The 144179-nt window shown below is 39.0% G+C and overlaps 4 protein-coding genes and 2 pseudogenes across 7 annotated transcripts; 5 read left to right on the top strand and 1 right to left on the bottom strand.

Moving 5' to 3' along the window:
- Positions 1–217: 217 nt before the first annotated feature.
- On the bottom strand, positions 218–4276 carry LOC143847868 (uncharacterized). The gene is made up of 6 exons (XM_077356666.1): positions 3059–4276; positions 2785–2911; positions 1867–2067; positions 1309–1665; positions 827–1059; positions 218–274 (listed from the first exon to the last, which is right to left on the bottom strand). Exons 1-6 carry the CDS (start codon positions 4274–4276, stop codon positions 218–220), a joined length of 2193 nt encoding a protein of 730 aa, XP_077212781.1.
- A 23339-nt stretch (positions 4277–27615) lies between these two features.
- On the top strand, positions 27616–43672 carry LOC143847867 (uncharacterized; annotated as a pseudogene). The gene is made up of 16 exons (XR_013235252.1): positions 27616–27972; positions 29151–29230; positions 29880–30344; positions 30874–30960; positions 31049–31171; positions 31238–31432; positions 31578–31664; positions 32370–33029; positions 36549–37143; positions 37385–37464; positions 37798–38262; positions 40636–40722; positions 40820–40942; positions 41156–41350; positions 41689–41775; positions 42878–43672. The product of XR_013235252.1 is annotated as an uncharacterized LOC143847867 (transcript).
- A 13106-nt stretch (positions 43673–56778) lies between these two features.
- LOC143848232 (uncharacterized) lies at positions 56779–80663 on the top strand (annotated as a pseudogene). The gene is made up of 16 exons (XR_013235345.1): positions 56779–57303; positions 59633–59712; positions 60362–60826; positions 61356–61442; positions 61531–61653; positions 61720–61914; positions 62060–62146; positions 62850–63439; positions 66948–67192; positions 76944–77022; positions 77641–78105; positions 78304–78390; positions 78481–78603; positions 78850–79044; positions 79401–79487; positions 79769–80663. The product of XR_013235345.1 is annotated as an uncharacterized LOC143848232 (transcript).
- A 2444-nt stretch (positions 80664–83107) lies between these two features.
- LOC143848051 (polyadenylate-binding protein 2-like) lies at positions 83108–95216 on the top strand. Of its 2 annotated transcripts, XM_077356834.1 has the most exons (6): positions 83108–83267; positions 83344–83452; positions 86811–86881; positions 94216–94407; positions 94487–94617; positions 94734–95216. In XM_077356834.1, the coding sequence occupies exons 1-6, from the start codon at positions 83157–83159 to the stop codon at positions 94780–94782; spliced, it is 663 nt and encodes a 220-aa protein (XP_077212949.1). In that variant the 5' UTR covers positions 83108–83156; the 3' UTR covers positions 94783–95216. The 2 variants fall into 2 exon arrangements, with proteins under 2 accessions (XP_077212949.1, XP_077212950.1); XM_077356835.1 differs by lacking the exons at positions 83108–83267; positions 83344–83452; positions 86811–86881 and adding an exon at positions 93227–93679.
- Positions 95217–100060: 4844 nt separating this feature from the next.
- On the top strand, positions 100061–106018 carry LOC143849046 (uncharacterized). Its single transcript, XM_077358096.1, has 5 exons — positions 100061–100732; positions 101008–101351; positions 101427–101628; positions 102198–102671; positions 105404–106018. Exons 1-5 carry the CDS (start codon positions 100166–100168, stop codon positions 105917–105919), a joined length of 2103 nt encoding a protein of 700 aa, XP_077214211.1. The 5' UTR covers positions 100061–100165; the 3' UTR covers positions 105920–106018.
- Positions 106019–122069: 16051 nt separating this feature from the next.
- On the top strand, positions 122070–133991 carry LOC143849130 (ABC transporter G family member 1-like). Its single transcript, XM_077358178.1, has 8 exons — positions 122070–122522; positions 129199–129265; positions 130033–130497; positions 131303–131389; positions 131473–131595; positions 131782–131976; positions 132767–132853; positions 133145–133991. The coding sequence occupies exons 1-8, from the start codon at positions 122260–122262 to the stop codon at positions 133814–133816; spliced, it is 1959 nt and encodes a 652-aa protein (XP_077214293.1). The 5' UTR covers positions 122070–122259; the 3' UTR covers positions 133817–133991.
- Positions 133992–144179: the final 10188 nt, after the last annotated feature.

Raw genomic sequence — 144179 nt, 5'->3', positions numbered from 1 at the left:
TTCTTTTTAAGAATACCAAGTTCTTTCTAATTTGAAAAATTACCAAAAACAAAACGAAAAGAAAATTTCTAACTTTAACTTATAGAAAAGACTAGAAAAGGAAAGTTTCTAAAAGCTACCCCCCCATACTTGAATTATGCATTGCCCTCAATGCATTAAAAATAGAAAGAAAAATATGAGGACTAAAAATAGAAAGGAGGGTACGTACCGTATTTTCTTAAGTAGAATTGGAATAGGAAGGTTCATGGAGATCCATGACTTCTTCCATATTCGGCTGTGACAACTCAATAAACGGCTTTAAACGTTGACCATTAACTTTAAAAAGCTCACCATTGCTTGGATTTAGAACCTCAACTGCACCATGGGAGAAAACTTTATGCACAATGTATGGTCCATCCCAACGGGACCTTAACTTACCTGGAAAGATATGCAATCTGGAATTGTAGAGAAGCACTTTTTCGCCCTCTTGAAACGATTTTCTCAAAATATGTTTGTCATGAAAAGCTTTTGTCTTCTCTTTATAGATCTTTGCATTCTCGTACGCTTCATTGCGCAACTCCTCCAATTCAGAAAGTTGTAATCGCCTTTGAACACCTGCAGAAGACAAATCAAAGTTTAGTTTCTTAATAGCCCAAAAAGCTTTATGTTCCAATTCAACCGGGAGGTGACAAGCTTTGCCATACACAAGGCGGTAAGGAGACTGACCAAGATCAGTCTTGAATGCCGTCCTATGAGCCCACAAGGCATCCACTAATCTAATGGACCAATCTTTGCGGTTTGGATTCACTGTCTTTTCTAAAATTTGCTTAATTTGCCTATTTGAAACCTCCACTTGGCCACTCGTTTGTGGGTGATAAGGTGTAGACAACTTATGAGTAATACCATATTTCTTCATAAGAGCTTCAAAAGGTCTATTACAAAAGTGTTTACCCCTATCACTAATGATCGCACGAGGAGTACCAAAGCGCGAGAGGATGTTTTCTTTCAAAAACTTGACCACCACCTTGTGGTCATTGGTTTTGCAAGCAATTGCTTCAATCCACTTTGAAACATAATCTACTGCAAGTAAAATATACAAATTCCCAAATGAATTTGGAAACGGACCCATAAAATCAATACCCCACACATCGAAGATTTCTACTACTAAGATTGGGTTGAGGGGCATCATATTTCGCTTAGTAACTCTACCTAATGACTGACAAGATCTACATGCCTTACAAAAATCAAAAGCATCCCTAAAAAGACTTGGCCAATAGAAACCACACTGTAAAACTTTGTGCGCAGTTTTCTTTGCACTAAAGTGCCCACCACAGGCTTGATCATGGCAAAAAGATAGAATCGATTGGTGCTCATGATCGGACACACATCGTCGGACAATTTGATCCGAACAAGTTTTGAACAAATAGGGATCATCCCAAAAGAAATACTTTACCTGTGAGTGAAACCGGTATTTGTCTTGGTTGGACCAATGATCCGGTGTAGCACCTGTAACCAAGTAATTCACAATATCTGCATACCATGGCTCACTAGAAATAGCAAACAATTGCTCATCAGGGAAGTTTTCATTAATTGGACCTTCGTCATTCTTTGCATTAGGAAGTCTAGACAAGTGATCGGCAACCAAGTTTTCCGTACCCTTTTTATCTCTAATCTCCAAATCAAACTCCTGAAGAAGTAAAACCCACCGAATGAGGCGAGCTTTAGCATCCTTCTTTCCAACGAGATACTTGATTGCCGAATGGTCGGTATAAATTATCACATGCGATCCAATCAAGTAGGACCTAAATTTTTCTAATGCAAACACAACCGCTAGAAATTCTTTTTCCGTAGTGGTGTAGTTGAGTTGTGCATCATTGAGAGTCCTACTTGCATAATAGATGACATGCGGTAATTTATTGAATCTTTGGCCCAAAACGGCTCCTATGGCAAAGTCAGAAGCATCACACATAATTTCAAACGGTTCGGCCCAATTTGGTGCTTGAATGATGGGAGCCGTAGTTAACTCATTTTTTAAACACTTAAAAGAATCGAAGCATTCTTTGGAAAACTCAAATTTTTGATCTTTTGCTAACAAGTTGGTTAGAGGCCTAGCATTTTTAGAAAAATCTTTTATAAAACGCCGGTAAAAGCCCGCATGGCCTAAAAATGATCGAATATCCTTCACACTTTTGGGCGGTGGAAGATGGACAATGAGATCCACCTTGGCTCTATCAACCTTAATTCCCTCTTTAGAAATCACATGTCCTAGAACGATGCCCTCTTTTACCATAAAATGACACTTTTCCCAATTGAGGACAAGATTCTTTTCTCTACTCCTTTCTAAGACCAATTTTAAGTGATGTAAACATTCGGCATAGGTGGAGCCATGAATAGAAAAATCATCCATAAAAACCTCTAAGAAGGTCTCCACCATGTCAGAAAAGATACTCATCATGCATCTTTGGAAAGTTGCCGGTGCATTACATAACCCAAAAGGCATGCGTCTATAAGCAAACGTTCCAAAGGGGCACGTGAAGGTCGTTTTCTCTTGATCTTCAGGAGCTATGGGAATTTGGTTATAACCGGAATATCCATCAAGAAAGCAATAATACTCACGACCCGCTAACCTTTCTAACATTTGATCAATAAAAGGCAAAGGAAAGTGATCCTTCCAAGTAGCGGCATTAAGCTTTCGGTAGTCAATACAAACCCGCCACCCCGTTTGAATACGAGTAGGAATGAGTTCCTTGGTGGCGGATTGTATAACTGTGACTCCCGACTTCTTAGGCACTACTTGAACGGGACTCACCCATTGGCTATCCGATATGGGATATATGATCCCGTTATCTAACCATTTTAAAATTTCTTTTTGGATGGCTTCCTTCATCACAGGATTAGCCCTTCTTTGAGGTTCCCTTGAAGGTTTGGAACCCTCAATGAGGTTGATGTGGTGTTGCACAATCGAAGGGCTAATTCCTTTGATGTCGGCCATTGTCCAACCTATGGCTTCCTTGTTATCTTTTAGCAATTTAATGAGTTCCTCCTCTTGAGTGGAGGTTAGATCCGCAGCAATTATTACAGGCAAAGTACAATTATCACCAAGAAAAGCATAACGTAAAGTAGAGGGAAGCGGCTTCAAGTCTAGCTGTGGGGCCTCTTCAATGGAAAGCTTTGGAAGCGATGTGGCTAGTGGTCCCACCGGCTCTACGTTTTGAATGGCAAAAGCTTTGGAAAAGAAATCATCTCCTCCATCATCTCCTAGTGCATCCAAGCATTCTTGATAACCTGCATCAAAGTTGATTTCAAAATTAGTCATAACATCTTCAGGAAAGGCATGCAACATATTAATATCTTCATGAAAATTAGGTTGCTTACCTAATCTAAAAACATTAAAATCTACTGAAGTATTACCAAAGGAGAGTTTCATTAGGCCATTTCTACAGTTAATGAGAGCATTGCTAGTAGCAAGGAAAGGCCTCCCAAGAATGATAGGGATTTGATCCTTGATATTAGCAACAGGTTCCGTATCTAACACGATAAAATCGACTGGAAAAAGAAAATCTCCTACTTTAATTAACACATCCTCAACCATCCCTTTAGGTGTCTTTATGGATCTATCCGCCAATTGGAGAGTGACGGTGGTTGGTTTGAGGTCTCCTAGTCCTAATTGCATATATACAGAAAATGGCAAGAGGTTCACACTAGCACCCAAATCTAAAAGAGCATGCTCAATTTTAGTGTTACCAATAGTGCAAGAAATAGTGGGACATCCCGGGTCCTTATACTTAGCCACCATCTGTTGAGATAAAATGGAACTTATATTTGCGGCCAAGAAAGCCTTCTTGGGCACATTAGTTGTGCGCTTTTGTGTGCACAAATCTTTCAACACTTTGGCATAAGTAGGGACTTGGGAAATCGCATCTAATAAAGGAATATTAATTTGCACTTGTTTAAACACATTTAATATTTTATCCATGGCATCCACCTTTTTATTATTAGCAAGTCTCCTCGGAAAAGGAGCTTTAGGCACATACTCCTTTGCAGGTGGAGAAACTGCCTGCTCTTCACTTACCTGTTTGGGTTCCACAATCGACCCTGTTGCAGGGGAGTCTTTTCCTACCTCTTTGGATGTATCTTGTGGATCTATAGAAGGTTCAGATCTGACCTCCTCATTGTGGTAATCTTTACCACTCCTTAAAGCATATACGACATTACATTCATTGGAGGGCTCTTGCAGCGGCAGAATTGGTTGAATGACATTCAACTGATTTTGCGGTACCTGTTGATTCACATTCATATTCACGTTCCTTGGATTAGGAACGGGTTGACTTGGCATCTTCCCCTTTTCCCTTTCATGCAAAGCCATGGCAAGTTGGGAGATTTGCTTCTCCATATTGTGTTGGCTTGTCATGAAAGTGCTAGTGAGAAGTTCTATGCTCTTTTCTAAGGAAGCTATGCGTGCCGACTCCCCTTGTTTTTGAAAACCCGGTGGTTGCTGATTTGAAACATTATTTAAAATTGGGTTTTGAAAAGGTGGAGGTGTGGTTAGGGGTGGTCGAACATGCATAGAAGGGAAGGTGGGCCTAGGTTGGACAAATTGGCCTTGACCTTGGAAATTTGATGGCCCTCCTTGATAATTCCCTTGATTCCAAGAAAAGTTAGGATGATTCCTCCATCCCGGATTATAAGTGCTACTATATGGATTATTTAAAAACATGGCACTTGCATTGTCATTAGAATTACCAAATTTAGCAAGAGTTGAGCACTCTTCCATGACATGGTCCGTGGCTTGACACCAATTGCACATAGGAACACTATGTGCAATTTGATGGACCTGTGAAGGTCCTTTGACAACTATGGCTTCTAGCCTTTTGATTAGGCTATCAAGATGGGCCTCTTTTGCCACGGCACCCTCTATTAGAAATCCCTTACTTGAAGTGGCTCTCTCACCGTCTTGAGTGGATTCCCACTCTCTTGTTTTTTCTGCCAAATCAAGTAAGAAGTTCCATGCCGCGGCCTCATCCGTGAAAGATGTAAAACCGTTAGGACACATGGATTCAAGAAGTTGCTTTGTTTGGTAATCTATGCCCTCATAAACAATTTGGCATAAGTGCCACAAATCAATTCCATGGTGAGGACACTCTTGGAGTAGGTCTTTCAACCTCTCCATAAACTTAGAAAATGACTCTAATGGCTTTTGTTTGAATTGTAAAATATCGTTCCTAAGCTTATTAGTTTTATGTAATGGAAAAAACTTTTTTAGGAAAGCGACGGCGAACTCCTCCCAAGTAGTGATGGAGTTCGTTGGTAAGCCATAGAGCCACTTTTTGGCTCCATCCTTGAGTGAAAACGTAATAAACCGCAACTTTACCGCATCATCGGTAAGTTGTTGCAACTTAATCAAAGCACATACATCTTCAAACTCACGCAAAAATAAATACGCATCCTCCGAAGGGAGGCCATGAAAACGAGGAAGCAAAGAAATAAATTGCGATTTTAGCTCAAAATTATTGCCCTGCGCAATCGGCAATCTAATGCAAGAAGGTTGCGCGGTTCGGGCCGGATAGAAGCGATCGCGCAAACTCTTGGGCGTCTCTTGTTCTTCCGCCATGACTACTTGATTTGGATTTGGTGCGATGTCTTCCGCCGTCTCAAACCGGTTTGATCTTTCTAGTCGATTGGCCGAGTTCCGCACCCAACCTTCACTCATAAACACAAGAAAACCAAGTAAGAGAGATGGATAGGCAAGAAACCAAAAATATAACTAAACTAAAAATAACTACTAATCTAACACTTCGAATAATTAAGATTCTAATGCAACTCTCTTCCCCGGCAGCGGCGCCAAAAACTTGATTGAAATATTAAATAACCGCAAGTGCACGGATCGTGTAAATACGGGTCGAACTCAAGGAAGAGAAATCTAGTTGTCAATCCTATTCTTTTACCGATTAGAATACTAGCTATGATATAATGTTGCCTGGAATGGACTCAGGATTTCCGTGGACTTAGACCTCGGAGCCAACACTATATATAAGCGTGTATTCTATTCAATCTAAGAGTCAAATTCAACTACGATTTTGATTTGGAAATCTTAATTTAGGCAAAGTGTACCAAAATTCTCATGATCTTTATTAACTACTTATCTAATCTAATTAGAAAACTAAAATTTTAAAGGCCTAAGTTAATTGAAAAATTGCGAAAGTAATTTGGAATAGTGTAAAAACCCAAAAATCAATATAAAAGATTACTTAGGGTTAGAATCCACCATGGGTTTGGATAAAATTGATTAATTAAAACAACTCTTGAATTGGGTTGAAAATTCGATTAAGTAGTTAATAAAGAATAAGATCAAAGGGATGTCATTCCTTATAAGTAATTAATCAAATCCACTCTCCAATTTACATTGATTATATAGAACTTTATATTTGTTAATCAACAATCATTCATACGAAAGGGGAAAGCCAATGGCATGAAGGATTGGGATTTTCCAAACACAAACTCCTACACAATTTTTTTCAATTGAGTAGATTGATTTAATTATAAATATTTCTCCTTCCCCATGGTTTCAACTAAACCCTAAGTAAATAGGATTTAGTTACTCATGAACAAGGGAAGAAAAACAAAAATATACGAGATAGATGGGAGAAGAATTGCCATATAGAACTTGAAAGAAAATTAAACAAAAACTAATTACTTCTTCATAACTTGAATTGAAACAAAATTACATCAAATTGAACTTAAAATAAATAACAAAAATTAAATAGAACTTAGTCTTTTTCTCCTCCAACTTTGGTTGCATCTTCCTCCTTCAAGCTTTAATGTCACCTTGAGTTTGAATGGTGGATGATGATGCCTTGGATTGAGAGTTGAAAAGAAAAAGAAAAAGAAAGAACAAGAAAACCTAAGGGAGAGAGCTTGAGAGTAGTGGAGAGAAAAAGAGAAAATAGAGTGAGGAAAGCATGGGAGAGCAAGAGAACTTTTTTTTAACAAGAGGGCATAGGGAGAATATGTAAGAGAGAAGGGAGTGAGAGAGAGAGAAAGAGATAAAAAAAAAACATAGAGGAATGTCCCAATGTACCGAATCTTGCTGTTCATAATAGAGAAAGTTGCTAGTTTTTCTTGCACTCTTTCCTGTCAAGTGCATCACTTGCCGTAACTAGAAAGAAATGGGAATTCGTTCGTGCCAATGGAATGAAGGAAAATCTTGCTATGTTCTGTCCCAAAAATTAGAAATAGCAACAACAGCCTTGCATACTAACCGAACATCTTATGGACCTTCAAAAATATAGCAACTATACTTGTCCAACCAATGAGTTATTGCCTATGGAGATTCAGCCTTGTCATGCTCAGAATGGCAGCATCCCTCACCGAATTAGTAATAGTCTAAAGTAATCTCACCAAAGTATAATTCATCCACTGGAGTGTCTAATTATAACGTACCATGTGTCATCCCAAAGGTGAATAAAAAGTAATAACATCATCCCCACTTGTCTCTATATAGAAATAACACATGGCTGGAATCCTATCATTTAAAATGTCCTACCAAAAACAGCAGCAAATTCCTGCTCCATGCAAACCGTCCACCATGTGGGGACCACCTATATTGCCGATTCTCAATTATTTGACCCACGAAATTGGTTCCCTTCTTATGCAGATCCTGCAAATTGATAGTGGCATTATTGTGTTAAATCTACACCATGGTCAAATTCCATGGAATAGTTTAATTTCTAAATAAAAAATGGGCCCCACTTATATCACCATAGAATTCAAGCTTCTCCTTACTGTCCTTTCTACATACATATATATGTGTGCCAAGAGTGATACGTCACCTTGCATTTGCATGGTTTTCCAAAAGCCACACCATACGTGAGTTCATGCTTTTAGAAGAAGACAAAACGTTCCCAATTTGCCCCCCTTTTCCCCAAAAGGAACCGTTGGTAGACCCCAAAAAAAATGAATGAGCCCAACCATAGGATGATCAAACCGTCCATTTAATATGCCTGCACCTTGATGCCCATATTACTATTGATCTAAGCCATCCAATCACTTAACAACGCCCCCTCCTCTAAATTACTTTCATAGATCAATCCGAGCCATTCAATTAATTGGATCATAACATAAAATGAATTATGTCCTGGAAATCGTTTTCATGGGCTGATCCTAACCGTTCAAAATTAATGGATCATAATGGAAAGTGACGACACGCTCCAAACCATCTCTTTAGGACGATCCAAGCTTTCCAATTTATAAACTGCACATAGATGGGCCAATCATTCTCGATGTGCAATCCGAGCCATCCATTTTTAATGGGCTGCAATATGTATAACTCGTACTCCTCAAATTATCTCTGTAAATTGATCCAAACCGCTCAAATGAGGGGTAATGACATAGAGTAATTGTGGCCCAAAAAAAATCATTTTCGTGGACTGATTAGAACCACCCAATTTATGTGCCACAATGCAAATTAGTTTTATGTGAATCGATGCTATACGAGGATCTTAACCGTTCGTTGCATCCCACACTTGGATTTGGCTAAGAATTTCCCAAACTTTAAATTTTCTTTGAAATTTCTTTTCCTTAGCTCCATTTTTCGCAAACTCCATAAATAGCCCTGCATACCACAAACAAGGAAAATACTTTAAGTAGCATCGCACTAAACATTAAATATATGCATGATTTCTTAGCTAAGATTCACACATAAATGTATTCATCATACCCCAAAAATGGAGGATCAGATCCGCGTAGTTCGCTTTGGGGTTTAACAAAGAATGGTTTAGCTTTTTAGCTTCAAAATTTTGGAAGGGGAATGATTTAGCTTTTACCCTCAAGGTTTTGACCGAACCTGAGTTGATCAGGTTGCCTACGTACCCCCGAAGAGTTGGGGATCAGGTCATGACGTAGTTCAGGTGCATAAAATGCCCCTGGTTTATAATGTGGTTGAAAGAATTATTTGGTTTTAAAATATTGGCTCAAAGGGCTCACAAAAGGATTTTTAAACATTGGGGTTTTGGCTATAAAGGCTCAAACGTCCAAGGATGGCCTCCTGGTGTTTTGATGTACAAGCTTTTGAATGTTTAAGGTTCAAGACTTTGAAATTTTTTTTTTTTTAGAGTCTGGCGGTATTTGCAAGCAAGACTTCAACTATGGTGCTCCACTTAAACTTGTGCGCTTCTCGAATATTGAACTCATGCTCAAGATTATACTGCTCTCAATAGTCTCTAAATGTTAGAGACAATTCTGACATTCAATCTATCTCATAGACTCCATCACTTGGGTCTTTGATTCTTCCAAGATGTTGTCTTATGGACACATTCCTTTCTCCTTCTGTCTCTTTCTTTCTTTTTAGACATTAGGAATGTCCTTACTCTTGAAGTATTCCATCTCGGAATCTCATTGAAAATATGTAGCTCAAGTGCTCTTTTCAGGCTTGAATTGATGACTTCATTTTCTGAAAGTCTTCGCTAAATTTCTCATCAGCTCGACTGGATGTCTGATGCCTCACTCTCTTGAATTTTTGCTTTTCGATTGATATCTAAGCCGATGAAATCTTGCTTTTCACAACAACAGGGCGCTCACTTGGTTTATCCTTATAGGATCAAGCAAGACTACCTCAAACCCCTCTAAATAGGTTTATCAATTCCTCGCTTTCCTCGGGAGATAAAGTTTTGCCAATCAGTCTTTCCCGAGTTTCGGATTTCAATACCACTATCAACAGCTTTGATTTCTTCTTTGAGTGGCTATGCTCGACGCTCTTCCTCTCGTTTGACCATCTTTCAGATCTCGAGGGGAATTTCGTCTGCATTCTCATCCGAAAAGGGTGTCTTTAGTTATTTTAAACATTAGATCTAAGAGTGAATCATAGAACATCAAAGATATAAAATGAACAACTTTATTGAATTGAAAACTGTATATACAATGGTAACACTCTTTTTCTCTTCTTTTTTTTTTGACGCGCCTCAATGGGCTCTACATTGGACTTGACAAAGAACAGAAACAACAAACTCTTGAATGAACAAGATTGACAAACATGACATTCTTTTTATTGACACTACAAGACGCACTAACTCTCAACACGAGAGCTAGTATACACTTGACGAAAAATAAATCTTGAAATATGACACTTGACACATGACATTTGAAACATGACACTTGAACTGAGACAATAGCACTGATGTTCATGAGTAGCACGCCTTCCTCCATGATAATGACAACTACTGAGTCCGATCTCGGAGTAAGAATCTCGGAAAGGGTAATCCTACAAAATCCGGATGACCTGGCTTGTATTGATCTCCACCCTTTGATCTCCCTGAAGTCTCCTTAGTCATGACAGAACTTTCCGGAATCTCAAACACTAACTCTTTTCCTTTCACAGCTAGTTTGCCACTCGGTACCGGAGTATGAGCAATAACAGTTGGCTTTGCAGACAGCTGAACAGGATCATCATCTTCGATTCTCAGAATATATGGAACATGCTTCGGTTCACTTGACCCTGGAAAGTGGGAGGTAGAAATAACTGGTTTTGCGAGAGGCTGAATGAATCCATCATCCTCATCTGACTTCAAAACATACACATCCCGTCTCAGAGGTCTCTGATAAGTATTGAGCTCATGTAGAATATGGAGATCCTCATCTATCAAGTCTTGGATCTTGTGCTTCAGTGCAACACAATAATTGGTACTATGGCTAAGACATTGGTGGTACAAACAATAGCATTTACCATCATTCTGCTTCTCTGAGTTTTTCAACAGATTTGAACACGGTGGTAAGGTTAACTTTCCCATTCTAACCAACTTCTTGAGAGCTGCTGCTTGTGTACAAGGTAATTTTGAAAATTTTCTTTTCAACTCCTTGGCTGGTTTTTCTTTTTGAACAAAAGGTCTCTTTAAAGGTTGAAGGGAGGTTCTACTATAATTCATTTCCTTTTCAGCAATAAAGGATTTCATTCCATCTGGTTTCTCTTTGGATGACCTTTGCTCATAATGGATGACTTCCTCTACATTTCCATAAGAGAACCGATCAAGAAACCTGTCCACTAAATCTTTCAAACTTGTGATATCCCTCAAGTTTAAAGTGAAAAACCATTTCTTAGCTTCACCAGTTAAAGAGAGTGAAAACAACTTGGCTATCTGCTCTGGAGATAGGCCTTTCATTTCTAATACAGGAATATATGACCTTAAATGACTCCTCGGGCATCCCATCCCGTCATACATGTCAAACTTAGGAACTTCAAACTCAGGAGGGAGGATAACATCTGGAAAAAGGACATAGTCATTAAGGTCAAACTTCTTTTTGTTCTGAACCCTCTTATTTTCACCATCGCAATCCGATATCCCAAGCTCTTCTAGTAATGATTTTCCTTTGTCTAACTTGGTCTTATATTCACAAAATTTCTCCTTGATATGTGGTCCATTATCAACATTATGCACTGATGACTTCTCAGACTGGTCCAGGCTTGTAATCAGATGAGAGTTTAAAATAGGCAGATTCTCAGAAATCATGGGTGCCTTCTCCTTTTCTTGAGCCTTCAAACGGGTCAACTCTTCTTTCATATTTGCTACCCGTAGGACGAGAGTCTTCATCATGTCCAATATCTCCATTTGTGTTTCCTCAGATTCAGCCATTTAGTAAGAACCGCGTAGAACAAGTGAGGGTTGAATAGAAATAGGTACTGAAAATGAGTGAAGTCAACAAGGTCAGACTCCCGCCATGGAATTGACAAACACTATAGTTCAATATAGGGTAATCAAATGAAAATCTCATATGCAAGTTGAGACAAAAGATGATACGAATATATCCTCTCATAGATAAAATCTGACAGCATAACATCTATGCAAAGAGATATGGTAAGATCAGCACATAGAGTTTGTCAACAAGTCTAAAAGGATACCGACCAAACCCAAGGTATTTGGAGAAAATTCGGCAGCATAACAGCTACATAGGGAGGTCAGGGTAAAGTAAACTCATGATCTAACCAACTTTATAGAATAACTGTCATACACAAAAAAGGTTCTAGGTAAAATTTGACAGCATAACGGTGCTACAAAGGGTATATGGGTAAAAAGAAACAGTAGTGCAGCACTCTTAAAAAGAATACCAATACCTCAAAATGACAGTGTCACTAGAAAAAGATAATAGGGTGAAAACTCGACCATAGCTAAAAACTATGTGACACAGGGTTTAATCTAATAACCGAAAGATCGAATAACAGATCATGACGATGATAATGGACAAATAAGAGTCATAGACTAGATCTGAGACTGGATAATAAGTGGAGATAACCCACTGAAATGAATAAGGATCCCTAACTAAAGGGAGAGAGGAGAACCCTAATCTAACAATCAAAATATACATATATATATATATATATACACACATATATATCCTAACCAGGGGCACCAGCCCTAAATATATCCAAACAGAGTCAAGATACTTGACTCAAGACAGACATGTGAGTGTACTAGGACCGCATTGTAACCACATAAGGTGAGTTACAATAATCTATACATAGGACAAGGTTCCTAAATCTAGGTTCCAACATGTGTAAGTAACACATGTTCGCTCCTATATGAATAAAATACATATATTAGTACAAGCAAGTCCTAATTGGGTTTTTACTAGGTTAGCAAATATACTCATGTACATAATATATGTAAAAGGAAAGTAGAGCTCCGGACTCAATCAGGTACTATGCATATGATCCATACTTTAAGTATATAACACAAGTACACCGAGTGTTATATACAGTATGCTTCATTGCTCACCGGCTGCTGTAAACACAAGTACACCGAGTGTTTACGACTGCAGCACTGGCGCATAGCTTGGAAATAGATACAATAGCGCCATCTGGATAGTGATATCCCATGAGGCACGCATTATATCTATCCCGTGGAGCCAATAAAAATAAAAATCAATAAAAGAAAATAAAGAACAAAATGATGTATGCTGTGCAGTGTGTGAATCCCTTGTTTTAAACACCTATTTGGTGCCCCTGGATTCTAAGCGATTGAATTCTCATTTATAATGACTTTCGCCCAAAATTCTTCAAAATTAATAACAAATGGCATTTTAACAGAGTTAGGCAATATCTTGAAAGAAATCCCCAGCAGAGTCGCCAGCCTGTGGACCCCGATCCGAGAGAGGGTGCGGTGAGGGACGTGCCCCCACGCGCAGAGTCTCTATGGATCATCCACGTGAATGGAGAGCTCTACCAAGGAACTCTCGAAAGAAGAATGCCTCTCACAGCATGAGTGGCGATACAAAAGGTGAGATACCTCTCGATTCGGGGACTAGCCCAGATTCGAGGCGTACCTTAAACAAAGAAGAGTCGCCATCCAAGGAAAAAAGGCAAATGGGCCTTGGATCCCATACTATGCTCTGTTGCAACGGATAACCAGAGATATAAAATAAGGTTCGTGCCTGGTTACGAATTCGGAAGGTCTAAAGAGCACCTCATCCGCCCAAGTGCAAACACCTGGTCTCTTATGCCATTTATTTAATAATTTTGAAGAGTTTTGGGCGAAAGTCATATGAAATGGGAACGAATATCTCCAAGAAGACGTCTATCTAATCATGCATGTCTCGGAGGAATAATAAACACACATAAAATAAATAAAAGTGTCACCTGAGAATAACTAGGTTATGAATGTCAAACCTAAATTGGTGTCTAAGTTCTGATGAACAAACACATACATGACACACCAAAAAAGTATAAGGTCTGCGCAATAAAGTAAGAAAACACTGCAAAACATAGAAAATGACTCAATACCATACAACCCTAAAACTCTAATCTATACCTAGGCCCGAGTCTTTAGATGATCTGATGTTCATCCAAAGAAGCCTACGTATCCCCGCCTCCACGAGAATCAAGGCAACGTAGTTCTTCGCACCTATTCTAAGCTATGATGCCTAAGACATCTAAACCTCTATCCTAGACTCGATCTAAAAGACCAGACTAATTCTTAAAGTTTCTTGTGTGATTATTTAAATTCCAATGGATTGTAGATTTTAGGACACCCTATATGCCCTAACTAAATGCAAGTTAGCCCTAAGCTAATGCAGGTGGTTCCTATAATCTATGTGTAGCTAGGCTGTACGCCCTAAGGGAAACAATGGGATCACTAGCATATCCAAGACTTAATCATCAGTCGGCGATATGAATCGCCAACTGACTGGACGGAGGCGCTCCTATAACTCTAGGACAAACTCCTAACTCTAACACAAACACAAACAAACCACACAACACATCAAAGACAAACTCAAAACTCTAAAACTCTTTATCTAGGACAAACTACTAACTCTAGAGGAAGATCTTGTTGAAAACAAGGTTTTGAAGATTTTTGGTATTTTTTCTTAAAATGGGTAAATGATTTATTTACAAAGGTTTGGCTGGACCTGAGATAAGAATCTCAAGCTGCACTACGTACCTCGTGGAAGAGGATCAAGCCAACGTAGTTCGAAACAGATTTCCTAACTACTCCTAATGACTCAAGATTTTTGAGATTTTTGGTTTTTCAGATGTTTTTGATATTTTGGTTGTTTTATAGTGTTTTTTGAGTCAAGGGGGACAAATCCTATCATCATAAGGGGACAGACTCCTGAATATCCCGCAAAGGTTGGACAGCATCCTATACTTTGCGGGGGAAAAGAACAGAAACACAACTCTGCAAGGGTTGGACAGCATCCTATACCTTGCGAGAGTGGATAGAAAAACACATGATTTGATAAGAGGTAGAATAGAATCTTAACCCCTATGATGATAGGACTGACTCCGAAAATAGGATTTTAAGAAGGAGGTGCTAATGAGACAAAGCCTGTCTCCTAAAAGAAAAGGAGATAAAGAAGGGTGATAGTGAGACTATCAAGCTAAGATAAAACTCACAAGTAACAAGGAAAAAGAGACCTTGCGCATATTTAGCAAAGGTAAAACATCCAGCCGGGCCGGACAGCTACCTAGCCCTAGGGTGCAACAAATGTGCAACCCAATACCCATAAGGGTAAGGGGTATGTTGCCAAGCCGAGTAGGATGTTCTCCCAAAACCAAATGATGCGCAAAGAGGAGGTTTAGCAAGAAAATGAGACTAGGTAAGTCTCTTAGACACAGAGGTAGGATAGAGAAAATACTAACAAGGAAAAAGAGACCTTGTGCATATTTGGCAAAGGTAAAACACCCAGCCGGGCCGGACAGCTACCTAGCCCTAGGGTGCAACAAATGTGCAACCCAATACCCATAAGGGTAAGGGGTATGTTGCCAAGCCGGGTAGGGTGTTCTCCCAAAACCAAACAACACACAAAAAGGAGGGTTTAAGACCTATGAGACTAGAGGTAGTCTTCTAGAGGTTAACTCAGGTTGATTCATTAATGAGACAATGCCTGTCTCCAAAGATTTGGATCTAAAAGACTAGGCAAGTCTTTTGAGAAAATAGAATGCTATTTGGACTGTGCAAGTCCCCTAGAGATAGGCTTGGGCTAGCGCCTTCATCGCCCTACAAGAAAAGGGGATTCTAATATCTAAAGAAAATTAACAACAATCTATAAGACTGTGTTAGTCTATCAAAGAGAGAAGAAAAAAAACTGCCAGATAATTGCAAATTTCACTCTATTTTTATAAAAATAAATCAAGTGCTAAACAAAGAAGAATTTTCAATAAAAAAACAATACACAATCTAAAGCAATCATAAAATGATAAACAACATTAATTAGTCCAGACCAGCCGCTGGATAGCCTAATAAAGTAAAAATAAAACAATATCAAACACTTCTAAACCAACCACAAACCCCAATACGGGGACTCCAATGAAATCAGATGATGCCAAAGTAATCATCTGATATCATATACACATGATAATATTTCTAATCCCGCCTTGAGATCAGACAGTACCCATGTCGATAATATCGAATAGAGTAGTCATCTGATCTCCTTCTTCCTATTAAACAATTCATTTAAATAAAAGAGAGACAAGTATAATAAGCTTTGAGATAATCTCACCTGAACAATCCATTTATTACCGTCTTCAAAACCTAACTCAAAGCTTAGTATAAAAGAGAAGTAGTGAATTTCCAATAGATTATAGAAACACATTAAATGATATTTTCAATTTGTACAAATTTTAATACATAACAGGGCATCAACTTGTGCAGATTCAAATGTAAAAACTGTGAGAGTGAAATATAAGCAGATTTGTGCAAATAGTGGGGCCGAATTATGCTCAACAAAACATCTTCAAATATATTTAAAAATCAGCTCCAAAGAGACCTTCTCCTCTTTCTAACCTTTAATTTTTCAAGAGGCAAGTAAACAATGAAAGGACCAGATGTGAATGAAACAAGGGTTAAGATTTTGATAATAAAAAAAAAACTGTAAGGTGAAGCAAAATGTGCTGAGCTCAAATTCCATGAAGGGGTGTTTGAGATAGGGCTTACTCCTCCCTGATTTCACTAATCTCTTATCTCACTCTCCTCTCTTCTCTTTTTTTTTTTTTTTAGATAACAAAATAATATGAAATATTACAATACATATAATAACTAAATGACACTTAGAAAAACTCAAACATAGAGAATCTTATAAAATTGACTATAATGCACATCCACAGTAAAATGCTCACAGATATGAGATATATATAATACTAACTCTACCAAAGAATAAAGATCTAACTTTTAGAAACCACAAAAATTTTTTAAAAAAATACAAAGCACAAGTAAGTATCCTATCATTTAACAGGGTTAAGAAATTCGGAATAATGAAAATCTTAAAGAAAACTTACTTCGATGAGAAGACTATTAAAAATTTGAGAACCTCTCTTATGCTAGCCTTCGGAAAATCCTTTATACTCTTTGGATCTGAGCTCTTTGCAACAATCAAACCTTCAATTGCCAGCAACAAGGTGATCGAAATCTTGCCGGAGATAACGAATCAGCCGGGGAACTCACCGGAAATTGGCCGAAGAAGAGACAAAAAGTAGGGTTTCAACAATTTTTTTTATCAAGGTAAAAAGAGAAAGTGACCGGCCGGAGCTTGGGATCTGCCGGAAAATTGATCGGGAAAGGTGAAGATCGATGAGATCTAGGGTTGATCGGAAGTGAGAGTTTATATCTAAGGTTTTTATAAAAGAAAAAATCAGATCTGGAAGTCAGAGATCCAGCGCAAATCTCCCGGAGAAGACGATCGGAAAAGGTGAGCTCGCCGGCCGGAGCTACGACAAATGATCGGAAGGGATGAGGGTCGGCCGGAACTCGGATTCGCCGGAGAAGAAGATAAGGGTTTGGGAAATTTTCTCCTCTGCTCTCTCTCTTTCTCAGATCTGCTGCTCCTTGTGCCTCTCCCCTTTTCTTTCTTTCTCTAAAACCACTTTCTCACTTCGGATCTGGTGGGGAAGATAACCGGAGGCTGAAGAAAATAATCGTATTCCGGCAAGGATACGCTGGAGAAGATGATTCTCCCGGCCAAACCCTCTCTCTCTCTCTCTGTATATTTATACCTCTTTGCGGAATCCGATCGGATCTTAGCCGGAAATGGAAAACGGATAGAGTTAGGGTTTAAAGGTTGAATCTATGGTTTTTGAAGCTTGGCAAGGGTTAGATCGAAATTAGATCTGAAGCTAGTAGAGGAGCAAAACAACTGTGAAATTGATGCCGGCCGGAGCTGGAGTGTTGCCGGAGGAGGTGAATCGGCTGAAATCGAAAAACCTTGCTGATGAAGAAATGCGGCCGGAGAAGACGGAATGAGGCCGGAGAAGAAGGAGAAGGGAGTTAGGATTTTGGGATTTTTTCTCGGCGAAATTCTCAGATCTGGAATTTATTCCTCCCTTTTCAAACGAGCGAGCTGCTCTTATATAAGAGGAAAATGAAAATTTTCCACCCCTATCAGCTTACTTGGACAGCCCCCTTTTAGAATAATTCACCCCCCTTTTCTGATTACACTGCGAACACTCTCCCATCTCGTTCGCTAAGCAAATGCGCTCAGAATTCGACAAAATTTTACAGATACCTAGCTGGGACCCTAAGCTAGCCTAGGGTGAAGTTTGAGACCTTACCTAGTTGATTTGATAGGGTTTTACACAAAATTGGAATGTTTAGGGCACGGTCAAAATGGGGTGTCTACATAAGTGTCCTTTGGACATTGAACTTTTCATTCATGACTTTTGAAAGCAAAGGTCACGAACCAAGAGAAACACCCATTCGTTTTCTCTCTTGTCAAAATATTTTAAATTTTTTTTTCGTACTTTGACTCTAAAAACATGATTTGAAAATCAAAATCCAACAATCCCCCACCATTTTCAAAATCAAAGAAATTATCTCATCATATTTGGATTTCTTACACGTAAATAAATGTATCTTTCGATTTGAACCTTTACTTAGTGAGAACACATCAAAGTTGACCATAATTACATAGTAGACGTGTCTTTGAACTAGCTATTCTAAACGGCCAACCGGACACGTTTCACACATAAGAAATACTTCTCCTTAGGTGATTCTTCTAAGCCGACGCGTGTACTGGCTTTGTGTCTGTATCTCGGTTTCATGTAGTACTCTAGAGACTAGCCAAGTCTCATAAAAGGCGGCACCACCTTCACACTCACATAGGTAGGCTTTAGAGTGCCCCTGTAATTATAGCACCATAACATCCTGTTACAAGCCTACTAAGAGCCGATTGCTCACCCTCCTCCGTTACACATTACAGGTACCAAGCACTTTCCCTTGAGATGGCATTTAGATAATATTATAGTGCTTGCAATCACTCCGAATGATGTACTTGGGCTCATTGAACTCAAGACATGATGTTTCTTCAAGCGTTGAGTCGAGTTTCCATCATTGGTGATAATTGGTTAATGGCTTTAACCCATCCCTTTATAGCATTTAACCAGCTTCTATCTCGCGAGATCTTTCAATCAAATTTTGGTTTTAATTGGTATAACCATCTGTTACTTCACCATCTGTGAGTAACTGCCTTACATAACCACCTTAAGTCACATATATCCTGACTTACCACTTGGTTATAGGCCTACAATAGTGTAAGAAACCACTGCTGAAATTTAAACAACATTGGCTTATCTCAAACTGGAATTTTCAATAATGAATTCCTTAGCCAATTTTCCTCTTCATCCTAAAAGCCCAATGCATTGGATTCTAGCGCCATAGAATCAATTATTCATCCTTGCTTGTAGAGACCTGGGAGATATACCCCTACCATTAGTGCATATCATTCACTCATTCATGTATGTCAGTCATCTAACTGGCAATTTCATATCCTTTTATCATTACAAGAGACCAACTATAGACATTTCTATAGTTCAATATTCTTTTTAGTCATTTGAAAATCTATACATATTAATGGACTTGAACTAAACTTCTGGTAAACATACAAGTTTACATAATGTATTTGTTTTACCAGGTCTAAAAGCTATCAAACCATACAAAAACTATCAATAACATAGTTTTACTTAGACTGAAAAATAATTCTTCTACTTTCCAATTTTGGGTTTGAACCAAAATTAGGTGTACGTTCAAATCATTGAACCTTTGGGTTTTTTTTTTTAATATATATATTAAGACATAACACGACTGTTACTCTTTCTCACAATTTTTAATACCCAAGATAACATATGTAACACCTTGTCTTTCCGATCAAATTTTGATGATAAAAATACTTTGATCATATTATCCATATTAGTATCAAAGATCAATTTATCACTCACATATAATTCTAAATGTGAATAGTAATTCCTTACTCTATCCACCAACCTTTTCTAGAGTACTTACTAAATAGGAATCATAATATAGGATGTTACCTTACCTTTCTAGCCATTACAAACATAGGGTATCTATACTTTATGTGCCATCTATCATACATTAGGATGACACTTGATACTAAGTTCAATCTCTCTAAATTGACACTGCTAAGTTATCTCATCTATAGGATTCTGAATGTTGCCTTAGCCAAAAATCCTTTTGACCACTTTGCTTAATGTTGCCCTTTTAGAATAACCAAGTGGGTTAAAGTAAGCACAACCAAGGTTCTGAATCCAAAACCTTTCATAATGTGCTCAAAACTACTACTTTGGTTAATACACTTTAAGGTTATCAAAACACATCATAAGGGTATTTACAAGTGTTTCCAATTATCTTAAAAATATTCACAAACTACATTCAAGAACTCCTTTGCATTTTCGAGTCTTAAAAATATCTCGATTTGCATCCAGAAATGGAGCTCTTTCATTACTAGTAGACTTATACTAACATTGAACTCCCATTATTCATAAGCATATTTTAGATGTGGGTTTAGTGGGCATGTCATTCAATGATGTGTAGTCTAGCCTTTTGTAGTCTTGAACTATGCGGATCTACTCTTTTATATGCTAAGGTTCTGACCCACTAAAGTACTCAACATAATCAGTATCTAGAAAAGACACTAAGTTACCAACAATTTTAATGTCACAGACACAGACTTGCAGTTCCAAACATGCTCACTTTAATAATACCTATTCAGACCTCAAATGGAGTTTAATTAACTAATTCCACGATTTCAATCAATCCAACTGAAAGAATGACTAAAATGTATAAAATCATGATAATACATAAGTATGTTTCTAATTAGATATCATACGTGCTATCGTGGGCTGTCCGTTGGGCCGTGCCACGATGCACAATTGATTTCCACTTTAGAAAACACGATACCATGATTTTGAAGAGGCACTGGTGTATCACTGTGGGGCATCCGTTGGGTTGAGTGTTGCTCTTGGACAAACAGACGCAATCGAATGTGGTTTCATAATTCATAAGGTGCCACAATATGTGACATAGTTAATTTAACCACTAACCCTAAGTGATTCTGTTTTCCGGATAGGATTAGAGTTTTCACTTGAATTGTTCATTCCGACAAAGACTAATAGAAGAAGATATAATCCAAAGTCTCCTTTGTCAACTAAAATTGATGAACAAATCATATACATGCATAAACATGTGTATATAAAACCAATTTCAGGTTCCATGATAGACCAAAGATCATTGTCATAGGGGTTTGCAAAATATACACAAATCAACTATACAATAGTTACTTTTATTGAAGTAATTACTTTCAAACAAAGCAACCATGCCAACAAGATAAACCAATGCATTCTATGACTTTAGCTACTCACAGGTTTGTTCAAAACAATCACTGATTATTATGGCCCCATTAGCAAAACCCGAGTCCTCAAGCCTATCTTAATGGCATGAGATTCAATCTTCTAGAGTTTTCCAACTCAAGATGGAAACCACCAAGGGTTTTTGCATCAAAAGAAAACATAGTGAGGCTTTACATCAAAATGATTGATTAATAACATGTTAATCAACTCCCATTTCATCATAACAGTGCATTACAACACTTAGGGCATTCACATAGGGTCTTTTGAAATGAATAAAAACTCAAAAACCACTTAACATGGGCATAAGTCATATAAAATGCACTATAGGTCGATCAAAGAGGTTTCAAAAGCATTTGAAACCCTCACAAATGGATTTGGAAGAGTCCAAAACCCCCAGAATTGGTCTTACTCTCACCCAAAATCCAACTTTTAAAGTCAAAAGACTTGAAAATACACTATAAGTTTATTAAACAGTGCTCAAACGTCAAAATCGACGGTACAAATGGGTTTAGAACGGCCCAAAACCTTAAGAACTGGTCTAACCTAGTCCACAACCCAAGAATTTTGACTAAAATCCAAATTTATAAAATCAGAAGTTTAAAAATTACACTATAATTTTCAAAATCGGGTTCAGAGGAGTCCAAAACCCCTGGAAGCAATCTTATATGGGCCAAAAATACTTAAAATTGGGCAGACCTGGCCCATACAAGTAGGTGGATCGGTCTGGGCCGGGTTGGGCCAACTGGTCTGGTGGGCCTCAAAATGGTCGTGGATCCATACTGGATCCTTATCGGGCCCGCACGGCCCGGTTTGGCCCGCGAAAGTCCGACACTGTTCATCATCTTCGTAAAAACAGTGAAAAAATTGCAGAAAAAAAAATCTGAAAAACACACAAATTTCGATTTATCATTGTGGCTTCGTTTGACGTCCGATTGAGGCGCAGAATACGCCATTGAACCCGTCTCTCGACGAACTACACAACCACGATGGATTCCTACCTGTCGGAGCAACCGTTTTCCTGCGATGTCTAAAACTCCTCCAAAAGTGATTTTTTGATCTTTAAGTAGCCGCCAAACGCAATCCAGACATCGGATCGACGAACCGTTTGTTGTGTTGGAATCGTGAGAACACGAACAACGTGTCTATGCCATTTAATCATCGATCAAACTTGTGAATTGATGGCGCTACTCAAAATTCAAGTTTTCACAAACCCTATTTCAATCACTTTTAATGCGATTTTCTTGCCGTTTTCTCGCCGGTAGAATGAATCAAACATGATTCATAACTTATAATAATTCGAAAACAAATTTAAATTAAAGGAAAGCGTACCTTTCGTTATGAAATCAAATGCATGTAATGAATTTAAAGCATATCATTGTATTCTTCACATTTACTTGCCTCCTTGAAATATTGAAGATCTCCGAATATCGTCTAAAGATTGTTGGAGAAAAATTTTCATTCGTGGATATGAGAAGAAGAAGAAAAATGAGATGCTTCAAGGCGCGTAGTCTCTTTCCTTAGGATGATATTCGCCCCACACCAAATCTGTGCAAGGGGGTCCACGAATTCGCCTCCAAGATATAATGAAGCTAGTTCCAAACCAATTTGCTTGATGACGTTTTGTACTAACGGCACCAAACCGAGAATCACCCTTAGATTTGACAAGTATGTGAGACCCAAGTGTTTGTTTCTCTAGAATAACAAACACTTGACAGAGTTTCTAAAACACAAGTAGGAAACACTTTGTTGGGAAAATTACAAGAGAGAATCAAGAGACTAAAAGATCCATGGCTTTCTCAAAATTGAGTACCTTTAAATCTGGATGTTTTCACTCTATTTATGGAGAACTTGTGTCCCTTCAAGTAGAAACACCATTTGGAAACATCCCTTCAAAATTTCAAACCCATGTCCTTTTGATTGTGTTTTTTCACTTCTTGAATGGTATTGAACATTCATGAAGTGTACTTTGGACATTGAACTTTCCATTCATGAGTCTTGAAAGCAAAGGTCACGAACCAAGAGAAACACCCATTCGTTTTCTCTCTTGTCAAAATATTTTGAAAAACTTTTTCGTACTTTGACTCTAAAAACATGATTTGAAACAGGGGAGATGTTTATAGTGTGTTATTTTTAGAAAGTACATAAAAACTTTAAAATGGGAAGACTTCATCAAAATAGTATATTTTATAAAATTGGTGATTAAATATCCCGCCACTTGGGCTTGTGGCCTTGAATTAGGGGAGGAATGCTAAATTGCAAGGGCGCCCCATTAGATGTACATCACTCAACTGCATCTATCATTCATTTAATTCTGAATTTTCAGTGCCCTAATGCAGTTGGAATCCGATGACGGATTGACAGTCCAAATGGGTCCTCTAGTGTTGGTCCTTTTTGGAAAAATTTGGTTGAGTTTTTAACATAAAATCAGGTTAGTCCTTTCTCTCTCCCAGGACAGGACAGTTTTTTATTCAATGTTTCCCTTTCATTTAGTTTCACCACGTCATTTCCATGGTCCTTCAGACCCATGGAACTCAACTAAACTTAAGATAAAAATAAATCTCTCCGTGATCTACAAATTGGGTGTTCTTGAATCTTGATATGCACCGTCTAACTTGAGGACGTACTCACAGATGTTTCACCATGATTTTGGGATCCCAGATGTTGATATGCTGTAAGTATCTGGTACGAACTAATGAAAAGTCCAAGATGTGCAATTAGTACAAGAATTGAGAGGTGCTAATTAACCAGTGCATCCGTGTAGCTCTACCACAATAATTGCCTCTAGATTTAGAAGGTTAAGAAACTGGTGGTGGAATTTAATTACCCTCAATTAGTGGTCTCAAATCTCTGACATAGGCCCATGGAAATTTTTCAAGACGAGAGACGCATACCATGTGATTTGGATTTCACAATCCCCCTATTGACTTCATGTCATTTACGTCATATTTTGATTGCTAAAACTAGACTTTAGTTAAGTAGGTCATTTTGATGGGGTTTTTTTGGTTCTTGGGATTTATGTGGGAGAAAAAAAAAATCCAAGGAGATTGGTGGGAAAAAGAAAGGTCCTAGAAGTATCTCGCTAAAATAAAAATCCCATGTTTGGTTGATCGGACTATGGTGGGAAAAAAAAAATCTTTGTTTGGTTGCTTGAACTGTTGGGATGAAAAAAATTCTTCTCAAGCATATTTTTGGTTCCTGGGATTATTTTGGGATGGGATGAAAAGGCAATCATTACAAGAGTGGGATTAAAAAAAATCACCACACAAGCAATCATTACAAGAGTGGGATTAAAGAAATTCTAGTACTAAAAGGCAACCAAACATGGGATAGGACCAAAATTTTACTAAAACTTCCTAGGACAAAATTTTTACTGGCAATCTATTTTTACATTTACTAAGCGTTTCTAGGAGTCTCTTTCATGAAGTTACAATAAATAGGGAATTGCTAGCGTCCATCACAGAAGGCTTCTAGCGGCTGGTCTGTCTCCATTCACGAGGTGCATGGTCTGAATTGCAACAGACGAGCCACGAAAAGCCTTCTGCGATGGAGCTTAGAAAATCCCATATTTTAATTAGAAAATAGGTAAATTAAGAAAGAAAGAAAAACTGATGTGGTTTCAAAAAAGAAGAAGAAGAAGGGGCAATTATCATGAAAAATTATTCTAATGAGATGACAAAAATACCCCTAATTAGAGCTTAATTTTCAAGTGAATGGAAAAATTATCTCAACAGTTGTGCAATTCGACTCAAGACTAATACGGGGAATAGAAGAGACTCCGACAGGAAAAATGTGGTCAATCAGCCATTAGAGAATCGATCTAGAATTTAACGCGGCCACCAGAGCAGGCCACAGAGATGATGGCATTTTCTAAAAATTCACAAAGAAGACAAGGGTATTTTTCTAAAAATTTAACGCGGCTCCGTTTGGTTGCCAGTTAAATTTTTGTCCTAGGAAGTTTTAGCAAAATTTTGGTCCCATCCCATGTTTGGTTGCCTTTTAGCACTAGAATTTCTTTAATCCCACTCTTGTAATGCTTCCTTGTGTGGTGAATTTTTTAATCCCACTCTTGTAATGATAGCCTTTTCATCCCATCCCAAAATAATCCTAGGAACAAAAATAAGCTTGAGAAGAATTTTTTTCTTCCCAACAGTTCAAGCAACCAAACAAAGGAATTTTTTTTCCTACCATAGTCTGATCAACCAAACATAGGATTTTTATTTTAGCGGGATACTTCTAGGACTTTTTTTTTCCCACCAAAAACAACCAGGCAACCAAACAGAGCCGGGCCATCCCCATCCATTTCACTTATCCGATATGGGACTATTTGCTTTTGCGTGGAACCCCAACAATTAGCATACATGTGGGCAATTGTCTTTTCTGCCAGCCCCTCTGTATAGACTCCACTAGTGTACAGCTCCTTACTTTAGATGTGTGCCCTACTGGGTTTTGGGCAATTGTCTTTTCTGCCAGCCCCTCTATATAGTTTCCCTAGGAAAAATATGACCTGTCGGGAAAAAACTTCCACAACCACAAATTGGACTATTTGATGGGACTTGTAAAACGAAGATTTTCTATCTCACTTACGTTGTCACGAGAGTTTGTATACGGATAGGATACTACTGATATTTGCACTATGGTGTTTTAAAAATGAGATGAACTCAGCTTGTCTCGAGCGTTTTGAGAATAGTAGTAGCTTTTGACAGCTGGTCCTCCTAATACATCATTGACTAGTGTAAGGAATTTAGTTAGCATACATGTGGGTAATTTGTCTTTTCTGCCAGCCCCTCCATATAGACTCCTAGTGTGTACAACTCATTACTTTAGATGTGGGCCCTACTAGGTTTAGAAGATCATTTTTTGAGTGGGAGGTAGAATTGGTCTCTAGCCTGCGGGCCCTTCTTGAGGGTTGTTACATTAAAAGGAATGAGGAGGATAAAAGGCTTTGGATTGAGGAACCGTACCTTTTGGGACTTTCTCGGTTAAATCTTTCTATAAAAGTATTATGCCCATTTCTAACCCTTCATGTTCGGCAAAGGTATGGAAATTTCATTGCCCACCTAGAGTTTGTATCTTTAGTTGGGCGGTTTGTCGTGATAGAATACAAACAATTAATTTTCTAAGAAACTGTGGTATGTGGCTTATTGATCATTGCCCACTATATCTGCATGATGGGGAATCTGTGGATCATTTGTTTATGCAATGTTAGTTCACTAGGATCATATGGCAATTCATCTTCATGAGATTTGGGATTTGTTGGGTTTTTTCAAAATTTATTCCGTCGCTATTGCACCAATGGGGAGGGGTTCCTTGGAGGGAAAAAGAAAAAATCTTGTGGAATTTTTGTTTACTAGCTACGTGGTGGTCTATATGGAAGGAGAGGAACTATAGAGTCTTTGAGGGGAAAGCCATGAATCATCATTGGATTTACTTGAAGATCATCACCTTGGTTATATCTTGGGTGAGATGCCTCCCATCCTTCCGGTTTGTATCGGCTTTTGATATTTGGGAAGGTTGGCGAGAGGTGTGCTTTACTGTTGAGCGTAGAGATCTTATTTTGCAAAGGTGGAAGCCCCTTGCTCAAAACATGTATAAGGTTAATTTCGATGGTGCGAGTTGCGGCGATCCAGGTCCGGCAGGAGTGGGAGGGGTTTGTCACAATAATAAGGGGGATGGTGTGTGGGCATACTACGGTTCTATTGGTGTGTCCGATTCCTCAGATGCAGAAGTGAGGGCGGCACATTTTGGCATTTTGAATATTGATAGAAGGTTGATGGATTAGACAATTGTTGACGGAGATTCGTTAAATGTGATTCGTTGGCTGAAAGGTGGGGTGGCTCTTCCGTGGAGATTTCTTTCCGTTTTTTATGAGATTGAGGACTTAACTGCGGGGTCCGCTATCGGCTTTCAACATGTTAGAAGATCGGCAAATGATAAGGCGGATGCGCTAGCTAAGCGTGGTGTCTCCGGTGGTTCTGTTATGTGGTTCGACCACCTACTTCCCTGAGAAGGGGTTTTCTCTGTATTTTGTTTTTTCTTCGTTCCTGTTTCTTTCTTGCTTCCTATTGTAGATATGGGTGGTCCATCTCGGCCTCCTAAATTTGCTATACATAATTATTGCCATTTCAAAAAAAAAAAGAACGTACTCACATAGTCACATCAAGGTGAAAATGTAAACAAGAGCGCCCTTGAGTCTTTCATTCCTCTATATAATAACATGAAATCATATAGTTTCATATTAGATCGAACAGTAGCCTCTTATGATAAGTGTTGCTCCTTAATTTATTAGTAGTAGGTACACCCGTATAATAAGTGCACAAATTTTCTCCATTAAATAACCACTATAGCAGGCCTGTAAATCCTGCAACAGCATTTTGATCTCTCTCTCTCTCTCTCTCTCTCTCTCCACGGCTTCACCTAGTAAGGTTCCTAGATGGACACCCAACCCAACCCCAACAAGATCACCTAGTCATGAACCCTTGGAAACAACAAGGAAAGATGACTTGGAGATTAATAGCTTTGATTCTGAAATAGAAATGTCCAGTGTTGAAGGGTTATTCCCTTTTAGCACAGGTTCACCTCCTCCTCTTCCTCCTCATCATCCTCCTCCTAAACCTAACACAAGTCTCTCTATACCCATTTCTATTGCACCTTCATTAAGATCATTACAGGTTGAATCAGACATCGAGAGAACAGTACATGTGAAGGCGAATGGTGTTTCATTGACGTGGGACAATCTTTGGGTGAAAGCCATGAACGGCAAATCCGGAAGCAGTGTGATTCTTGAGGGTCTCACAGGCTATGCTCAGCCTGGTGAGGTCTTGGCCATTATGGGTCTTCTGGTTGTGGCAAGTCTACACTCTTGGATGCTTTAGCAGGTCCTAAGTAATTGGATTTTTGAACCTTTTTTTTGTTCCTAATCAAGGACTAATAAATACTGATTGTCCATAGTGGTCCATCTTTGATTAGATTTGACGTATTAAAAGGTGGAATCTATAATCTATGAAAATTTGAATTTTCTAGACCGTAGATTATCAATATTTGCTTCTTTTTAATCTAAAAAAAGAAAGAGCTAAGGATATTCCCTCAAAATAAGACTTTCCAATCTTCTAGCTGTTAAAGTATAAAAGATAAATAACGCCTTTCTCCAACAGCTTAAGTTTGGAGAAGTTTGTAAGTTAACATGGTATCAGAGCCAAACGTCTTAAGTTCAAACCTCCCGGATAGCAGAAATCCACATGCGATAGTCGGCCCAAAGTAGAACCACATGTGCCACGTGTTTGCCAAGTGGGCCACACGTGCGGGGGAGTGTTAAAGTATAAAAGATAAATAACGCCTTTCTCCAACAGCTTAAGCTTTTGGAGAAGAAACTGGTAAGTTAACACTAGCTAGAGGAAAAAGTCAAAATATGTCAAAACAACCGATTACTCCGAAAGCTTAAGCTGTTGGAGATGGGTTGAGTCTTCCCCTCATTTAAAAGATGCCCATATTCGTCATGGCTGAGTTTGCTTCTAGATTTAAATGACTCAAATACCCCTACACAATAAAAGGGAAGTGATATATCCGCCCCCTTTGATTACTTGGGACCATGGTTTAAAATTTTGGTTTCGGCAACCGTTTTGGACATTCGGAAAACTGAAATTTCATAGAAAATAGAAAAAAAAAATTAAATAAAGAAACCATACAACATTCAATCGTATCAAGACTTTCTTTTACTATCAAATCACATGCAAGACTTTCTTCACGTCCAAGACTTTCTTATAATATATGTGATCAAGACCATTGATTTGTTCAGTGACTAAGTCCATTCACATTGATCCTACCTTGATTGGATGATCCTGGCATTTTGATCTATAAAGTCCTTTTTTATGGTTCCAGCAATAGAAGCTAATATACGTGAATGAATATCCATTCGGTATGTTACCCAGGAGCATGTGGGTCCACCAGATCAGCGGTCCTGATCACACGCAGAGGGTTTGATAGTTGATCATCTTCATAGTCATTCTCTTTTGTTAGTTTATTGAATTCTATATTTATAATTAACAACCATTTGCAGGAAGATTAGGCTCGAACATTTGGCCAACGGGAGAGATCCTAATCAACGGTAGAAGGCAAGCGTTGGCATTTGGGACCTCAGTAAGAACCCTCCACTTGACATAGGTTAATGGCCAAATGAAAGTTTAAAATAATAAACTAAATGCAAAGTTTAAAATAATAAACCAAATGCAAAGTTTAAATTGCATAATCAGGAGAACCTTTCTTAAAGAAATGACGTCCACCTCCCTACTTTTCAATCTTTTCAGGAAAAAGAAAAAAAAAGGATGGCATTTTCACTCCTTTTATTTGCCTTTTTTCCTGAAAATAACTTCATTCTCAAGAAAAAGGGAAAGAAAGGGGGTTGGAAATCTCCCCAAAAGAGGGTGGAATCGATTTCCAATAGTTGATCGTACACTAATGCCCTCTCCGTTTCAGATTATGACAACCAATTGTAAGTCTAAAACCTATTATTGGACTCAAAATTATATTTAAATTTTAGTCCAATAATAAGTTTAGGGCTGACAATCTCTCGCCCATAATCTGAAATATGCCCTGTTTGTTTTAGATTACGACTACCGATTGTGGAGTCCCCAACCGATTTTTGGACTCAAATTTAGTGCACAGTCGGTTATCAAAATCCAAAACAAACCGGGCCTAAACAATGGTGACCTGTTTTATATGCACCTTACTATTATTCATTTTAGAAACTATCATTTGTAATAGAGGATAACATTTCATTGATATTTAGGCTTATGTGACCCAAGATGACACTCTAATGACAACACTAACGGTAAGAGAAGCCGTGTACTACTCAGCCCAACTCCAGCTTCGTGATTCCATGACAAAATCCGAGAAGAAAGAGAGAGCAGAAATGACAATAAAGGAGATGGGATTGCAAGATGCACTGAACACTAGAATAGGAGGCTGGGCTTCCAAAGGGCTTAGTGGTGGGCAGAGAAGAAGGGTGGCCATTTGTATGGAGATCTTAACACGCCCAAAGCTTCTCTTCCTAGACGAACCCACGAGCGGGCTCGATAGTGCAGCTCCATACCACGTCATGAGTCGAATTGTAAGGCTCGCATGTGACGATCGAAGAACTATCATCGCATCCATCCATCAGCCAAGCAGTGATGTCTTCGAGCTTTTCCAAAATTTATGTCTGCTCTCCACCGGTAGAACAGTTTATTTTGGGCCTGCTTCAACTGCCAATGAGGTAATGAGCTTATCAATTTATAATCAAGGGTTTTGATAACATGTGGGGCACTCGTTAAGGAGCATTTAAATGCTCTTGAAACATCAATTTACACATATTTTGAGATTTTTACACATGTTTTGAGACTTACTTTTTATCAAAAAATGTGAAAATTGATGTTTCAAGGGCATTTAAATGCTCCCTAACGGGTGCCCTAAGTAAAACTCTATAATTATATCCATTATTGATCTCAAATATGCATTTCTTTATGTTGGGACCCGGGTAGAACTCACCCTTAAAAGCTAGCCGTTAAGGGGAGAGTGCCCGGGTCCTTAAAAGCCCTCTTCAACACTTGCTCTTTTCCGATGTGAGATCATTGCTTTTGCATGGAACTCCAACACTTAGAACTAATTAGATAACCAACTTCATTGGTCTTTTTTTATACGATCTTTTGAAGTATGTGGTGTGTTTGTTCAGTTTTTTTCCTCAACAGAAGAACTTAGCAATGAAATTCAACTGATTGAAGGTTGTTGCTTTGGATTTCTTCTAGTTTTTTGCATTGAATGGCTTCCCATGCTCATCTTTGAGGAACCCTTCTGATCACTACCTTAGAACAATAAACAAAGACTTTGATCAGGTGAGAAACAGTCACTTCATTTTGTGTTTGATTCTGTTAAAGCATCTATGTTCATATTATCTAATGGAAATCCACTGTTTCCCACTAGGACATTGAGCAAGGCCATGGTGCCATGTCCACCTCCCAAGTTATCGACATTCTCGTAAACTCATACAAATCATCAGTCACTTGCCAACAAGTATCAAGACGGGTAGCAGATATATGTAAAATGGTGAGTACACTATCAGATTTATCCTCCCCAATATCTGTATACCTATGGACCCATTTTCTTTTGTAGGAAGGAGGAGTTTTGGAGAAGAAAGGAAATCAAGCTAGCTTCATTACTCAGTCCCTGGTCCACACTAAAAGATCCTTTGTCAATATGTACAGGGATCTAGGCTATTACTGGCTACGTCTAGCAATTTACATCGCACTATGTTTATGTGTAGGCACTATCTTTAATGACATTGGCCACAGTTTCGGGTCGATTCAGGTGAGATAGTGAAGCCAATTGCTTTATGCTTTTGTTTTTACATCATCATCCTACAAAAATTACTGTTAAACATAAATGAGAAGAACCTAAAATGGCAGATACATAAGGATTGCCATCTAATGTTAGATTGTTTTGAGTTTTTCAGGCAAGGGGTTCGATGCTCATGTTCGTAGCTGCATTCCTGACCTTCATGGCAATTGGAGGATTCCCTTCTTTTGTAGAGGACATGAAGGTCAGTTTATTTTCATGAACTTCATTAATCTATTTTCCAAAAAGGATTCCATAGTTTGAAAAGGATCATTGCACCTACCCACATCACATCTGCATCATCCAGACCATTCATCCAATGGAAACCACCATTGCTATGCCTATACCCAAAAGACTCTGGACATTTTATCTTGAAAAAATCATTAATTAATTGTCTGAGTGACAAGAAATTGTTGAAGTATAAATGATTAAATAACACCAACTCAAAGGGCTTTAGCTTTGGGATTAATTTGTTATTTCACATGGTATCAGAGCTATTGCCTCACAGCAGGTCGTGGGGTCTAAACCCAACAACCCCTCGATATTAAAAATCCATGTGTAGGGCCCAACCCAAAAAAGGGGCCACATCAGCCAAGTGTACAGCCAACCCAGAGAGAGAGAGAGAGAGAGGGCACATGTAAGGGGAGTCAGTATAAATGGTTAAATAACACCAACTCTAACAGCCTCCGCTTTTGGAGTAATTGGTTGTTTGACAGAAATTAAATTGTGATTATGATCATGTAGTTTACAAAAAACATGATTATTTTAACTAATATCTTTAAATAACACCAACTCGAACAGCTCAAGCTTTTGGAGTAATTGGTTATTTGACAGAAATTAAATTGTGAATATGATCATGTAGTTTACAAAAACAAGATTACTTCAACCTATATCCTTTCCTAATTTACAGATATTTGGACGAGAGAGACTAAATGGACACTACGGTGTCGGTGCATTTGTTGTTGGCAATACACTTTCTTCTATCCCATACTTGCTCCTCATCTCTGTGGTACCTGGAGCCATAGCATACTACTTAGTTGGCCTCGAGAAAGGTGTTGAACACTTCTTGTACTTCACTCTGGTATTGTTCATGTGTATGATGTTGGTTGAGAGCTTAATGATGATTGTTGCAAGCATCGTTCCGGATTTCCTCATGGGTATTATCACCGGCGCTGGAATTCAGGGGGTGATGATGTTGAACGGCGGGTTCTTTCGATTGCCCGATGATCTCCCCAAGCCCGTTTGGAGATACCCAATGTATTACATTGCCTTCCACAAGTATGCTAACCAAGGCTTCTATAAGAATGAGTTTATTGGACTCACATTCCCTAACAATCAAGCAGGAGGACCATCCACCATTAATGGTGATGAAATTCTGAGAAATATTTGGCAAGTTGAGATGGGGTACTCCAAATGGGTTGATCTTGCTATCTTGTTTGGGATGGTGGTTGTATATCGACTCATGTTCTTGAGTATTATAAAGATCAATGAGAAAGTTAAGCCCATGCCCATGATAAGAGCTTTCCTAGCTGGCCCTCCCAAGCAAGCCTCTCAAGCCATCGAGCAGCCCTCAAAACCTTAATATGAAGATAATTCTAGTGCCCCTTTGCTCAGATACTGGTTTTTGTGTGGTTATGTTGTTCTTTCGCAGATAGGAAAGTTTGGGTTGATGTGCATATGTGAATCATCGTTGTAGCTTGTTTATTTGCAAAGACATAGCAATAGAAAATGGTTGTTCTCAAATGATGTGCTGGCATTTAATATATCTTAAGCAAGATGTACTAATTTGAACTATTAAATTCTTAATAACTTGATTTTGATCTTTAAACTTGTTCTTCCCATTTTCCCTTTCAAAACACACTCCTCTTTGACACATTGGCAATCTTGATATTGTCACTTTGTTTCTATTTTCATTAGTGCTGGAAATGTTTTTAAGTTGAATAGGGTTCCTTTTAAAGAGTTTTGATTTTCATTTCTAACCCTTTTATCCCTTGGATGCTTCAGTCATGTATAAGAGCATATTTGTTAAATAATTCCTTTTTGAGCAATGGGTTTTGCTCACCTAGTTTTTAGTCACACTTTGGAAAACTTAACTGTTTGTCTTCAGTTTTAAAGAAGCCCTTTTTTAGCAAGAGGATTGACATGGCTTGGCTCAAGGCTTTATGCAAAGCTTTGATTTATTTTTGAATTCGAGATGGTGGTGGATTCGAGGAATCATTATCCCTTAAAAATAAATACAGAATCCAAGAAAAATAACATCAATAAAGGATTCGTAGTCCATAAAAACCATATCTCTACATCCAGTTTAACTGACATCAATGTTCATACTTCATACGTCCTCAGCTATGCTATGAACTATATACCGGATCTATTAATGATGGAAATCAGGCTTTTAAACCAAAAGTACCTCATAATAGTTTCCTCAACCAATTAAAAACAGAGCCATGATATATATATATATATATATATATATATATATATATATATATATATATATATATATATATATAGAGAGAGAGAGAGAGAGAGAGAGAGAGAGAGAGAGAGGATACTTTTGTCACTCTCATAAGAATTAGGTATTTTGTCATTTTAAGGTACTTTTGGAGAAGATTTTCTGGGCACACCTTATCTATGTCAATGCCCATGAAATGAATGGTTTGGATCATCCAAATAATACGGGGCCCACTGTATTTTTGGGCTTCATGAATGCAGTCTACGGTATAAATTCTCCATCATAAATTGAAGGTCATCTAAATAAAACATGAATTGCTGTGTTTCAATTTAATATATTTTTCATCTGTAACCAAACAATTGGAAAAATAAAATAAAATTTTGGATAGACAATTCTTTTCCTAACTTTTCCAAAAAAATTCCCGCAATCCAAGGTCTAAGTCTTTCTCATTACCTTTGGCCCCACCTTGATCAAGTGGTTGTCCTCCTAATCTTACGGATAGGATGCTTGTTCAGTACCACGGTCATGTTGGCTGCCCCAGATCAAATGATCCTCGTTTTTGTTTAAATTTTAATGGGCCACATTTGATCTCGGTCACCAATTTGATGGTTAGATTCCTCAACTTTCAAATTTGATCCAGGCAGTCCCTTTTGATCTTGGCAGTACAAGTTTCTTTTTCCCCGGTAGGCAAGCTGTGCAGATTTCATTCCACGACTCATCCATTGGGGCCCACTCTTTTTTCTGCATGGTTTTGGTTGAAGGGTGAAGGGACCCAGCTTTAGCGAAGTCCCTCTCAAGGTTTAAAATTTCAAAAATGGACAGATTTGTAGCAAACGGTGTCTGTCCATTTTTGCCCTCCACTTTTGGATGGGTTAGGATGATCCTATGGAGCTAATTTTTTGTACACATCCTATCTATGTAAGGGCCTTTCAAATGAATACTTTGGATCATCCTAACAATGTGGGCCCACATGTGTTTGGGCCCTCAAGCTCAATAAGCTATAGAGAGAGAGAGAGAGAGAGGAGATTTCAGATTTACTTGGTAGATTTGGGAATGGTGTCAAAACCCTTTTCGATCGAGATTTTGGAGTTTTAAAGCTTCCCTTCACCAAAAACCCTAAATCCGGGAAGAAAGGGCAAGGAGTTTTGCAAAAACAGAGAGATCGATCGATTGAGAGAGAGAGAGAGAGAGAGAGAGGACAAATACCCGGTAGACTGTATAATGTGCTTTAGGATTTGCTAGGGACAATCGCACAAGGCATTTTTTGTACCGGCTGTTGCATAAAAGAGCAGCCACCTCATGAGTTAAATGAATAAGACAAAATCTGTTGAAAAGTGAGCCTGTGTGGCTGCTCTCTCATGCAACTGCTAGTCGGCAAATGCCTTCTGCGATGGTCCGTAGTAAATCCCATGTACTTTGGTAATATTCGCATAATGGAAGCTCTAATTGATCGTATTCATCCTTTGGACCCCGTGAAACAAACAATTACTCTAAAAGCTTAAGCTGTAGAGTTGGTGTTATTTAATCATTTATATCCTCTACACATGTTGCCCTACTTATTTTGGGTAGATGGAACACGTTAGACCTGGCAAAATCGACCCTGTGCCGCGGGTCGACCCAACCCACCCGTAAATTTGCAGGTATGGGTTGGCATTTGAGTGACCTGTCAAAATTGACATGTGGGTCACCCAATAGAACACCGTTCGCCTTACCAATTCCCCCTAAAGTGTTGGGGTGGCCATGGCCCACCAATAGAATGTGCAGGCAAAGTGTAAATTAGTCCGGCCCCTCCAAGTGTAAATTCCTGGCTCCGCACCTGGCCCCAAATGCATGATTAAAAAGAGTAAACAGTAGCTCACATTCATTGAGTAAAATTTATTGTTTTTATAAGCTTTTTGCAAATGGCGACAATAATTCCAGTCCATCCATATTGAAATGAAATGCTGAAAAGATAGCATGTTAAGCTCCTTCCTAACTTAGACCTTTTAGTTTCTGCTTTTGCCTCATGTACCATCACGGGAGAAACTTAAATTACTAATAACAAGTTTCAAGCTAAATCTCACAATTGTGTGAGGAGCATTGAATATCATTAAATATGAGCAAATAGTTCGGTGTGATAATTAAAATCAACCAGAACTCTTCAGATGAAACTAGATACAAAACAAACAACAAGGAGAGATTTCATGGAAGAGAGCACCTATGATTATGATCGCTGACGTTGGTTAGTGTTAGGTACCTAACCTCTAGAGCTGATGAAACGTGTTAGGCAAGGCCCTTTAAACCTATCCCATACCAGGTTGGGACTTAACCAGTCCCATACCTTGGCGTGCCCACTCAAGACTAACAGTTAAGAGTCTTAAGATTGATTCTGATTTTGCTTGTGCTTGACAAAGAACAGCTTGATCAGACAATCTAAGCTCTTCATCCATCAAGCCTTGTTTTGGGTTAGGCAGAGAAGAGCTGAAGTCTTGATTTTCGTAGTCTTTGATCATGCACATGGGATGTCGACCAAAAAACGCATGTTACCATTAATCCCATTAATCGTGTGTCTCTCGACAATGATTGTCCATCTTATCCCACTAATTGTTCTATCCCGAAGTCGGGCTGTAGTTTGGCACAATGGCGACTACTGTTTAATCCATTTTGTCACAATCGAAGACGGACCCAAAGATCAAACTCTTGAAGAAGAGATGCAACACTTGTAGGGCTACAGAAAAGGCAAATCTGAAAAATACAATAACTGCACCATTTCAAATGTCTTTAAATTCTACCATATTTTGTCCTTCAAGTCATCCTCTCTCTCTCTCTATCTCTCTCTCTCTCTCTCTCTCTCTCTCTCTCTCTCTCTCTCTCTCTCTCTCTCTCTCAAGTTGCTTGCTAGTTTTTACTGAAGTTAGCATGGCTTCTCCTTCTATTAGCTCCATCTGTAACACGCCATCATTAGCGCCATCACACGGCAATATCGAAATGAGGAGCTCAATAGAAGTGGAATGTGTGAGTATGCCAAGCCATGAAGAGAAGGGTCACAATAAGTGGGGCACAATTGCGCCTGGTTCGGACGAGTACGGTGTTTTCTTGACATGGGAGGACTTATGGGTGACAGTTTCAAACGGTAATGCAGGGAATCGCGGTCTTCTTCAAGGGCTCACAGGCTATGCTCAGCCTGGTGAGGTCTTAGCCATTATGGGTCCTTCTGGTTGTGGCAAGTCTACACTCTTGGATGCATTCGTAGGTAAATATAATTGGATTTTTGTGACAGATTGTTCTTAATAAAGGACTAATTTCTAAGCAATAGGATATATTGACATCAATAGAATAGTATTTAATGTAGTGATATCTAATATATCTCCCATAAAGTGGATTTTTTTTAATTGATTGGTCCCAATAGACTTATTTCTTTTTGCCAAGATTTTCTACACAATTTTGGCTTTATTCAATGCATGAGTTTCACATTAGCAACCATTAATTTGCAGGTAGATTGGGCTCAAACACTAGGCAATCGGGAGAGATCCTTATCAACGGTCGAAAGCAAACACTGGCATTTGGAACCTCGGTTAGTACATCATTCAATTTAGCTTATTCTCAGATGCAATGTTTGATATAGATTACCAGAGATGTATAAATACATATATAGTAATATCATTCAATACAACTACCTTATGGAATTGAATGATAGACAAAGTATACCATCATGAGACTTTTTCCGAGTAGGCCATGGATGATTGATACAACTAATTTAAAAATTCTTATAGTTAATACGTTGGTAGAGTTTTAGTCAGAGTGGCTGACACAACGATTCAACTTATAATCCTTAATCCTATATCATGTTTTCCCTAACTATCTTTTGCAAGTTTTAACCAAGGGGTTTTTTTTTTCATTAATTCAGGTCTATGTTACTCAAGATGATGTTCTAATGACGACGCTAACTGTTAAAGAAGCTGTATACTACTCCGCCCAGCTCAAGCTTCCTAACTCAATGTCGAAATCTGAGAAGAAGGAGAGAGCAGAGATGACAATAAACGAGATGGGGTTGCAAGATGCGGCGAATACTAGAATAGGAGGGTGGGACTCAAAAGGACTTAGTGGGGGACAAAAGAGGAGGCTGAGCATTTGCATAGAGATCTTAACACGCCCAAAGCTTCTTTTCTTAGATGAGCCCACAAGTGGGCTCGATAGTGCAGCATCATACCATGTCATGAGTAAAATTGTGGGCCTCGCACAGCACCATAGAAGAACTGTCATTGCATCCATCCATCAGCCTTGTAGTGAGGTGTTTGAGCTCTTCCATAATCTTTGCCTTCTCTCTTCCGGTCGAGCAGTTTATTTTGGCCCTGCTTCAGAGGCCAACGAGGTAATTGATACATAAATCAATCATTAGAGTTGTTATATATATATATATATATATATATATATATATATATATATATATATATATATATGAGGAAAGTGTCTCTAGTCTCTCCCCTAGATAAGCTTATCTACTCCTCCCTTTAAAAAAACACAGTGGGCCCACGCTGTTTGGATGATCCAAAGCATTCATTTGATAGGTCCTAACATAGATAGGGTGTGCCCAAAAAATCAGCACCAAAGGGTCATCCTAGAACTTCGTTTTGCGGTGCCTTGTGGTACCCAGAATTGACACATATAAACGCCCACGTTTATATGCGTCCATTTTGGACACGGTGTGCCCCACAAAACGAAGTTCTAGGATGACCCTTTGGTGCTGATTTTTTGGGCACACCCTATCTATGTTAGAACCTATCAAATGAATGCTTTGGATCATCCAAACAGCGTGGGCCCACTGTGTTTTTTTAAAGGGAGGAGTAGATAAGCTTATCTAGGGGAGAGACTAGAGACACTTTCCTCTCTCTCTCTCTCTATATATATATATATATATATATATATATATATATATATATATATATTAGGGCTGCAACAGGGTCGGGTTGGGTCGGATTTTGCAAAACCCTAGCCCAACCCTAGCTGCAATTATCTTAGCCCAGACCCGCCCTGACCCTGAGTCAGGGCTGAAAATCCTCAACCCAATGCCTGCCCTACAGGGTTCAGCCCAACCTGATTGGCCCAAATTGGGCCGGGCTGGCCCTGCTTGGGTCTGACCGAGCCGGGCAATTATACATGTTTTCGGTTTGTTTTATTGTCAAAAATCAAAATACTTCCACACAATCTATTATTCTAATTGATATATGATTTTTGGTGATAAATACATATCCAAAACCCAATATATGGAGAAATGAAAAACATAAAGGCTCAAGGGTGGGCCGCAGGTAAAGTGTAAACAAGGTCGGGTCGGTCAGGGCGGGCCGGGGTAAAGTGTAAAGGGGCTCGGGTCAGCCCGGGGTATCAACCTGAACCCGACCCTAAGTCAGGGCAAAAAAAATGTGCCCAAACCCGCCCTCAGGGTCAGATTTTCCAACCCTGACCCTGTTCGGGCTCAGGGCGGGTCAGGGCTCACAGGGCCAAACTTGCACCCCTAATATATATATATATATATATATATATATATATATATATATATATATATATATATATATATATATATATATATATGACACCCATATATTTGTTCTAGTTAGTTAATCAAAGACATCTTTCGACGTAAAATGGGAATAAACTAATTTTATACATATTTTTTAGGGAAAAATACACTTAGACTCCCTATGGTTTCTGACACATTCAACTTAACCCCAAAAGTTTAAAAAGTTACAAGTAGACCCCCTCTGGTTTCATTGGGTTTTTTAACTAGACAGAGCTGACGGCGTGGGGTAAAAGACCAAAATGCCCTCATCTTCCCAACTGAAAATTAGGGTTTTCATACTTGAAAACTAAAAATTGGGGTTTGATTCAAACCCTTGTTGATTTATCAACATAAACCCTCCATTTAGGAATTTTATTTGTCTTCATTAACATCATTATAATGATTTGTACAAAAACCTAATGTTTTAGGGCTTTATTTTTTGTTTTTATCAAAGTTTTTTTCTTGAAATGTGGGTTTGATGTAGCCATGGGGTGGGGTTCGATTGTTTGTGGTGGAGGTGACGACGGTGGCCAGAGATGGCGAATGCGGCGGTGGCCAAAGGTGGCGATGACGGCGGTGGCTGGGGGGGCGACGGCGGCGGTGGAAAATGGCGTAATCCTAATTCCTCTGCAAATGAGGGTGTTTCTGTCCTCAAAATATTAACCATGGCTAGTTTTAGTCTTTCCGTCACGTTAAACTGACGGACAATTGACGGAGGAGGTGTACTTGTCACGTTTTGAAACCACAGGGGGTCTACTTGTAACTTTTTAAACTTTTGGGGTCAAGTTGAATGTGTTAGAAACCACAGGGGGTCTAAGTGTATTTTTCCCTATTTTTTAAGTAGAAAATGTGACCTATACTCCAATTTAGAGTTGGTTTTATTTAATCATTTATACTTCAACACTCCCCCCTCACATGTGATCCCTCTTCCTTTGGCTAAGCTGTACCTGTGGATTTTAATACCAAGGAGTTGTTGGGTTTTGAACCTAGCTCTGATACCACATGAAACAACCAATTACTCAGAAAACTTAAGTTGTAAGAGTTGTCGTTATTTATTCATTTATACTTCAACAAAAAATGGGTGTAAGTTTTGTTTTACGTCGAGCAGCAATTTATTTCGGCCATGCTTTGACTGCAAATGAGCATAAATGAACTAATTCAGGATGCTTTGGATTTGATTTGTTGTAGTTTTTTGCATTGAATGGCTTCCCATGCCCATTACTGAGGAGCCCTTGTGATCACTACCTTAGAACAATCAACAACGACTTCGATCAGGTGAGAAGGAGGCTTTTTTCTTTCACATATTTATGTTTTAGCAGCTCTTATCATCTCTGAAAGAAATCCTATTCAAATCCTTGGTTTTTTTTATTAGGACATTGAGCAAGGGATAGGGACCAAAACGGCTACTGAAGCAATTGACATTCTTGTGAAATCATACAAGTCATCCATCACTTATCAACAAGTATCAAGATGGGTAGCTGAGATATGTAAAATGGTAAGCCCCAGTAGTTGAACATACAAGTATTCTAAAAGCCCATGGCTCAATTCCAAACTTGTTGATGGGTAAGCAAGTCGACCCGGCCGCTAAGGTTTTCCTAGACTTGGCTTGGTCGAACAAGTTCATCGCTGCTTTAGACAACTTTTTATGACTTCGGTCTAATTATATTTGTGCTAATGACATGCTTACAAGGGCCCATTTGATTTGTAGGAAGGAGGATCTTTGGAGATGAAGGAAAGCCAAGCTAGTTTCCTTACTCAATGTGTTGTCCTCACCAAAAGATCCTTTGTGAACATGTACAGGGACCTAGGCTACTATTGGCTACGTCTTGCAATTTACTTCGGAATATCTCTGTGCATTGGCACCGTATACACTAACATTGGCTACAGTTTTGGGTCAATTCAGGTGGGATTTATTAAGGCATTTATTTTATGTTTCTAGTTTACAAAGATATCATGATAGAAGTTTTTTAAATTTTTAGAAAATGATTCACCAAATGACCCTTATTTTGGTTTCGTTTTCTAAAGAGTCCTTAATGAGTATTTGGTATTTTACTTATGCTTTAAGAAAACATGTTTTTACGTCTAAATTTTTGTTCCACATCTGAAAGTTTTGAAAACTTAATCCCCTTGAAATGAAAACTCAAGCATATTATATCATGCTATAGAAAATCACCTACAACTCAAGAAAACAAGGATGAATATGTTAGCTCATATAATTTTGATTGGTTTTTATTTTTTCAGGAGAGAGGGTCAATGCTCATATTTATATCTTCATTCTTGACATTCATGACGATTGGCGGATTCCCATCTTTTCTAGAGGATATGAAGGTTAGATGAATTTAGTAAACTTCATTGTAGTATTTTCAAAAATTAAAAATCATGGTTTTTCAGTTGAGGAAACCAGAAGATGAGAATAATCTATGGTTAAGATCTCATAATTCTTAAAAGTATAACTTTCTTGATTAAAGAACTATATACGAACTTTTATTCTACAAAAGAGGAGAACATAGAAAAATACCAATGAACTTCACTATGTCTAATACTAATGAATTTTATGGGATGATCATTTCTTGAACCAAATGAAAATTTCTATGTATCTATAGAAATCTTTAATAATTATTGAGAAATAGTTTAATGATTTTGTTTGGTACCTAACCAGTAGGCAAAAATCTCAAGAGCTGTTGGAATCCGTTAGGAAAGGCCCTTTAAACTTGTCCCAGCCCATATCTGGTTGGGTCCCACTTAGTCTCATACCTAGGAAGGCTCCCAGCGAGGATCGTAACATTCCACCACGCTTTCGCATCCGATGTCCTCGGTGGATTACTCAGTGGCGGCTTTCACTTCTGGACTTTTTTTTAAGTAGATCTTTCCACATGTTGTCCCTTCCATGACTCGAACAAGTGACATGGTGACAGGCCCCCCCACATAGGATCATAACAAATTTCTTACCACCTTGACTACTGTTATTCTTGTACCTTTTTTTTTATGGCTTACAGAGAGATTTTCAAATGAAAAGATGAATGAATATTAGAGAAATGTTATAATATGAGAAAATGGTGAAGAGGGAGTGCTTTGAAATTTCTTCCAATAAGAAATGCTTTTGTGTGACAATGGCAGGAATGATCTCAATCAATCGAATGAACAATTAAGGGAACAATTGGGTTTTTATAGAACCCTACATGTCCTTTGGCCTTCATGGCCTTTCACTCATGGTTTTTCACAATTCCCTTCACACCGTTTCATTCAAACGGTCACAAAACCGTTCATTCTATTACATTTTTCATATCTTGGTATTCTCTGACTCCCATGACATGCTCGGTCATGATCTTTCTTTCTTCCTTTAATAAAATTCCACCATTTCAAAAACAAAATTGATTGTCACGCTAATCATTTACACATCTTTTTTTTCCTTTGGCCAAATTAATTGCAGATCTTTGGACGAGAGAGACTAAATGGGCATTACGGTGTCAGTGTATTTGTTATTGGAAACACATTTTCTGCTATTCCCTTCCTGTTTCTAGTCTCTGTGATCCCAGGCGCCGTGGCCTACTACCTTGTCGGCCTTCAGAGATCGGTCGAACACTTCACATACTTTGCTTTGGTGTTATTTGTATGTATGATGTTAGTCGAGAGCTTGATGATGATGGTCGCAAGCATTGTACCGAACTTTCTCATGGGTATAATCACCGGTGCCGGAATCCAAGGGCTGATGATACTGAGTGGTGGCTTCTTCCAATTGCCAAACAATCTCCCCAAGCCATTTTGGAGATACCCAATGTACTACATTGCCTTCCAGAAGTATGCTAACCAAGGATTCTACAAGAATGAGTACTTGGGACTTACTTTCCCTAGCAATCAAGCAGGAGGACCACACACCATTACTGGTGATGAAATTCTGAGAAATATTTGGCAAGTTGAGATGGTTTACTCCAAATGGGTTGATCTGGCTATCTTGGCTGGGATGGTGGTTCTATATAGACTAATGTTTTTGGGTATTATAAAGGGAATTGAAAGGGTTAAGCCGATGATAAGGGCTTTACAATCTGCCCCTTCCAAGCAAACCATTCAAGTTCAAGTCATGGACCACTTATCTACCCCTTCACATGCTTAAATTGTTTAAAGTACCCTTTGTTCCTTTAATACTGCTTTAGGGACTATTGTTAATCCAGCATATAAAGTCCAATTATCGTGTACTCTTCAATCAATTCCATGTTTTATACGATAATTGCCATGTATCTTTAGAAAATAGATCATTGGGCCATGACCCAAAAATCACGAAGAACAAACGATCCCGACTATTTGATTTGTGCCCCTAAATGAATAGCTAGAAAATAAGAAAGCGATGATCCACAATCATGGAGAAAGTTGTTGAGACCTGGTTAGAACTAGGGGTGCAACTCAGGACGGGTCGGGTTGAGGCCAACCCGACCCAACTTGAATAACCCTTTTTTCCAACCTGAAGTCGACCTGACCCAATTTTCAACCCGACGAGGGATCAAGCCATCCGTAGTTCGAACTGGATTTTCCTAACTACACTCTTAATGACTCAAGATTTTTGAGATTTTTGATGTTTTGAAGCATTTTTATTTTTTTGACACAAGAAGACATAATATTATCATCATAAGGGTAGGACAGACTCCTGATATCCCGCAAAGGTTGGACAGCATCCTATGCTTTGCGGGGGAATTGGACAGAATCACGACTCTGTAAGGGTTGAACAACATCCTATACCTTGCAAGAGCCGATAAAAATCACATGACTTGATGAGAGGATGGACAGAATCCTAACCCCTATGATGATAGGATAAACTCCTGAAAGATTGACTCTCAAAGATGGAAGGACGGAATCCTAAACTCTATGAAGGTTGGACAGAATCCTATATTCTATAGAGGTAGGACAGACTGATGAATTTTAAAAGGTTAGGACAGACTCCTAAACTTTAAAAGGGCAGGACAGACTCCTAAACTCTAGGGTGGTAGGACAAGCTTCTAAAACTCTCTATGACAAACTCTAAAGAGGAAGAAATCTCTTAACCTGCGAAAACTCTAAGGCAGGAAGGGAAGGGGTTGGCTCAAGAAGCATTCCGTCATAGCCTGCATCCAACGGAGCATTCCAAAAATCAAAGGAATCCTTAGACTCGAGGAGAGTCTTGAAACGCATTAGAGACAATCTCGGAAATAGAAATAAATCTCGAAAGACACAGAATCCCGAAAATCCTAGAAGAATCATCATCAAATGAGGGTCATAGAAACCCTACAGAGATCCCGAGCACACAGAGATCCCGAGCACTGTAGAAACATCCGAAGAAGAGACGAAGAGTTGTTACACATTCCAAAATAGGTTTAATGGCATCTGAAGAGATAAGCTAAGTGAATATAATAGCAAACATGGTGCATTTATCAGGAGACCAACACTAACATTCCCCTATTCGGACTATTATATTCAACCCACCTTACCTCCCTCAACAAAACAACCAAAGTAGCAAATATCAAGACAAATGACAATGCCCAGAAATAACTCATCTTGTATTTCTTTATTTCAAGTTTGTGCGTATGTCAAGCATAGTTGCAATGATATCATTCCCTAAACAAGGCTACTTCAGCTATTCATAGTTAATAAGGTGATCGGATCAAAGACATGAACCAATTCCTTTGAATTGCAAAATTAACTACAAACTTAATGAAATGGAAGACTCTTAGCAGATGATCAACAAGAAGATATTAGTTATGCTTAACATGCCTAATCATGTTTATTGCGTTCTAAACGAAACTTTAAAAAAAAAAAAAAAATGCTACCTGAAACCTAGAACCAAAATGAACGAGGCTTCAGATTTCAAAATTCCTCGCCGAGATTTTGGATGAAGAAAATCTCAGCTCTTGTTGCATTAGAGACCGAATCTGAATCTGCCTGAGACGATGACCGTCGGAGCGAACCACCGAGTGAATCACCGGAAATCAAAATTAGCTATCGGATAAACACCGAGGGTTGACCGGATTTAATGGAGGTGCGGTGATGGCTGAGGGTGGATGACAGAGAGGGGTTAGAATGGGTAAAAATAATGGTGGAGAAGAGCAATAGAGGGTTTTGAGATGGGTTTTAATAGAAATAGTGGAGGTGGGTTACAATGGAGGTAACAGGGTCGGATTTACAGGGGATTCGGCCGGATTTGGGTTGGGGTCGAAGAAATGGGTTAAAGGTGGCTTAGGTTAGGAGGTGGCTGAGGGTGGTTAGAGAAGAAGAAGATGGCGGTGGGGTGGTGGCTGAAATGATGGAGAAGAGAAAATGAAGGTTTGGAAGTGGGTTCGGATGGGGTTTAAAAGGGGTTTGCCGGATTCCGGTGAAGGCAACCGGAGAAGATGGTGGTGAGGTGGGTTTCTTGGGAAGAAAGAAGTTGGAAATGGGGGTTGAAGACGATGGTGGTGTGGATGGGGGAGCTTGCCGACGGCAAGGGAGATGGCCGGAGGTCAGGAGTTGCAGAGATGAAAGGGGAAGAAGGTGGTGGCTGTGGGTTTCTGGAATGGGTTTAGGGGAAATGGATGAGATGGAGAAATGAGGAAGAAAAGTTGGTGGTGGATGATGAGGGCAAGGTGGAGGCACGGCCGGAATCCGGCAAGCTTGCCGGAGAAGATGAAATGGGGTTTGTGGATTTCCCTCTTCTCTGCTTCTCTCTCTCTCTCTCTCTCTCTCTCTCTCTCTCTCTCTCTCTCTCTGTTTTCTCCCTCTCTGTTTTTTTCTTGATTTTTCTCTTGCAAAAATGAGGCTCCTCTTTCCTTTGAGAAACCCTAATTCGATGCATATAAAGGGGAATTTTTAAAAAAATTTCTCCCCCCATCCTCCATGGACAGCCACCACCTAGTGTATTTTGCGACAATTTTTAACCTAAAGGGGGGGGGGGGTGGTCCGGGTAGAAAATAGGGTGGAAATTTTCTTCTCTTCAAACGATCCTGACCCCTTGATTTGATCCAAAGGCCAATAGGGGTTGCTTACACCTTAAGTAATATCAGAATTCCAAAATCACACCTCTAAGGTTAGCAAATCACCTTTCTACGAACAAAAATATCTTGCCTTTTATAGAAAAAGGAGGGTGATATCTACACAACCAAGCTTTGATAATTCATACCCTATCACAACCCAGTTTTGATTATTGCACAAACTTCGCCCGTCTTTCTTTACATTTTTTGCCCGATTGCTATGAAATTTTGCAGGGGTATCCCTGAGAATACTAACAACCTCCTGGGGAATTTGTACCTAGGAATACGCACAATAAGATGCTCAAAAACTCAAGCCTTCTTCTCATTTTGGGCCCAATCCTTCAGGAATTTTTGAGATTAATTTCGGGATATTTGGGACTCGGAATTTGGGAATTTCATTCGATTTTTGAAGTTCTTATTCAATTTTGGGGGCTTTTAGGGTCCGGTCAAAATGGGGTGTCTACAGTTCCTCACAAATTATCCAACGCCATTGAAAAAATTCTCGCCCACAGCTCAAGCTGGCAAACGGGCCGTGCCGGCCCCCTGCCCAGCAAGGCACAACAAGGATAGCTACAGTGACGCATGTCGTGCCGGCCGTGAGCCCGGTTCCCCCTTTTTAAAATGTATTTTTTTTTAAAACCCGAAAATACCCCCCTAAAGTTGTTTCAAACGGCTAGTTTGGAGGGTATTTTCGTCCAAAACATATATTTTCAAAAAAAAAAAAAAACATGGGCCAGCACGGCTGGCCGCGGGCCGTGCCTAGCCTCGAGGATTTCGGCCCAGCACGGCACGACCCATGAACCCTTCCGTGCTGTACCGTGCCTGGCTCGGCCCGTGGGCCTATCCGGGGCTCATTTGGTCAGGCTGTGCCGGCCCGGCACGGCACGTTTGCCAGCTTGACCCACAGCCATCAGTGCGTCAACATCCAAATCATTCCAAAAAAATACAAATAATGGACTTTGATGAATGTTGTGATGATATCGTTTTGAAAATGGGGTTGTTTCAACCATTGATGACGACAAACCGCAAGACAAAGAGAAGAAGAAAAGGAGGAAGACGGAAAGAAACTTTTGAAAAATGCTCAACATATGATTTTTCACCCATTGGTATGCAATCTCCAACCTAGAGGACAAGGCTGGGGTGGAATGTTACGTGCTTAAACGGGACTCACTTGTTATGGAATAAATTAATATGCTATTTTAGAGAATGAGATTGGATCTTACCAGATCTGATATATTTAGTAGTTAGGTTAGATTAGGATAGTCTCTAATTAGCTATTTCTATTCTTATAATAAGATCTTTCCAGATCTTTTTATGTTTATCTTTGAGTGCTTTATATAGGCACATGCTATTGTAATAGAAATCAATGAAGAAATCATATTAGAAATTGTGTCTTTTTGCACAAAGGAGGATTGATCATTCCCTCAAAGTAGATCAAGAGGCTGATCTTCCCTCTAAGAAGATCAATCACGTTACGAACCGATTCAGGTTCGTGACACCTTGAGTGCCATTCCATGACCATATGATGGCATGGTGATTGATGGTATGCATATTGAGTTGACCTTCTACATTGCATGGACGATTTTAGGGGGAGAGATCTTCGGTGGACATCTATATCATTATATCAAGCGAGGAGGTCTTGACCGTTGTATATTGCTTGGACTGTTATGGATGGCATTCCAAATTAAGATGATTCAATCAATATTGGCCTTCCATACCGAGAGGTGAGATCTTTAATCTTGGTAGTGTATGCTTCACTGAATGATGGAGATTCCATACTAGTAGAGCATGGTGGTCAACATTTGCTAATAGGAATGATGTAGGGCCCACCCTATTGCTTCCAAAAATTAAAGAATTCTTTATTGGATGTAAGAACAATAATACAAGATTACAAGAACAACAATGACCTACATAAGTAGGGCCATCAAGGAGATGAAGCCCCACCCAAACATGAAGAGACGTCCCACAAACGAACCAAAAGAGGAAACTTAAACTCATATAAATAAGCAATCTGCCGAAAGAAAATTGAAATAAGCTAGATGCATTTTCTGCAAGAAACTAATATTTCTCCTTGGAGGGGGTACAACAAAATAGCCAAAGGAGATGACACCTTTGTTCGCAAACCAGTCTGCACATCTATTTCCATCACGAAAGATGTGACGAATCTTCCAATCAACAAAATTTAATTAATACATAGTTTCAAGACTCCTCTCCGTCATTGTAGACTCCCCTTAGTCGACTCCATTATGCCTTGAAGTCGATCAAAACTTCTTTGATTCTCCCAAGTTATGGCCGCACCAATTTGGGGGACTAGGCTGGGTCGGGACATGACATGTGTATTCATATTTTAATTATTACTAATTTTGTTTTAACATTTGATTATTTTTTGCAAAATATTTTAATACATTCCTTTTAACTTAATATTTTGCAAAATGCGTCCTTTCAATTTCATTAAATACACCATAGTGAATGTGCAAAAGTCATTCATATGTTCTCTCTGATCAAGGAAAACATGTGTTTCACAAGGCTGTCAGGCTGCGTGAGTTTACATCATTGTATCCTACAGGCATAGAGTAGAGAAAGGGAGATGTTTATAGTACGTGGAGACTATGCTTGCCTTTATTACCGTTCTTGAAATGATGTCTTGTGAATAGGAAAGAAAAAGGTAAGGGGAAATAATTATTGGAAGAGGCTACCAACAAATGGGTACTTGAAATAAAGAGGGGGATGTTGGAGAAATTTCTTCATTCGTGGATATGAGAAGAAGAAGAAAAATGAGATTCTTCAAGGCGCGTAGTTGCTTTTCTTAAAACGATATTCGCCCCCACCAAATCTGTGCAAGGGGGTCCACGAATTCGCCTCCAAGATACAATGAAGCTGGTTTCAAACCAATTTGCTTGATGACGTTTTGCACTAACGGCACCAAATCGAGAATAACCCTTAGATTTGACAAGTATGTGAGACCCAAGTGTTTGTTTCTCTAGAATAACAAATACTTGACAGATTTTCTAAACCACAAGTAGAAAACACTTTGTTGAGGAAATTACAAGAGAGAATCAAGAGACTAAAAGATCCATGGCTTTCTCAAAATTGAGTACCTTTAATTCTGGATGTTTTCACTCTATTTATAGAGAACTTGTGTCCCTTCAAGTAGAAACACCCTTTGGAAACATCCCTTCAAAATTTCAAACACATATCCTTTTGATTGTGTCTTTTCACTTCTTGAATGGTAATAAGTGTCCTTTGGACATTGAACTTTCCATTCATGACTCTTGGAAGCAAAGGTCACGAACCAAGAGAAACACCCATTCGTTTTCTCTCTTGTCAAAATATTTTGAAATTTTTTTTCATACTTTGACTCTAAAAACATGATTTGAAAATCAAAATCCAACAATCCCCCACCTTTTTCAAAATCAAAGAAATTATCTCATCATACTTGGATTTCTTACACATAAATAAAGGTATCTTTCGATTTGAACATTTACTTAGTGAGAACACATCAAAGTTGACCAGAATTGCATAGTAGACGTGTCTTTGGACTAGCTATTCTATACGGCCAACCGGACACGTTTCACACATAAGAAATACTTCTCCTTAGGTGATTCTTCTAAGCCGACACGAGTACTAGCCTTGTGTTTGTATCTCGGTTTCATGTAGTACTCTAGAGACTAGCCGAGTCTCATAGAAGGCGGCACCACCTTCACACTCACAAAGGTAGACTTAAGAGTGCCCTTGTAACTATAGCACCCTAACATCCTGTTATAAGCCTATTAAGTGCTGATTGCTCATCCTCCTCCGTTACACACTACAGGTACCGAGCACTTTCCCTTGAGATGGCATTTAGATAATATTATAGTGCTTGCAATCACTTCGAATGATGTACTTGGGCTCATTGAACTCAAGACATGATGTTTCTTCAAGCGTTGAGTCGAGTTTCCATCATTGGTGATCATTGGTTAATGGCTTTAACCCATCCCTTTATAGCATTTAACCAGCATCTATCTCGTGAGATCTTTCAATCAAATTTTGGTTTTAATTGGTATAACCATATGTTACTTCACCATCTATGAGTAACTGCCTTACATAACCACCTTAAGTCACATATATCCTGACTTACCACTTGGTTATAGGCCTATAATAGTGTAAGAAACCACTACTGAAATTTAAACAACTTTGGCTTATCTCAAACTGGAATTTCAATAATGAATTCCTTAGCCAATTTTCCTCTTCATCCTAAAAGCCCAATGCATTGGATTCTAGCGCCATAGAATCAATTATGCATCCTTGCTTGTAGAGACCTGGGAGATATACCCCCACCATAAGTGCATATCATTCACTCATTCATGTATGTCAGTCATCTAACTGGCATTTTCATATCCTTTTATCATTACAGGATACCAACTATAGACATTTCTATAGTTCAATATTTTTTTCAGTCATTTGAAAATCTATGCATATTAATGGACTTGACCTAAACTTCTGGTAAACATACAAGGTTACATAATGCATTTGTTTTACCAGGTCTAAAAGCTATCAAACCGTACAAAAACTATCAATAACATAGTTTTACTTAGACTAAAAAATAATTCTTCTACTTTCCAATTTTGGGTTTGAACCAAAATTAGGTGTACGTTCAAATCATTGTATATATATATATATATATATATATATATATATATATATATATATATTAAGACATAACACGACTGTTACTCTTTCTCACAATTTTTAATACCCAAGATAACATTTGTAACACCTTGTCTTTCCGATCAAATTTTGATGATAAAAATACTTGGATCATATTATCCATATTAGTATCAAAGATCAATTTATCACTCACATGATAAAAATACTTGGATCATATTATCCATCTTAGTATCAAAGATCAATTTATCACTCACATATAATTCTAAATGTGAATAGTAATTCCTTAATCTATCCACCAACCTTTTCTAGAGTACTTACTAAATAGGAATCATAATATAGGATGTTACCTTACCTTTCTAGCCATTACAAACATAGGGTATCTATACTTTATGTGCCATCTATCATACATTAGGATGACACTTGATACTAAGTTCAATCTCTCTAAATTGACCCTGCTAAGTTATCTCATCTATAGGATTCTGAATGTTGCCTTTGCCAAAAATCCTTTTTACCACTTTGCTTAATGTTGCCCGTTTAGAATAACCAAGTGGGTTAAAGTAAGCACAACCAAGGTTCTGAATCCAAAGCCTTTCATAATGTGCTCAAAACTACTACTTTGGTGAATACACTTTAAGGTTATCAAAACACATCATAAGAGTATTTACAAGTGTTTCGAATGATCTTAAAAATATTCACAAACTACATTCAAGAACTCCTTTGCATTTTCGAGTCTTAAAAATATCTCGATTTGCATCCAGAAATGGAGCTCTTTCATTACTAGTAGACTTATACTAACATTGAACTCCCATTATTCATAAGCAACTTTTAGATGTGGGTTTAGTGGGCCTGTCATTCAATGATGTGTAGTCTAGCCTTTTGTAGTCTTGAACTATGCGGATCTACTCTTTCATATGCTAAGGTTCTGACCCACTAAAGTACTCAACATAATCAGTATCTAGAAAAGACACTAAGATACCAACAGTTTTAATGTCACAGACACAAACTTGCAGTTCCAAACATGCTCACTTTAATAACACCTATTCAGACCACAAATGGAGTTTAATTAACTCAATCCACGATTTCAATCAATCCAACTAAAAGAATGACTAAAATGTATAAAATCATGATAATACATAAGTATATTTCTAATTAGATATCATTCGTGCTATCGTGGGCCGTCCGTTGGGCCGTGCCACGATGCACAATTGATTTCCACTTTAGAAAACACGATACCATGATTTTGAAGAGGCACTGGTGTATCATTGTGGGTCATCCGTTGGGTTGAGTGTTGCTCTTGGACAAACGGACGCAACCGAATGTGGTTTCATAATTCATAAGGTGCCACAATATGTGACATAGTTAATTTAACCACTAACCTTAAGTGATTCTGTTTCCTCGATAGAATTAGAGTTTTCACTTGAATTGTTCATTCCGACAAAGACTAATAGAAGAAGATATAATCCAAAGTCTCCTTTGTCAACTAAAATTGATAAACAAATCATATACATGCATAAACATGTGTATATAAAACCAATTTCAGGTTCCATGATAGACCAAAGATCATTGTCTTAGGAGTTTGCAAAATATACACAAATCGACTATATAATAGTTACTTTTATTGAAGTAACTAGTTTCAAACAAAGCAACAATGCCAACAGGATAAACCAATGCATTCTATATGACTTTAGCTACTCACAGGTTTGTTCAAAACAATCACTGATTATTACGGCCCCATTAGCAAAATCCGAGTCCTCAAGCTTATCTTAATGGCATGAGATTCAATCTTCGAGAGTTTTCCAACTCAAGATGGAAACCACCAAGGGTTTTTGCATCAAAAGAAAAAATAGTGAGGCTATACATCGAAATGATTGATTAATAACATGTTAATCAACTCCCATTTCATCATAACAGTGCATTACAACACTTAGGGCATTCACATAGGGTTTTTTGAAATGAATAAAAACTCAAAAACCACTTAACATGGGCATAAGTCATATAAAATGCACTATAGGTCGATCAAAGAGGTTTCAAAAGCATTTGAAACTCACAAATGGATTTGGAAGAGTCCAAAACCCCCAGAATTGGTCTTACTTTCACCCAAAATCCAACTTTTAAAGTCAAAAGACTTGAAAATACACTATAAGTTTATTAAACAGTGCTCAAACGTCAAAATCGACGATAAAAATGGGTTTAGAACGGTCCAAAACCTTAAGAACTGGTCTAACCTAGTCCACAACCCAAGAATTTTGACTAAAATCCAAATTTATAAAATCAGAAGTTTAAAAATTACACTATAATTTTCAAAATCGGGTTCAGAGGGGTCCAAAACCCCTGGAAGCAATCTTATATGGGCCCAAAATCCTTAAAATTGGGCCGAACTGGCCCATACAAGTAGGTGGACCGGTCTAGGCTGGGTTGGGCCAACTGGTCTGGTGGGCCTCAAAATGGTCACGGATCCATACTGGATCATTGTCGGGCCCGCACGGCCCGGTTTGGCCCACGAAAGCCCGACACTGTTCATCTTCTTCGTAAAAACAGTGAAAAAATTGCAGAAAAAATCTGAAAAACACACAAATTTCGCTTTATCATTGTGGCTTCGTTTGACGTTCAATTGAAGCGCACAATACGCCATTGGACCTGTCTCTGGACGAACTACGCAACCACGATGGAATCCTGCTTGTCGGAGCAACCATTCGCCGGCGGCAAGCCATTTTCCGGCGATGTCTAAAACTCCCCCAAAAGTGATTTTTTATCTTTAAATCGCCGCCAAACGCAATCCAGACATCGGATCGACGAACCGTTTGTTGCGTTGGAATCGTGAGAACACGAATAACATGTCTATGCCATTTAATCATCGATTGAACTTGTGAATTGATGGCGGCACTCAAAATTCAAGTTTTCACAAATCCTATTTCAATCACTTTTAATGCGATTTTCTTACTGTTTTCTCACTTACGTAGGAAAAATATGACCTGTCGGGAAAAAACTTCCACAACCACAAATTGGACTATTTGATGGGACTTGTAAAACGAAGATTTTCTATCTCACTTACGTTGTCACGAGAGTTTGTATAGGGATAGGATACTACTGATATTTGCACTATGGTGTTTTAAAAATGAGATGAACTCAGCTTGTCTCGAGCGTTTTGAGAATAGTAGTAGCTTTTGACAGCTGGTCCTCCTAATACATCATTGACTAGTGTAAGGAATTTAGTTAGCATACATGTGGGTAATTGTCTTTTCTGCCAGCCCCTCCATATAGACTGCACTAGTGTACAACTCATTACTTTAGATGTGGGCCCTACTGGGTTTTGGGCATTAGATCTCCATCGTAGATCCACTAGCTGTTAGATCACTTATTATTATATATGCATTCGATGTAGGCCCCCACTAACATATAACAGTGTAGCATATATGTGAGCCTCAGAGACCATAGTATAGCGATGAGTATAAGTGAAGTAGTCATTTTCTTTTTCCATGTAATAAGCATCCATATAAGAGAAATACTTCTCTTGAAAGAGTTCTGCTTTTCATATTAATTGAACCAAACAGTTTAAGTAGTTTTCTAGAAAATATAGGAAATTAAGGAGAGGATTTTTTTAGGAAAGCACTTTCTATGTTGAAAGACCTTTTCTTCCAACCAAACAGGGCGGGTCCTAAAGAGAGCATAGCAGTCTTGAAGTTCGACTAAACATGCATGTCGTTTTTTATCTTTAGAAGGATAATATTTTCCGTGTTCTTTTTCCTAATAAGAGAAAGTGGATTGGAGAGAGTGTTCTTGGCTTTCTACAGTCATTTGGTGGTTCATCCAAAGGCGAAAATAAGTATTTGCACATTGTCACATACCATGATGTACCACCTAAATCTTGTGTTTGCTTCTTTTGTTTTGTATCTCATGTGGCTTGCTGTGTTTTTATAAGGTTTCCCAAAATAATTTCAAGGGGGGTTCACAACGTTCCAAATAAATAACATCAACTAATCTATATAAGTGAAAGTGACGCTGCTTAGAACGTACTCACATAGATTTAGACTGTATAGGGGTGATAGAATATCATTCTGGCAGGATGTGTGGTGTGGGGTTGTGTCCTTTAAGTGCCGATTTTCGAGATTATTCAATATGGCTTCAAATAGGGAGGCCTTTGTTAGCGATTGCTTTGAGTGGAATGAGGGTGTTCTTGTGTGGAACCCTGGGTTTAGAAGATCATTTTTTGAGTGGAAGGTGGAATTGGTCTCTAGCCTGCGGGCCCTTCTTGAGGGTTGTTACATTAAAAGGAATGGGGAGGATAAAATGCTTTGGATTGAGGAACCTTTTGGGACTTTCTCGGTTAAATCTTTCTATAAAAGTATTATGCCCATTTCTAACCCTTCATGTTCGGCAAAGCTATGGAAATTTCATTGCCCACCTAGAGTTTGTATCTTTGGTTGGGCGGTTTGTCGTGATAGAATACAAACTATTAATTTTCTGAGAAACCGTGGTATGTGGCTTATTGATCATTGCCCACTATGTCTGCATGATGGGGAATCTGTGGATCATTTGTATATGCATTGTTCGTTCACTAGAATCATATGACAATTCATCTTCATGAGATTTGGGATTTGTTGGGTTTTTTCAAAATCTATTCTGTCGCTATTGCACCAATGGGGAGGGGATCCTTGGAAGGAAAAAGGAAAAACCTTGTGGAATTTTTGTTTACTAGCTACGTGGTGATCTATATGGAAGGAGAGGACCTCTAGAGTCTTTGAGGGGAAAGCCATGAATCCTCATTGGATTTACTTGAAGATCATCACCTTGGTTATATCTTGGGTGAGATGCCTCCCATCCTTCCGGTTTGTATCGGCTTTTGATCTTTGGGAAGGTTGGCGGGAGGTGTGCTTTAGTGTTGAGCGCAGAGATCTTATTTTGCAAAGGTGGAAGCCCCTTGCTCAAAACATGTATAAGGTTAATTTCGATGGTGCGAGTTCCGGCAATCCGGGTCCGGCAGGAGTGGGAGGGGTTTGTCACAATGATAAGGGGGATGTTTGTGGGCATACTACGGCTCTATTGGTGTGTCTGATTCCTCAGATGCGGAAGTGAGGGCGGCACATTTTTGGCATTTTGAATATTGATAGAAGGTTGATGGATCAGACAATTGTTGAGGGAGATTCGTTAAATGTGATTCGTTGGCTGAAAGGTGGGGTGGCTCCTCCGTGGAGATTTCTTTCCATTTTTTATGAGATTGAGGACTTAACTGCGGGGTCTGCTATCGGCTTTCAACATGTTAGAAGATCGGCAAATGATAAGGCGGATGTGCTAGCTAAGCGTGGTTTCTCCGGTGGTTCTATTATGTGATTCGACTACCTTCCTCCCTGAGAAAGGGTTTTCTCTGTATTTTGTGTTTTCTCTTTCTTGCTTCCTATTATAGGTATGGGTGGTCCATCTCGGCCTCCTAAATTTGCTATATATAATTATTGCCATTTCAAAAAAAAAGAACGTACTCACATAGTCACATCAAGGTGAAAGTGTAAACAAGAGCGCCTTTCAGTCTTTCATTCCTCTACATAATAACATGAAATAATATAGTTTCATATTAGATCGAACAGTAGCCTCTTATGATAAGTGCTGCTCCTTAATTTATTAGTAGTAGGTACACCCGTATAATAAGTGCACAACTTTTCTCCATTAAATAACCACTATAGCAGGCCTGTAAATCCTGCAACAGCATTTTGATCTTTTTACAACCTCTCTCTCTCTCTCTCTCTCTCTCTCTCTCTCTCTCTCTCTCTCTCCATGGCTTCACCTAGTAAGGTTCCTAGATGGACACCCAACCCAACCCCAACAAGATCACCTAGTCATGAACCCTTGGAAGCAACAAGGAAAGATGACTTGGAGATTAATAGCTTTGATTCTGAAGTAGAAATGTCCAGTGTTGAAGGGTTATTCCCTTTTAGCACAGGTTCACCTCCTCCTCTTCCTCCCCATCATCCTCCTCCTAAACCTAACACAAGTCTCTCTATACCCATTTCTATTGCACCTTCATTAAGATCATTACACGTTGAATCAGACATCGAGAGGACAGTACATGTGAAGGCGAATGGTGTTTCATTGACGTGGGACAATCTTTGGGTGAAGGCCATGAACGGCAAATCCGGAAGCAGTGTGATTCTTGAGGGTCTCACAGGCTATGCTCAGCCTGGTGAGGTCTTGGCCATTATGGGTCCTTCTGGTTGTGGCAAGTCTACACTCTTGGATGCTTTAGCAGGTACTAAGTAATTGGATTTTTTATCCTTTTTTTTGTTCCTAATCAAGGACTAATAAATACTGATTGTCCATAGTGGTCCATCTTTGATTAGATTTGACGTATTAAAAGGTGGAATCTATAATCTATGAAAATTTGAATTTTATAGACTGTAGATTATCAATATTTGCTTCTTTTTATTCTAAAAAAAGAAAGAGCTAAGGATATTCCTTCAAAATAAGACTTTCCAATCTTCTAGCTGTTAAAGTATAAAAGATAAATAACACCTTTCTCCAACAGCATAAGCTTTTGGAGAAGTTGGTAAGTTAACATGGTATCAGAGCCAAAGGTCTCATGTTCAAACCTAGAATAGCAAAAATTCACATGCGATGGTCTGCCCAAAGTGGGACCACATGTGCCACGTGTTTGCCAAGTGGGCCACACGTGCGGGGGAGTGTTAAAGTATAAAAGATAAATAACGCCTTTCTCCAACAGCTTAAGCTTTTGGAGAAGTTGGTAAGTTAACATGGTATCAGAGCCAAAGGTCTCAAGTTTAAGACTCCAGGATAGTAAAAATCCACATGCGATGGTCGGCCCAATGTGGGACCACATGTGCCACGTGTTTGCCAAGTGGGCCACACGTGCGGGGGAGTGTTAAAGTATAAAAGATAAATAACGCCTTTCTCCAACAGCTTAAGCTTTTGGAGAAGAAGTTGGTAAGTTAACACTAGCTAGAGGAAAAGGTCAAAATATGTCAAAACAACCGATTACTCCAAAAGCTTAAGCTGTTGGAGATGGGTTGAGTCTTCCCCTCATTTAAAAAGATGCCCATATTCGTCATGGCTGACTTTGCTTCTAGATTTAAATGACTCAAATACCCCTACACAATAAAAAGGAAGTGACATATCCGCCCCCTTTGATTACTTCGGACCATGGTTTAAAATTTCGGTTTCGGTAACCGTTTCGGACATTCGGAACACCGAAATTCCGAAAGTTTGGTCAAAATTTGGTACTCCCGTTCGAAATTCCAAACAGAAATTCCGAAATTTTGTAACTTTTTTTTTAAAAAAAATAAAAATTGCATTTCCTCGAAATTTCGGACAGAAATTTGGTAAATGGCGAAATATGTAATTTCGCCAAATACCGGTTTCGGTCCCCACCGAAATCCGAAATTTCGGATTTCGGTCGAAATTTAAAACCATGCTTGGGACATCCAGCAGCAGTAAATGTGGCTATCAACCCCATTGAATCCTTCCGATGTGAAGTACATCAGCCCCTTTGCACTCATTGATACACTGCTTCTAGGTGTCCCAAGTAATCAAAAGGGGCGGATTTATCACTTCCACAAATAATCTGTGGAAGTTTTATACTGTGCCGTCCATTTTAAACTTCCACAAATTGAAGGGTTATGAACATCCTATGGAGAAGTTTTCTTGGTCCACCTTATCTATATCAAGGCCCAACAAATGAATGGTTTCGATCACCCAAAAAATGTGGGCCCCACTGTTTTTTTTAAGGGCCAGTGCCCGTGTCATATAATTCCTCTTTTGAGAAATAAATAGGATCAAAATGAGAGAGAACTAACACATTAAAGAGGGAAACCAAAGAGAAAAAGTAGTGCAACCGACTAAATAGGAATTCTCTTCTAACTGTAGTTAGTAAAAGGATTTTAGATGCTCTTTAACCGCCTGACCTTAGCATTACTCTATAAATAAAGAAACCATACAACATTCAATCGTATCAAGACTTTCTTTTACTATCAAATCACATGCAAGACTTTCTTCACGTCCAAGACTTTCTTATAATATATGTGATCAAGACCATTGATTTGTTCAGTGACTAAGTCCATTCACATTGATCCTACCTTGATTGGATGATCCTGGCATTTTGATCTATAAAGTCCTTTTTTATGGTTCCAGCAATAGAAGCTAATATACGTGAATGAATATCCATTCGGTATGTTACCCAGGAGCATGTGGGTCCACCAGATCAGCGGTCCTGATCAGTGTTTAAAAACTCCTTGACTCGGCAAGGAACTCCCCCGAGTCGACTCCTTTTTACCTCGGCCGCATTCCGCGTTTCACCACATCCGCGTTCCGCGTTTTGCCTTACAGAGTCAATAAACTCCTTTGACTCTCCCGAGTTATGACCTTGTCAACCGTGTTAACCGCGTTCTTGGCCGCGTCCGCGCCGAGTCAACAAGGATTTTTCTTGGCCGTGTTCCGCGTCAAATCCGCTTTTTTAAACACTGGTCCTGATCACACGCAGAGGGTTTGATAGTTGATCATCTTCATAGTCATTCTCTTTTGTTAGTTTATTGAATTCTATATTTATAATTAACAACCATTTGCAGGAAGATTAGGCTCGAACATTTGGCCAACGGGAGAGATCCTAATCAACGGTAGAAGGCAAGCGTTGGCATTTGGGACCTCAGTAAGAACCCTCCACTTGACATAGGTTAATGGCCAAATGAAAGTTTAAAATAATAAACTAAATGCAAAGTTTAAAATAATAAACCAAATGCAAAGTTTAAATTGCATAATCAGGAGAACCTTTCTTAAAGAAATGACGTCCACCTCCCTACTTTTCAATCTTTTCAGGAAAAAGAAAAAAAAAGGATGGCATTTTCACTCCTTTTATTTGCCTTTTTTCCTGAAAATAACTTCATTCTCAAGAAAAAGGGAAAGAAAGGGGGTTGGAAATCTCCCCAAAAGAGGGTGGAATCGATTTCCAATAGTTGATCGTACACTAATGCCCTCTCCGTTTCAGATTATGACAACCAATTGTAAGTCTAAAACCTATTATTGGACTCAAAATTATATTTAAATTTTAGTCCAATAATAAGTTTAGGGCTGACAATCTCTCGCCCATAATCTGAAATATGCCCTGTTTGTTTTAGATTACGACTACCGATTGTGGAGTCCCCAACCGATTTTTGGACTCAAATTTAGTGCACAGTCGGTTATCAAAATCCAAAACAAACCGGGCCTAAACAATGGTGACCTGTTTTATATGCACCTTACTATTATTCATTTTAGAAACTATCATTTGTAATAGAGGATAACATTTCATTGATATTTAGGCTTATGTGACCCAAGATGACACTCTAATGACAACACTAACGGTAAGAGAAGCCGTGTACTACTCAGCCCAACTCCAGCTTCGTGATTCCATGACAAAATCCGAGAAGAAAGAGAGAGCAGAAATGACAATAAAGGAGATGGGATTGCAAGATGCACTGAACACTAGAATAGGAGGCTGGGCTTCCAAAGGGCTTAGTGGTGGGCAGAGAAGAAGGGTGGCCATTTGTATGGAGATCTTAACACGCCCAAAGCTTCTCTTCCTAGACGAACCCACGAGCGGGCTCGATAGTGCAGCTCCATACCACGTCATGAGTCGAATTGTAAGGCTCGCATGTGACGATCGAAGAACTATCATCGCATCCATCCATCAGCCAAGCAGTGATGTCTTCGAGCTTTTCCAAAATTTATGTCTGCTCTCCACCGGTAGAACAGTTTATTTTGGGCCTGCTTCAACTGCCAATGAGGTAATGAGCTTATCAATTTATAATCAAGGGTTTTGATAACATGTGGGGCACTCGTTAAGGAGCATTTAAATGCTCTTGAAACATCAATTTACACATATTTTGAGATTTTTACACATGTTTTGAGACTTACTTTTTATCAAAAAATGTGAAAATTGATGTTTCAAGGGCATTTAAATGCTCCCTAACGGGTGCCCTAAGTAAAACTCTATAATTATATCCATTATTGATCTCAAATATGCATTTCTTTATGTTGGGACCCGGGTAGAACTCACCCTTAAAAGCTAGCCGTTAAGGGGAGAGTGCCCGGGTCCTTAAAAGCCCTCTTCAACACTTGCTCTTTTCCGATGTGAGATCATTGCTTTTGCATGGAACTCCAACACTTAGAACTAATTAGATAACCAACTTCATTGGTCTTTTTTTATACGATCTTTTGAAGTATGTGGTGTGTTTGTTCAGTTTTTTTCCTCAACAGAAGAACTTAGCAATGAAATTCAACTGATTGAAGGTTGTTGCTTTGGATTTCTTCTAGTTTTTTGCATTGAATGGCTTCCCATGCTCATCTTTGAGGAACCCTTCTGATCACTACCTTAGAACAATAAACAAAGACTTTGATCAGGTGAGAAACAGTCACTTCATTTTGTGTTTGATTCTGTTAAAGCATCTATGTTCATATTATCTAATGGAAATCCACTGTTTCCCACTAGGACATTGAGCAAGGCCATGGTGCCATGTCCACCTCCCAAGTTATCGACATTCTCGTAAACTCATACAAATCATCAGTCACTTGCCAACAAGTATCAAGACGGGTAGCAGATATATGTAAAATGGTGAGTACACTATCAGATTTATCCTCCCCAATATCTGTATACCTATGGACCCATTTTCTTTTGTAGGAAGGAGGAGTTTTGGAGAAGAAAGGAAATCAAGCTAGCTTCATTACTCAGTCCCTGGTCCACACTAAAAGATCCTTTGTCAATATGTACAGGGATCTAGGCTATTACTGGCTACGTCTAGCAATTTACATCGCACTATGTTTATGTGTAGGCACTATCTTTAATGACATTGGCCACAGTTTCGGGTCGATTCAGGTGAGATAGTGAAGCCAATTGCTTTATGCTTTTGTTTTTACATCATCATCCTACAAAAATTACTGTTAAACATAAATGAGAAGAACCTAAAATGGCAGATACATAAGGATTGCCATCTAATGTTAGATTGTTTTGAGTTTTTCAGGCAAGGGGTTCGATGCTCATGTTCGTAGCTGCATTCCTGACCTTCATGGCAATTGGAGGATTCCCTTCTTTTGTAGAGGACATGAAGGTCAGTTTATTTTCATGAACTTCATTAATCTATTTTCCAAAAAGGATTCCATAGTTTGAAAAGGATCATTGCACCTACCCACATCACATCTGCATCATCCAGACCATTCATCCAATGGAAACCACCATTGCTATGCCTATACCCAAAAGACTCTGGACATTTTATCTTGAAAAAATCATTAATTAATTGTCTGAGTGACAAGAAATTGTTGAAGTATAAATGATTAAATAACACCAACTCAAAGGGCTTTAGCTTTGGGATTAATTTGTTATTTCACATGGTATCAGAGCTATTGCCTCACAGCAGGTCGTGGGGTCTAAACCCAACAACCCCTCGATATTAAAAATCCATGTGTAGGGCCCAACCCAAAAAAGGGGCCACATCAGCCAAGTGTACAGCCAACCCAGAGAGAGAGAGAGAGAGGGCACATGTAAGGGGAGTCAGTATAAATGGTTAAATAACACCAACTCTAACAGCCTCCGCTTTTGGAGTAATTGGTTGTTTGACAGAAATTAAATTGTGATTATGATCATGTAGTTTACAAAAAACATGATTATTTTAACTAATATCTTTAAATAACACCAACTCGAACAGCTCAAGCTTTTGGAGTAATTGGTTATTTGACAGAAATTAAATTGTGAATATGATCATGTAGTTTACAAAAACAAGATTACTTCAACCTATATCCTTTCCTAATTTACAGATATTTGGACGAGAGAGACTAAATGGACACTACGGTGTCGGTGCATTTGTTGTTGGCAATACACTTTCTTCTATCCCATACTTGCTCCTCATCTCTGTGGTACCTGGAGCCATAGCATACTACTTAGTTGGCCTCGAGAAAGGTGTTGAACACTTCTTGTACTTCACTCTGGTATTGTTCATGTGTATGATGTTGGTTGAGAGCTTAATGATGATTGTTGCAAGCATCGTTCCGGATTTCCTCATGGGTATTATCACCGGCGCTGGAATTCAGGGGGTGATGATGTTGAACGGCGGGTTCTTTCGATTGCCCGATGATCTCCCCAAGCCCGTTTGGAGATACCCAATGTATTACATTGCCTTCCACAAGTATGCTAACCAAGGCTTCTATAAGAATGAGTTTATTGGACTCACATTCCCTAACAATCAAGCAGGAGGACCATCCACCATTAATGGTGATGAAATTCTGAGAAATATTTGGCAAGTTGAGATGGGGTACTCCAAATGGGTTGATCTTGCTATCTTGTTTGGGATGGTGGTTGTATATCGACTCATGTTCTTGAGTATTATAAAGATCAATGAGAAAGTTAAGCCCATGCCCATGATAAGAGCTTTCCTAGCTGGCCCTCCCAAGCAAGCCTCTCAAGCCATCGAGCAGCCCTCAAAACCTTAATATGAAGATAATTCTAGTGCCCCTTTGCTCAGATACTGGTTTTTGTGTGGTTATGTTGTTCTTTCGCAGATAGGAAAGTTTGGGTTGATGTGCATATGTGAATCATCGTTGTAGCTTGTTTATTTGCAAAGACATAGCAATAGAAAATGGTTGTTCTCAAATGATGTGCTGGCATTTAATATATCTTAAGCAAGATGTACTAATTTGAACTATTAAATTCTTAATAACTTGATTTTGATCTTTAAACTTGTTCTTCCCATTTTCCCTTTCAAAACACACTCCTCTTTGACACATTGGCAATCTTGATATTGTCACTTTGTTTCTATTTTCATTAGTGCTGGAAATGTTTTTAAGTTGAATAGGGTTCCTTTTAAAGAGTTTTGATTTTCATTTCTAACCCTTTTATCCCTTGGATGCTTCAGTCATGTATAAGAGCATATTTGTTAAATAATTCCTTTTTGAGCAATGGGTTTTGCTCACCTAGTTTTTAGTCACACTTTGGAAAACTTAACTGTTTGTCTTCAGTTTTAAAGAAGCCCTTTTTTAGCAAGAGGATTGACATGGCTTGGCTCAAGGCTTTATGCAAAGCTTTGATTTATTTTTGAATTCGAGATGGTGGTGGATTCGAGGAATCATTATCCCTTAAAAATAAATACAGAATCCAAGAAAAATAACATCAATAAAGGATTCGTAGTCCATAAAAACCATATCTCTACATCCAGTTTAACTGACATCAATGTTCATACTTCATACGTCCTCAGCTATGCTATGAACTATATACCGGATCTATTAATGATGGAAATCAGGCTTTTAAACCAAAAGTACCTCATAATAGTTTCCTCAACCAATTAAAAACAGAGCCATGATATATATATATATATATATATATATATATATATATATATATATATATATATAGAGAGAGAGAGAGAGAGAGAGAGAGAGAGAGAGAGGAAAATGATTGTGAGCTTGAAGCACGTATAGCTTATATGAGCTTGAGGGCCCAAACACATGGGTCCCACATTTTTTGTGGTGATCCAAACCATTCATTTGCAAGGCCCCATCATAGATAGGGTGTGTACCAAAAATCAGCTTCATTGGATCATCCTAACCCCTCCAAAAGCAAAGGGCAAAAATGGGCAGATTTGTGGCAAACGGTGTCTGTCCATTTTTGCCCTCCACTTTTGGATGGGTTAGGATGATCCTATGGAGCTAATTTTTTGTACACATCCTATCTATGTAAGGGCCTTTCAAATGAATACTTTGGATCATCCTAACAATGTGGGCCCACATGTGTTTGAGCTCTCAAGTTCTATAAGCTAGAGAGAGAGAGAGAGAGAGAGAGAGGAGATTTCAGATTTACTTGGTAGATTTGGGAATGGTGTCAAAACCCTTTTCAATCGAGATTTTGGAGTTTTAAAGCTTCCCTTCACCAAAAACCCTAAATCCAGGAAGAAAGGGCAAGGAGTTTTGCAAAAACAGAGAGATCGAGAGAGAGAGAGAGAGGGAGGACAAATACCCGGTAGACTGTATAATGTGCTTTAGGATTTGCTAGGGACAATCGCACAAGGCATTTTGTGTACCGGCTGTTGCATAAAAGAGCAGCCACCTCATGAGTTAAATGAATATGACAAAATCTGTTGAAAATTGAGCCTATGTGGCTGCTCTCTCTTGCAACTGCTGGTCGGCAAATGCCTTCTGCGATGGTCCCTAGTAAATCCCCTGTACTTTGGTAATATTCGCATAATGGAAGCTCTAATTGATCGTATTCACCCTTTGGACCCCGTGAAACAAACAATTACTCTAAAAGCTTAAGCTGTAGAGTTGGTGTTATTTAATCATTTATATCCTCCTCACATGTTGCCCTACTTATTTTGGGTAGATGGAACACGTTAGACCTGGCAAAATCCCGTAAATTTGCAGGTATGTGTTGGCATTTGAGTGACCTGTCAAAATTGACATGTGGGTCACCCAATAGAACACCGTTCGCCTTACCAATTCCCCCTCAAAGTGTGGGGGTGGCCATGGCCCACCAATAGAATGTGCAGGCGAAGTGTAAATTAGTCCGGCCCCTCCAAGTGTAAATTCCTGGCTCGCACCTGGCCCCAAATACATGATTAAAAAGAGTTAACAGTAGCTCACATGCAATGAGTAAAATTTATTGTTTTTATAAGCTTTTTGCAAATGGCGACAATAATTCCAGTCCATCCATATTGAAATGAAATGCTGAAAAGATAGCATGTTAAGCTCCTTCCTAACTTAGACCTTTTAGTTTCTGCTTTTGCCTCATGTACCATCATGGGAGAAACTTAAAATACTAATAACAAGTTTCAAGCTAAATCTCACAATTGTGTGAGGAGCATTGAATATCATTAAATATGAGCATCATTAAATATGAGCAAATAGTTCGGTGTGATAATTAAAATCAACCAGAACTCTTCAGATGAAACTAGATACAAAACAAACAACAAGGAGAGATTTCATGGAAGAGAGCACCTATGATTATGATCGCTGACGTTGGTTAGTGTTAGGTACCTAACCTCTAGAGCTGATGAAACGTGTTAGGCAAGGCCCTTTAAACCTATCCCATACCAGGCTGGGACCTACCCAGTCCCATACCTTGGCGTGCCCACTCAAGACTAACAGTTAAAGAGTCTTAAGATTGATTCTGATTTTGCTTGTGCTTGACAAAGAACAGCTTGATCAGACAATCTAAGCTCTTCATCCATCAAGCCTTGTTTTGGGTTAGGCAGAGAAGAGCTGAAGTCTTGATTTTCGTAGTCTTTGATCTTGCACATGAGATGTCGACCAAAAAACGCATGTTACCATTAATCCCATTAATCGTGTGTCTCTCGACAATGATTGTCCATCTTATCCCACTAATTGTTCTATCCAGAAGTCGGGCTGTAGTTTGGCACAATGCCGACTACTGTTTAATCCATTTTGTCACAATCGAAGACGGACCCAAAGATCAAACTCTTGAAGAAGAGATGCAACACTTGTAGGGCTACAGAAAAGGCAAATCCGAAAAATACAATAACTGCACCATTTTCTCAGTTAAATAAAGACTATTAGCAGGCCAATTAATCCTGCAATAACAATTCGATTGTTCTACGAACTCTTCTCCATGGCTTCACCAAATAGGGTACCTTGATGGACACCTAACCCAACCCCAACAAGATCACCTCTCCATGGACCATTGGGAGCAACAAGGAAAGATGACTTGGAGATGAATAGTTCTGATTCTGAAGAAGATATGTCCAGTGTTGAAGGGTTATTCCCTTTTAGCACTGGTTTACCTCCTCATCTTCCCCACACTCCTCATCCTCTTCCTCCTAAAGCTAGGGCAAGTCCCTCTAGACCCATGTATATTGCGCCTTCATTACAGGTAGAATCAGAGAACGAGATCACCACACTACCGGAGAGGTTGGAGCCACCAAACCGAGAGGAGGTGGGTCACGTTGGTTCGGACACAATTGGTTTGGCACCGAAGGCGCACGGTGTTTCATTGACGTGGGACGATCTTTTTTTGAAGGCTATGAACGGCAAAGCTGGAGCCGTGTGATTCTTGAGGGTCTCACAGGCTATGCTCAGCCTGGTGAGGTCTTGGCCATTATGGGTCCTTCTGGTTGTGGCAAGACTACACTCTTGGATTCCTTAGCAGGTACTAAGTAATTGAATTTTGAAGTTTTTTTTTTTCTGTTCTTAATCAAGGACTAACTTTTTTTCTTTGCTAAGCATTGGAATTTTTCAGACAGAAGCAAAGTAATATATAGAGCAACCGGCCCACTGAAAATAAAAATAAAATGTTGAGAAGATGGTGGACTTTTGGATCAATTATAATAACCAATCAATTGGGCTATAGTGGGAGAGGGTGTTCACCTCTCTGCAACGTGCTTGTATGATTATTCCTCAACTGAACCAAAGGGATCGTACTTATATACTGTCCCTTGTACACGTTCATTAATGGATGCTTTCACTTATGGTATTAACTTCCATCTCCCACCCAGCCACTACATCACCTGCCCACATCCTTAGGTAATTGGATCCACCTAAGGGTGTCACTATACCAAGTTACAACTGAAGAGTTGAATATCGATACCATTCATCCCACTAATGCAAGTGCTTATTTATGAATATAGTAAAATTTAGATTTTTTTTTAAAATAAATACATAGGGATTTACTAGCCACCTTCACATAAAGCCATTTCGCACGCATCCTTTGCATGTGATGACAGCTATCTATGTTGACTTCTGACAGATTTTGCTTATTCACTCACGTGGCTGTCATCACATGCAAAGGACAGGAGCGAAATGGCTTTCCGCGAAGGTGGCTAGCAAATCCCAACTACATACATAGATAAAACCATGCATGGAGTAAGTATGCACAAAGAGTATTGGGAATTTATCATACGGCGAAGGTTATTTTCCCATTTGTTACGGCTATTCAATCGCGATGACCACATGATCTATCATTTATCTTGGAATGACGGTTATTTGTCCGTTCAAAGAGGCTTTATCCTACAACGAATGTTATTTACCCATTCGTAGTGGCTTTCGGGTATGATCTTTCACATATCTTTTACATATTTATCCTACAATGAAGGTTATTTACCCATTCACTATGGCTTTATCCTGCAACAAAGATTATTTACCCATTTGTTGCGACTTTCCATTCGAAGGCTAAATTGTCAAACAATTACAACACCCCCCTCCCCACTCTTTTCATCAATCAATCGCCACTTAATCTCATGGTGTAGACATGCCTCTCAAAGTCTTCTATTCCACTGGGTTCTGCCAGTGGCTCAACTATCATCTCTTTAGTAGGCAGATATCCCACTAGAATCCCATCCTTCACATATACATCATGTGTAATGATGTTGATGCTCAATATAATATACTTTCCTTTAGGGCCAATCTCATCATTCTCTATGGTGGATATAGTTGCTTGATCATCACAATAAATGTGAACCGGAATGCTTGATATTTGTCCTAACTTAAGATCCTCCAAGCAGTGTCTTATCCATACATCTTAAGATGCAGCATAGTAGAAATAGATAAACATACAGTCCTTCTCTATATTCCATCTTTTTACAGCAAGTCCGCTATCACATTTGTTAACCGCTTTATGTGGATAAATTCTGGATACACAGTTCGACATAGATTGAGAATCACCATTATGGCAGTCCATGCTAAGGTATTTGTCGAATCTCCTTCACTGATTAATGATTTGGATCTACAGTGCACAAACTATTTTAAACCACATAAGAGGGCTTTAGCTCTTTCCTCGTTTGAATTGCAGATCCCGACAGGCGCCCATGAAGGTTTGAATCCATGCCCCCAGCCTATCATCCCGAAAAAATCCTCAGATCCCTACCTTTCTAGGTTTACCTATAGGGATGCCATCAGAGTTAAATTTTATCTATCCGCATGGAGGAGGGTGCCAACTAGGAGTGGATTTGTTCCTCATCCATTTCTCAAAGATGAATGTATTCCAACTACGCAAGATATCCCTCATCTATAGGAGCTTAGGAGGTAAGTAGATTACCTTGCCTTGCACACAATATTAGATCAACCTTCATTTCTATTATAATCCTTCCCAATTCCTTTGCTTTGTCTTCAAAGATACACTCATTCCTTTCCCTCGAGGCGATGGGAAAAGGAAGAAGCCTTCAAAGAGTGCACCCCGCATCACCGAAAGGGCCACACTCCAATTTATAATGATTCTCTGGATCGACCAAAGGAAGACCCAGTCCACGCCAAAGCTTTTTAAGATCTAAACCTTTTTCATTTTATTTACTTATTTATTCATTTTATTTACTTATTTATTCATTTTATTCATGATCAATAACTCAGACTCTCTTAAATAGTGCATGACTTAGGGTGAATGATATAAGGATTTCTCTTAAATTACTGATATTTATTCATTTATATTGCCTTTTTTTTTTGAAATAGCGATTTGTATTAATAAGAAAAAGTGACAAGGGAGCACCCGAGAAGGGGCAACCCAGAGAACAAAAATAAGAAAGAAGAAACAGAGAAGAAGAAGAAAAGATAACATAAAAATAACAAGATTATATTACGGGGGAAGATGATCGAACCAGAGAATACTCTCCCTCCCAACTCCCTGCTTGGCTAACCCATCTGCCTTTTCGTTTGCCGACCTCCAAACGTGATTAAAGACAATAGCCGAACCTGCAACAAAATCCTCAATTTCATCAAATAACGCCAAAAATCTCCAAGGAGGAGCTACACCACCCTTCAACCACCGAATGACATTCAATGAATCCCCTTCAACAATGATATGGTCTAATACTTCTCTACTCAACTTCTTGATCCCAAAATAGGCAGCTTTAACTTCCGCCTCAGAAGAATCACACACACCAATAGGACCAGAAAAAGCCCAAAGAATCTCACCAAACTCATCACGGCAAAGACCGCCCACCCCCGCTGTACCCGGGTTTCCAAAACAAGCACAATCAAAGTTGATTTTCAACAGTCCTAGCATCGGAGGCTCCCATCTTTGGACTATGTTAATTTTCCTCTCAGTACTAAAGCACACTTCCCTCCAATGTTCCTAAAGATCAAAGGCCGATACAAAAAGAAAGGATGGAAGACATCTAACCCATGATATGACAAATGCTATAATCCGCATGTACAAATAATAAGGTGATTTGGCCAAACCCTCAAACACCCTAGAGTTTCTTTCCTTCCAAACCACCCACCACGTAGCTAGCAAACACACATTCCACAATAATTTCCCTCTCTTTTTCCATGGCATAAACCCCCACATACTCAAAAGATTCTGAATAGTTCTAGGGAAGACCCAAGTGATTCCAAACCTCAGAAAGATACATCTCCATATGATCCTAGTGAAAGAACAGTGCATGAACAAATTTTCCCAAGGGATGGTTGTTTAAATCTAAAATTCTAAAATATTAAATCTATTCAAACCATATTAAATCTATTAAATCTAAAATATTAAAGGGCCACTTGAATGAGTTTTTCATTCTTGATCTAAATTTGACTAAGCCGATCGGACCCGCTCCTATTTTAACTCTTTATTGATATGCTGATTCTTTATTTCCCAAATTAATACTATTTTGAACATTTATTTATATCTCGTACCATGTTTGAGGATTATTTCTTTACAACTGCTGTTAGGATTAAATTTAATTATTTATGGACCTACAGCCCACTATTTTAGGTCTGTTTCCTTCTAAAACATACCTTAATTCTAGCCGAGCATGAACATTACTCATCTAAAGCCTTTAGGCCCCTCGGATTGGGTCTTGTTTAACCACATTCAACTGATAATTCATACTTAAGGCCACGTTTGGATACCAACAAGATTTAGATTTGGATTTAGTTGAAATTTTGAACTGGGTCAGATCCTTAAATTTCCAAATCAGCTACAACAGTGCAAAAAATTCCGATTTTCAAATCTGTTCCGCGAGACATTATTTGAAAATCAATATTTGTGGCAACTTCTTTCACAATCGCTGCTCGTCGACGTTGCTCCAGCAGCAGCGAGACATCCCTCCCTCCCTCCCTCCCTTTCTCTCTCTCTTAAAACATGATCATGAAGATGATTGATGTGCTTTGTATCCAAAACTCAAATCCAAATCAAAATACAAATGCGGTATCCAAACGGGCCCTAAGGATAGCCACAAGATTTGGATTTGGATTTCTCACATTTGGCAGACCTTTTTGCATTGAGATTTGGATTTGGATTAAATCCTTAGATTTCCAAATCAGCTACAATATTATATATATATATATATATATATAGAGAGAGAGAGAGGAAATTGTTGGTGAGCTAGCTTGCCCAATCACATGTGTCCCACATTTTGGGGAGTGATCCAAACCATTCATTTGCAAGGCCTTATCATAGATAGGGGGTGTACCAAAAATCAGCTCCATAGGATCATCCTAACCGGTCCATTTGTGGAGGACAAAAATGGGGCAGATTTGTGTCTGTCCATTTTTGTCCTCCACAAATGGAGGGGTTAGGATGATCTTATGGAGCTGATTTTTTGTACACCCCCCATCTATGTAAGGGACTTTCAAATGAATGGTTTGGATCATCCTAACAAAGTGAGCCCCCATGTGATTGGGCAAGCAAGCTCACCATAAGTTTGGTGAGCTTAAGCTCACCAACAGTTTCCTCATATATATATATATATATATATATATATATATATATATATATATAGTGAGCTTAAGCGCCCAATCACATTGGGGCCTACTTTGTTAGGATGATCCAAAGCATTCATTTGAAAGGCCCTTACATAGATGGGGTGTGTACCAAAAATCAGCTCCATAGGATCATCCTAACCCATCCATTTGTGGAGGTCAAAATGGACAGACAGTATTTGTCCACAAATCTGCCCATTTTTGTCCTCCACAAATGGAGGGGTTAGGATGATCCTATGGAGCTGATTTTTGGTACACACCCTATCTATGATAGAGCCTTGCAAATGAATGGTTTGGATCACCACAGAAAATGTGGGACCCATGTGATTGGGGCGCTTAAGCTCACCATAAGTTTGGTGAGCTTAAGCTCACCAACACTTTCCTCATATATATATATATATATATATATATATATATATATATATATATATATATATATATATATATATATATATATATGAGGAAAAGGATTGTGCGGTCGACCGCACCAAGCTTAGGTGCAGTCAAGGGCCCCAAACTCATGTGGGCCCACTTTGTTAGGATGATCCAAAGCATTCATTTGAAAGGCCCTTACATAGATGGGGTATGTACAAAAAATCAGCTTCATAAGATCATCCTAACCCATCCATTTGTGGAGGTCAAAATGGACAGACACCGTTTGCCACAAATCTGCCCATTTTTTCCCTCCACTTTTGGAGGGGTTAGGTCCGTTAGGATGATCCAATGGACCTGATTTTTTGTACACATCCTATCTATGATGGGGCCTTGCAAATGAATGGTTTTGATCATCACAAAAATATGGGACCCATGTGTTTGGGCCTTCAACCCACCTAAGCTTAGGTGCGATCGAGGGCCCAAACACATGGGTCCTATATTTTTTGTGTTGATCAAAACAATTCATTTGCAAGGCCCCATCATAGATAAGGTGTGTACAAAAAATCAGGTCCATTGGATCATCCTAACCCCTCCAAAAGTGGAGGGCAAAAATGGGCATATTTGTGGCAAACGGTGTCTATCCATTTTCCCCTCCACTTTTGGATGGGTTAGGATGATCCTATGGCGCTGATTTTTTGTACAAATCCCATCTATGTAAGGGCCTTTCAAATGAATGCTTTGGATCATCCTAACAAAGTGGGCCCACATGAGTTTTGGGCCCTTCACCGCACCTGAGCTTGGTGCGGTCGACCGCACACTCCTTTTCCTCTATATATATGAGGAAACTGTTGGTGCGCTTAAGCTCACCAAACTTATGGTGAGCTTAAGCGCCCCAATCACATGGGGGCCCACTTTGTTAGGTGATCCAAAGCATTCATTTTAAAGTCCCTTACATGGATAGGGGGTGTACTAAAAATCAGCTCCATAGGATCATCCTAACCCTCCATTTGTGGAGGACAAAAATGGACAGACACAAATCTGCCCATTTTTTCCTCCCCAAATGAAGGGGTTAGGATGATCCTATGGAGCTGATTTTTGGTACACCCCCTATCTATCATAAGGCCTTTAAAATGAATGCTTTGGATCACCTAACAAAGTGGGCCCCCATGTGATTGGGGAGCTTAAGCGCACCATAGGTTTGGTGCGCTTAAGCTCACCAACAGTTCTCTCTCTCTCTCTCTCTCTCTCTCTATATATATATATATATATATATATATATATATATATATATATATGTGTGTGTGTGTGTGTGTGTGTGTGTGTGTGTGTGTGTGTGAGTGTGTGTATATGAGGAAAAGGATTGTGAGCTTGAGCGCTGGATCCTTATGGTGCGCTTGAGCTCTCAAACCCATGTAGCCCACATTTTTAGGATGATCCAAAGCATTCATTTGAAAGGCCCTTACATAGATAAGGTGTGTACAAAAAATCAGCTCCATAGGATCATCCTAACCCATCCATTTGTGGAGGTCAAAATGGACAGACCACAAATCTGCCCATTTTTGCCCTCCACTTTTGGAGGGGTTAGGATGATTCAATGGAGCTAATTTTTGGTACACACCCTATCTATGATAGGGCCTTGGAAATGAATGGTTTGGATCCTCACAGAAATTGTGAGACCCATGTGATTGGTGCACTCAAGCGCACAATTTCATTACAGCGCTCAAGCACACCGTCACATACCTCTATATATACACATATATATATATATATATATATATATATATATATATATATATATATATATAGGAAACTGTTGGTGCGCCCCCAATCACATGGGGGCCCACTTTGTTAGGTGATCCAAAGCATTCATTTTAAAGTCCCTTACATGGATACAAATCTGCCCATTTTTGTCCTCCACAAATGAAGGGGTTAGGATGATCCTATGGAGATGATTTTTGGTACACCCCCTATCTATCATAAGGCCTTTAAAATGAATGCTTTGGATCACCTAACAAAGTGGGCCCTCATGTGATTGGGGAGCTTAAGCGCACCATAGGTTTGGTGCGCTTAAGCTCACCAACAGTTTTCTCATATATATATATATATATATATATATATATATATATATGTATGTGCGTGTGTGTGTGTGTGCGTGACAATTTCCTTCACCTTCTCTGCTCGTTAACCACTCTTGCAGTAGCAATTACATATATATATATATATATATATATATATATATATATATATATCTCAACATGAGCACGGGATGATTGATTTATTTTGTATCCAAAACTCAAATCAAAATACAAATACAAAAAATGAGGTATCTTGATAGAACGTTGTACTATCAAAACAGAAAATAGAGAAGAAATTAAGTTGAGAGAAGTACAAAAGGAAACATAAATATGCAAGAAATTAAGGAAACCTACTAGAATATTGAAATAGCATAAATAAGAAAAAACAATCTAAATAAGGAAAGTTGGTTCTAACATTCCCCCTCCGTTAATTTCAACCTTGTCCTCAAGGTTGATTAGTAATAAAGTCTGGAAATTTCTATTGCACTGGAAAGATATCATGCTCCTTCTGCACTAGCTTTTCCATACGATGATTCTTTATCGTAGTCACACTTCCACCTTTGCCCTTAATAGTCACTCTTTTCCCATTCAATGAAAATTGCATAAGAGGTTTGGAAAAATTCTAAGTAATACTTTCCAAAGTTCGTAACCACTAGGCTCCCAAGACTATATCAAAACCAACTAGAAGCAATAGAAATAAATCCTCCTTCTGCACTAGTTTTTCCATATAACGATTGTTGATCCCAGTCACACTTCTTCCACCTTTGCCCTTAATAGTCACTCTTTTTCCATTCAATGAAAATTGCATAAGAAGTTTGGAAAAATTCCAAGTAATATTTCCCAAAGTATGCAACCATTGGGCTCCCAATACTATATCAAAACCATCTAGAGGCAATAGAAATAAATCTGTGACTAACTCTCCATCCAAAACATTTAAGCTCAATCCAATCACTACATATTCCAAACTGTTAGTCGAGATAGACCCAATTTTGATTACTAAATTTATTATAATACAATAACTTCAAGCAACCCATTATACTTCAAATTCCATCGAAAGTTGAAATGAACTGAAATCTTTTTTTTTCCTTGATGGGTAAGCCGGGGTTTAGTGGGGATCCCTACCGATTTATTAGATAAAGAAGAAAATGATACAATAAAAGCACAAAACCAGCCCTAACTCGAAACATGCGAGAGAGGGAGAACTGAGGCTCAGCACAAATGAGCGACAAACACTAAGCCTAAGAACAAAATTCTCGATACTTTTGAATTACGTAATCCGCTAATTTTGAAGGAGTATGTTGGATTCTTTGTGAGCGTTTTGGCCAGATTTTCTTGTGAACTTCCTGCCATGAATCCTTTGATTCTTCAAGTTCTGGAGTCTCTTCTTCACCATTATCCTCATGCTCAACTGGAATCAGATGGACTTCATTACATTCATCCGCCCATGATACATTCTTTTTTTGAGATTCTTTGGGACCTTCTGTGTTTGTTTGATCGTCTTCCTTTTATGAGGATGATTCAAATGAGGAAACCTCTTCAGGATCGGAGTAGTCATCTGATAGTCTGATCTAGTGTCTTCTTCACTCTCTTCGTCATTCGTCTTTGAATCCGAATCCTGATTTACACTGTCTTGGATGGCTGCAGAGTCCGTGTGCTTCAGATTTTCTTCATTCTCCATATCTCCCTCCTGTTCTACAATATCTGGCATATCAGCAAGGGCGTTGAAAGCATTCATTAGAGTGATTTCCTCCTTTCTGCAATTAGCATCTCCCCTCACTTTCTGTTTATCAACTTCTTCGCCACTTGATGTGCTGCTCTCTTTTTTCTTTGGAATCCAGTATTGCTTGATACTTTTCCTTGGCTCCTCCCCAGGCAAAAGGAGTTGAGATGGGGCAAATGAGTTGTAGTATGACTGAAGTCTTTGCAATGGGCACAAGGGGTCAGTTTCCAGTCATATTGGACCTCTTGAGTGACAATACTAGAAGTAGTTTGGATTTTAACTTAGTCTGGGAGAGACTTTTCAACACTAATCTCCACACATACCTTGGCAGAACTCAGACGGGAAGCTTCAACCGTAGAGGTGCCCATATATAGTGGGGTTCCAATGATACTGGTGATTTTACTGAAGCATCTAGCCGACCGGAACTTTAAATGAAGCCTAGGGAATTTGACCCATATAGGTAATGGAATTTGACCCATATAGGTAATGGAATTGTGGTAAGCTTTGGTCTTTCTAGAGCACACTATGGAGTCCATTTCTGCGATAATAAAGCTCTTCCCCTATAGATAATGGTTTTAGATTCAAGGACCATTGAGCAATCTTCATCATTTGAGAATTTGAAGAGAAAAAATCCCTTTGCCAGAGCATACATTTGGAAGCTACCTTTCAACTTCCATCTCTTATGTAGGAAAATCTCTGAAAGCCACATAGTAGCCGGCCTCTTCCCCATGAGATAACCCACGAGACAATTCTCCCTTCTTTCTTTAACCACTTCTTCATCGTCGATTTTTGCTGTAAGTTCTTCTCCATTATTTTCTGGATAGGTATCTTTGTAAGTGGCTGGATCGGTATCTGAACTGAAATCTTGAAGTTCCCCTTATCCTCGACTAGAAATTCTAGACTCAAATTCAAATTTTTAAATTTTTCCTATTCCTAGTTGGCACTTGATTCAAATTCAGAATTTCAAAATGTTCCTTGTTTTCAAATCCTAACAGTCAGCATAGTTACTCTTTTTGTTTATTGAGTTCTAAGTTCATATTTAACTATCATTTGCAGGAAAATTTGATCAAACACTCAGCAATCAGGAGAGATCCTAATCAACGGTGGAAGGCAAGCCTTGGTGTTTGGGACCTCAGTAAGAACACTCCACTTGACCTAGGTTTCTGATCAGATAGAAAGTTCAAGATAACATATTGAGGATCTATCATTCCACTCTCTTTCCTTTTCTTTTCCTGAAAATAAATTTATTTTCAGGAAAAAGGCAAATAAAAGGGGTGGAAATATCATTTCCCAGACATAATACAATGTATTTATGCGCAGTAACCTCGAGGCATTATCAGTTGGGTTGGGTTTGTAACTCAATTAGATGACCCTCTTTAATCCCAACTTACCTACCTTGACGACATTGTTCTGGGAAAAGTTCATCATCAACCAACTATTACTAGATGGATCTTGAGACAGTATATGATAGTACACTATCTTTAGTTCTCTCAAAATGGATTTTGATTGATTATACACTAAATTAACATTGTATTAGTTTATCAATTATCAAAGGATCTTGAGACTAATACACCTTTTGGAGATTTACCTATTGATGATCCATCCATTATCATTTCGCACTTGAGATCCTTTTTGGACTAGATTTTGAAAGGTTGACCATACACTAAACAATGGTAAACTATGTAGGCACCTTACTGGCACTCATTTCAGAAACTATCATTTGTAATAGAGGGTATTTTTCATTAATTTTTAGGCTTATGTGACCCAAGATGACACTCTAATGACGACGCTAACTGTTAGAGAAGCTGTGTACTACTCTGCTCAACTCCAACTTCCTGACTCCATGCCAAAATCCGAGAAGAAGGAAAGAGCAGAGATGACAATCAAGGAGATGGGATTGCAGGATGTAATGAACACTAGAATAGGAGGTTGGGCTTCCAAAGGACTTAGTGGTGGGCAGAGAAGGCGGGCGACCATATGTATTGAGATATTAAAACGTCCAAAGCTTCTCTTCCTAGATGAACCCACGAGTGGGCTCGATAGTGCAGCGTCGTACCCCGTCATGAGTCGAATCGTAGGGCTAGCATAACACGACAGAAGAACTATCATTGCATTCATCCATCAGCCGAGCAGTGATGTCTTTGAGCTCTTCCAAAATTTATGTCTTCTCTCCACTGGTAGAACAGTTTATTTTGGCCCTGCTTCGACTGCCAATGAGGTAATGGATGCATTATTGATCTCAGATATGCATTTCTTTGATCAAATTGGATTAAAATATATGGGTCTTTCTTCTGTTTTCCACATTCTCTTGAAGTATGTTGTATGTTTGTTCATTTCATCCTTAATACAAGTACTTAAAGCTTATGTAGCAAATTGTTTTTACTAATTCGAGGTTATTGCTTTGGATTTCTTCTAGTTTTTCGCATCGAATGGTTTTCCATGCCCAGCTTTGAGGAACCCTTCTGATCACTACCTTAGAATGATTAACAAAGAATTCGATCAAGTGAGAAACAGTCTCTTCTTTTTGTGTTTCGATTCTCTCAAGCATATATGTTCCATCTTATCAAAATGAAAATCCCTTGTTTATCATCAGGACATTGAGCAAGGCCTTGGTGCCAAATCAACCTCCCTAGTTATCGAAATTCTCGTAAAGTCATACAAATCATCCATTGCTTGTCAACAAGTATCAAGATGGGTGGCAGAGATATGTAAAATGGTGAGCCCTCTATCAGATTTGACTTCATCGATTTCTTTGTTACTATTGATAATGACACTGCTATAGCTACTTTTTTTATAGCTGCCCACTATCATATTTGTCTTCCTCGATCTCTTTATTACAATTGATGAAGACACTTTTATAGCTACATTGTGATAGAGCCAATGATCTTATCATTGCAAGAAATCCTAAACAATGGGGCACATTTTTTTATCTAACATCCTCAAAGCGACCATTCTTTTTTAGGAAGGAGGAGCTTTTGAGAAGAAGGGAAGTCAAACTAGCTTCATTACTCAGTCCATGGTCGTCACTAGAAGATCCTTTGTAAACATGCACAGGGATCTAGGCTACTACTGGCTGTGTCTTGCAATTTACATTGCACTATGTGTCTGCGAAGGCACCATCTTTAATAACATCGGCCATAGTTTTGGGTCAATTCAGGTGATATAGTGAAGCCAATTATGTTTTTTCCCATAATAATCTAGAGAAAACCACTGCTAAATATAAAGGATCTTCAGGGTATCATGACCCTATATAGTTGTTCTGCCCTTTTCTTAGACATTGTTCTAAAGATTGGGCAGTACTCTTGCTCCCGCTATGTATCATCTTTATTTAATATACTAGTAGTGGTCCGCCGAACCGCAGCTTACCCATTAAAAAAAAAGTAAACTTGAAATCGCAATATGCTTTGGCATTGGGCCTTTTACCATATGGAGAGAATCATTCCTACAATAAAGATCCTGAGAAAAGCAAATAGAAGAAAAGGATTGCCATCTAATGTTGGATTGTTTTTTCAGGGAAGGGGTTCGATGCTCATGTTCGTGGCTGCATTCATGACCTTCATGGCAATTGGTGGATTCCCTTCTTTCGTGGAGGATATGAAGGCCAGTTTAATTTCATGAACTTCATTAATATAGTTTCAAAAAGTTAATCCATAGTTTTAAAAATGTTTCGATGATTGCACCCACATCAAGTTTGCATCATCCGAACCATTCATGTAATGGAAACCACCATGGTTATGCCATACCCAAAAAGTCTAGTTGTTTTATCATAGGAAAAACCATTCGTTTAGTAGATCAAGTGACAAGAAATTAAAATATGTGATTATGATCATAGTCTTTTTAGAAAAAGATTATTTTAACTAATATCTTTTCCTCACTGACAGATCTTTGGACGAGAGAGACTAAATGGGCACTACGGTGTTGGTGCATTTGTTGTTGGTTACATGCTTTCTGCTATCCCTTACTTGTTTCTCATCTCTGTGATATCTGGAGCCATAGCATACTTCTTAGTTGGAACACTTCTTGTTCTTCACTCTGGTGTTGTTCATGTGCAAGATGTTGGTTGAGAGTCTGATGATGATCGTTGTGAGCATTGTTCCCGATTTCCTCATGGGTATTATAACTGGTGCGGGAATCCAGGGTGTGATGATGTTAAACGGTGGCTTCTTTCGATTGCCTGATAATCTCCCCAAGCCCTTCTGGAGATACCCAATGTATTACATTGCCTTCCACAAGTATGTTTTCCAAGGCTTCTAAAAGAATGAGTTTATTGGACTCACATTCCCTAACAATCAAGCAGGAGGACTACCCACAATTAATGGTGATGAAATACTGAGAAATATATGGCAAGTCGAGATGGGGTACTCCAAATGGGCTGACCTTGCTATCTTGTTTGGGATGGTGGTTCTATATCGACTCATGTTCTTGAGTATTATAAAGATCACTGCGAAAGTTAAGCCGATGGTGAGAACTTACCTAGCTAGCCGTTCCAAGCAAGCGTCTCCAGTCATCAAGCAGCCCTCAAAATCTTCTCATGAAGAGAATCATTAGTGCCCCTTTGCTCACTTACTGATTTTGTGTGGTTATTAATTTGTTCCTTCAATGGTCGTTGATAGGAAACTTTGGATTGATTTACATAATGTGAATCATCATTTTATCTTGTTCATTTGCAATGGACCTAGCAATAAAAAATGGTCGTACTCAAATAGTGTTGGCATTCAATCTTAAGCAAGATGTGCTAATTAGAACTAATTTATTCTTAATAACTTAATTTTGATCTTTTAACTTGTTCTTTCCATTTTTCCTTTCAAAACTTAATACTCTTTGTTGCATTGGCAACCTTGATATTGCCATTTTGTTTCAGTAGGGCTGGAAATGTTAAGTTGAAAAGGGCTCACTTCATAAAGTTTTGATTTTCATTTCTAACTTATCCCTTGAATATAATTTCGAAAGGTAATGTAAAATAAGAGAATGTTTGTTGAATAATTCCATTATGAACATTGGGTTTTTCTCACCTAGTTTTAGTCCCACTTTGGAAAACTTAAGCATTTATCTTCAGTTTCCAAAATAAAAAAAGGAGATGCAACTATTTTAGAAAACTGAATCAACTGAGTGTTGTACAATACTCAAGTTCAATTCATGCTGGCCTCCTGTGTGAAGGTGATAGGTTCATACCCCTTTTGTATTTTCTTCCTTCCTTCATTCCCTTTACACCTGATCCCATCTTACCGTTGGAAACCAAGGTACTTTTGGTGGTGAGAAAAATAGAAATTGATTTGCTTCAAGGCATGATATTACTTTCCTTAAAGACAAATTTTGTCCCCACCAGAACTGTGCAAAGGGGATCCGCGAATTGCCTCCAAGATATAATGAAGCCTTGTAGGAAAATTCTACAAACGTTTAACGACGCCTCGCACAAGCAGAATCAAACCCGAAACGCCCTTTGAGAGTGGCAAGCCTTAGAGAAATTTACAGATATTGTTTCTTCAGAATAACAATATCTAGATTACAAAAGATGAGAATAGTATGTACAATGACAGACTTGAGGATAAAAAGAGAGTAGAATTGCGTTTGGAAGTTCTCAAAATATCACAACATAGTACCAAATTCGTTTCACCACCAAGAAATGACAGATTTCTGCTATTTTTAGAGCCTTTTGTGACTTTTCAGTGTGAAAAGCACTTCTACAGAGCACCTTTCCAAACCGGTTTGAATTATGACTGTCAGATCACACCTATTGGCGATTCAACGGTCCGAATCGACCCTGAAGTGGCTATTGAGTTGTGGAAACATGTGTGACCGTTGGGGGCAAAAAGGGAAGGAAAAAATAAAAATAAAAATATTAAAGAAAAACTAACCGTTTGAGCGCCGATGACTCTTTTTTTGCGCAGACTCGGACGACCGCCTCATGCTGCTGGAACTTTTTATTTTTTGGTTTTCGACAAACCGCGGTCGACCGAACCCTAGCAGTCTACCGGCCCTACTATGTAGTAAATTATGGAATTTTTAGAACCAATCCGTGGTCGATTAGAATTGCCATGGTCGATCGGCCCATGAATGCTGAACTTTTCCTTTTTTTCAAAACATTTTGAGAAAACATACATTATGATTGGACCCAAAAACACTAGATTTTGAAAATCAAAATCTATAGCACTTATTAGAGGTATCTTACACACATGTGCACATGTACCCTCACTATCACACACTCTTTAAACAACACACACTCCTCACAAGCTAAAACAAACTCACGAATAATAGAAAACAAACAACTATCCTAGGTTAGAAAAGCCCAAACTCTATGGCCACGCCACATCACAATTGAAGCCCCACTCCAAACCTAAATCGGTTCGTAACGGATTTGATCTTCTCAGAGAGAAGATCAGCCTCTTGACCTACTTCGAGGGAAGGGTCATTCCTCCTTTATGTGAAAACACAATTTCTGGGATAAATTCTGCGTGCATATTTTATTGATGAACCACTTTAAATACAAGAAAAGAGCCACAAAACAGCCACGATTCACATCCCTATAAAGTCTTAACTAACTCTTATCTTTACTTTATTATGATTTATCACCAGACTCCTAGACTTTTCCTAGACTAACCTACCAATACCAAATAAACATAAACATAAAGACTCCAAACTATATGCACGTATCATTGTCACATGTAGAGTTGTAGGCATAAAAGACTAGAAAGAGAACTAAAAACAGATGTCAGTTGAAAACCTCAACCAAATAAAAATCAAGAACAACCTTCTTATGAACTCAAGGCACAACAACAAACAATACATTCACGAATATCCCATCTTTTCCTCTATAACAAAGCTTACGCTCAGGCGGACTTAAATTTGAAGCATCTTTAACGCAGAAGAGAACCAACTAGCTCTGTATTTCACATGAAAAACCTTGTACAAGCCTAATTGAGGTGTAGTTCTTGTGAAGGTGTAATTGCTTTTTGAGAAGGGTAACTGGCATTATTACAGTAGAGTTACAACGGAATGTGTAATTCCCTTCCTATTTTTTGAAGCGACAAAAAAACGCTCCAAAAAATCGACCCAGGGTCGAGAGTCGGTGCATTGGGGTTAAAGAAGTCGTTTTTTTTTTTTTTTGTTTTCTAAAATCCTTTGGAGCGAAAAATTAAAAATTAGCTCCAAATGATGGTTAAAATTACGAAAATGCCATTTCGTAAAACGGAATTGTCTGTCGTAGTGTGTATTTAAAATACCGCGAAGTAAAAAGAGATCCCTATCTCTAGTTTTTTCTGAGAGGGAGAGATGGATGAGGAGGAACATGAGGTTTATGGTGGGGATATTCCAGAGATGGAAGGAGACATGGATGCTCACGGGGATGTCGACATGGCCAGGGCTGACGAAGATGCTCTCAAGGTTTTATCCCTTTTCATTCGATTTCTCAAACCCTAACCCTAACCCTAACCCTAATCCTTTGTCTTCTTGCCTGCAGCTGCAGGAATTGGACGAGATGAAGAAGCGGTTGAAGGAGATGGAAGATGAAGCAGCCGCTCTCCGTGAAATGCAAGCCAAGGTCGAGAAGGAGATGGGAGCTGTACAAGGTGCCGTCTTTTTCTTACGTTGTTAGGGTTTTGAACCTGTTCTTGCTTTTCTACTTTAGTTATGCATCTAGGGCTTCAGATGGTGGCATGTTTGACGGGCTTTAGCCCGATTCTGTTTATGGAACTTCTTATTCGAAGATCAGATTCTGTGTTAACATCCTAAATTGGTCGCAACGAGGTTGATCTTATTAGATGGAAGATCAGCCTCTCGACCCACTGCAAGGCCAGGGTCATTCCTCCTCTCTTTACAGAGACACAGTTTGCGTTAATTTCTTTCTTGATGGTGAAAATAGAAACATTACAATTTAATAAGCCCTTTAGGAGTCAACGACCAATCCTATCATTCCTAGAAACTAGGACCAATGAACACTTAGAATCCTTATCGCAAAGAGCCCTCATACTCCATAAACCTGTGTTGCACGAATTCAGATTCGCGTGTCAGGTTCAGATATGGATTCAGCAAACCCCCAAAAGTAGGATTAGTGGATTCGGTAATTTTTATTAAATAAAATGAAATTTAGAAATTTAGAAATAAAAAATTATATATAAAAGTTCTTATCAAAAAACAAACAACTAACTTATCACAATCCTAGGTACGTAACATTCTCCCTCGAATGCATTCCAAACGTAGGCTTTGTTGTGTGCTCTTTATTTAATCTTTCGTTGACATTATGATTGGATAAACTGGGCTTATGTAGAGAAATCTTTTTTTGAAACAGATGCTGCCAGACTTTTATCTCCTTTTAGATGTTCCTCAATTCTTTCCTCTTGAATTATTAATGTTAACTTTTTTAGTTAGAGTTATGAAGAACTACTTTGGAATCCAAAGGTTTTAGACTAAGCATGATTAAGACAGAGTACATGGAGTGCAACTTTAGTAATGTAAGGAGGCGAGGCGACGATGTAGTAAATATGACAGGACAGGAGGTACCTAAGAGGGATATCTTTCGCTATCTTGGTTCAATCTTACATAAGGAAAGAGAGATTGTGTCGTTTCAAAAAAAAAAAAAAAAAAGAAGGAAGGAGAGATTGAAGAGGATGTTAACTACAGAATAAGAGCAGGTTGGTTGAAGTAGAATCATACTTCAGGGGTTCTGTGTGATCGTAGAATACCTACCAAGTTGAATGGGAAATTTTTGTAAGACGCTGTGAGCCCAGCCATGCTGTACGGCTCATAATGTTGTGCCACCAAGAAGCAACATGTGTATAAGATGAGTGTAGCGGAGATGCGAATGCTTAGATGGATGTGCGGCACACAAGGTTAGATCGAATTAAAAATGAAAACATCCGTAAAAAGGTGGGGGTGGGTGGCACCAATTGAGGAGAAGATGAGAGAGCATCACTTAAGATGATTTGGGCATATCCAACGTAGGCCTTTGGATGCTCCAGTAAGAAGAAGTGACTCGTGCCAAGTTGATGGAGTAAAAAGAGGTAAGGGTAGTCTGTAAACAACTTGGGTAGAAACAATGAGGAAAGACTTGAGGGCTAGAAACTTAACAGAGAACATGACCTTGTATAGGATAGAATGGAAGAAAATGATCCATGTAGACGAACCCAACTAGTGTCAGGAGTAGACTTAGTCAATTTGAGCCGGGTTGATCCTTTCGCCTTCTTCATAAATTTTTTCCAAAGGATTCATTAGCCGACCCCTACTAGTTTGGGACAAAGGTTTAGTTGAGTTGAGATGTTCCTGAATTAAGAAAATTGTGTATATTCTTGTTTATGATTCTGCTATGATCCTTGCACTCTATTTAGGATATTCGCTTTATGACATCCTAGCTTCCCACGTGGGGACCTTTCGAAGATAGCTGTCCACTCATGGGAACATTGCATTATTTGACTCACTGTTTAAAAACTCCCTGATTCAATCGTCTGATTGGTTGAGTTGGTGAGGCCGAGTTCTTATCCGATTTCGACTTTTGCCAATCAGAACTCCTTTAACTCACCCAAGTTAATAAAAAAATGACCACATCAATCATTGACTTGCCTGAATCGAATCTCTTTCACCGTGGGTGGCCAACTTCTCTTAAAAGTCTGAGGTTTGAAACACAGTTTAGACCATATGGTCACTTCTTGCTTTTGAAATTAGTTGCAAAGATTCCTACATCTGATTTTGAGCTTTGATAAACGTGAGTAAAATCACCATGCATTTTGTAAGAAGCTCTCCTCCTTGAAGTGGGACCTTGGATTATTAAGTTGGGATGGAGATTACTTTATTTCATACCAAACAGTGAACACTAATTTCTATGAGCCCCTTTTTACGATTATTAAACTTCGCATGCCATATTCATCTTAGAGCGAAATATTTGCCTTGCGATGTTTGTTTCAATTTTGTCTGGCATTGTCTAAAATTTGGTTGAATTTTCATGGTTTTAGGTAACCAATTTTTTTCGGAAAGACCCAACAAAAAATTATTGTTTTGGATTTTATTCATATATGTGGCTAAGAAATATGGTGGGTTTATCTGATGATAGGTGAAGCATATGCATCATATTGTTGTGAAAAATATTAGGAAATAAATATTACATAGCCTGTAGCCCAGAATTTAGAAATTGCCAAACAGATTATGTCAACCCCATTCCAGTCAAAAAATAGACAATGGAAATTCATCACAAGATAAAATAAAAGGTTCCATATAATGAAAATGAAAAGAAAATGAAAGGTGCTAAGATTGGAGATGTATTGGTGATAAAATTGGAGGGGTTGAGGATGTGATTCAGTTGGTTGCTGTTTTTTGTCGCAACCATGGGGTCATGGGTTCAATTACAGCTTACTTATAAAAAAAAGAGAGAATAGTGGTCTATGGAGAGCCTCAAGAAATAAGTATCGGGCTTTATGGAGAGGAGAAGATAGTGATCTTTGAGAGTTATAGATGGTGAGAATTGATTATAAAAATTGAAGTTTTTTCTTGGTCCGTCAGAAAGGAAAGGAAGCATTCGAAGTAGAAAAGATGCCCATCTTTGTTAAATAGTTGTGGAGGCTTGTGGTGCAGGCTAAATTTGTTCCCTAGTCCATAAGAACTCTTACCATTTATCGATCTATCATAGGTTCTCACCTCCATCCTTGGTTGCTCACTTGCTCTCTATACCATTTATCGATCTATCATAGGTTCTCACCTCCATCCTTGGTTGCTCACTTGCTCTCTATATGGGATTTGTTTGACTCACAATTGTAGTCTTTTTTTAGTATTGATTTTAAGAATACAATTTGCAGATTGCAACTTACTGTTCATCTATAGATTCTCAGTGTGCCATTTCTTTTTCATCTATAGATTTGTTTGACTCCTATATTGGTACACACTCTCTGCCTTTTCCAGTGTCAACTTTTGTGCTTATCTGTGATTTCATTGCACTCGCAGACCCTGCTAGTGCGGCTGCAACCCAGGCAAGTAAGGAGGAGGCAGATTCTCGATCGGTGTTTGTTGGTAATGTGAGTTTCACTACGCCCTGTTTAGTTTCATTTTTATGAGTAGCATGTAAGTGAAGTGTTGACTCCAAGAGTATTGACGTATAAGCTATTATTTTGCCTTTGATTCTTTTGTTTTCAGATGCAGGACATTACTTTTAGCGCATAGTTGACCATTAATACTATATTGCTAGATTTTGAATTTGTGTTTGGCGATTTAAGTGTTGATATTGCTATTGGATGTGTGTCTTTGCTTAGATGAGCTTCACTGAGGGCTTATTTAACCAAACCAAATAGTTATATAGTTTCTTTTCATGGGGATGGTTCACTGCCTTCTTATTTTACAAAACCAGATAGTTTATATAGTTTCTTTCCACGGGGATGGTCCACTCAGGATGAATGTTCAGCTAATATGTTGCCTTTCCTTATATGAGCCTCACTGTCTGCCTATTTTACAGAGCCTAATAGTGCTCAGAGTTTCTGTTCACATGGTTAGTCCACTCATAATGAATGTTCATCTAGCATCTTGTCTTTTTGTTGTATATAATACACATACAGACATATCAGCTTATTGGTATATTTTTATGCTGATTTTTTTCTTTTTCTTTTTAAGCTTGTCAACAATGTTAATGATATGAGTTGCATTCCTACTTCTAACCTATTTTATTATGATATATTTTTTATTTTCTGAAAGTACTGAGTGGGCTATTTGGTTGAACTTGTGATATGTGGAACTGCATTTTCTCAACTGAGTGAGTTGATCTCAAGTAAGCCCCTGTATACTTCTTTTTTACTTTCTTCTGAAATATGATGGGTGGTGGTTTGTGATGAGAATAGTGTTATTAGGTATAATGAGCAGTTGCAAAAGAAATTCCTTTGCCTATACATATATTATTGAGGAGAAATATGGTGAATAGTGTCATCTGACGTACTGAGCAGTTACAAAGGAAATTCCTTTGGGATGATTAACAAGAGAAGATTCCACTTGGTCAATTGGAACGAGGTTTATAAACCTAAATATGCTAGTGGACTGGGTATTAGCAATTTTATGGTGATGAACAGAGCCTTGTTGAGCAAATGACTGGTAGTTTGGGGAGGATCGATCTCATTTGTGGTGGGGGGTGATTGCTCGCAAATACAGAGTTGGATTTGGAGACCGAGACTCTGTAAATGAGTATAAAGTATAAACATTAGAGGATATCCATCTGGAGAGATATCATGAAAGGATGGCCATTATTTCAGAGAATAACCGGATTTAGAGTTGCTCTGCGTCGTAGAATCAAGTTCTGATAAGATCATTGGCGTGGTCAGTGAAATTTGAAGGATGAATTCCTGCAGTTCCTGGACATACATATGGTTGCTTCTGAGCGTGATTCCTTGGTCAAAGACTTTCAATAGACATAACAACAGAGTTAGCTGGAGAATATTTTTATTCAAAAATAAAAAAAATGAGAATATGAAGACGATATACAGTTGTTTGATCAATGCAATTTTTAGGTAATCGGTGATCTACAGTGGACTCACCTCATGAATAGTTTAGATAAAATCATAGGTTATCTCATTAATTTTTTCGTTAAAAACCATCTCACTGTATTTATTCCACGTGAATGTCCTTGTTCAAAATTCTTTGGCATGAGAAAACCATACCTCAACATTATTTATTTAAACTTAAGCTGAAGCGAATTATAAAATGCAATGGTGAGTCTATTTTAGTTATTCATTTACTATCTGATGTTTCGATTAGCACCTCCTGTTGTTGTTTGTTAATGACTTGTTACGATCCTTGAAGAAAATTTCTTTCACAATCTCCTGTAATTGCCGATAAGAGAAAAAAATAGAAACCACCTTAATACCTTAGACTAAGGGCCAATGTCCTCCTTTATCACCATTCACCACTTTTTTTTGAAAGAAAACTTTGTTGAAATGAACAAAATAAAAGGGTGATGATATTTTCATCCCCCCACCCCGCCCCCCCCCCCGGCATTAAGCATGCGCCCCTTATAACGTGAGTGATTTGACGTCAAAAAACGTTAAGTTTCCCACTTTTCACGTCAAATCACGTTATAAGGGGAGCGCATGCGTAATGCAGGGGAGGCGTGGGGTGAAAATTTCATCTCCCAAATAAAATTACAGTTTTACATCGGCAGGCAGAGGTTGCCCTTTTTCGTCAGTCTTGAAAGCCAACAATGTTGGAGTAGACGATTAGCAAGTTGCAACTCCAAAGCTCTCCAAGTTTGGAATATTTCCTTGTGTATGGAGGGTTGGTCTTATTCTGTGCTGTGTGATTTTGGAAGAAATTCATAAGTAGCAAGTAACCAAGGATTTAAATTTCGATTTCAGCCTTGGTTTTGGTCGTGGAAATCCTATAAAATGGCGTATGGAAACTTATGCAGATGATAAATTTTTTAAAATGAAACGTTGAGAAATGCTAAAATAAGCACAAACACTCACTTAGAAGCCATCACATAAGCAAGACAACTATCCATAATTGTTTAATAATATCGAACACCTAGTGACATGCACTGTCGCATGTCTGATAATTAAATGCATTCCACATCTCACATGTGATTCATATAAATGTTTATACTTAATAAATACACCACATTTTACAAGCAATTCATCTAAATATAAGTATTCAACATATATTGATTAAATATACCAATAATGCACTAACGATTTTTATTTCGGTATGCCTTTCTGTGGGGAGGGAAATGGTAACATTTCGGTCTTTTCATGTCGGTTTTGGTGGATTTTTAAAACAATGCAAGTAACAATGTCTTGTACAGTATAACGCGTGGACCATGTAGTGGTAGCGAATTTGTTCTTTTGATTTTCAGTTTTTGTTCTCAATTCCGTTCCGGTGATCGTTCCATTTTTCTCTTGGATTGGAATGTTCTATTGTTTTGGCTGTTCCATTATTCCATTTTGGAAAAGACACTACAAAATTTCAAAAAAAAAATAAAAAAAAGGAAAAAAGAAAAAGAAAATATAAGAAACCATTACATCTACCGACTTTATCAAATAAACACATGTTTTACTAAAAACATATACGGAATGCCTCTAGCCATGACATTGGCTTTGGATCCGCCAAATTAATATCACAATTTAGTTTAGTAGAAAATAAGGTAAAAAAGAACCGAAAAGAATCACAACTTTGACGGAGCCAAATATGTTGGCCCTAGGTGTAGAATGCAATAGATGTTATATTCTGGAAAAAATGTTTCAAATTTTATACCATGTTTATTCTAGAAAATATCCTTCTAGTTTTTTTTTTCTCGGAATATGATTCAGTCCGGAATGCATTGTTTCATTCAAAATATTCGAAACACCGGAATTCAACCAGAACATTCCACAATTGTGGCCAAAATATTTCGTTTCACTTTTTTATTCCGATTTCTATTATGGAACAAAACTTTTTGGAAATTCAGTTTTGAAGGAACGAAATAGACAAAATAAGTGTTCAATATATTATTTTGTACATGGATCAGGCCCCCTTATATCAATTATCAACTTGTCATTGCTGTTGTCTCTTTCTTGATGTATTACCCTTCTTCTCTCTCTTTGTCGCTTTTTAATAACATCGTAACTATTATTAACTTATTAAGTGTATTAATGAACCATAAATTTGATATTCTTTCATATTTTTTTTGAAAAATAAACAGAAATTTATTAGGAAAAAAGCAAAATTACGAAGGGGCAAAGATTGCTTCTCAACTTCCCTAAATAATCTTTAAAGGAAATATCCCACCTCTTAATGTACCAACAATCTTATGCGGAAGTACCCTAATCTCCGGGAGTCCTTACCTTTTAGAGTTGCCAATAAAGGGACCGAGGGACATAGAAATTTGCCCCTCTCCCAGATACCCTTATTGTGCCTTGCTTAGCTTGAACTTCCAAACTACATGAATCAATATTGAATGAATGAAATTCAATTGTACCGCAAAACCTACCAACTAACGAAATTGATTGCACCTCCCGTTTTGTCCCTGTCTTGAACTTCTGAATTACCAATTGGCTTTTGCTGAGAACATCCCTGCCCTTGGAAGAGTTTTCTCAGAGAAGTTGGAATTGGAAACACCCAATATATTCGTCAAACAACCATCAACGAAAATAAATAATACACCTACATCTCCTGAAGAAAAAAATGGATTGAATGCTTGACGTGCCAATATCTGCCCTGCACATGAAAATGCTCTACCTTACCCCTGGGTACTGTTCCCTCCCATCATAGGAAATTGATTTGGTGAATTCTCTCCTTAGATGCCTGAAGAATGTTTTGTATCACCTCAATGTTCACATAGAAGGATGTTGTTCCAATATCCCGAAGGCATCTTCTCCGTATGGTCTTTCTTCCATCGTCTCTTTAGGGGAGGCCGTTCATCTTTCAATTGGCTGGGCTTTGGAGATCGTTTGCCCTTCTGAGTCCACCTTTTGTTGGTTAGTTGCCCACATTAAAATCCACCCGAACATATAATTAAAAGGAAACGTTGGCATTTGGTGAGAAGATGCATGTTGGGTAAGAGGGAGGGCTCCAGTTACTTCAGGATCTCGTGCATGATACCTTGCCCCCAAATGCGTGTTTTGCCCTACCAAGTCATCAAAAACGTATTTGACTCACCCGAGTTAATAAAGAAACTTAACTGTGTCTATCATTGAGTCACCAAGTTAACTCCTTTTTAACTAGCCGAGGTTCTCGTCTAAGTCATTAACACTAGATATCATGCCAACGTCTTCCCTACACAAAGATCCTTGATTTAATGTTATTGATGTTTCTCCGTTGCTATCACTAACTTAAAACTGAAATTTTATGTCGAAGCAAAGTTCGAGGAGGACCTCCAAGATTTCTTCTTTTTACGTGTTATGTACTTGTGGAATAGTCCAAGTGAACAGCGAGATTTGGAAGATTGCAACATCTTGGAAAGCAAGGATCCCGTAGGAAATAAGAACCTCTGGATTCTGGCCATCCTGATTTTATTCTTGAGATGTACTTCTCTTGTTGCTTTCATGGTCCGTTCACTTCCAGGATCAGCAAACTGCTCATGATCATATGTATTCACGGAGTCTGAATAATGCTTCAGAGGCATAACAATCTATGACTGTGTCCAACATAATCCATTTACTTCCAGCTGTCACTACTTTCGGCTACATAGTTGCATGACCGAGATCTTTTTTAAATGGCAACAATTTATTAATGCATGAACGATTCCATTTGCGTATTCTGGAAAGCTAAAACGCGTATCATCCCTCCCATGCAATAATGCTTTACCAGGAATTCAAACAATGTGGATGTCCAAGATGCTATATTAGAGATTGTAGATTCTTTTTCTTCTAACTCCTCTCTTCATATATCTGTCTCTTTTAGGCTGGTTCACTTGAGGAGAGTCTTTTCTATGATCAGACCCGTAGACCCTTTTCTTTAGATAATCTGAGATATATTGAAATATCTTCCATTATGTCCTAACATGGATTCAATCATAGCCTTCATGATTATTTTTAATAAATCCAAATAAAGTGACCCTAAGAAAGCTGGTCTGATTTACAAACTGTTTTCATTTCTTGCATTGCTTGTATTTTTCAAGCAGTTCTTTTTTCTTTTCTTTTTTGAGAAGTGACAAAATTTCATTGATAATATGAGGAATACATTGGGGACAAGGTCCCGACTGGCATTACATAATATCAAATAAAACTTGCCAGGGCGTACCCTGGGCCAAGATGAACGAACAAAAGAAATTCTGGATCCTCTTTCCGTGCCTACAATCAATCGAAGGGAGTCTTTTCCCTGATTATGCCCAACCAACTGCCCTTCACTACGATCCATCCAACCATTCTTCGTCTTCATCTAAAAAACTTCGTTAGCAGCCACTTTACCACGATCTTTTAGTAATAGCATAAAAAGAGTTCCAGACAAGATAACCAAAACTAAGCGAAAGATCTTATTTTTCAAGCAGTTCTGAAATTTTAGAATGGACTCTTTTGTGTTGCTTGTAGTTGCTGATCTTATTGTTCTGCTTTTTTGCATTATATTATATTATAATTTGACTGGAATTGGGTTCTATTTATTACCATTTGACGTTTCTTTCAATGCATTTGATAAATTAGGAAATTTCTTCTTGTTTGTCTATTTTTTTTAAAGGTTCTTGTTTGTCTATTTGTAAGCATGCATCTGAATGCTTTTAGTTTGCAGTATTGTTCTGTGGATGTACGCACTTATTTAGTTTGGAGTCATGCTTTGACAGTGTCTGATAATGGTCGCAGGGTTGTTCTTCACTCTTCGAGTTCTCTGATAACTTAGCAGCGCTGGGAATTGTTACCCAACATTTGGGCTGCCAGGAAGTTCTTCTGGTATAAAACAATCTGGGGCTATAAAAAAAGGAAAAAAAAAGAAGAAGAAGAAAGCCGTATGTATGAAAATTTAGAAACAAAAAGAAAAGAGTCATTTCAAAAAAAAAAAAAGGAAAAAAAGAACAAAAATAAAAAGGAGGGCAAAAAAATTAGAATGCCCCCAAAAAAGAGAAAGATATAAAATACCTTATGAGATAGAAAAAAAAACATGGAAGGAAAAAAAGAAGAAGAAAATGAGTGGAGGTCAAAATTAGAATGTAGACAATATCCATTAGGAAATTGAAGAGACAAAGATATGGAGAAGCGATTCAAGAGTTAGATGGCCAAGGGGCATCTGCCTTGAATGCTGGAAGGAGTGGCATGATTGATTGGCGTACATGGGGTAGCAGAGATGAGATGTTTATATGCAAATTTAGATTCAGAAACCAGATAGCGCCTGGTGGTGATCCTGTGGAATATCTAGTTCCTTCGCAGCATATGGTGAGGGATCCTTGATCTCTTTCTTGTGACCTTGATCTCCTTCTTGTGATATGTTTTTTCCCCAGATCATGGCAAACACACGTCCATACTTTTTGAAAGTCTCATTTTGTTGCTTTCTTTAGACATTAATCTAGCTCTTCAGTACTAAGAGTTGTTCCTTGATTAAATTTATACAAGCCTTGTAAACTTACCTGGGCTGAGCGCTCTAAGAAGTCCATTATTTTATGAAAAGAAGTGCTCTTGTTGCATAGGTTGAGTGCCTAAGATTTACAAACTGAAACATTAGAGAGGCTTTGATATTTGATCTGAAACTTTAGAGTTTGCTCCTGAGAGTTGGTTTCTTCTTCTTGAGATCTAGAGGTGTTTTCCTTTGCAAAGATCCTATAATTCTCATGGATGTATAGGTTTGCACCATATGTTTCTAATTGGTCTTTTTCCACTTGCCAAGACCGTTCCCTTAATACTGAATTGTTCTGCTGAGTGACATCTTTAATTAAATCTCCATGTGCAAAATTTTGCGGGTGAAAATGTTGCAGGTGGATTATTCATGCACCCCCGAAGAAGTGCAGCAGCATTTCCAATCCTGCGGAACAGTGAACCGAGTTACAATTCTGACCGATAAGTTTGGACAGCCGAAGGGTTTTGCATATGTGGAATTTCTAGAAGTAGAAGCTGTTCAAGAGGCCATCCTTTTAAACGAATCTGAGTTACATGGTCGCCAATTGAAAGTGGGTCATTCTCCTGTGCTTCACTTTAGCACTTACAACAACTTTATGTAAACTTTGTAATGAAAATGTTGGTGTGCAGGTTTCGCCTAAACGTACAAATGTTCCTGGGATGAAACAGTACCGTGGTGGGCGGCGTTTCAGTCCATATGCGGGTTATAGATTCAGAAGGCCATATCCACTGCCATATTTCTATCCCCCTTATGGATACGGGTGAGCCCTTGAAGGCCTGTCACAAGTTCCTGGGATGATACTCTTCTTTCAATTTCTGCTTTTACCTCTCCTCTTTTGGGTGTGTTATTTGATTGATCTTTTGCTTTCTTCTGCAGGAAAGTTCCTCGATTCAGAAGACCGATGCGTTACAGGCCTTACTTTTGAAGAGGCCATTTGAACTTATAGTCGGTTGCTGGATACTTTTTAAGACTCTATTTAGTTTAGGGGAAATGATAAATGCGCCCCTTTTCATCACTAGGGACACCCAGCAGCAGTGTATCAATGACTCCAGATGGGCTGATGTACTTCTCGTCAGAAGGATTCAACGGATTTGATTGCCACGTCACTGCAGTTGGGTGTCCCATGTGATGAAAAAGGGCGCATTTATCATTACCCTTAGTTAAGGTTTTGTTTAATGAAATCTGTTTTTATGCAAAATCTGCATTTGTTTCCCTCTCAGAACAGTGATCCGGTTTGAACATCTGATCTGAACTTGATATCATAGACAATTTGCTGGGAGTGTCTTTCTTTGTTTATTTCTCTCTGTCAGACTAATCTAGTACAAAATTTTGTAAAAGGCCTATGCTGGTTTAGCATTACTCTCTTTGTTTCTTTGGTTACTATTTGGCAACCTTAGCTTATTATTTAGTTTTCTATTTCTGGAACTCTTCTCATAAAGAAGGAAGCAGCCAATGTGAAAAGTGAGGACTCTCATTGTCAAGAGAGAGTGCAGATATCTGTTAAATCTTCTGTTACGCATTCGAAGAACGGGAAGATAGCTGTGCCTACTTTTTTGGCTGTGTCCTCACATATGTACTATGGGCCCTACATTGTTGTCGGGTCCAACCCGTTGATCTGTTGGACCCCAACATAAATAGACAATGCACGAAAATTCATATACATAGGATGATTCTAACCCTCCGTTTTATAGATTCAGAGATGCTTCTATACTGTCGTAGCTCTTAAATATATTGTATACAAGGATAGTGAGAGGAGGGATTAGGTAAGAATGTAGGTCCTTTGTTTTCTGAGTATTTCAAACTTTTCACTAGTTGGATGATCCTTAACCGTCCGATCAAATAGTATCTGAATCACCCAGACTCATGAGTCATGCTGGCATGGTGGCAACGTGCAGGACTGCAGGTCAGGGGTCCTATCTCAAGTCACCCACCAACCAATCTTTTGTGTTAAGTCATTATTCAAAAAGTAAAGGTAGTTGGCTAGTTGGCTCACATGGCAAGGCTATCTTCTTGAAACGGGCGTGTCTTCCTGGCAGCTCCAGAAAATGGTAGAATATATCACCCTGTTTGTTTGAGATTTTTACAACTGATTGTGAGCCCAAAGCCAATTTTTGGACTCAAATTTAAATGTGATTTTGAGCCCAATAATCGGTTCTAGACTCAAAATCGTTTGCCAAAATCTCGAACAGTGACAATTGTGATTCTTATTTTTAGAATCAGAATTAAAATAAAACAAAATCAATCTAAATATAGAATCAGAATCATTACCAAACACATCGTAAGTTCAGTCCCTGGAAGAGTGTCACAGAGGAAGACCCCAGAGCATTCCTCACCCAAAAGGGCGTGTACTTCAGTGGGCAAATGGAAGTACCAGAGGATGTGATGATGGAAATCTTTTGGTAAATCTTTGGAAATCTTTCTTTGATGTGATGATGGAATGACATCCTGTCCTCCTTTTTCTGATAAAGTATTTTACAGAGGATGTTGATATTGGAACGACCACATTCCGATACTTGCAATAACTAAATTTGTCTTTTATTTATTTAACCAGCTGCCAAAGGTTATTACAATTCCCAAAAAGCTCTTAGAAGCCAATTAAAAAGAAAAGACAAAGTGAGTTAATGCAATTATCAAAAGAAAGGTAGAGCTAATATCAATAACCTTTTTACAAATACTATATTGCAGGGGACATTATATTTTCACCCCCTCCCCTTCATTACGTTCCCACCCCCATCAAACCTGATTTGACGTGAAAAGTGGGCTAATTTATGCCAAATCAGGTTATAAGGGGGTGTGCAATTACTGCAAGGGGTTCCCACCCCCATCAAACCTGATTTGACGTGAAAAGTGGGCTAATTTATGCCAAATCAGGTTATAAGGGGGTGTGCAATTACTGCAAGGGGGGTGAAAATATCGTCACCCTTGCAAAGCTAATCTACTAAATAAAGAAGAATCTGGGTACTACATTTATGCCTGCAGCATCTTTCCGTAGAAAGATTAATTAAATAAGAGTAGCTGAAGTGGAAATTGAAATTGATATAGACGCAAATGATGCGTCCCATTCTGCCACCATGTGATATCATCACGGGTGTAAATGGATATTCAAAAATTCGATTACCGTCTCATCCGAATCCGTTTAAAGCGAATATTATCCGAATCTGTTTATGAGATATTCGGCTCTTAGCGGATGTGAATCTGGTAAATAGTATATCCGATCCGTTTAGCATCCGAATCCTAGAAGAAGTCCTATTTATTTATTATTAATAATATCATTAATATTTATTTTTAGTAATGACACACTATCTCTTGTTTCTAAAAGAAAGTGAATTTTCATTTTAGAAAAAAAAAACACTTAAAAAAAAAGTGTTTTAGGTGGGAAATAGAGTAATCTCATTTTAAGGGCATTCTTGGAGTTTGACATGGCTTCTTTATGAAGCAACAAATGTAGGCTGTAGGATGAAAGAGACAGATGGATGATGGTGATTGAAAGAAAATGGTATAGCTTCTGGAGAATTCTAAAGCAAAAAGCCATCTAGGTCGAGATGGTAAATGGACGGCTCGGATCAATTTTCCAACTTAGGATTTTATAAAAACCCAAAATGCAATTAAAAGAAGGGACTTCTAAGGTTTGCAAGGAGAAGCAAGAAAGAGAATAAAGGATGAGGCCGAGACACCATCTCCAACATTCCTTGGTGCCCCCAACCCCACCAAAATCCACCGCCGCCTTCTCCACCTTCTCACGGCCACCTCCATCTCCAACCCAATCCCCAAACCCATTCCATCATATACACTAAAAAAAAAACCCAATGACCATTACCAACACCTTCCATCCCCACCGCCTCTCTTTCTCTGTCTTTGTTTTAAAATGAAGAAGATTGTCTCATATATTTTAGGGTTTGAGAGTTAATTTTGAGAAGAGAAGGTAGAGGTCTGGTTTTGGGTTTGGAAAATTCATTCGAAGAGTAAGAAGGAGAAGAAAGATAAATTGCTGCAATAAAATGTTCAGATTTATCGGATAAACGGATACGGATAATATTCGAATTTGAACAATATCCACCGGAATCAAATTTGGTAATTGATATTAATACTGGACTTTTAATCTTATAACAATGGTATGTTCATGGTATCCATCGAAAGTGCAATCCAATGTTCAATTGGAAATCCCCTATCGTTAGTTTGTATACCCATTGCTCTAACATCAAAGAGGACCCTTCACCATAATTTATCTTTAGTTGACTATGCTATTCTTTATGAGAAGCAAAAACCTGACCTGTGTTGTAGGATAACATAGTTAAGGACACTACTGGTTGTGATACTCCTATGTTTGTAGTCTTCCAAATGATGCATCCACTATGACTGTAATAAGCATGTCGATGTAGTTCATCTTGTGAGTTAGCGAATCCACCTTTGCTACTTTCCTTCTTGTTTCAGGAAGCATAATTCACGAGGTTCTTTTGGTTCGTCTGGTATTTGAACCGACAGAGAATGGATGGTTTCTATCTTGGCCATCGGAAATACCTAGAGACGGATGGATGCCTGACACGTGTTGAAAAACTTTTTGGAATGCTAGCGGCTCTATACATAGTCGGTTTGGCTTGGATTGAAATCTTTCTGTGAACCCAGAGTCCTTGGGTTCTTTTAAATCTTGGTTGTTGTCAATATGAATAGACGGTCGAATCTACGACACGTGGACATCAATATAAAACGGTGGAGTCTTCTAATAATACCCCTATCTGTACCCATTATTCCCCACTCTATAACCATTATTTCCATTGGCATACCCATCTATTATTTCCGTCGGCGTACCCATTATTCCCCTCTCTGTAACCATTATCTATCTACCTACCCATTATTTCCGCCGACGTACCCATTATTCCTATTCCCCTCTCTGTAACCATTATTTCCATTGGCCTACCCATTATTTCCTCCGGCGATCCATTATTCCCTTCTCTGTAACCATTATTTCCATCTGCGCACTCATTATTTTCAACGGTGTACCCATTATTTCCATCGGCGTACCCATTATTCCCCTCTCTGTAACCATTATTTTCGCCGGCGTACCCATTATTTCCGCTTACGCCCTATTTCCACCGGCGTAGCCCTTGATATTCCGGCGGCGTACTCGATATGTTTGGAACACATGTTTGAACCCATAAAATCCGGCAGCGTACTCGATATTTCGGCGGTGTACCCATTATTTATGCCAGCGTACCCTATTATTTCCTCCGACGTACCCATTATGGGTACGCCTAATGAGGACCAAAAGAGAAGGGAAAAGATTCTAAGCCAATGGGTACACCGGCGTAAATAATGGGGTATTCCGGTGTAAATAATGAGGACCAAAAGATAAGGGAAATGATTCTAAGCCAAAAGAGACTTATTCAATAATGTTACCGTTCTAAGCCAAAAGATAAGTGTGAAAAGATAACGTCTACCAGCCAAAAGATAAGTGAGAAAAGATAACGTCAGCGTTCCAAAATCTTTTCCAACACGTGTCAAGCATCCATCCGTCTCTAGTTATTTCCGACGGCCAAGATAGAAACAAACCCAAGGTTCTTTCGGTTGAAATACTCATTCAAATGAACCAAAAGAAGCCTCGTGAAGCGCTCCAATTTAATAGGTATCAGGGTCTTTTTCCAACCCGATTTTGAAGTTTAGCATTTTTTTGGTTCTTGTTTTAAAAGGTGTCCGTAATCCGTAATTTCACTAAACATCGGCCCGCATTATGTACTTTTCTCATTTAGAAATGGTCTTCACACTTTTGAGTGAGCCCTTTTGCAAATTCCATCATGCCATCAATTTGTGACCACAATGCCCATGGTAGATTTTTTTTACTCATAAAAAGACCAAAATGTCATTTTATGTGAGCGTAGGTAAAAAAAATAAAATAAAATAAAATCTTGTTATGTAGTATTTAAAGGGTAGTGAGAGGAACTGGAACTATAGGTTGCGGACCAGGACCGTTATCTATCGGTTGTGTCATGTAGGACCGTTACCAAAATATCATGTAGGAGCGTACCAGGACCGTCATCTATCGGTTGCGGAGGACCGTTATCTATCGGTTGCGTCAATTTGCTTTGCTCATCTTTATCAAACATTGGAGTGTTGAAATCATTTTCCTAATTAAATTCTAATTATAATTAAATTATAAGGTCACCCACATGTTTTTTCCACTCGTCATGTGTTCTTATAAGTAGAGCTTGATTCCATGTTTGTGAAGAGAAAATAGCAACATACATCCCCCTCTTCTTGGTGTATCACGTCAGAGAGAGAGAGAGAGAGAGAGAGAGAGAGGTGAAGTGTAAGCCATGTCTGGTCCCACCATGTTCTTCACAGAAAATGAGTCGTCCATGGTGTTGCCTATTAGAAAGATCAACGGCAAAGATCATCATCCCGGTGGGAGGAACCGGCCGAGGTCTCCTTCTTCCCCATACTCAGTGGGTTTGATGGATGGGAATGAAGAAGATAAGGTGTCATCGAACGAAGACTTCGATTTTAGGACAGTGTCCTTTCGGCTGCTGGACGATGGCCTTGCCGATGAAACCAAAACCATAGAAGAGAAGTGTGCGTGGCTTCGATCTCAACTTGTCGGCCACGATGTTGAATTTGATACCCCATTCGGCAAACGCCACTTGTTGTATGCCGATCACACGGCCTCCGGAAGGTGTTTGCACCATATAGAAAATTACATAATCGAAAAAGTCCTACCTTTCTATGGTAACACCCACACCGACGATAGCTTCGTAGGGCATAGGACCACAAAAATGGCCCACGAAGCCTCTAGGTACATTAAACGTTGCATGGGTGGGGGCCCAGAGGATGCCCTTATGTTCTGTGGGTCTGGTACAACTGCGGCCATCAAGAGGCTCCAAGAGGTAATGTGAAATTAACAAACAATTACTCCTAAAGGAGATGGCGTTATTTAATCTTTTATACTTTACCACTCACCCTCACGAGTGGTCCTGCTTTTTTAGGTTGCCCTATACGTGGCACATGTGCCCCCCTTTTGGATTGGCCATTAAATGTAGATTTTTAATATTAAGTAGCTTTGAACTCAAGACCTTTGCTCTGGTACCATGTGAAACAACAAATTACTCTAAAAGCTTAAGCTGTTGGAGATGACGTTATTTAATATTCTATCCACTAACAGGTAATGGGGATCGCAATTTCCTCCACCATGAGGTTGAGGTTGCTGAAGAACCTCAGGCCGGAGGAGAGATGGGTAGTTTTCGTTGGCCCCTATGAGCACCATTCGAATCTCCTGTCCTGGCGCCAGAGCCTGGCTGAGGTGGTGGAGATTGGGGTCAATGAGGAGGGGCTCATCGACTTTGACATGCTTCGAAAAGAGTTGAAGTCTTCGAAATACACCGATCGCCCTATGTTGGGCTCCTTCTCCGCATGTAGTAATGTGACCGGGATTCATACGGATACCAGAGCTCTAGCTCATCTTTTACACGAGCATGGCGCATTTGCTTGCTTCGACTTTGCAGCGAGGTAAGCGAGAATCTTTGATTTTTCCATCCCTTCTCCACATATCCACCCTTTATGTTTGTCTTTTTTTTTTGGCAGTGGGCCATACGTGCAGATCGACCTGAGATCGGGAGAAATGGAGGGCTACGATGCTGTCTTCCTTAGCCCCCACAAGTTCATCGGAGGGCCAGGAACTCCTGGGATCTTGCTCATGAGCAAGACTCTATACTACTTGAGATCAGCACCTCCTTCTACTTGTGGAGGTGGAACGGTTGCCTTTGTCAACGGTTTCAATGAAAAGGTCTCCTATGGTTTTTTAAATCACCTACGCTTATAATATTTGAAAAAGCTACTGATATTGGCACTACCATATTTTGATAATTGCAGTAACTCATCTTGTCTTTCTTATTTAATTGGCGCATGAGTTGGTGCAGTTATCAAAACATAGTAGTGCCAATATCATGGACTTTGAAAAAAAGAAACGAGAAGAAAATCATGTACCCAAGCTGCAACCTTAATCAAAACCATCCAAGCCGCCTCATAAAGCAGATGCTACGTGGGGACAACCCACTTAATTGGATGGTGATGGTTCATCCGAAATTCAATGTTATTTATTCATACTAGATCATTTTCTAAAATCATATACTCAAGTCATTTATTACGATTCGGAACCAGCAAGGGGTAGTACAAGAATACTCACATGTCGGCCTGCTCTTGGACCTAGCTCACCCTAACGGACAAACCTTATGGAGGAACCCTTATGTTCTCTGGGCATTGGATTCTCACCAATGTTTGCCTTATTCAAGCCCCATATATGCTATGTTAGTTATGCAGAAATGCAGTATAACATGACTAACATGAGCTTCACAGGACACCCTTTACTATGATGAGATCGAAGAGCGAGAGGACGCCGGAACACCGGCGATCATTCAAAAGATCCGAGCGGCACTGGCATTCTGGGTGAAGGAATACATGGGCTACCACCTCATTGACACACAGGAGACCCTTTGGATTGATAAGGCACTCCAAAGACTCTTGCCTAATGCGAATGTTCATGTTCTTGGGAACACTTCGGCAAAGCGGCAGCCAATTATCTCCTTCCTCATCAATACCACCTCAGTAGATCGAGCGGCACCGGAGTCTGGAGAGAAAAAAGTGTACATGTGGAGAGAGAGGGCTGTGAAGAAGGACAAGCCTCTTCATGGCCGCTTTGTAACGAAGCTCCTCAACGATCTCTTTGGCATCCAAGCACGCGGAGGTTGTGCCTGCGCCGGTCCTTATGGCCATCATCTTCTTGGCGTCGAAGTGGAACAATCCTTGGCCTTCCGTTCTACAATTCAGAAGGTAAAATGGATACTTTGTTGGATTGCATGAATTTTCTAGAAAAGTTTGGAAAGAAAAAATATTTCTACTATTTTTACGCACAAAAAAAGATAAATTGAAACCCCCTGTTATTTTTAACTTAGAGGGACCTTCAATTTATGATAATCCCTCTCCAAATTAACCATAATATCTCATCATTTCCATCTAAATTGTAGAAAGAAAAAATTTTCTCAAGAAAAATTATGCATCACAAATGTTTTTCTTGCAATCCAAACAAGGCCTCAGTGTTCCTAAGCCTGTAATTGCTCATGTTATTTCATTACACTTGCACATTCGTGTACACACCATATGCACATGTGTTCGTGTATATATATACGTGAACATAGGGGAATGATGTGTCCACCCCCTATAATTTGTTTTTTCCCCTAAAAATAACAATGTTTGCACCTCCTTTTTATGGGAATTGCTAGCGTCCATCGCAAAAGGCATTTCGCGGCTGGTCTGTCGCATGTCAGATCAGCCACCTTGTGAATGGAGTTGTTGTCTCCATTCACGAGGTGGCTGGTCTAACATGCGACAGACGAGCCGCGAAATGCCTTTTGCAATGGACCCTATCAAATCCCCTTTTCTATTATCTTTTCTTGAAAATAAATAAAAGATACCATAAGGGAGTGTAAATGTCATTTCCCACAGAAATATAGGAATATGAAATTTTAAACTCCTCCTTTTTAAACAATATGGTACTCCTTTCTTCAGTTTACATTTTCTATAGGGCAATGATAAATTTGCACCCCCTATAGGATAATTCACACCCCTTTAAAGGGAATAATGTGGCAGACTTCAATGCTTTTTTGACGTTTAAAGGGGTGCGAATTATCCTACAGGGGGTTCGGATTCATCATCGCCCTTTCTATATTGGCTGTTGAAGGTTATGATTCTGAAAAAAATAAGCTCAAGGAAACCCATATCAATAGGGTCATAAAATAGAGAAACTATATGGTGCCCGAGAGTGAAGTCCAGTGCTGGCAGTACGACAAAGGTACTGCTCTTGATATTTGATCCAACAGCAGCCACTTATCTCAAGGGCGTGAAGTCCTGCAATGGCTCAGGCCCCATATAAAATATCCACAAAATAACGGGTATCTTGATGTGTGTGTATGTGAGAGAGAGAGAGAGATTTTATATCCACATTCTCCCTTCTAATTAACAATAGCACCCTTCTCTTTATTAAACACTTGGAAAACACTTCTAAAATGGGATCATATTTAGAAAATAAAGAAGATGGTGAGATTGACAGATAATTTGGACAATTTCAATTGATTTTTGGTAGGGCTGCAACTCGGGTCGGGCGGGTCGGGTTTTGGAGAACCCAACCCTACCCGAGAAATATCTCGGGTCGGGTCGGGTTTTTTTTCGGAAAACCCACGATTCCCAAACCCAGCCCTACGCATGATAAATCTCGGGTCGGTTTGGGTTTTTTCATGTTGACGCAATTTTTTAAGGAAAATTCTTGTTTGGCAAGGCAACTCAACTCATAGAAGCAGAAATTACACTCACATTACACTTGAATCAAACAATGATGTAATTACACTCACATTACACTTGAATCAAACAATGCTGTAATCAAACAATGTTGTAATTACAATCAAACAATGCTGAATCAAACACTTGAATCAATTCAACTCATAGAAGCAGAAATTACACTCATACAATAACAGTGGGTGCGTGAGTTTTCACTTTTAACTTTTAACTAACAATAGAAAAAAATGTACATACTATAACTTATGTAACTCGGGTCGGGTCGGGCCCCTTCAAACCCGGCTCGACCCGAGATTCATGCAGGCTTTTGAATGCTCAACCCGGCTCGACCCGAGACCCATGAAACCTGAACCCAACCCAGGCTATTTTCGGGTCGGGTCGATGCGGGTCGGGTAAAACCCGGCTCGAGTTGCAACCCTAATTTTTGGTGTTTGTGGGGATTGATTTGGGCAATTTCCAATTGATTTTTGGTGTTTCATGTTTGTGGGGATTTATGCCCCGTCTCTGTCTTCTTGCGCATTTGTCACGAAAGAGGCTCTCGTCTGTTTTTTTCAAACGGGATTCCCATTTTGCTAGCAACCCTCTAAATACTTTTTTGATTGGCTGTTGATAGATGTTAGTGCATTAATTGTTAATATCTTCAATTCTTGAAAAAGCTGTTTTCCATGGGGAAAATGATTTCAAATGAAAAAATTTCTTGAAAAAAAAGAAGCTAATGACAATGAAAAGAAACATTCTTATAATAAACGGACGGGCGCCCTTGCAAAAATGAGGTGAAACTATGGAAGGGCATCCCATCCACATCACCATAGTACATTTATAGTAGGGAAATGATAAATGCACCCATTTTCATCGCTTGGGACACCCAGCTGCATTGTACGTGGCCAACAGGTCACTTCATTCCTTTAAATGTGAAGTACATCAGCCCCTTTGCAGTCATAGATACACTGTAGCCGGGTGTCCCTAGTAATGAAAAGGGGCGCATTTATCATTTCCCTTACAGTAACACAAAAGTAAAAAAGATGTTAAATGCTCTATATGGTAACGTGGATCCAATGGGGGCGTCCTTTCACCCTATTTTTGCAAGGGCGCCCCACAGTTTAGCGTTCCTCATACTTTAGATAGATTATAGATAGATAGATAGATAACACTTACACACACGGACAAGGCTTTTTCCATAGCTTAATCCTGGTTAACACATCAACAATTTGCAGGGATACAATGGGCTTAAACCCGGATGGACAAGGATAAGCTTCTCTTACTACATGTCCCTCACTGAATTCGAGTTCATCCTTTCCACCATTGAGTTTATAGCGGTCTACGGCCAACGTTTCCTCCCCCTGTACCATTTCAACTGGAAGACGGGTGATTGGACATTCCGTAAGAATGCTCTCAAGAAGGTAGTCGGGGAACTACAATCATTGGCACCCGATGGCTTGAAACTGGGCATCCACTCACTCGGCGGAGGCTATCGTAACCACCACGACCCACCCACAACGCCCATGAGTAAGATCGATAATCAGGCGCATGGTGGAGGTTACCACGCGCACCATGACTCACCCTCTTCGCCTTTCGGCCAGATCCATAATAGAAGTGGGGACATGGAGCACAAGTACACAACATACCTTAAGAGTGCGCGCTATGTTGCTACTTCACTCCCTAAGTTCCCGGCACAACGTCGGGTGCTAGAAGGAATTGATCACGCCGACCTTGTTCTTTTTAGATTGTGATTGGCTGTTTTATAAATTAGAACTATTACCTTTTGTGTAATGTTGTAGTTTTTCTTCAAAAATTGCAAATACAAAATAAAAAATTGTTAATATGGCTCACCTGATCTCTATTACGAAACAAAATGTGACAATGTTAGTAAAAACCGTTTCTTTGGTGTGGAGAGATGAGGCATGGACTAGGTCGCTTTCTTTAAGGTGGATTTGTGCCTTTGCAGAAACTAATTCTGGTGTAGCAGATCCAAGTATAATCACCCTCAGAATATAACATCTTGGCGCACCGTTGATCTCTATCAAACTGCACGTTTGAAGAGATTCGAACCACCTGCGGGAACACTCTGGTTGCCTAGAAAAATCGAGAATGAAAAAGAAGTTAACAGTAACCTTATCCAAAAGAAAACTTAGAGCTTTTCTTAAGTATTCTTCTATTTGAAAAACTTGGCTAGATTTTGAACTTTATAAGAGAAAAGAGTCCATTTAGAAACACTGCTTTGATCGGTAAAGACACCACTTCGAAACGCCATCTAAGAGAAAATCTGTTTTCTGGATGTTACCGAAAATTTTTAGCAGAAATTTTTTCTTTTATGTAAAAATGTCAAGCCGAACAGTTGGAACTCGAACAATCACGACTCTACCGTGGAAACCTCTTCCGCTAGATAACAGTTTGGCGTGGGAATGTTCTCTTGAATGTGAAAATTTTCTTTAAAATGTAAATCTTCTTTTAAATGCGTAAGCTTAAACTTGCTTGATGAAGGAAATCTTTTCTTTACAACGAAAATGGTGAAGTTTGATGGACTTTGACCAAAAAAAGAATTAAATAAACGGAAGAGAAAAAGCTTCGGGTCATACGCACGGTCGGTCATGAAATTTTTCTAAAGGATTCATATAGCTGACCGCAACTACTTTGGGACAAAGGCTTTGTTGAGCTGACGTAAGCTAGGGTTTGGCGGGGACCCCTACCGGTTTATTAGAAAGAGGAAGGTTTTACAATCTGCATACAAAAACTTACCCCTATCACAAGAATTGGGAATCATACCTAAAGAGCAAAGGTAAGACATATCGATCCTCCTAAACTTAGAAGCACGGTCTAAGCAAAGTGGAAGCACAAAGAATCTCAAAGAGCACTATTAATCTCGAAGACCACTAATGATGAGAGCGTCTATCAACCTCTGACTCAACTTCCTAAGGCTCTAGCTCATCCTCAAATTTTGGTGGCTTTTTCTACTCAACTCCTGCCATGCTTCATTTTGATTATAGGAAGTAGTTTGAAATTGTCGACCATTGCTTTCCACAACCACCATCTGTCTTTGTTCTCCGGATTAGGGGAGCTTTTATTACTCTGTTTTTCTTATTTTGGGGAGTTCCTCTCAACTCTGTTACCATATCAATGTTATTCCCAGAAAAGCCAAATAAAAGGGAAACGACAAGGTGAATTAGTGCAATTATAAAAAACATGGTAGTGCAAAAACCAGGAGCCTAAAATATCCCCTCAAGTTTTTATTGGGTTGACTCAGTCAAATTGACGAGCCGATTTTTTTGAAGAGTTGGAGTCGTAGATTTAAAAATCTGAATTAGGACGAAATGAGACATTTGTCATGTAGGGAGGAAAACTATGACATGTCGGGAAAAAACAACCACAACCACAAATTGGACTATTTGATGGGACTTGTAAAACGAAGAATTTCTATCTCACTAACGTTGTCAAGAGAGTTTGTATACGGATAGGATACTACTGATACTTGTACTACGGTGTTTTAAAAATGAGAAGAACTCAGCTTGTCTCGAGCGTTTTGAGAATAATAGTAGCTTTTGACAGCTGGTTAAATAATAAAAGACAAGGTGAATTCGTCTCATTATCAAAACATGGTACTGGGAATCTCAGTAGCCTTAATTTTTTGTTGTTGTTGGATCCTCCATCGTCTATGTGAGCCCAACTAATATGAAATTCTTAACATATATGGACCAATCAGCTTTTTTGCCCATTCGGTATCTTACAGTATACATTTTGGATCGCCATTTTTTTTTTTTTTCTATTTTTGCCATTAGGCCCCTCTATATTGGCCTCACTAGTAGAAAATCAATAATTATCTGCGGGACCCATTATTTTTTGGCCAATAGGTCCTCCTAGTACATCATTGATTAGTATAAGGAATTTAACCTGGTAGAACTCACTCCTAAAAGCTAGCCATCAGAGGGAGGGTACTCATTCCCTTATAACCCATCCCCATCCATTTCACTTATCCGATATGGGACTATTTGCATGGACCATTTTAGGGGGAGAGATCTTCAATCAACGGTGGACATCTATATCATTATATCAAGCGAGGAGGCCTTGACCGTTGTATATTGCTTGGACTGTTAAGGATGGCATTCCATATAGATGATGCAATAAATATTAGCCTTCCATACCGAGGGGTGAGAACTTTAATCTTGGTAGTGTTTGCTTCAATGAATGATGGAGATTCCATATTAGTAGAGCTTGGTGATCAACACTTGCTAATACAAATGATGTAGGCCCCACCCTATTGCTTCCAAAAATTAAAGAATTCTTTATTGGATGTAAGAACAATAATACAATATTACAAGGACAACAATGGCCTACATAAGGAGGGCCATCAAAGAGATGAATCCCCATCCAAACATGAAGAGACGTCCCACAAACGAACCAAAAGAGGAAACATAAACTCATATAAATAAGCAATCTGCCGAAAGAAAATTGAAATAAACTAATATTTCTCCTTGGAGGGGGTACAGCAAAATGGCCAAAGGAGATGACACCTTTGCTCACAAACTAGTCTGCCCATCTATTTCCATCACGAAAGATGTGACGAATCTTCCAATCAACAAAATTTAATTAATAGATAGTTTCAAGACTCCTCTCCGTCATTGTAGACTCCCCTTAATCGACTCCATTATGCCTTGAAGTCGATCAAAACTTCTTTGACTCTCCCAAGTTATGGCCGCACCAACCAACTACTCCGCGTGTCAACTAAGATTTGCTTTGGCCAGGCGCTTTCAGCATCTTTTGAAATACTAATTGAATATGGGTTAAGGAGCATTAAAAGCTCTATTTTTTACTCGTTTTTAGATGGCAGCCCCTCTATTCCCACGTTTCATTAAATGCCTGCTACTTTTGTCAACATCAAGAAAAGATTGAAGCTTTAGAGGGGTGTCTATATCAAAAACAGCTTTCTATTATTAATATAGTTAAATAGTTGTGGACCCCGATCCTGAGGACGGTGAGGGAGGGACGCGAGATCCCCCGTGAATCCTCGGAGGCCTCCACAATGTGAAGGAGAGCTCTACCAAGGAACTCTCGAAATGATGCCACTCACAACATGAGTGGCGAATGTATATGTATGAGATACCTCTTGATCCGGAGACAAAAGCCTCAAAACCAAGACGCACCTGAAAATAACTCAGAGTCGCCATCCAAGGAAATGGGCCCTGGATCCCATGAAATACTCTATTGCAACGAATAACCAGAGATACAAAAGGTCCGTGCCTGGTGACCAATGAGGAAGATCCGAAGAGCACCTCGAATTCGCCCAAGTGCAAGCACATGGTCTCTTATGCCATTTTCAATTAACTTTGAAGAGTTTTGGGCGAAAATCATGTGAAATGAGAACAATCGTCCCCGAGAAAACGTCTATCTAAGCATGCATGACCCGGGGATGGGCAAAGAAAGCGAACAAATCCTAGCTCATCACATCTAAGAAAGCAATAAACAAGTACATGCAGAGCTATAACTAAACAGGTAATGACAGGTATAATGAGATAAGAAAAGCAGTAAAGATCTATATCTAGACAGATAATCAAGATAAGACAAATGAATAAACGTTATAGCTAAGCAACCAAAGCAGTAAAGTAATCACACTAACATGCGAACCTATGAGAGATAAGGTTACGAAAATAGCAATCAATCACATGCTTGAGAAGCAAACAAACTAGAAGCGACGAATAACAAATCTGAGGCAAGCACACGACAAGCTAAAAGATGCAAGAAAATAAAAGAATCAGGAAATCATCGGTATGCGAGAACAAAAAACTGCTAGGAAAAAGAAAATGGAACACACGATAAGCTCAGAGGGCGATTCAAAAGAAATCAAGCCCAGCGATCCTAATCTGCTGAAGATCGGATAAGTCTCGCGATCGTCATGACCTATCATTGAGCTCAGTGAAGACAATCCCTGTGAAGGGGCTATGCTATGTCATCGCCCGTCCCAAAACTCGATAAAACGTCGGAAAACCGATGTAAACCGAAAAACCACAATCAAAATCGGAAATGGAATGAAAAGGGGGCTCCGGGTGACCTGGCCATCACCATCCTTGCCCATTTTTGTTTTTGTTTTGAAAGATTTGAAAATGTTTGAAAATATTTATTAAAAAGGTTTGACTGGACTTGGGTGGACCCAAGCTACCTACGTACCCTGTGGAAAGGGATCAAGCCAACGTAGTTCGAAAAAGTTTTTTCAAAAATGCTTTTGATGTTTTTGACGATTTTTTATTTTTGCTATTTGATTTTTATGTGTTTTTTATCCCTTTTGATTGAAAAAGGGGGTTTGGCTCAAGAGGTTGCCGTCCGTTATAGCCTAAACCCGACGATGTGTTCCCAAAATCGATGGAATCCCGAAACTCGAAAAGGATCCCGAGGAACGTGCAAAGTAAACCCGAAGAAGAAGACAAGGTTGAACCCTTGAACCCTATAAGAAGCAAAGGCCCCACAAAGGGAGAATCCCTAAACCCCATGAGAAATCCTAGTATGAGGACAAGAAGGGTAAAGGGTTGGCTCAAGAATCATTCTGTCATCGCCAGATCCTAAAAAAAAATGAAAATGTCCCTAGGAAGCCAAAGGAGGTTACGAGAAATTGATGAAAACCCCTAATGAGAGAGGGAAGAAGAAAAGAATGTGAGCGCGTCCTATCTTATCAGAACCGATGATATGAAATGGAGGGTACAACATCATAAGACAATAACATCATTTCATCTCAAGTACTAACTGTAATATGGTGGAACCAAAATGTAATAAAGCAGGACTAAAGTGTTATGGACATCTACAACATTGGACTGGCAATACCATGAAGATCATTGGATATGCAGACTCAAAGTCTTCGATGGGGATGACTTGACAAACTCGTAGCCATTCGATAAGTGCAAAACATTTAACGAGTAGACACAACAAAAATTGCCAAGTGAGTAAGCCTAAGGTTTCAAATGAAAATTGCTTGATGAGCTCAGAACCATTCTGTAACATGGTGAAAACCTCAATGAAATTCATTCACTGGGCGGCCATGTTGAGAGTTTTGAGATAAGCAGACCTAAACTGTCAATAGAAATCATTTAACGAAACCAAAACTCATTCGGCAGCACCATGGAAATCGCAAAGTGAATCATTTAAAGGCAGGCACAATATAAATTTCTAGATGGGTCTCAATAAAAACTATTTTACGAGTTCCAAAACCACTTGGTGACCTAACAAAACCATGCTGAAAAGTATAAAATGGGTAAACACGATGAAGGTTGCAAGGTGGTCAAACTCAAGATTATTAACGTAAATCATTTGACGAGCTTAAAGAGATTCGATAACACAATGATAATTAACGATGAAAATCATATGACAAGTAGTGATAATGAGAATTACTAGATGGGCAAACCTGAAATGTTCAATAGATATCACTTGATAGGCTGATTCTTAATTTGTTAGACATCAAATTAGACTTTGTTCATATGCGGATTGCCATGAACCAATTTGTTGTGACCTCAAACAATAGAGCCTTAAACCAAAAAAAGCACATCCAATGAAAATTCAATGGGACTCATCATCCACCATTCAAACTCAAGGTGACATTAAAGCTTGAAGGAGGAAGATTCAACCAAAGATTAGAGGAGAAAAAGAATAAATTCTTTTTATTTTTGTTATTTATTTCAAGTTCCAATTTGATGTACTTAAGTTTATTTCAAGTTAGTGAAGAGGTTACTTTTCTTTTGTTTTTTTTTTCCAAGTTCTTGATGATACTTCTCTTCTCTATCTTCTTTAATTTTGTTTCTTTTCCCTTCTCCATGAGTAGCTAAACCCATCTACTTGGGGTTTAGATGAAGCCATGTGGAAGGAGAAAGATGATTAATTAAAACCAGTGGCTTATATAACAACTTATGTAAGGATTTGTATTTGTTGGATCCCAATCACTTATGCCATTGGCTTTCCCCCGTCGTATAAGTAATTGCCGATAAACAATTATAATTTCTTACATAATATACAAATTTGCATAGTATATTTGATTAAACACTCATGGGCAATGACATCTATTGATCTTATTCCCCATTGACTGGATTTATCAAATACACTATCCAATACAAAAATTGGTTTGATTAATAATCTAATCCCACCCTTGATGGATTCTAACCCTAAGTACTCTTTTAATTGAATCAAGGCTTTTCTACCAATTCCAATTATTTTTCCAATCAATTTAGAGTTTTAGATTTTGGCTTTATAATTACGTTAGATAATTAGTAGAATTCCTTTTGGTTTACTTTGCCTAAATATAAGAATTAAAGTTGTAATCGTTTCTTTATTGTTTTCAATCCTTGTCTATTTAGTTTATAAATTTAAATATATTGTTGGATCCGAGGTTGTAGTCCACGGAAATTCTGAGTCCATTCCAGGCAACAATATATCATAAGTTTATTTTCTAACTAGTATAAGGGTAGAAATCACAATAAGCTCTTCCATGAGTTCGACTCGTATTTACACGATCCGTGCACTTACGGTTATTTAATATCACAATCATCAATGAAGGTTAGATGAATTTAGTAAACTTCATTGTAGTATTTTCAAAAATTAAAAATCATGGTTTTCAGTTGAGGAAACCAGAAGATGAGAATAATCTATGGTTAAGATCTCATAATTCTTAAAAGTATAACTTTCTTGATTAAAGAACTATATATGAACTTTTATTCCACAAAACAGGAGAACAAAGAAAAATATCAGTGAACAACTATGTCTAATACTAATGAATTTTATGGGATGATCATTTCTTGAACCAAATAAAAATTTCTATGTATCTATAGAAATCTTTAATAATTATTGAGAAATAGTTTACTGATTTTGTTTGGTACCAAACTAATAGGCGAAAATCTCAAGAGCTGTTGGAATCCGTTAGGATAAGCCCTTTAAACTTGTCCCGGCCCATACCTGGTTGGGTCCCACTTAGTCTCATACCTAGGAAGGCTCCCACCGAGGATCATAACATTCCACCATGCTTTCGCATCCGATGTCATCGGTGACTCACTAGTGGCAGCTTTCATTTCTGGCCTTTTCCCCTTCCATGACTCGAACAAGTGACATGGTGACAGGCCCCCGCGTAGGATCATAACAAATATCTTACCACCTTGACTACTGTTATTCTTGTACCTTTTTTTCATATCTTGGTATTCTCTGACTCCCGTGACATGCTCGGTCATGATCTTTTTTTCTTCCTTTAATAAAATTCCACCATTTCAAAAACAAAATTGATTGTCACGCTAATCATTTACAAATCTTTTTTTTCTTTGGCCAACTTTAATTGCAGATCTTTGGACGAGATAGACTAAATGGGCATTAAGGTGGCAGTGTATTTGTTGGAAACACATTTTCTGCTATTCCCTACTTGTTTCTAGTCTCTGTGATCCCAGGCACCGTGGCCTACTACCTTGTCGGCCTTCAGAGACCGGTCGAACACTTCATACTTTGCTTTGGTGATATTTGTATGTATGATGTTAGTCGAGAGCTTGATGATGATGGTCGCGAGCATTGTACCGAACTTTCTCATGGGTATAATCACCGGTGCCGGAATCCAAGGGGTGATGATACTGAGTGGTGGCTTCTTCCAATTGCCAAACAATTTCCCCAAGCCATTTGGAAATCAATATTTATGGCAACTTCCTTCACCATCGCTGCTCCTCGACGTTGCTCCGGCAGCAGCGAGACTTCCCTCCCTCCCTCTCTCTCTTTCTTTCTCTTAAAACATGGTCATGAAGATGATTGATGTGTTTTGTATCCAAAACTCAAATCCAAATCAAAATACAAATATATGAGGTAACCAAATGGGCCCAGTGTTTTTCATAAAGTTAGCCCCACTTCTATGAAAATTGGGAATCTTCCCTATCGTATAGGATTTTGCCAACTAAATTAATGCCTTTTTCCACCTAGATTAACTCAATCCAGAATCTTCCACCGATTAATGCCCTTTTCCTACCTAGATTTACCTCTCTCTCTCTCTCTCTCTCTCTCTCTCTCAATATCAATCAATGCCCCCTCACTCGTTTCAACTGATTTGCCGAGGTGAATGGCACCTTATCTGCATGATTGTATATGATGTAGGCCCGTATTTGAAAAATAGTACACCACAAGACGATCAAAACCGTCCATTTGATTAGTCACAAGATTTTACATGCTAGTATTGTACAGGCTGCACCACAGGATGATCTAAACTGTACATTTGATGGGCCAAGACGAAAATAGGTCGTGCCCAAAAATTCATTTATGTGAGAACATAATATGATGTACACCTGTATATATTAGAGGGCTAGGATCATCTCAAGTGCTATAAAAACACATTTAAGAGGATTATTTTTCCTCTCTTGAACTATTTGAAAAACACCCTTAAGCATTTCAAAGAACTTGCAAATTCCTTTGGCTTGAGATTTTGTTTTTCTTCTCCCCAAACTTGCCTTGCACTTGCAAATCAATTGAGTTTGGATTTAGGGCTTTCACTTGCAATCTTTTGTGGAGAGCACTCAAGGGGACTACATCGTGCATCAAGCTTTCAAGAGAAGCCAAGCAATTCATCTTCCATTCATTGTAAAGGTGGCTAGGGCATCCTATTTTAATACCCTAGGGAGTATCGCTTAGAACTCGGCGAAGAAGGAGAGTCGGTGTAAAGGTGTCAAGGGCATCCTCATTTAATACCCCTTGGAAGTGTAATCGCCTCGGAGCCGGGCATCGTGGAGGTCTCACATAGTGGAAATCCTTAAGGACGATCTTAAGAAGAGTGGAGTAGGGCTTTGCCCGAACCACTTTACATCGGTGTGTTCCTTCCTTGTCTTGCACTTTCATTCTTATTTTGGTTTGGTATTTTCTTTTGATTTGATCTTAGTTGAACTAACCAAAATCTAATTAAGAAAAGAAAAATCAAAATAGGTTTAATACTTAAATTTAAAAAGGTATAAATTGTTGTTAAATTCAATTCACCCCCCCTTTTGTTTATTTCACATATAGACTAATGTTTTTGGGTATTATAAAGGGACTTGAAAGGGTTAAGCAGATGATAAGGGCTTTACAATCTGCCCCTTCCAAGCAAGCCATTCAAGTCATGGACCACTTATCTACGCCTTCACATGGTTAAAATTGTTTAAAGTACCCTTTGTTCCTTTAATACTGCTTTGACTAATGTTAATCCAGCATGTAAAGTCCAATTATCGTGTACTCTTTAATCAATTCCATGCGTGTACTCTTTAATCAATTCCATGCTTTATACGATAATTGTCATGTATCTTTAGAAAATAGATCATTGGCCCATGACCAAAAAATCACGGAAAACAAACGATCCCGACTATTTGATTTGTGCCCTTAAATGAATAGCTAGAAAATAAGAAAGCCAAGATCCACAATCATGGAGAAAGTTGCTGAGACCCGGCTAGAACTAGGGGCGCCACTCAGGACGGGTCGGGTTGTGGCCAACCCGACCCAACCTGAATACCACTTTTTTCCAACCAGAACTCGACCTGACCCAATTTTCAACCAGATGAGGTTCGACCCAACCCGATGAACCCTTTTTTCCAACCCGACCCGGCCCTGCCCGAGTTAAACCCGACCCAACCCAACCCAAATTTTTAAGCTTAGAAAAAATAATCATAAAAAATGTCTGGTTGAACTCAGATCAGGTTGCCCAAACCCTCAAACAGAACCCGACCCGACTCTTTTTCGGGTTGAACCCAACCGGAGTTGCACCCCTAGGTAGAACTCGGCCTTAAAAGCTATAGCAACTACACCTTCATCTTCACTTGGAGACTCTGATTTATCAAGTGGGAAAAATTCCACACAGCCAAACGTGCCCTAAAGAAACGATAAATGCACTTTGTTGAGATTGAACAATGACGTTGCCCTTGCAGGTGGTTTTTTGCAAGGCAGCCCATCAGTCTATCATTCCTCTATATAATAACATGAAATCATATAGTGCACGTGCGTAGCTTGAGGTAATGCAACAAAAGTGTCCCATTCATATTAGATCGAACAGTAGCCTCTCATGATAAATGCTGTTCCTTAATTTATTAGTAGTAGGTAAACCCATATAATAACTGCACTAATTTTCTCCATTAAATAATCACTATCAGCAGACCTGTAAATCCTCCAACAGCATTTTGATCTCTCTCTCTCTCTCTCTCTCTCTCTCTCTATATATATATATATATATATATATATATATATATATATATATATATATATAGATGGCTTCACCTAGTAAGGTACTTAGATGGACACCCAACCAGGGACGGAGCCAAGGAGGGTCCAGGGGGGGCAATTCCCCTGAAATCCGGGAAAATTTCAAAATCTATGGATTAAAGCCACGTTTGGATACCAACAATATTTAGATTTGGATTTAGTTGATATTTTGAACTGGATCAGATCCTTAGATTTCCAAATCAGCTACAACAGTGCAAAAAATTCCAATTTTCAAATCTGTCCTGCTGGATATTATTTGGAAATCAATATTTGTGGTAACTTCCTTCACCATCGCTGCTCCTCGACGTTGCTCCGTCAGCAGCGAGACTTCCATTCCCCCCCCCCTCCCTCTCTCTCTCTCTTTCTCTCTCTTAAAACATGGTCATGAAGATGATTGATGTGTTTTGTATCCAAAACTCAAATCCAAATCAAAATACAAATGCATGAGGTAACCAAATGGGCCAAGAGTTTTTCATAAAGTTAGCCCCACTTCTATGAAAATAAGGAATCTTCCCTATCTTATAGGATTTTGCCAACTAAATTAATGCCTTTTACCACCTAGATTAACTCAATCCAGAATCTTCCACCGATTAATGCCCTCTCTCTCTCTCTCTCTCTCTCTCTCTCTCTCTCTCTCTCTCTCTCTCTCTCTCTCAATATCAATCAATGCCCCCTCTTTCGTTTCAACTGATTTGCCGAGGGGAATGGCACCTTATCTGCATGATTGTATATGATGTAGGCCCGTATTTGAAAAATAGTATACCACGAGACGATCAAAACCGTCCATTTGATTAGAGTCACAAGATTTTACATGGTAGTATTGTACAGGCTGCACCACAGGATGATCTAAACCGTCCATTTGATGGGCCAAGACGAAAATAGGTCGTGCCCAAAAATTCATTTATGTGAGAACATAATATGATGTACACCTGTATATATTAGAGGGCTAGGATCATCCCATGTAAATGAATTTTTGGACACAACCTATTAATGTCGTGGCCCATCAAATGGACGGTTTGGATCATCCTATGGCATGGCCTGTACAATACTTTTTGAAAAATACTGGACTATACACATGCAAACTCTCTATAGTTAATTATGAGATTTTATATGTTGTATGAATGTAAAGTCAAGTATTTTTTTAAAAGTAGGGCCCAATTCATAAGATGATCCAAACTGTTCATTTGTTGCGCACGATATAAGTAGGTTGCACGCCTGCACCCCGTAAATCATCTCCATAGGATGATCCTAACCCTCCGATCTATAATGGGATTGCCCGCTATAGAAACCTCTATAGATTGAATGGTTAGGATCATCCTATGGAGATGATTTACGTGATGCAACCTATTTATGTTGTGGCCCAATAAATGAACGGTTTGGATCATCGTATGAAGTGGGCCCCACAGTATTTTTTGAAAAATGCTTCACTTTAAAAATCTCGAATATTATTGGGATTTTCAAAGTAGAAAGTGATCCTCTTGGGTGGGTCTTGGAATTTATTAAATCACCAATATTCTTGGGCAATGGATAGTGGGCCCTACTACATCAAAATTTGAGGTGTAAAATGTGGGCTCCACCTTATGCATAGGTTCGGGGGAGATGGTGGGCCCTACCTATCAAACATGAAGTGTAGAATGGTGGGCCTCAACATGCTATAACAATCTTCTATGGACTTTGCCCCCCCTAGAGCAAATTCCTGGCTCCGTCCCTGGACTGAAGACTCTTTTTCGGGAGATATTTCTTCTGGAAAGTGGTAGACATGTATTTGTGTCTTTCTTTAAGGTACGACAAGCATTTGAAATCAATAATTTGAAAACCAAAGCAATTTCCATAGTATTTTGAATTTAAGTGATAAAATTTTCTTATTAGGACACGTTAGGCTACCATGATTTTTTTTCTTGGAATATTAGCTTACCCAATGGTGAGGGAAGCATGAGGGATAGATACTGGAGGGACATAGGGTGGTGAGGCCAAGAAAACTCTTAAAAACCAGGAAACAAAAAACTCCACTCAAAATATGATTGACTTTTTCCTAATTTTTTAGCCACCTCTCACCCTAAACTCATTCGTGTCCTCTCAAGTCTCTCCTCGTCCCACCCGCCTTACCCTTCATCTTGGGGACACTAATTTATCAGGAGAAACAGAAAGGGAAGTGATATTTACGCCCCTTTTGATCACCAGGGATACCCAGCACCAGTGTACGTGGCAATCAAACCCACTGGATGTCTGGATTCTTCTGACGTCAAGTACATTAGCTCCCTCTCGTGGCAATCAAACCCACTAGTACATTAGCTCCCTCTCGTGGCAATCAAACCCACTGGATGTCTGGATTCTTCTGACGTCAAGTACATTAGCTCCCTCTAGTCATTGATACACTGGCACTGAGTGTCCCTAGTAATCAAAAGGTGCGAAAATATAACTTCCCAACAAAAATCTTGGCGGCCAGACATAACCTTATTTTGAACTATTATTTGACGAAACTCATAGGCTTAGTCGTATTGGACTTCGGATAAGTTCGGGGGATTTGAGCTCTCCTGACCTTTGGCATCCACTCCCAAACCTGAGTTAGTTGAGAGATATAGGATTTAGCCGAGGGACTCCCAAAATAAAATTCTCTTATTTGAATGCTCAATTGAGAATCCTTCTTAAATGGATAGAACTTCAAAGGTTTTTTTAATTGGATGACTCTTTATCCTCTTAAAAAATAAAATGAAAAATTTCTTCAAAGGGAAAAATCTTAAAATACCCTTGTATCATTCAAAATGGCAAAAGGCTCAAATCTAATAAAAAATGACTAAAATACCCATATTCATAGCAAAACATAAAAATTAAAATATGAAAAGTATCTAAAAAATTGTAAAATGCCACTATGTCATGAAAAAGATCAAAATGGTCTTATCTCATGAAAAATGACCAACATGCCCTTATCGGATGGACCTGCAACTGGAGCCTACAAACTTCTTAGGACAATGGTGAAAATCGGATTGCAAAGTTTTTTAGGACTTTGGTCAAATAACGTAGGACTTCAAAGACCTGATCACTCTGAAGTTCCAATCGGAGTCCCAGAGATTCCATAGAGTCATCAATAGTTCAACAAACTTTCTTAAAGTGCCCCAATGTCAGTGAACTCCACAAAAAATTCAAAATTTCCTGTGACTAAGCTCCACCTAAGTATAGGGGTGGAATGGCCTACACGAAACAGAGTGGACATCGGGCCATATACATATTTTATTGTTGGAGCAAACGGTTGAAAGCAATAGATCTTACTAAGAAAATTAGAGCAAAAATATAAAATTATACCGACTTGAATAGAGGATGACAAACAATCTGGATTGCTATACTGCCGTACGTCCTCGAACGCCACCTTAAAGTGTTATTGGGCCAAACTCCAGTGCAAGGATCACACGACCGAACCACCTCCAGGAATAGCATGAGAATAAATTGTTGTAATGCACCTCTCAACAATCCGATCAGGCAAGCTCTCTGAATAGAACCGGAAACTTTCAATTACTAAAAATAATGGAACTCTTTTACACAAGTATAGTTGGTTTTTCTTCTCCCACGAAATGGAATTGGTTCTCTCACTTTTTGGTGATCTCAAATGCTTCACCTAAGGCACCTATTTATAGAGTCCTAGGAGCAAGTAAAGAGTTACCCTTAATGGGTTAAACCAAAGGTCACCACTAATGGGAGCACTTAAAACCAAGAGTCACCATTAATTGGTTATCCAAAGGGCCATGGAATATGAAAAGTTAGTCACTGAGAGCCATAGGTATCATGAATCTATTAATGTGAGCCATTAAATAGATTCATTCATTTATCTCATTCATTTATCCAACTCATGATTCTTGGAGTTTCAACGAATATGAAAAGCCACCATCAAAGCAATAGATTTATTAGTCTAATTTGAGAATTTGAAACTCTTTATTGGAACAAAATCCAACATTTATAAAGTATCCTCTTTATGTTTTACGGGGGCAATATGATTTGCCATGCATAATTGGGAAATTGAAAATTGATTTTGAGTTCAAAATCATTTCTTGGAAAATCAGGCATCTCAGACATGCCTTTTAACCATTCTATTGATTCTCATTATGGAAGCTAGATCAGTTCTCACTTCTTAGAGTGCTTCCATAATGAGAATTACATTCCATAACTCGAATTCAAGAATAACACTTTTTTTTTTTGGTGCGTGCATGCATGAGTGCGTGTGTGTGTGTGCGCGTGTGCATGTTTCGGAATGGAATCAGGATCTTCTGTAACCTAAACTCATTTTAGAAATAGCAAAATTCCAAACCCATAGATTAGCAAGGCAACATAGATCAGTAGGTCCAAAAATCGGCAAAAACAGAAGCCCAAAAATCCGAAAAAATGACGATATTTTCTGCACATAAATAAGCAAAAGCCTACACCCATAAAGTAGCAAGGTAACATAAAATAGTTAGGTTAAAAATTTGAAAACAGAAGCTCATAAATAAAAAATTAATGATTTTTAGCACATAAATCAGTAAAACCCGAACCCATTTTAAAAAATCAGTGAAAAGCTACCAATAAATCACAACATAAATATCATTAAAAAAAATCGCAACATAAATAAGCTAATTAAGAAATCATCAAAAACTCAAAGCTAGAAACTATTTGGGTCTTACATCATGTATGTGAGATCACAACTGTTGATCTTGTGTAAGATAAGAATTATAAAATCCAACGGTTTAGATTTTTTGCAGAAGTAGGGACCAATAAGTGTCTTTTAGAAAGTAGTCTATAAATGAGGAAATGTTTTTTTCCTGACTAACAACTAAACCTCGTAAAAATAAAGCGGAAGTGATTTATTGGCCTCTTTTCCTCCCCTCGCTCAGCCCCTTTAGGGTATTTTATGACTACTCTTTTACACTACAAGGGGTGGCCGGGAACAAAAAGGTGCAAATGTATATTTCCCAAATGAAAATTATAAATAAACGATATGCCAAGAAGCGGGAATGTTTTTTTTATCTGTAGCAACTAACAAGCCTTGTACTTTAAAAAAATCAGAAGTGAAGTGATATATTCTTTTCACGTTTTTCCCTGGGCCAGCTTCCCCTATAGTTACTCCAAAAGCTAAAGCTGTTGGAGAGGGGCATTATTTAATCTTTTATAATTTGAGTCTTTCCCTCACGTGACCCCTCGGCACAAGTGACCTGTGATAGGAACATGAACAATCAGACAAAAGATGGCCATATTCGTCACGGCTGACTATGCTTCTAGATTTAAATCTCCTTCTCTCCAATTTCGCCTAGTGATCGAGTCTATCCATCCAAATTGCGAGGAAGGACCGATATTGAAACTCGAATTGATTTCTGACGTGGGCTGCAGGGCATGGAAGTTTGGAAATTGCCAAAATTTTCCAACTTTCCAAAAGTCACCCACATCTCTAATTGGGAGGAGGAGAAAAAAGCAACACATCTCTAAATATTCACTTCTTTTTTTTTTTTTTTTTTTTTAGAAAGAGTCAATATCTACTTTTTACTTTCTTGCTTGCACTAGGGGTTAGGTTAGGTTACTTTTTTTATATTCTTGCTATTTACTTGTTTTAGACCGCCTTTTCTTTAGCTAGTTTCTTTTTTCCTAAATGTTTAAGTGTAGTAGGAGTTCTCTCCTATAAAATCAATTAGGTGAATGTACAAGGGATTATTATGTTTGTCTATGAAATAAAGAAATTTTCTTCTTTCTTGGTTAGAGAAAGTTGTTTATCTCGTTCTTCGTAGATTTGAAGAATAGCTCTTCGTGGATTCGACGAGCGCCCTTCGTGGATTCGAAGGTTTATTCTCGTTTTTCACGCTTCCAGCTACGCCAGGTGGTATCAGAGCCCTGCTACGTTCCATACATGGCTTCCTACGGAGAACAGAAAAATCAGAAAACCGTGACGGTGAAGATGTTTAACACTCTCCAGACTACCGTTAATCAAATAGCGGAGCAATTGGCACAGTTTAATCCTATTGAGCGCGAGCAACCCCATATCAACGACGGTGATCTGCGACGGCACGCTCAAGCTCTACATCGAGTTCCACGCTCCTGCCCTAGAGCTACATATTTTCCTAACGATTATTACTCTAGAGAGGAGGAATTCAAAGACATCATCCATCCGAGGTACATTCATGACCGCGCTTCGAAATTTGTGGTTCGTGATCTCGATTGTCGTATTAAGGTGGATTTGCCCAATTTTAATAACAAACTCCATATCGAAGATTTTCTTGATTAACTTGCTGCAGTCGAAAGATTTTTCGACTACATGAAAGTTCCTGAGGAGAAAAAGACAAAACTTGTGGCCAACAAACTCAAGGGAGGTGCTTCGGCTTGGTGGGATCAACTACAACTCTCACGTACAAGGATGGGGAAACGACCAATCCGGACATGGGAACGGATGCGTCAAGTCCTTTGTAAGAGGTTTCTACCCGTTGATTATGATTATATGACTTTTTACATGAGTCAAGCCGTGGTAGAGACACCGCAGACGGCAAAAGTTAAGGGGACTTTCTACCCAGTTGATTAGTCGGCCTGAAGTATCAGGCTTCTGTAGGATTTTGCGTAATGGTTGATCGGTAAGAACAACTATGCCCTGAGCTTGAAAATATGGGCGCAATTTCCTGGCAGCAATGACCACCGCAAATGCAAACTTCTCGATACCTTGATACCTTGTTTCTGCATCGTGTAGGACTCGGCTGACGTAATATATATGGTGTTCAATTTTTTGTTCTTGCCTAACAAGTACAGCACTAATAGCCAAGGGGCTTACCGCTAGATAAAGATTTAACTCTTCATTCGATAGCAGTTTCATCAACACCGGAGGAGACTGGAGAGATTGGAGATATTGCTTGAAGAATGGAAGGCACTTCTCGGTGGATTTGGACATGAATCGGCTCAAAGCCGCTATCCTTCCTGCGAGCCGTTGTACCTCGTCCACAGTTTTAAGTGGTGCCATATCGAGGATGGCTTGTATCTTCTCGGGATTAACCTCTATGCCTCGTTGACTTCCCATGAACCAGAGGAATTTACCAAAGGTCACCCCAAAGGCACACTTTGAGGGGTTGAGCTTCATCTGATACTTCCGCAATACCATGACGGCTTCTTGAAGGTCAGCAACATGGTCGGTGATTTTTACGCTTTTAAAAAGCATATCATCCACGTATACCTCCATGTTCCGATCAATTTGTGAGGCGAAGATTTTGTTCACCAGTCGCTGATACGTGGCTCCCGCGTTCTTAAGGAAAAATGGCATGACCCTATAACAGAATAGTCCTTGCTCTGTGACGAAGGTCGTTTTGGGGATATTGGGGGAGTGCAAACGTTTCTGATAAATCCAGAGAAAGCATCCATAAAGCTGAGCATCTCATGGCCTAATGTAGCATCTATCAACATGTCGATTCGGGAGAGGGGGTAGTGGTCCTTCGGACAGGCCTTATTTAGGTCCGTAAAATCCACGCATATCCGCCACTTCCCGCTCGCCTTTTTTACCATGACTACATTGGCGAGCCATTTTGGATAACGTATCTCTCGGATGAACCCGGCTTGTAGGAGTTTATCGATCTCCTCCTTTATGGCCTTCTGTCGCTCGACAGCGAAGTTCCGTTTCTTCTGTTTAACAGGCCTACGAGAGGGGTCGACGCTGAGCCGATAGACGGCGATATCCATCGGAATACCTGGCATATCTAAAGCAGACCATGCAAAAACATCTGCGTTAGTTTTCAAAAAATAGACCAGGTTGGATCTGGTCTTACCTGTGAGAAGTGATCCAATTTGGACTGTTCGCTCGTCATCTTCTCCGAACAACGGTACTTGAGTTAGTTCTTCGACAAGTTCTCCATGCGTCTGGTAATTATCCGAAAGTGGATCGGTACCGGCTATTTGAAGAGATTCCTTTGCCTTTTTTACTACCTTGGTGTAATCAGCGTAGCAGTTTCTGGCTCTTTCTTGATCTCCTCTTACCTCTCCGACTCCTGATTTGGTTGGAAACTTAACTTTGAGGTGGGGAGTAAAAACAACTGCTTCAAGCTTATTAAGGGCCGGACGTCCTATGATAGCATTATAGGTAGAGGGGACTTTGACCACGAGGAAGGTCTGCATGATAGTTTTCTGACGGGGTTCGGTACTAAATGTTACAGGAAGGTCTATCCTACCCTCTATACGGATCGATCCGCCAGAAAATCCCTATATCGACCATTCAACTAGTACAAGTCTATCTATCCTCAGGTGCATCTCTTTAAAAGCATTGTAATGCAAGATATTAATAGAGCTTCCGGTGTCGATCAGTACCTTGCTCACCTTGTAGTTGGCAATAATAAGACGGACGACTACAGCATCATCATGGGGGAGGTGAACTTTATCGTATTCTTTATCAAAAAAGACTATATGTTCCTTGCTATTGGTCTGATCTGACCGTAACTTCTTTGCTGGAGCCTCCACCGCATGAATTGAGCGGCGTAAGCCTTATGTCCGAAAATCGTCGGTCCTCCCGTTACTAAGCCTCCAGCGATTACATCGATGCTTCCTGCAATTCGGAGTGGAGCATCGGTCCTTATATCCGGGGATTGTCAAACTTCGGAGACATGCTTAGTTGGATCGACTCCAATGGTCGGTTGAATTGGATTGGAGGGGCCGGGTGTCTTTTGACCTCGAATTTACAAGAAGGTCCGTTAATCCTTGGGTTCAACAAGTATTATCAACGCGCCCCAGCTCCACCAACCTTTCAATCTCGTTTTTTAGATTGAAACACTCATCTGTCGTATGGCCATGGTCGCCGTGATAATGGCAATATTTACTGGTGTTACGTTTCCAACCGGTACCCTTCATCTTTGGTGGCCATTGGAGATCTTCTTTTCCTCAGATTTCATAAAGAATATTTACAACAGAAGTATTCAAAGGGGTGTAATTGTACCTTTCAAACTGTTGTGAGAGAGGTCGGTTGCCTGATTGTGACTGTCTATTATCGGATCGTGGGGGTTTAGCCCGACTGTTATTCGACCGAGTCTCTTCCTTCCGCTTCTCTGGAGCTTTGGCGAGTTCTAATTCCCTTTCCATGGTGAAAGATTCTTCGTTGTTGACGTATTTGTCTGCTACCGCCATTAGTTCCTGGAGATCGAGGGAAGGATCGATATTCAAGGCTACTTTGAGATCCCTATCATGGACGGCTGATCTCATGGCTGCTCTAACCATCTCATGATTAGGGTCTTTGATTTGAGATAATTCAGCTCTGAACCGACCTATGAAAGATCGTAAAGTTTCCTCCTTTCCTTGACGAAGAGTGAAGAGTGAGTCGGCAGGCTTCTTCTGCGGCCGACTGTTGGCGAGGTAGGTAACGAACTCCCTACCTAACTCTCGGAAAGAAGATATAGAGTTAGATTTAAGGCGGCCATACCAACTATTCGCTCCTCTTTTCAAATATGAAGAGAGGCGCCACACTTAGTAATGTCATTAGCGCCTTTAAATTCCATTGCCCTCTTGTAAGATTGAAGATATTCCAAAGGATCCGTTGTACCATCGTAGAGATCGAGTCTCGACAGGTCAAAATTTGGTATCAATTGAGCCTGAGCTATGGCCTCTACGAACGATGACTGTATTTCATTCTCCCATTCAGTTAGGAGGTCCGGTTCGTAAGGTTTCTTAACATGACGCTGCATCTCTCTGACTTGCCGCTAGAGTTCGGCGAGGAGTGCCGAGTCGGGGGCATTAACTTCATCCCGTGGGTTTTTGTTGCGGGTGATCTTGTCCTTGATTCGGATATCCCGTGCTATTAGCCCTTTGGGGGACGTTGTTATTATGGGCAAGAATAGGCCTAAAGGTTAATTCTGGTGTCGATCGATCATTCGCTTCCTCGTTTCCATGATTCGGCCTGGGGCTAGTGATTGAAGCCGAAGGTCGATGATTTATTGGCCTTCTGCTATGGGGGTGTCTTCCTTCAGGTGATTCATTTTGCTCTTCTTCTAGAGGTGAATTCCTTAGGTTTCTCACCTCCGTAATCAATGGGGGAATACCGACATTCTGAGCCATCGGCGGAGTAGGTTGTGGGGATGGTAAACGTCTTAATATCTCTTGAAGAGCAGTAGAAACATCACCAACTTGTGTTGCTAGTTGGTTGAACATGGCCATGGTGACTGGAGTAGTATCTTCGTTGGTAGGCGCTTCCTCTAGAACAGAATTCTCGGGGATTACGACCTGAGCTTGACTCCTGGTCATTACTCCTTCGCCTTGTGGGTTAGCTGCGACGGATTTCGAAGCTTTTGATCCCAAATTCGTCATGGTGGTCCCACGGATGACGCCAATCTAATGATGCCCAAATTCGCTCTACACGATCTAGTAGTGATAGAGTTATTCCTGTAAGCAGCTTGTACTGACAGAAAGATGTTAGTAGTACCAGAATTTTGATATTTCAATATTCAAGCTAGAAATCGGAATCACAGGTGAATTGAAGGGAAGGAGATGAAGTTCAGAAGTGTTACCAACGAGGGAGAAGGAGAGATAATTGTGACTGAACCTGGTCTTCCCAAGTTGCTTACGTACCCCTTTATTGAGGATCAAGTCTAACGTAGTTCCATTATGAAGTAAGGGTCCCTTTTTATAGAGGATAGAGTCCCTAATTATTAGAACCTTACTGTTTAAGGAGTCTTTCCTGATTGGTCGACTTCCCCGGGAGATAAGTTTATATCTATTTTTAATAGATATCTTATTTCCCTTAACGAGCAAGTTACTATTCAATAAACTCCCTATAGGTAGAAAGTCACCGCCTTAGAGTACATAACCGCCTTTATGAGGCGGTATCCTAGTGTACAGTAACTACTTATTCAGATGGGATAAGATACGTGACAACTGCTACTAAAACCAATGAGTCGGTTTCACCGAATAGACGGAAATGCCATGTGTCGTTCATCCATGGTTAGCGCCGATTTTACCCCCAACAGATCCTACCTTGATTGGATGATCCTAGCATTTTGATCTATAAGGTTCTTTTTTATGCTTCCACCAATAGAGAGAAAGACACATAGGGGGTCGATTTAAGATATTTGGGAATCAATTTATCACTCCCCATTATCTCCATTAAATAGGTACTATTAGCAGGCCTGTAGATCCTGCAACAGCATTTTGATCTTTTTACAATCCTCTCTCCCCCCCCCCCCTCTCTCTACGCATGGCTTCTCCTAGTAAGGTTCCTAGATGGACACCCAACCCAACCTCAACAAGGTCACCTAGTCATGAACCCTTAGAAGCAACAAGGAAAGATGACTTGGAGATAAATAGTTTTGATTCAAAAGCTCGGCTCGGCTCTGCCAGGCTCGAGCTTGGGTTATATTATGTTCACACCTCTCATCTTCCCTGGACAGCCCTATTAGTGTAATTTGACTACTTTTTTTACACTATGGCTTCAAAAGCTTAAGCCTTATTTAATCTTTTATACTTTAACACCCGCCCCCCCCCCCCCGCGCAATTGTCCTCTTTCCCTTGACGATCCCTCTTCCAGAGTCCAAACGGATCTTAGAGAACTATTAGGACGACCTGTGATAGGAACATGAACAATCAGACAAAAGATGATGACTCAAATATGAAATACCCCTACAATTCATACACTGCTGCTGGGTGTTCCAAGTAATCAAAAGGGGCGGATTTATCACTTCTCTAAATTTTCACATAATGGCCAGAAATTTTTGGTGACCCGAAGCAGCGAGTGCGCGTTTTCAAAGTGTTTGACTGTTTCCTTCTCTCCAATTTCGCCCCGTGAACGAGTCTATGCATCCAAATTGTGATTGTCAAATGGGCAGTACGAAAACAAAGAGTCTATCCATCCAAATTGTGGCTGTCAAATGGGCAGTACGAAAACAAAGAAGCGACGATATTGACGATTTTTGGGCATGCACATGCACCCACCACCCTAAAACAGTGGGCCCACAATTTTTGGGTGATCCAAACCGTTCATTTGTTGGACCCTGATGTAGATAGGTTAGGCCCAGAAAATCTTCTCCATAGGATAATCCTAACCCTTTTGTATGTGGATTTATACTTTGCCGTCCATTTTAAACTTCCACAAATCGAAGGGTTAGGAACATCCTAAGGAGAAGTTTTCTTCTTCCACCCTATCTACATGAAGGACCAACAAATGAATGGTTTGGATCACCCAAAAAATGTGGGCCCCATTGTTTTTTAGCGCCGTGCCATGTAATTTCTCTTATGAGAAATACATAGGATCCAAATGAGAGACAAGGTAACTCGTTAAAGAGGAAACCAAAGAAGGTGGAAAAGTAGTGCAACCGACAAAATCGGGATTCTCTTCTGACCGCAGTTAATAGAAGGATTTTAGATATAATAATGAATGCCAACAACATGGCGGTTTTTATCCAATCGCAACCCGACTAGGTTCAATTGGCTCTTGAACCGCTTGACCTTAGCATTAACCTATGAGAGGATAATGTTACATTGAGAAAATCCCTCTATGGTGGGATTGAATGATAAAAAAACTTTCAATTAGTATCAAGACTTTCTTTTAATATCTAGACTTTCTTCTACTTGTATCAAGACTTTTTTTTAATATCATCAAATCACATGCAAGACTTTCTTCACGTCCAAGACTTTCTTCTAATAGTACATGTGATCAAGACCTTTGATCTGTTCGGTGACTACGTGAATGAATGTCCATTCGGTATGTTACCCAGGAGCATGTGGGTCCACCAGATCAGCGGTCCGGATCACATGCAGAGGGTTTGATAGTTGATCATCTTCATAGTCATTCTCTGTTGTTAGTTTATTGAATTCTATATTTATAATTAACAACCATTTGCAGGAAGATTAGGCAAACGGGAGAGATCCTAATCAACGGTAGAAGGCAAGCGTTGGCATTTGGGACCTCAGTAAGAACCCTCCACTTGACTTAGGTTAATGGCCAAATGCAAAGTTAAAAATAATAAACCACTTTCAAATAACTTCATTCTCCAGAAAAGGGGAAAGAAAGGGGGTTGGAAATCTCCCCAAAGAGGGTGGAGCCGATTTCCAATAGTTGATCGTACACTGATGCCCTCTTCGTTTCAGATTACGACAACCAATTGTAAGTCCAAAACCTATTATTGGACTCAAAATTATAATTAAATTTGAGTCCAATTGAAAGTTTAGGGCTGACAATCTCTCGCCATAATCTGAAATATGCCCTGTTTGTTTTAGATTACGACTACCGATTGTGGAGTCCCCAACCGATTATTGGACTCAAATTTATTGCACAATCAGTTGTCATAATCTAAAACAAACAGAGCCAACTGATTATTAGAATAAAAAAAATGCTTAATTTTGAGTCTAGCATTCAGTTTTGGACAAACAATTGGTTATCAAAATCCAAAACAAACTGGGCCTAAACAATGATGCACCTTACTATCATTCATTTTAGAAACTATCATTTGTAATAGGAGGAATGATAGATACAAGGGAGCCCTTGCATAAAGAGCGCGAAAAAGGACTCTTGATTGGATCCATGTCATCAAATGTAACTGATTTTACTTTTTCAACCGATTTTAAAATGTAACTGAAAATGACGTGGATCCAATGAAGAGCCCTTTTGTGGCTCTTTATGCAAGGGCTCCCTTGTATCTATCACTGTAACAGAGGATAACATTTCATTGATATTTAGGCTTATGTGACCCAAGATGACACTCTAATGACAACACTAACGGTAAGAGAAGCCGTGTACTACTCAGCCCAACTCCAGCTGCCTGATTCCATGACAAAATCCGAGAAGAAAGAGAGAGCAGAAATGACAATAAAGGAGATGGGATTGCAAGATGCAATGAACACTAGAATAGGAGGGTGGGCCTCCAAAGGACTTAGTGGTGGGCAGAGAAGAAGGGTGGCCATTTGTATGGAGATCTTAACACGTCCAAAGCTTCTCTTCCTAGACGAGCCCACGAGCGGGCTCGATAGTGCAGCATCGTACCACGTCATGAGTCGAATCGTAAGGCTCGCACGAGACGATAGGAGAACTATCATCGCATCCATCCATCAGCCTAGCAGTGATGTTTTTGAGCTTTTCCAAAATTTATGTCTGCTCTCCAATGGTAGAGCAGTTTATTTTGGCCCTGCTTCTGCTGCCAATGTGGTAATAAGCTTGTCAATTTATAATTAAATCCTTTATTGATCTCAAATAGGTATTTCTCTGTGTGAGACCTGGTAGCATTGAAGTATAGATGATTAAATAACACCAACTCTAATAGCTTAAGCTTTTGGAGTAACTGGTTGTTTGATATGTATCAGAGCTATTGCCTCGCGGTAGGTGATGGATTCAAAACCCAACAACTTCTTGATAGTAAAAATCCACGTGTAGGGCCAACCCGAAAATGATTAAATAACACAAACTCTTTAACCGCATAAACTTTTGGAGTAACTGGTTGTTTAACATGTAGAACTCACCCTTAAAAGCTAGCCGCTAAGGGGAGGGTGCCCAACTCCTTATAAGCCTTCCACATTAGTTGCTCTTTCCCACAATCTCTCCCTCCACACAAGAGCAACGTGGGATCCGAGAGATTTTCCCCAAAAGGATTTTGTACGTCCTTGAAGGTAGAACGGAGTCACCACGCCCAGCTTTGATACCACCTGTTGGGACCCAGTTTGAAAACTCACCCTTAAAAGCTAGCTGTTAAGGGGAGGGTACCCAAGTCCTTACTCCTTACATGCCCTCCACATCAGTTGCTCTTTTCCGATGTGGGATTGATGCTTTTGTGTGGAACCCCAACACTTTGAAATAATTAGATAACCCACTGCGTTGGTTTTTCCTTTCTTTTTTCTTTTTTGTTTACAATCTTTTGAAGTATTTGCTATGTTTGTTCTTTTTATCCTTAACAAGATTACTTTACATAGCAATAAAAATGCACTTATTGGAGTTTATTGCTATTGATTTGTGATAGTTTTTTGCATTGAATGGTTTCCCATGCCCATCCTTGAGGAACCCTTCTGATCACTACCTTAAAACAATAAACAAGGACTTCGATCAGGTAAAAAATACTCGTTTTGTGTTTGATTCTGTTAAAGCTTCTATGTTCATATTTTCTATTCGAAATTTCCTATTTCTCACTAGGACATTGAGCAAGGCCATGGTGTCATGCCCACCTCCCAAGTTATCGACATTCTCGTAAGCTCATACAAATCATCTGTCACTAACCAACAAGTATCAAGATGGGTAGCAGATATATGTAAAATGGTGAGTCCACTATCAGATTCCTCTTCCTCAATTTCTATATTACTATTGATTATGACACTCGTAGAGCTAAATGTTTATAGCTGCGACCAAGCTAATGACCTTACCATTGCAAGAAATGCTAGGCAATGGCAAGGGGGCACATTTTTGTTTTAATGTGATCCTCAAGGGACCAATTTTCTTTTGTAGGAAGGAGGAGCTTTGCAGAAGAAAGGAAGTCAAGCTAGCTTCATTACTCAGTCCATAGTGCTCACTAGAAGATCCTTTGTAAACATGTACAGGGATCTAGGCTACTACTGGCTGCGTCTCGCAATTTACATTGCACTATGTTTATGTGTAGGCACCATCTTCAATGACATTGGCCACAGTTTTGGGTCGATTCAGGTGAGATGGTGAAGTCAATTGCTTTATGTTTTTTTGTTTTTTTATGGGTAGGCTGGGGTTTGGCAGAGACCCTTACCGTTTTATTAGATTTATAGAAAGATGTTACATTCATGGGGACAAAGACACCCCCCCCAACTCGGAAAACATTAGAGAGGGAGATCCCAAAACTCGGGATAGATAAAGACTAACCACTAAACCTAAGAGTTCAAACTTCTCAATGCTCTTGAGTTACATATCGGATAGTTTCATGGGAGCATGTTGGGATCTTTGGGAGCAGCCTAGACAATTCTTCTTAGGAACCTTCTACCATGGTTCACCTTCGAAGAGCGATACATTTGATTCCTCCCGTTTTGGGCTCTCCCCTTCACTATCCTCTTGCTCAACTGGGATCAAATTGACCAGATGATGCTCATCTACCCATGATACTTTCTTTTTTCAAGCTTCTTTTCTACGCTCATTGTCTCTCCCTGACGCATCTGAAGCGAATGATTTCAAAGGATTGATAGTAATCCCCCTTCTATATTTATTGTTGAGCTGATTTCCTTTATTCATCTTCGTTGTTTCTGAATACTTAGTTTCTAGTGGATCATCTCCACTGTCTAAGGAGTATTCCGTTGAGTGATTTCCTCCTTCCCCTGATTCCTCATCTTTAGAGGTGCCTTCACCGCTTGTGCCTTCTGTTTTTTTGCATGATCCTGCAAAAATTACTGGTAAACATAAATGATAAGAACCTAAAATGGCAGATACATAAGGATTACCCTCTAATGTTGGCTTGTTTTGAGTTTTTCAGGCAAGGGGTTCGATGCTCATGTTCGTGGCTGCATTCCTAACCTTCATGGCAATTGGAGGATTCCCTTCTTTTGTGGAGGATATGAAGGTCAGATTATTTTCATGAACTTCATTAATCCATTTTGAGAAAAAAGGAGTCATGGTTTGAACTTTTGAAGAAAGTTATGATAATTTCGCCTACCTACGTCGTCCTATCTGCATCATCCAGACTTTTCATCCTATGGAAACCACCATTGCCTGTACCCAAAAATTCTAGCCATTTTATCTTGGAACAAAACATTAATATTGGTTGAGTGATAAGAAATTGAAGAGCGTAATTATGATCATGTAGTTCACAAAAACAAGATTACTTGAACTAATAACTTTTCCTCATTTACAGATCTTTGGACAAGAGAGACTAAATGGGCACTACGGTGTCGGTACATTTGTTGTTGGCAATACACTTTCTTCTATCCCTTACTTGTTTCTCATCTCTGTGGTACCTGGAGCCATAGCATACTACTTAGTTGGCCTCCAGAGAGGTGTTGAACACTTCTTGTACTTCACTCTGGTGTTGTTCATGTGCATGATGTTGGTTGAGAGTCTGATGATGATCGTTGCGAGCATTGTTCCAGATTTCCTCATGGGTATTATCACCGGCGCCGGAATTCAGGGTGTGATGATGTTGAACGGCGGCTTTTTCCGATTGCCCGATGATCTCCCCAAACCTGTCTGGCGATACCCAATGTATTACATTGCCTTCCACAAGTATGCTAACCAAGGCTTCTATAAGAATGAGTTTATTGGACTCACATTCCCTAACAATCAAGCAGGAGGACCATCCACCATTAATGGTGATGAAATTCTGAGAAATATTTGGAAAGTTGAGATGGGGTACTCCAAATGGGTTGATCTTGCTATCTTGTTTGGGATGGTGGTTCTATATCGACTCATGTTTTTGAGTATTATAAAGATCAATGAGAAAGTTAAGCCCGTGCCGATGATAAGAGCTTTCCTTGCTGGCCCTCCCAAGCAAGCCTCTCAAGTCATCGAGCAGCCCTTAAAACCTTAACATGAAGGGAATCCTAGTGCCCCTTTGCTTACTTGCTATTTTGTTCGTTCAGTGGTGGCATATGTGAGTCATCATTTTATCTTGTTTATTTGTAATGGACTAGCAATAGAAAATGGTTGTACTCAAATGAAGTGTTGGCATTTAATCTGAAGCAAGATGCACTAATTCAAACTAATACGTTCTTAATAGCTTCTTGTTTATGTGGTTGTCTCTCATCTTCTGATGGTTTATTCTCAGAGTGGGTTGAGAATGTAGTAAGTCCACAAGCAGATGACGATAGGGAAAAAAGGGATGGATGTTTTCCCTTTTTCCTCTGGACCTTTTGCCGTGATTCCTCATCCAAGTCGGTGGAATTTGACTAGGGTGTTTTCCAAATGAGCTTCAAAGAAGAAAAATTCTCTGGTTTAGAGTGTTTTCTTTGCATTAAGAGATCATTTCAAGAGTTTTCTTAGTTAGACCTAAGAATAAGATCAAAAAATCTAATAAAGGGACAATGTTCTTAATAAAATCTACGTAGAACTTAAATTGTGACAAGGCTATCCCTAGGATTGGGCTAAAACCTGGACTTTACAATACATATAAAATCAAGGTTTTAGCTAGTAAATTTCATGATTTTACAATCCTGGTATATAAATCCATGTATCCAAACGACCCCTCCTAAGCTGTCTCTAACCGTAATTACCAAATGCCATTCCGTAAAACTCGGGTCTGGTTGGATCAGGTTGACGCCAAGCCCAACCCGAGATAGCATTCCCTCAACCCTAACCCGACCCAACCTGTCTGACCTATTTTCTCCAAATCAGGTCGGGTTAAGTCGGGTTGTGTTTGGGTTAACCTAGGGTGAAACAAAAAAAAATCACAAACCTAAGAAATCATGATAAAATTAGATAATAGAGGTCAGGTCAAGTTGCCCAAGACCTCAACCTAACCCGAAATTAAATCAGGTTTGCATTTCCCAAACTAACCCAACCCGAAGAAATGCCAACCCAACCCGAGACAAAATCGGGTTGAGCCCGACCCAATTAAGTTGCACCCAACACAGTGTATTTAAAACATCGCCAACATAAAAGAGATCCTAGTCCCTAGATCTCTTATTTTGAGAGAGAGAGAGAGAGGGAGGGAGATGGATGAGGAGGAACATGGGGTTTATGGCGGGGATATTCCAGAGATGGAAGGAGACATGGATGCTCACGGAGACGTCGACATGGCTAGGGCTGACGAAGATGCTCTCAAGGTTTTCTCCCTTTTCATGCTATTTCTCAAACCCTAACCCTAACCCTTTATCTTCTTGCCTGTAGCTCAAGGAGTTGGACGAGATGAAGAAGCACTTGAAGGAGATGGAAGATGAAGCGGCCGTTCTCCGTGAGATGCAAGCCAAAGTCGAGAAGGAGATGGGAGTTTTACAAGGTTCCATCTTTTTCTTTTTCTTTTAGGGTTTCGAACCTGTTCTTGCTTTTCTACTTTAGTTATGCATCTAGGGCTACAGATGGTTGCATGTATGACGGGCTTTATCCCGATTCTGTCTATGGAACTTCTTATTCGAAGATCAGATTCTGTGCTAACATCCCAAATTGGTCGCAACATGGTTGATCTTATTAGATGGAAGATCAGCCTCTCGACCCACTGCAAGGGCAGGGTCATTCCTCCTCTCTTTGCAGAGACACGGTTTGGGTTATATATAGAAGTTCTTATCAAATAACAAACAACTAACTTATCACAATCCTAGGTACGTAACATTCTCCCTCGAATGCATTCCAAACGTAGGCTTTGTTGTGTGCTCTTTATTTAATCTTTCTTTGACACTATGATTGGATAAACTCGGCTTATGCAGAGAAGTCTTTTTTTTGAAACAGATGCTGCCAGACTTTTATCTCCTTTTAGATGTTCCTCAAGTCTTTCCTCTTGAATTATTAATGTTAACTTTTTAAGTTAGAGTTATGAAGAACTACTTTGGAATCCAAAGGTTTTAGACTAAGCATGATTAAGACAGAGTATATGGAGTGCAACTTTAGTAAAGTAAGGAGGCGGGGCGATGATGTAGTAAATATGACTGGACAGGAGGTACCTAAGAGGAATATATTTCATTATCTTGGTTCAATACTACATAAGGAATGAGAGATAGAAGAGGATGTTAACTACAAAATAAGAGCAAGTTGGTTGAAACTTAAGCTTATTATATCATGCTATAGAAAATCACCTACAACTTAAGAAAACAAGGATGAATATGTTAGTTCATATAATTTTGATTGGTTTTTTTTTCCTTTTAGGAGAGAGGGTCAATGCTCATATTTATATCTTCATTCATGATATTTATGACGATTGGCAGATTCCCATCTTTTGTGGAGGATATTGATGAACACATTTATGTGTGAATGGTAGTGGTAGGAAATATGCATATTTTTATCATTTAAAGTGGTGCTACTAATATTTTGTGTGTTTCTGGTGTTATAAGGTTATCTATGAATTTTTACAAAAAATGAAGCTAAAAAGATAAAAAGGTCATCAGTTTGGTCGAAAATCAAGAAGTTGGTCTAAATATCACTTCTCTTATACAATGATGGGACCCATTTACACATCAGCTCTCATCATCCTCACGTACGTCGCACCAAGGGCCCAAAACGAACTAGTCCCATTTGCTATGATCTTTGATGTAGGGGCAGTTCTGTCACAATATTGCTGGTCTGTTTTTCAACCACATTTTTAGGGTAGTAAATTGCAGAATTAGGGAAAGTGGTAAACTACAAAGTTTTAGGTATTCTCAAGATCTTTCCAACAAGTACTTATGACCAAAGTTTGGAACAGCGGTTAAAAAGTTATGGCTGATTTAGTAGGCTGTGTCTGTGTGCAATCATTGGACGATTTGGATCAGCATTAAGTGGGGCCCACTCGTTTCTAGATTGAATTACACCATGGAATTCACCCATGATAATGGACCCACATGAATTTATTGTATGGTGTAGTGGTGCCAATATCAATTTTTAATTACAAATGGAAATTGGTTTGTGAAAGATGTTGACCGAATGGTGGTCCCTACATGGTTACGCATTGAATGAGGGGGTGGAAGTAGATAGTGGGGTCCACTAATATGCAATAAATTAAATTTGGGAAAGAGACATGTTCGGCCAATTTGGAGATGGATTAATTGTGACATCATGATGAGAAGATAGCAAGGTGTCTCACTGTTTCTATTTGAGGATGGAGAAATGACCGAATATCCAAGGAAATTTTTGACTAATCACTTGCTATATTTGCATGGGTTTTATGACATGCATACATGCACAGTTCTATAAACATGGGATTTCCGAGAACACATATAAGATAGCAAGTTTCGTTTCTTTCTTTTTCTTGGGCAATTTTTGGCAACTCTCAATTAGGAAAATGGGCTGTGGATATCAACTTAATGGGCTATTGAATTGGGTCAAAGGTGGTTCAGTCATTTTGGATTACACGTTTTGGCATATGAGGTGGGACCCACTTGGGTTTGGAAAAGGGCAGTTATGGAAACTTTGTATAAGAAAGCAAGAAAACCATTCAAAGTGGAGCCCACTAGGAAGATGTGGACGTATGCATGTAGATTTAAATTCGAAAGTTATATAGGATACCATGAAAAGGGGAGAAATATTGGAAACTACCAAGTAAAGGAATAAAGTGGACGTAGGTATGTGCATGGGATGTTTTCTAAATATTGGAAATTACCATGCATTCTATATATATATATATATATATATATATATATATATATAATAGAGTTCCTGCGCTTAACCGCATGAAAGTTACCTGCGGTGGCAAGTTACATCGATTCCCATTGGCTGAAAGATGTGTACCATTTGCGCTGGAAAACTTAAAACAAAAAAACAAAAAAGACAGTCGAACCCTTCTCGTTTCTACGTTTTAAAAGAAAATTGACATTCTTGTCGCCCCTCAAAACGTAAGTCTAAGAATACAGGGTTTTTTAAACTTCTCTTCTCTGCTTCTCTCTCTCTGCCAAAATGAGAAAACCCAACGAGGTTTCTGCCGCTTCTTCAATCGCATGAAGGTCAGTCCCCTCTTTCTTTACTCTATTTTGTTTTTTTTGCCTCTTTTTTCGTTTTTTCCCCTCTAGGGTTGGGTTTTTTTCTTCCCTAGTGAGAGGGTTTCGAGCTCCCCCATTTGTCTCGCATCTCCTCTTCTTCCAAAGGGTTTCTCGCCTCTCACTCTCGCTCAAGTTCTCAGATGAGTGGTTCGAACCTCTCTGTTTTTTTTTTCTTTTAATCTGTGTAAGGTTAGGGTTTTCACCCTTTTTTTACAGCTATTGGTTTCTTCATCTTAGGGTTTAGATCTTATGATTTGGCTTTTAGGATGTTAGGGGTTTAGGGTTTAGGTTAGGGTTTTCATCTTTTTTTAAGGATGGGGTTTTTAAAGATGGGATTTAAGGTTTTTCATCAGATTCTTACCATAACACATCATTGCACATCACGTAATATTTTGATCCTTTTGCAAGGTGATTTTCATCTTCTTCACATATAGGGACATTTTGGTGCATGAGTCAAAAAATATCTACAATGGGCATTTTGGTCGGCAAGACTTAATTTGCAAAATGCACCCAAATGCGATTATTTGCAAATTGTCAAACTAGAGGATTGTTTTTACAAAATAAAGCAAAGTAGAATACTTCTTTTGCAAAAACCCCTTAAATAAAATGTCATCCATCCACTTGTTATTGTAGATTTAAAACACAATTTTTCATAAATTACCCCAAAAAATGGATTACAAAAATGGAAGGTTTAGCAATAAGATGTTCTCAATGCAATCTTGCTGTGCTTATGGTTCTCTTTCAATTCAAATGGAGCAAATCATGTAAATGTGGTAAAAGTGAGGCACATCATGTGTCTTTTAGGAGTGCATGTCAAATCCATCTACTCTGCGTTCTCTTTTAGGCTATGTTTTTAGGCTATGTTCTCTTTTAAAAAATATTTGAACCGGTCATTTCATCAAATGACCGGTTCAGATCACCCAAAAAATGTGGGCCCACCATGTTTTTAGCGGTCACCTCATATAAGCTTATATGAGGGGCCGCTCACAATCACTTTCCCGTTAATATTAATTTTCCTTTTTTCACCCCTCATAGTTATCAATTTGCCTAATGGTAGATGGCATGCCCTGTTGTTTGCCTATGATTTCTTATTTGTAATTTGAATGTAAATAGAATTCCAGTTTGTAGGTTTTGGTCAATGGAGCTTATTCATTTATATAATTTTCTTTCAGATGTTAATTGTTTAGATTGGAAGTATGAAAAAGAAAGTGATGGAATCTTGAACAGGGTTTTATGTGAGGTTTTGGTGTTTTGAGTGGGGGCCAGAGAACTTTAGGTTCATTCTTTTAATTGAAATCTTGTGTGTTTTGTTGTGTTAAGGTACCTAAAATGGTTGATTCTTCATCACATGCTTATGGGTTTCATAGCGAAGATGTTGGTGCTACGTCCTCAGCTTTTGTCGATGAAACTGCGTCGCAATCTTGCGGCTTAACAATCAGTGACGTAGATGCAAATAGGTTAATTTTGGTTGATGGGGGTGAAGATAATGTAGTAGATGTTGACGGTGATGGGAATGACGAGGAGACTGTAGAGAATAAGCCTTTTCTTGGCCAGGTATTTGACAGTAGTAAGGATGCATATCACTGTTATAATACGTGTGGTTTGGTTAAAGGTTTTGGAGTACGAAAATCTAGTACAACAACGTCAAGGATAACACAAGAAGTGATTTCTAGGAAATATGTATGTGACAAGGAGGGAAAGAAAGATCCAAATGACAAGTGAAGTGCTGGTAAGGAAGTAAAGGAACGTCGCATTGTCAGAGTTGGTTGTGAAGCGAGGATGGTTATAAAATTAAGAGATAAGAAGTGGTTAGTAACAACCTTTGAAGACAAACATTGCCATGAACTTACCTCTCCTCTTAGAAGATCCCTGCATCGTTCTCATAATCAACTCCATAAGACAGAGACTGTTAAGAATTTGATAGATTCTTTCCATGGCATAGGGATGATGCCTGCTGGTATTGTAAAGAGTGTTAATGCAGTATCTGATAGAGACCTAGGTGTTCTCTCAGCGAACCAGGTGCAATCCCATTTGAAAGTAAAGAGGAAGAGCAATATGCGCCAAGACGCTGTCAATGTGGCCAACCATTTCCAGCAGAAACATGCAGAAGACCCAGAATTCTTTTTTTCTATGGAGTTAAACATAGATGGGACAATGAGGTCCATGTTCTGGGTAGATGCGAGGGCGAGGAATTCTTACATTACCTTCAGTGATGTTATTGTCTTCGATGTGACGTACAAGACCAATCGATATTTGATGCCCTTTGCACCATTAACAGGAGTCAACCATCACAAGCAGTCTATCCTGTTCGGATGTGCACTCCTAGCTGATGAGACCGAGGAGACATTCACATGGTTATTTGAGCAGTGGCTCACATGCATGCATGGGAAAGCTCCAGGAGCTATCATTACTGATATGGATGGGGCAATGCGAAATGCGATTAAGACTGTCTTCCCAAATACCCGTCACCGATACTGTTCGTGGCACATTGGGAGGCACTTAGTTGAAAATGTTGCTGCAATGAGAGAGGCAGAGAGTGAGTTTATGAAAGACTACAACCATTGGTTTTACTCAAATGAAATAGATGAATGTGAGATTGAATGGGCTAAATTAGTTGAGAAGCATAAGATTGATGAGAAGCATTGGCTTTCCAAGATGTGGGAGCTTAGGATTCATTGGGTGCCGGCATATTGGCGAGGTACTTTCACTGCAGGCATGACTTCTAGTTAGCGCAGTGAAAGCATGAATGCTTACTTTGATGGTTTTGTAAACCAAAAGAAAGTGATTGTCTTTTGGCAACCCATGTCACTTGGCAATTGTCTTTTGGCAACCCACTAAGAAGCAATTGTATGGTTTCTACGGTAAGAGATGGTTAGAAAAGGAAAGATTTTATAAAAAGAAAGTGATTGGGCTGTTTTGAGACTTTGAAAAAGTACAACTTTCTATCCACAGCAACATACAATTGGGCAACGAACAAGGCTAAGGAGAAGAGGATGGTGGTTGCATTGAAAAAAAAAAAAAAAAACTCCTTTATATACCTCTCCCTAATTTCCGCCCAAGATTTCTTATTCTTTTTTTTTCTCTACCACTCCCTTGCTCTCTACTCTCTCTCCCCTCATACTCTCTTTTACTCCCTACTCTCTTTTGTTCTCTCTTGCTTTATTTTCAATTTCTTTTTCTTTTCAACTCTCAATCCAAGGCATCATCATCCACCATGCAAACTCAAGGTGACATTAAAGCTTGAAGAAGGAAGATTCAACCAGAGATTGGAGGAGAAAAATAATAAGTTCTTTTTATTTTTGTTATTTATTTCAAGTTCCAATTTGATGTACTTAAGTTTATTTCAAGTTAGTGAAGAAGTTACTTTTCTTTTATTTATTTTTTGAAGTTCTTGATGGTACTTCTCTTCTCTATCTTCTTTAATTTTGTTTCTTTTCCCTTCTCCATGAGTAGCTAAACCCATCTACTTGGAGTTTAGATGAAGCCATGGGGAAGGAGAAAGATAATTAATTAAAACCAGTGGCTTATATAACAACTTATGTAAGGGTTTGTATTTGTTGAATCCCAATCACTTATGGCAGTGGCTTTCCCCTATCGTGTAAGTAATTGCCGATAAACAACTATAATTTCTTATATAATATACAAAATTGCGTAGTATATTTGATTAAACACTCATGGGCAATGACATCTACAGATCTTATTCCCCATTGACTGGATTTATCAAATACACTATCCAATACAAAAATTGGTTTGATTAATAATCTAATCCCAACCTATGGTGGATTCTAACCCTAAGTACTCTTTTAATTGAATCAAGGCTTTTCTACCAATTCCAATTATTTTTCCAATCAATTTAGACTTCTAGATTTTGGTTTTATAATTAGGTTAGATAATTAGTAGAATTCCTTTTGGTTCACTTTGCCTAAATATAAGAATTAAAGTTGTAATCGTTTCTTTATTGTTTTCAATCCTTGTCTATTTAGTTTATAAATTTTAAATATATTGTTCGATCCGAGGTTGTAGTCCACAGAAATCCTGAGTCTATTCCAGGCAACAATATATCATAAGTTCATTTCTGGCCTTTTTCCCTTCCATGACTCGAACAAATGACATGGTGACAGGCCCCCGCGTAGGATCATAACAAATATCTTACCACCTTGACTACTGTTATTCTTGTACCTTTTTTTCATATCTTGGTATTCTCTGACTCCCATCACATGCTCGGTCATGATCTTTCTTTCTTCCTTTAATAAAATTCCACCATTTCAAAAACAAAATTGATTGTCACGCTAATCATTTACACATCTTTTTTTTCTTTGGCCAACTTTAATTGTAGATCTGGACGAGGGAGACTAAATGGGCACTACGGTGGTAGTGTATTTGTTATTGGAAACACATTTTATGTTATTCCTTCCCTACTTGTTTCAAGTCTCTGTGATCCCAGGCGCCGTGGCGTACTACCTTGTCGGCCTTCAGAGATCGGTCGAACACTTCATACTTTGCTTTGGTGATATTTGTATGTATGATGTTAGTCGAGAGCTTGATGATGATGGTCGCGAGCATAGTACTAAACTTTCTCATGGGTATAATCACCGGTGCCGGAATCCAAGGGGTGATGATACTAAGTGTTGGCTTCTTCCAATTGCCAAACAATCCCCCCAAGCCATTTTGGAGAAACCCAATGTACTACATTGCCTTCCACAGGTATGCTAACCAAGGATTCTACGAATGAGTACTTGGGACTTACTTTCCCTAGCAATCAAGCAGGAGGACCACACACCATTACTGGTGATGAAATTCTGAGAAATATCTGGCAAGTTGAGATGGTTTACTCCAAATAGGGTGATCTGGCTATCTTGCTTGGGATGGTGGTTCCATATTGTAAGCCCAAGGGCATACTCTCCTATCTTGTTTTGATGATTCTAAACATAATTGATTATGTTCTTGACTACTAATCAATTTGCCTTGAAGTGTTGTGTTAAGATAGGTTGATCATTCAAGGGACCAACACCCACATGGTCATGCTTGAAGATATACCATACAAGAGCCAAAGGAGATAAGTGGAGCTCACATTATCTCGCAAGCAAGCATACAAAAAATGGAAGACCAATTGAAGACCAAGGCTAAAGAGAAGTTGAGGGTCACCTAGATTTTATTGTACATCTTTTTCTCTTTAGATTTCTAAGTCAATGCAAGGTTTTCAAAATAGTTTCTAAAACCACCTAAGAACTAAAATGGTTAAGCGAATGGTTATGTGGTGGAGCAATATGTTGGAACCCTCATAAACATTCCAAATTATCATAGTAATTGAGTTCCAAAGCCATAAATCAAATGAGCAATAAAAACATAAAAATCTGCTTATTTTAGGCTTCTCTGAACTCCGAGATTTTTCTCGGAGCTCCGAGCTCGGAACTCCGAGAAATGGTCCAGTAGTATTTTACAACTTCTGGCGATTCTCTCGGAACTACGAGAAATTTTCTCGGAACTCCGAGAAATGGTCCAGTAGAATTTTCCTTCTTCTGGCCGTTCTCTCGAAACTCCGAGAATTTGTCTCGGAACTCCGAGAACGTCGCGACAGCACTGAAAAGGCCCGTTGGTTTTTTAATTAAAAATTGGTTTTTATTATTAACACCCCCAAACGGTCATATCGTCTCAAGTGCTATAAAAACACATTCAAGAGGATTATTTTTCCTCTCTTGACCTATTTGAAAAACACCCTTAAGCATTTCAAAGAACTTGCAAATTCCTTTGGCTTGAGATTTTGTTTTTCTTCTCCCCAAACTTGCCTTGCACTTGCAAATCAATTGAGTTTGGATTTAGGGCTTTCACTTGTAATCTTTTGTGGAGAGCACTCAAGGGGACTACATCGTGCATCAAGCTTTCAAGAGAAGCCAAGCAATTCATCTTCCATTTATTGTAAAGGTGGCTAGGGCATCCTATTTTAATACCCTAGGGAGTATCACTTAGAACTCAGCGAAGAAGGAGAGTCAGTGTAAAGGTGTCAAGGGCATCCTCATTTAATACCCCTTGGAAGTGTAATCGCCTCGGAGCCGGGCATCACGGAGGTCTCACATAGTGGAAATCCTTAAGGACGATCTTAAGAAGAGTGGAGTAGGGCTTTGCCCGAACCACTATACATCAGTGTGTTCCTTCCTTGTCTTGCACTTTCATTCTTATTTTGGTTTGGTATTTTCTTTTGATTTAATCTTATTTGTACTAACCAAAATCTAATTAAGAAAAGAAAAATCAAATTAGGTTTAATACTTAAATTTAAAAAGGTATAAATTATTG

Source organism: Tasmannia lanceolata, unplaced genomic scaffold (genome assembly GCF_043159265.1).
Source record: "Tasmannia lanceolata isolate RefF3 unplaced genomic scaffold, GAP_Taslan_0.1 ptg000016l, whole genome shotgun sequence".
Lineage (NCBI taxonomy): Eukaryota > Viridiplantae > Streptophyta > Magnoliopsida > Canellales > Winteraceae > Tasmannia > Tasmannia lanceolata.
Note: the sequence above shows the minus strand (reverse complement) of the source record. Positions and strands in the feature narration are given on the sequence as shown.

Coding starts and splice junctions, on each gene's coding strand:
- LOC143849046 (XM_077358096.1), top strand. CDS start 100,166: ATGTCTGGTCCCACCATGTTCTTCACAGAAAATGAGTCGTCCATGGTG. Junction 100,733..101,007: donor CCATCAAGAGGCTCCAAGAG/GTAATGTGAAAT, acceptor ATCCACTAACAG/GTAATGGGGATCGCAATTTC. Junction 102,672..105,403: donor TCCGTTCTACAATTCAGAAG/GTAAAATGGATA, acceptor AACAATTTGCAG/GGATACAATGGGCTTAAACC.
- LOC143847868 (XM_077356666.1), bottom strand. CDS start 4,276: ATGAATGTGAATCAACAGGTACCGCAAAATCAGTTGAATGTCATTCAA. Junction 2,912..3,058: donor GTGATAATTGTACTTTGCCT/GTAATAATTGCT, acceptor AACCTCATTGAG/GGTTCCAAACCTTCAAGGGA. Junction 1,666..1,866: donor GCATGTCATCTATTATGCAA/GTAGGACTCTCA, acceptor TACTTCTTCAGG/AGTTTGATTTGGAGATTAGA.
- LOC143849130 (XM_077358178.1), top strand. CDS start 122,260: ATGGCTTCCTACGGAGAACAGAAAAATCAGAAAACCGTGACGGTGAAG. Junction 131,390..131,472: donor TAAACAAGGACTTCGATCAG/GTAAAAAATACT, acceptor ATTTCTCACTAG/GACATTGAGCAAGGCCATGG. Junction 132,854..133,144: donor CTTTTGTGGAGGATATGAAG/GTCAGATTATTT, acceptor CCTCATTTACAG/ATCTTTGGACAAGAGAGACT.
- LOC143848051 (XM_077356834.1), top strand. CDS start 83,157: ATGGATGAGGAGGAACATGAGGTTTATGGTGGGGATATTCCAGAGATG. Junction 83,268..83,343: donor CTGACGAAGATGCTCTCAAG/GTTTTATCCCTT, acceptor TCTTGCCTGCAG/CTGCAGGAATTGGACGAGAT. Junction 94,618..94,733: donor TATCCCCCTTATGGATACGG/GTGAGCCCTTGA, acceptor TTTCTTCTGCAG/GAAAGTTCCTCGATTCAGAA.